At 33.2% G+C, this 133,468-nt stretch overlaps 8 protein-coding genes across 19 annotated transcripts; 5 read left to right on the top strand and 3 right to left on the bottom strand.

The window, feature by feature from the left end:
* Positions 1 to 23,183: 23,183 nt before the first annotated feature.
* On the bottom strand, positions 23,184 to 25,981 carry LOC144848091 (sulfotransferase 1A3-like). Its single transcript, XM_078704773.1, has 6 exons — positions 25,842 to 25,981; positions 25,227 to 25,456; positions 24,969 to 25,095; positions 24,491 to 24,585; positions 23,471 to 23,639; positions 23,184 to 23,359 (listed from the first exon to the last, which is right to left on the bottom strand). The coding sequence occupies exons 1-6, from the start codon at positions 25,969 to 25,971 to the stop codon at positions 23,247 to 23,249; spliced, it is 864 nt and encodes a 287-aa protein (XP_078560899.1). The 5' UTR covers positions 25,972 to 25,981; the 3' UTR covers positions 23,184 to 23,246.
* A 2,014-nt stretch (positions 25,982 to 27,995) lies between these two features.
* On the top strand, positions 27,996 to 32,959 carry LOC144847608 (uncharacterized). 3 transcript variants are annotated; one of them, XR_013613758.1, is made up of 8 exons: positions 27,996 to 28,083; positions 28,442 to 28,661; positions 29,510 to 29,596; positions 29,700 to 29,828; positions 30,683 to 30,823; positions 30,932 to 31,105; positions 31,413 to 32,357; positions 32,458 to 32,475. XR_013613758.1 is itself a non-coding variant. In XM_078704053.1 (7 exons), the coding sequence occupies exons 2-7, from the start codon at positions 28,445 to 28,447 to the stop codon at positions 31,862 to 31,864; spliced, it is 1,197 nt and encodes a 398-aa protein (XP_078560179.1). In that variant the 5' UTR covers positions 27,996 to 28,083; positions 28,442 to 28,444; the 3' UTR covers positions 31,865 to 32,959. The 3 variants fall into 3 exon arrangements, 2 of the variants coding, with proteins under 2 accessions (XP_078560179.1, XP_078560178.1); XM_078704053.1 differs by having other exon boundaries at positions 31,416 to 32,959; XM_078704052.1 differs by having other exon boundaries at positions 31,413 to 32,959.
* Positions 32,960 to 33,606: 647 nt separating this feature from the next.
* On the bottom strand, positions 33,607 to 38,644 carry LOC144847607 (uncharacterized). Its single transcript, XM_078704051.1, has 7 exons — positions 38,456 to 38,644; positions 38,062 to 38,192; positions 37,002 to 37,924; positions 35,769 to 36,647; positions 35,429 to 35,652; positions 35,152 to 35,223; positions 33,607 to 34,498 (listed from the first exon to the last, which is right to left on the bottom strand). Exons 1-7 carry the CDS (start codon positions 38,609 to 38,611, stop codon positions 34,373 to 34,375), a joined length of 2,511 nt encoding a protein of 836 aa, XP_078560177.1. The 5' UTR covers positions 38,612 to 38,644; the 3' UTR covers positions 33,607 to 34,372.
* Positions 38,645 to 40,798: 2,154 nt separating this feature from the next.
* On the top strand, positions 40,799 to 46,982 carry LOC144848767 (uncharacterized). The gene is made up of 15 exons (XM_078705680.1): positions 40,799 to 41,014; positions 41,150 to 41,206; positions 41,341 to 41,375; positions 41,588 to 41,782; positions 41,994 to 42,114; positions 43,064 to 43,156; positions 43,245 to 43,405; positions 43,783 to 43,868; positions 43,953 to 44,141; positions 44,520 to 44,644; positions 44,977 to 45,013; positions 45,330 to 45,478; positions 45,686 to 45,824; positions 46,105 to 46,189; positions 46,375 to 46,982. The coding sequence occupies exons 1-15, from the start codon at positions 40,850 to 40,852 to the stop codon at positions 46,568 to 46,570; spliced, it is 1,833 nt and encodes a 610-aa protein (XP_078561806.1). The 5' UTR covers positions 40,799 to 40,849; the 3' UTR covers positions 46,571 to 46,982.
* Positions 46,983 to 47,019: 37 nt separating this feature from the next.
* On the top strand, positions 47,020 to 53,065 carry LOC144848803 (zinc finger C4H2 domain-containing protein-like). Its single transcript, XM_078705739.1, has 5 exons — positions 47,020 to 47,163; positions 47,711 to 47,882; positions 47,990 to 48,162; positions 48,670 to 48,835; positions 49,205 to 53,065. The coding sequence occupies exons 1-5, from the start codon at positions 47,105 to 47,107 to the stop codon at positions 49,316 to 49,318; spliced, it is 684 nt and encodes a 227-aa protein (XP_078561865.1). The 5' UTR covers positions 47,020 to 47,104; the 3' UTR covers positions 49,319 to 53,065.
* Positions 53,066 to 55,250: 2,185 nt separating this feature from the next.
* On the top strand, positions 55,251 to 58,883 carry LOC144848086 (actin-binding protein WASF3-like). Of its 2 annotated transcripts, none has more exons than XM_078704765.1 (6): positions 55,251 to 55,394; positions 56,421 to 56,716; positions 56,852 to 57,005; positions 57,196 to 57,307; positions 57,657 to 57,945; positions 58,337 to 58,882. In XM_078704765.1, exons 2-6 carry the CDS (start codon positions 56,446 to 56,448, stop codon positions 58,474 to 58,476), a joined length of 966 nt encoding a protein of 321 aa, XP_078560891.1. In that variant the 5' UTR covers positions 55,251 to 55,394; positions 56,421 to 56,445; the 3' UTR covers positions 58,477 to 58,882. The 2 variants fall into 2 exon arrangements, with proteins under 2 accessions (XP_078560891.1, XP_078560892.1); XM_078704766.1 differs by having other exon boundaries at positions 55,268 to 55,307; positions 58,337 to 58,883.
* Positions 58,884 to 61,835: 2,952 nt separating this feature from the next.
* On the top strand, positions 61,836 to 111,655 carry LOC144848752 (phosphatidylinositol-binding clathrin assembly protein LAP-like). Of its 9 annotated transcripts, none has more exons than XM_078705644.1 (24): positions 61,836 to 62,095; positions 70,102 to 70,244; positions 72,100 to 72,175; positions 75,237 to 75,339; positions 76,221 to 76,260; positions 77,660 to 77,716; positions 80,385 to 80,496; positions 80,729 to 80,835; positions 81,305 to 81,346; positions 85,436 to 85,483; positions 87,615 to 87,691; positions 88,793 to 88,910; positions 89,222 to 89,486; positions 90,272 to 90,424; positions 91,625 to 91,741; positions 92,219 to 92,428; positions 93,891 to 93,983; positions 97,421 to 97,489; positions 99,849 to 100,011; positions 101,347 to 101,461; positions 104,169 to 104,198; positions 108,019 to 108,087; positions 108,743 to 108,826; positions 109,445 to 111,655. In XM_078705644.1, the coding sequence occupies exons 1-24, from the start codon at positions 61,966 to 61,968 to the stop codon at positions 109,454 to 109,456; spliced, it is 2,433 nt and encodes an 810-aa protein (XP_078561770.1). In that variant the 5' UTR covers positions 61,836 to 61,965; the 3' UTR covers positions 109,457 to 111,655. The 9 variants fall into 9 exon arrangements, with proteins under 9 accessions (XP_078561770.1, XP_078561771.1, XP_078561773.1 ...); XM_078705645.1 differs by lacking the exon at positions 85,436 to 85,483 and adding an exon at positions 83,619 to 83,648 and having other exon boundaries at positions 101,347 to 101,462; positions 104,167 to 104,198; XM_078705647.1 differs by lacking the exon at positions 85,436 to 85,483 and having other exon boundaries at positions 101,347 to 101,462; positions 104,167 to 104,198.
* Positions 111,656 to 117,970: 6,315 nt separating this feature from the next.
* LOC144849019 (uncharacterized) lies at positions 117,971 to 119,650 on the bottom strand. The gene has a single exon (XM_078705971.1). The coding sequence runs from the start codon at positions 119,648 to 119,650 to the stop codon at positions 117,971 to 117,973; it is 1,680 nt and encodes a 559-aa protein (XP_078562097.1).
* Between the last annotated feature and the right edge of the window lie 13,818 nt (positions 119,651 to 133,468).

Here is a 133,468-nt window from a genome sequence, read left to right as displayed (position 1 = left end):
CATGCTTCAGGAATAATTGCACTTTATTTACACGAATGTGTGTGATTGTCTATTAACACGAATGTGTGTGATTGTCTATTAACACGAATGTGTTTGATTGTCTATTAACACGAATGTGTGTGATTGTCTATTTACACGAATGTGTGTGATTGTCTATTAACACGAATGTGTGTGATTGTCTATTTACACGAATGTGTGTGATTGTCTATTTACACGAATGTGTGTGATTGTCTATTAACACGAATGTCGTTGTCAATGTGTACACTGACAACCCGAGTCTTGCATGCAATTTACTCTCTGTTGCTTCAGTCGTACACTTATTAAATAAATTTGCTAATTTATAAAAGAAATAATTTAATGTTTAATTAAGTTATAAAAGATATAATATTTAACTAGAACTTACCACCACAGCTTTGAATGTTTAAAGCAGACTGAAGCCACCGCAATCACGTTCTGGAAAAAAAAACTACAATGATTGTAAAATACCCACAAAGGTACGATAAAACAATTTGATTTAACTCTGATCAAAAGCTGTATAGAACATCACAGTTATTCCAATTATGTAATAGATAATGTGATAGCGTCAAAGATCTATCTGTTAATACATTTTATTCTATTTATCATTAACCAGGGAATCCTGACTTTTAAAAACTCAACCCGAATGAAATGTTACAATTACGCTAAACAAATGGGTCAATGCTTCCATACGTATCGTAGTACAATTTTAAATTGACGGTGATGACTAGACTATTTTGTATATTGCAATAGCTTATTTTATGGATGAGTGCATTAATATACGAATTATAATGGAATGAAACTAGTTAAAACAGTGCCGAAATCGCTTTACCTTGTGTACACTGTGTACGTGTTAATAGACAATCACGCACAATCGTGTAAATAGACACTCGCGCACATTCGTGTAAACACATTCGTGTAAATAGACAATCGCGCACATTCGTGTGAATAGACAATCGCGCAGATTCGTGTAAATAGACAATCGCGCACATTCGTGTTAATAGACAGTCACGCACATTCGTGTTAATAGACAATCGCGCACTTCGTGTAAATAAAGTTTAGTGCTTAATCGTGTACGTTGGATTTTAGAAGGTAAAATAAATGAATAAGTGGTACAACATACCCTACTATAAATGCATAATTAGGCAGGGCCATATCATAGTTATTGTTAACATTAATATTATATAACTTTTGGTTTCAACACAATGGTAACTCACCAATTACATGAACTATTTAAGGCTCATTTGGGTTAAAGGAGTAGAAAACAAAAATGGAACAAACAAATTATCTTACATTTATACTGAAATCATTGTAGAAATATTGATGGTTATTATAAATTAATAATATATTCATTTTTTGGCGAGATTAGCGTTTCATACTACATAAATCAAAGATAAATCAACAACGTACAGTTGATGTATGATGTAATCAACAAACACACTATACGTTATATTTAAATGTAATGTCTAGCAAGTATAAACACATAATTCATACAGAGGAGAATAATAACATTAATACTCTAATGCTGTGATGTCAGTGACGTCATTGAACGCGCGCGTCCAAAAGTGCATAGGCCTTATCAATATGGTTCAGTTATAATCATTTCAGATAAACCATACGAAAGTGTGTTTATGGCTATTATGGCCATCTTTTATTTTTATTTTGAAATAATGTTTTACCAGCTAACCATTTACAGAATACTTATTCCATAATGCATAATGCTTTTTAGTGTCTGATGCCCTACTGTATTAGTCTAATTCAATAAAGTAATGCCCAAATATGGTAGTGATATGCCCAAATATGGTAGTGATATGCCCAAATTTGGTAGTGATATGACATCATCATGTCCATATATGGGCACATCACATTTTGTTTGATAGTGTAGAGCATAACATCTTTACGTTATGGTTTTGTTTTGTGTTTTACATTCCACAACATATAAACCTACTACTACTACCCCAATGTTTAAGACATTAGGCCCTATGGACTTTACGAAACAGGACGGTTAGGGGATCGGAGGACGGCGAAGATTCTGTGTTCGCTAGAGCGTAAATTCAGAAACAGACGACATGGCCGTTTTATTAGTTACGTACGCCATTAATTCTCAATCCCATCAATGTTATTTGTATTTTTACTAATAAGTCAAATGTGTATTTTGTTTTTGATATAAGTTTACCGGCTAAATAATGTTGCAAGGTCAGCAGACTGTACAAGACACCATGCCTGCGTCTAAGTAGCAACAACTTGTGTTATGGCAGCTGAAACAGCCACATCTTGCGCGGTTGCTGTCGGATCCAACATGTACAGACATTCAGTTCACAGTTGCATCGACGTATTCAACGCCTTTCTGTTTATACAATCGTCCATTTGTCTCACTGTTAATTTAAAGTGTGAGTACTCCCACGACTGATGGTCAATACGGCATAGTTAGTTTCTAACGCGATTCGTCGACTTGTAACGAATGTCTGACGCGTTAGTGCTAAGTGTTAAAAAAGCGTGTTTGCAATGAGGCGTTTTGAATAAAAACCCTCTGATATACGGGGCGCAATAGCAAAAGTATATGTGTATATTTAAAATATATGCGTAGGCTTACATTAAAATGATTTCTACCGCGTATGCATTTTGCTGCTTACGGCGCCCCATACCGATTTGCCCTAACTTTTTTTAACGTACTAAGACGCGTAGTCACTCGCAACGGCACGTCTTGATTTCTATACTAGACCTTGCGTCGTGTACAGATTAAAATTACAGTACAGTAGGCCTGACTGGTTTTAAAGATGTAAAATCATTTTCTTGGTTGCATTTTCTATAACAACGAATGTACATGAAATCCGTCTAAACCGAGTGCAACTTTAATGTAAGGAGAATGATCGACGCGGAACGGCATTCTAACAGACACATTTCATCGCCGTGTGAATAAGTGTCATTAAGTCACATATAAGTAGTAAGGCCTGTCTACAGTAGCAATAAACACTAATGAAGATAACTGTCGTTCGCTATTATATTCACTATTTAATGTCGCAATTTAAATCTATAGAACCTAAGTACAAGTACATGATGTTGCTTTGATTAAAGTAATTATCATACCATTATTAGATTAATGCGAATTTATTGTACACTGCATGTACAGCGAATTCAATATTTTTGTCGAGCTTTATAGTTACTTACGACACATACATAACACTAGTTTGGATTACAGACGGAGTTTTGACTTAATAAAATATTTTGGCACATATGGCGTTTCATATGTATACTACTTGAGGTCGTATTTTCAGACAAAAATCGAAACGTCGACTGGTGGACTAACATAAAAAAGACAATAAATAAATAAACATAATACATAAACCTGTTACTTCCCACTTTAGAAACAACGCATGACGTAAGCGCGCCGCAAATAAATTGACCAATCACGACGCGGAACATCATCACTTGTGATTGGTCAACTTACTTGCGTTGTACCTGCGTCGAAGAAATACAAAATTGAAGTTCAAGTTAGTCCATAACTAGTTCCTGTCAAACGCATCTTCCATTTTAATTAACATATATATTTAATAGATTCAATATACAATTTATTAACACGTCATATGACGCGTGACAAGTCCCGCCCCTAGGGGTTTTGTACGCGTATCCAGGATGTAATATTATTCCTATAACGTGAGTTCGTGTAATTCATAAAATCGCTGGCAATCGAGTGAAAGGATTGTGACAGAGCGTGAAATATCTATTTAAAATATTTTAAGAGATACATTTGACTAAATGCTTTAGTTTATTACCATATTCTAAAATGTTTCGTTCTCTTTGGTTGTTGGAGGGAGCGAGGGTCTAGAACAGAAGCAATACAAGCTGAAATATGGTGGCGCTATCATTTTTTTAAAGGAAATGACGTAATGCTATTATAATCAATACAGTATAAAATAATATAATATAAGCTGTTTAGTTTCATCATGTAGGCCAGCATGCATTTCATCATCGTCACAAAAAGTCTCAACATATACGCGCGCGTGTAGAAGTCGTACTAATGTTATCGTTTGAACGCGCTCGTATAGTTCATACTAAGTAGGCCATCATGCATTTCATTGATGATATCGCATGATATGACGTCACAAAAAGTCCCGACATGTACGCGCGCGTGCAAAAGTCGTTTGAACGCGCTTGTATAAAAAGATGAAATATGCATGTATCATAGTCTTTTGTGTGTGGTTTTTAGGCCTTGTATCTATCTGTATACAATAGTATGATAATCGGTCGATTTGCGGCCTCAAGCGAATCTGATTATGCATACATAACTATATATACAAAAGGCTAGTCAGCACAATAATGATGTCTATGGAATACTTGATGAGGCAATGATGACGTTTAATTTATTCACAAAATTTATATAAACCTACCTCGCTTTAATTTATACATTATTTAATCGTAAAATAGATTAAATTGAACTGGTACTGTAATTTTAAAAATTGAACAAAGCGTATACGAATGATTAATAGTGCTATGATGATGTTGGTTAAAAACAAGCATACACTAACCCGATCAAGACTATACAATTTAATGATTATTATTTTGTTTTAAGCTCTGTCTGCACTATGAAACTAGTTTTCCAAAAAAAATATGATGTGCCCAAATATGGGATATGTCCAAATATGGTAGTGATATGACATCACATTGTTTTGTCACATTTAGTTTGCTAGTGTAGACGGAGGTTTAAAAATTATACCCTGCGAATTATTCAATATACAACATAGGTTTTTCAATGTAATTTATTACTTATCGGTGATTGTGTTTTGTCTGTTTCGTCACCGTATCATCAACATTCACCAAACGGAATCGAGTAACTCCGGTTTGTTTCATTGATCAACCGATATCTTCTGAAGGTTGATTTGTTAACCGAATAAGGAAGTTATATCCATTAAAAAAAAAAATAAACAAATATATAAATAAATTTTTAAAAAATAAATAAATAAATAGAAAAATAAATAAAAAATAATAATACAAAAAAAAACATAGATCATATCGATAAAGGAAACGTTGCCGATTACGGACGCGAATTTGTTTTTTCGTACACTAGTTGGAGAGACCTCTTATGTGAAAGATATCCGAACTACTTCCTAAATATAACTAAACCTAACCCTCTATTTAAATTATCTCTCTCCATAACTATAAAGTAAAAAGAAGTTACTCATGGGATTCGAACCCCATACATTGACATGTAAATTCCATAGTCTACTCCACTCGACTACACATACGGCTCGACAGAAAGCGTTTGCATTATGGATATGACTAATGAATATTCATGTTTATTTTGTGACGTTTCATGAGGGGTCCCTAACGTATGTACGAACATTAACAGTCGTGGTTTGTGTAGAAAGTCTTACAATCACCCGATACACGTAGGATACCGTATTATGTCTAGCGACAATAAACAGTATTCAGTATCGTCATATGGGATACCGGCTTCTGAGACAATACAGTTAGCGTCTTCTTCAGAAACGGTATATCAGCTTTATGGCATCCACTTTCTATCTGACCGTCTAATTCGTTTACCATAGTCGCGGGACGAATGATTACATGTTCAAGCCTCCTCGATGAGCTGTGGGAGAATATTAGACCAGTCCGTCCATGAATATAATATAACTCGGTTTGAAATGCAAAAACTTCGTTCGAGTTGGTATACTTGCTCTTTAGCGTTTAACTTGTTAATATGTTGCTAAGTATTCGAACACTGTTGCATTCACAATGTTATCTTCACGTGTACACTCGGCATATTGTTTGAATTCATCAGCTTTTCATCACTCTATGAATATTCATGAATAGACGGTAGGAATATTCATAAACAAGACAGTAAAAGTTATCTATGTTATATTAATAATATCAATAATTACTGTATAACAACGTTGACAAAAACTACAATAAAGATATACAAATAGGTGCTCATTGGTCATCTGGTAGGCTTTCCCCAAGTCTGTAGTTATTGTCTTTTTATGTTAGTCCATGCACCAGTCTTCGGCGTTTCGATTTTTGTCTGAAATGTAGGTTTAAGTATTACACGTATGAAACGCCATATGTGCCAAAATATGTATCTTTTCACAGTACTAATTTCGGTCTAGAACCTAGATCTGGATACCCCATTTCGTATCCACCGATACTGTCAAAATTGGCCCTTAGTCAACATGACGTTCCTTGTCCCCTTGAATACTTAGTGTAATTGCAAGAGACTTTACATAAATTAAAAAATAAGTGATTTTGTTTAATGCATACACATCCAACAGCGCCAATGGATAGATAAGCTATCATTTATCATGCTTATGGCCTACGTCTCATTCGAGCCTTAGGGAGTGAGGTTGAAAGAGTCGCTAGTTAAACCCTGTCACTAGGTGAGAATTAGGACTAGAACTTAACTTGGGCAAGTATGTTAACCACCAAGTACTACTCCGCTACAAATCATAAAACTAAAAGATATATAACGACATTAACATCAATAATGTAGGCCTAGAGTTACCCTGGGGAATTGAACCCTGGGCGTTGGGAATGCAGGAAATGGAAAGCAAGTATATGAAGCTACTGCTCCTCTAATACTTCATAAAAATAACAGATAAATAAAACAACATTATCATCAGTAATGTCCCGCTGTACTGCAGTAACCTATTTCGTCGTTGCCAGACGCCACACAAACCCCATGACACACAAGGCAATAATGATATGCTTGTGAAATACCAATTGATGAAAATGTATAGTATTGCCACAGACGGCAACATATAACTTATAGTCAGTTTATATAATATAATATCCATAATTAGTTTGATCGCGGCATATTGATCAAATGCCCTAGGCCTCTGAAATTACTATCTGATATGCAAGTTATATCATCGATATTACGAAGAATTGTAGTTTGATGGCTGGAATTCTGTAGAATATTCAAATGTGATTCTCGTAAGCTGCTTATGACTACAAATCAGCAAAACCTGGTGGAGGACCGTCAGGAGAGGCAGAGCGTGACAAATGGAGACTTGTATCTAATTCACAATCACAACTTCAAACACATTAAACACCTCACCCCTACTCCTATATACAGCCTAAACAGTAACAAACGTAGGAGCTCCAAAACGGAAACCAAACCAAAACCCAACTTTCTCAGATCTCTCTTTCTCATTCTCTCAAATCCGAAAACGTATGTGCTGTTTATCACTTCTGAACCCCAACAGAATGGTCAACGTTTGGAAACTATTTTTGTACAGATATCTAAACATGTATTTTTTTTAATGAAAATCCACTAAACAATTTACAGTATCTACAGTAGAATCTTTCATTTGGAACACATCAATTAGGAGGCACTTTGTTGTGCCCATAATGGGTCCCCGTTGGAGTTCTACTGTATTTCAAACTACAGCAAGAACCCCTGTGGTCGTATTCACCATTCACACTTAGGCTAAAGGGAAACACTTACCCTTAACATTAACCCTTAAAAATCTCCTTTCTTAGTAAATACAATTTAAGGGAAATACTTATAAACATTTATTGAGTTAAGTGAAATACTTAATATTTAAGGAAATATCTCACTTAAGTGTGATTGGTGAATACGGCCACTGATCCTTTTGAACATGGTAACACGCCTTGTTAACAAAAATAATCCATTTAGAAGATAACTTTTGAACCATTAAACAGAATCTGAACTCTCTAAATCTCTTAAGACACATCTTTAAGACACATTTGTTAAGTTATAAAATATTAACGCTATATATCACAGATTTAATATGCTAGAAGTGACTGTATGTACACCACTAACATTAGCGGTGATAAGTAATGTGGATAGAGTAACACGTTAGCATACCACAACTATTTACCAGAATGTAATTTCCCAGTATCAGGCAAATTCCGTAATACAGCATCCCATGTATATCACATGTATCATGGAAGGTTAAATTAAAGGTTAGATCATAGGGTTATAGCTTACAGCTTATAACAGGACAGGCGAGACCAATCTCAGTTGTAATTAAACTTCAATAACTTAATAATAATTTCTCAGTAGGCCTAGGTGTAATAAAAACAAACCGGTGAGTTCATTAAAGGGATTTAAACAAACTTTACACTTATCAATACTATAATACTTCTATCTTTCGTTCCGCTCGAATAAATACAGTGCGCTTGTTTGCAAACAAATCAGCATTGTGATCGTTTCCAATTCCACCACATATAGGCTACTCCGATATCCTTCCTCTAGCTCCATCGATCGCGCAATCGTTTATTTTAGCAATACGCGTGTCCTAGCAAGCCTAGTCTCCCGTCTAACTCCCCCACCCACTGCCCGACCAACTACCCTCTAAAGCTTGGTTCCCACTAGGACGCAACGCAGGGACGTAACGCAACGCAAAGTGATTTTACCAATCACAATCGACTATTCGAACAGTCACGTGTGATTAGTCAACTCACTTGCGCTGCGTCTACGTCCTTACGTTGCGCCCTAGTGGGAACCAAGCTTTAGATTGATATATATCTAGTGCATTTTGTGTAGGTCTCCGGGGCGATTCTGTTCGCGTTGTAATTGTTCTCCAAGGGGATTTTGTTATGGAGGTGACTGGGTGTTAGTTATGGTATTGTCCAAGGGGTCTTTATTGTCTGGGCGTTATATAGTTATTTTGGACGAAGTTATAGAAGTAACACTAATGCACGTCCGAGAATAAAGATGTACTTGTATAAATTCTCTGATACCAGTTGCTAATGAGATGTAATTACCTACATCTGCTACTGCTTGGTGTGATGCATCTCAGCAGACAGTACGAGTAATGTCTTCAACATTCTTCAATCTGTCGGCTACATTTCAAACTACAACGACATGAAATATTATTTCCCAGTCTAAAGCTCTGTTTACACTATCAAACTACTAACCCAATCAAGACTAATTGAACAGTTTAATGATTATTATTTTGTTTTAAGCTCTGTCCACACTATGAAACTAGTTTGACAAAAAAAAGTGTGATGTGCCCAAACATGGTAGTGATATGCCCAAATATGGTAGTGATATGACATCATCAAGTCCATATATGGGCACATCCCATTTGTTTTTGTCACATAGGGTTTAATAGTGTAGACAGAGCTTAATGAAGTGCACTTAGTAAAGTCAAAACTTCGTCTGGAACCCAGACTAAAATTAAACCAGTCAATCTGCGGTTGAATGGCCCTCTGCACAATAACTCTATAACCGATGCTTTCACCAGGGCACTCTTCCCTGCTTTCACAAATGCGGTTGAATGGCCCTCTGCACAATAACTCTATAAACCGATGCTTTCACCAATTGTCAATTTCAGAGAGAAGTCAGTAACCTTAAAACGATCTAGTATTTGACTAATACTGTCACATTTATCCAGACGTGGATAATGTTGATGCAAGGGATTACGGTCGGATAACGAACTGAAAAAAAACAATTGTTGCCGCTGTCACTGTACATACGGAATAAACAATCACCAGCGCTTACCATTAAATACGGTTATAAACGACAAAATCCAGCTTTTAAAAATGATATGTCAATACGGCAGCAGCAATTAATTCAAAAGCCTCCAAGAGAACGTATGACATGCTTTTTAAACTAACCTCAGATAAACTATATCGTATTTCGTTGTTTCAGTATTCCTTTTAAACAATCATGTACAATGTACATAAAATAAGAAGGCGAGACGAAGGTAAAAAACCATCATCAGAATCAATGTCCGGCATTCCTTTTTATTTTACATAAAATCAATCTGAGATAAACATTCAGGGGGTTGATGTTCGTACCCTCTCCCCTAACTACTTTTAAAGCGCCCCAGATACCTTTTTCTCTCCCGAGGTTAAATCAGTTGTTGAAGAAAAAGAACGGACAGCTTGTACGCACCTGCATTATGCGTATTTAATATTCGACCGTCACTCACAAACACCTAGCGCCCAGAAGGGTATTCCCCTCCCAGGGTTCAGTCACGTCAGTTGTGTAAGAAAAAGACCGGGCACCCCGGACAGATTGTACGCACCTGCAATATGCGTGTAATATTCGACCGTCACTCGCAAACACTTAGCGCCCCAGATACCCTTTCCCCTCGAGGTCAGTCAGTAACAAAGAAAAAGATCGGGAGCCCGGACAGATTGCACGTGCATTATGCGTGTAATATTCGACCGTCACTCGCAAACACCTCGCAATGATCTACTAGCTCTGCTCGAATAGAAACAGCGAGGAGTTTGAGAAGCTGTTCTCCGGATTGGATCTGCTGAAAATTGCCCAGTCAAATACGCCGACTGATTCAGATATGATTTGGACCCAGGATTGTGAGAATGTATACAGTTACTATACCACCATGATTCCGTAATGTTGTTGGAATCTCTTTTATCGTAAAAGTTTATGTACAGCGCTTAGAGGTTTCAAAACATTAGGCGCTATATAAATCCAGGATATTATTATTATTATTAAATAAGGTAGGTAGGGCCTAAGTATTGAATTTCAAATACTTCATTTCGATAAATACAGGTACAGAACTAACTTACAGGACAAGAGCACACAAAAAACAGACATCCACATACAGTACATACACACACACAAACCAGGGGGACACATTAATCTTTTAGAGATAAGGAAAGATTATGTTTTTTATTAAATAAAAATTTAGTGGCCAAAAACAAATGTTTGATTTGTAAAAGGATTTTATTCCAATTTTTCTGTGTTTTATTTGTTTTCTATTCTAATATGACAATACGTTAACGTACGGTGAGAGTCAATCAAATAAATAAATGTAAATACAATAAAATGTTTGGTATTGCGACGTGTCATGTGACTTAATGCTGACACTTCGTTTTCCCGATGCTACTACGAAACCATTTGAGTATAACAGTCAATCTGCGCATGCTCATAAATGTCAGAGACTTTTTTTTTCTTTGGGGGAGTTGGAGCATAACGCGCGTAAAAAATGATCTAATTGTCATTTTGTGTCTATATTAACAACATTGAAAACATCGCGTTCTTCGTGGTGTCAGTAGCAGACGATATTCTGACGTCACATGTATTTAGGTAAAGCGTACATCTATGTGACGATTGAACCACATAAACAATGTGTACGACGTTCACATAATATAACCGCCGTTGACATTGTCAAGTGTAAATACATAAAATTGCTTAATATAATATTTATATCAACTAAAAGGTCACGGCTAGGTGTTGGTCCAATTAACCTATCACCATTTGAGAATATGTCTATGTGGTATAATCCATTTAATCTCATTGCGTTGTGTTTTTTTTTCGCTTAGGAATGAGTTATATACTCTCGTGTTTTGTTATTTCATTTTATTCGGCTTTTGTGCAATAATAAAATATTGATCGCTTTTTACATTTTGAGTTTACAATTTAGTCACGTGACTATTTACATATACAGAATAATGTAATTATTATTTTGGTCGATTTATAGTATTTGAAGGATCTACGTTCGTAAGCTGTATAACATAAACAATATTTATGTGAGTAGATTTATAGCGTAAACGCATTGTCATTTTACAGCAGGAGTATGCACTGTTGAATATGCTATTTATATCAAAACATTTTATATTTTTTACCATTTTCATTCGAATATATCAATACAATTAACGAGTGAGCTTATTGGATGATGTTTCATAATATTTGCCCTCGCGTGTTGCTTATATTACACGCGTATCACAATCCAAATCTAGCCTTTTATGGGCCCGTTCAGACTTAGTTATTTATCCGCTTAAATGTGATATTGTACACTACTAATCGCTAATTTGGTGAGTAGTCAACTTACCAGCCAGTGTCGTAACGGTTATGAGCGCTCACTGGCTAAACCCAGAGGAAGCTGAGCTTATGGGGGCCCTGAGCAGTACCAAGAGAAAAAACAAGCATTAACATATATGTCGAAAAGACTAGACTCCAGCGTTGGAGAGCCACTTAGGGTTCCTAACCCAGAGTGCTTCAGGCCTCTGCGTTACGCCACTGTTACCAGCGTAAATAGCTAAATCTAAACGGTCCCTCGGTTCTATAGAATAAAACCCATAAATATATACTCTGTTACGGTTAATGTTCTTGTAGCCGTCTTCTTCTGAAGACACACGGCCGTCATTGACGGACACTTAGTATCGGTTGACTTCACTGATGGTGTACTCGAGATCTATGTTTATACCATGCTATACACTTTTATTTTAATTATTTATTTATATAGCATTGAGAATAAGAGCTACGTTATACATTGCGGCTATATGTCATTTTAAATGCGATATGTATAAAGTACACAGTCATGCGCAGTAGTGGCACTGATTGTGTGAGTGAAAAATTATGCGTTCGTGGAAAATTAGTATTCCCATAATGCGATATTCTATAATCATTAAGTTACGCGTACGTTTAAAGGTCAGCAGGAAAATCACTTTAAAGTTAAAATAAAAACACAGATGAAAATGTGTACGTGATTCGAATAAAACATATTACCAGGTACATTATATTTTGAACAGACAAACTGGTTTGCATACGTTAAAACATACGCAAGTGTTCATCTACGCATGTTTGTCTATGGAGTGTAGATACAGTTTATACTGTAGAAATAAAGTGTGGTTCCCACTAGAACGCAACACCGCGACGTATCGACGCAAAGTGCTGTATTGCGTAATCACAAGTGGGAGCCGACGACGCAACAGTGCTGCAAACATCGCAGGTTTGATTTCACGCAGGCGGGGGTAAACACAATGATTGGAAGAGCATTTTCTTACGTTGCGTAGATTGCGTTACGTTGCGTCGCTAGTGGGAACCAAGTTTTAGTTTCCACTCTAGGTCGCAACGCAAGGACGACGTACGCGCAACGCATATTATTTGAACAATCGCAAAGTGACAGTTCCATTGATCCGTCGCTTGTGATTGGTCAACTAAATGCGTTACATGTACGTCCATGCGCTATTATTGGATAAAAGTAATTTTGAAATATGATAGTAACGGATGACAATGATACTGCTTGATTGCCTAAGAATTGGAATAATGAAGCATGATGTTGGCGACAGTGATGTATGGTTTAAGGTTAAATATTCACTCATGATACGACATCTACTAACCTGCTTTAAAGGCTAGCTTCGGGTTTATCGTTTCTATTGCTTATTATTATTGCAAAATATATATATATGGTTTGCAACAACAGTGATAATAAAGCGTGGTTCCCACTAGAACGCAACGAAGAGACGTATCGACGCAAAGTGCTGTATTGCATAATCACAAGTGGGAACCGACGACGCAACAGTGCTGCAAACATCGCAGGTTTGATTTCACGCAGGCGGGGCAAACACAATTATTAGAAGGGCATTTGCTTACGTTGCGTAGATTGCGTTACGTTGCGTCGCTAGTGGGAACCAAGCTTAACCCTACTTATTATTTAGCAGAAGTAAAGCAGAAAAAACGTCGCGAGAGAAGCCCCTTTTCAACAAGGCCATATACATGGCTGCAGTCGCGTGCTTAAATTTGAGGTAGTTTTTGACCAACCGACCGACACAGTGAGCTAAAAGGCGGTGCGGTGCACCCAGTGAAGAACAGCCGTTGTAGATCTCAGCATGTATATATTATAGGCGTAACATTTCTATTTTACATTAAACAACATTTAACCCCGGAGCTCCTCTTTAAGCTCCTCAATGTGATACATGACGTATAGAATGCAAAGCGGTGCAGGACCCAGTGAAGAACAGCCATGTGTAGATCTGAGCATGTATATATTATTAGGCCTAACGTTTCTATTTTACATTAAACAACATTTAAACCCGGAGCCCCCCTTTAAGCTCCTCAATTTGGAACAAATGACGTATACAGATGCACATTCATTTTACATAATACTCGCGTTTATATTTCGATGTCTAACTAATATAATATTTCGTTAATACTGTATATCATATAGTAGCTGGTACTCGCGAGTAGTCACACGAATATCACAACTGAGGTTCGCGTTAGTTTTACACGTATGGCACGCGAGGGAATATATTTTGTTATCAGCTACCGTAGGCATGGTACTATTTGCTCTTTGAAGTAAAATACCTATGTATTCCAATTCTCACAGTACGGCTTAAATTACAAAACACTGTAAGTTCTTTGAATAAACTATAAAATGTAAGGATGAATATATAATGCAATGATATTGAGTTTTTTTGGGTCACACACCCCGACGAACACATCTGCACGAATTATGCAGACTATATTAGTACACAACATACTGTGAAAATTATGTCTGTATACAACACACTGTGCAGATTATGCCAGTCCCGTTTACTGCTGACGAAATGCCATTACGTGACACATACTGTGCAAAATATGTGCGTGTTTATACTGCGCATGCACATTTAGTCAGTATATTGCCATTATAAGTATAGTCGTGTACACGATCAGAGTATATATCTGTGCGCAGTGACTGCGCAAACGCTAAAAAATTATCCAAATGAAAATTACTGAAACAAACAATGCAGTGGATATCAGTGGCTGGATCTCACTGGAGATATAAATAAAATAAGCAGAAGGATTGTACGCCACTTCTCTGTGTGACGTCACTGACAATTAAAATACAGCTGAACCAGCAATTTTGCATTCATACAGGTGTCGTGCGTTGACGAATGATATTAACGCGTTTCACAAAGCGTTCACAGTACGCGATGTCAACGATCTGTACATATCAGCGCATTGCAAATTAATAAATCTTCATAAATAAATACATTACAATGTCATTGATCCTACACGTGTCGTCTTCTCGTCCACTTTTTAGTATCTCGTTATTTTTTTTTTCTGAAATTCGTGTAATTTTAATAATTATTCCGATTAAATGCTGAGTAACGAATATTGAAATAAATCGAGTCGCTCTAACACCTTTTCTTGTCAGCAGTGCCGTTCTGATTTATCAAGTTTTCATTTCGTTTTTCACTGTCCATTAGTATCTAGTTTGCAGCAAGCATGTTGATGAGCACATCTGGGACGTGACGACATTATTGAAAGAAGGAGAAGAAACTAGATACATAACATTAAGTGTTCAGCACATATCTAATATTAATCGCCAATTATTAGGACTTAGGTAGTGCTACTTGTTGAGTATACAAACAATTATGGTACTGTGTATGAGGCGCAAATGAGGCAAACATTTATTTTCAGGTACTCTAATATATGTAGATATTTTATGTATATCTGTTTGCATCAGCAATTTTTAACGATTTTAACGATTTTTTTTATAATTTACATAGTATATTGTTATTTACACTTGTAACTAAAATATTAAGTATGTTATATTATGATGTTGTTATTTGTTTCTACACTGTCAATATGGAGGCCGGATATTTGTCCGGTCACCGGATCCGGTTCGGTACGGAAATGCACGGTATAGATTTAGTAGTAATTCATAATTTTCAGAAAAGTTATTCGTAAAAATAATGATAATATAATAGAGTCAGCATACGCTGTTTAGGGCCACGCTCTATAAATAAGGTGAAATAAAATAAAATAAAAGTATAATCCACAAAAACATGTTATGTAGAGCCGGTTCGTAGATATTTGTCCGGTCGCCGGATCCGGTTCAGTACGAATATGTACGGATGTTTAGATACCGCCGGTAACGATTCATTATCAACGTTTTATTCGCGGAATAGTTTTACTATCTTAACAAAGTAACCCACAAAATCAAGGTGGAGCCTAGATAATTTTCCAGTCGACAGATATTTTCCGGTCGCTAGATATTTTCCCGGTCGCCAGATACTTTTCAGATCGCCGGTTCGGCAAGGAAATGCACGACGATTCATTTAAAAGTTATTCGCGTAAATAGTTTTTACTGTCTTTACTAAAGTTGTTCGAATTATTACTCTGTCACGTAAATTAGAACAAGCCATCTTGAAATATTAATAACGGCACGCGCATTTAGATGGCGTCAATCTAATATAATTGTATTCCAATTAATAACAAATACAGAAGGCTAGCCATAAAATATTGTGTGTTTATCACTTGTGTTTGCGTACAGCAGATAGCGTTATGAAAGCCTGTTTATTGTTGATCATTGCATACAAATACCATCATTAATGTGTAGGTAACCCAAGGGAATTGGCCAGTTGGCTCTTCATACGATAACGAAGACTAATGCAAAGAGAACATTGTATGTATAATGCATGACATATAGTTCAGTGGATTACATTCTGAATAAGAGTATTATCAGAATTTGAAAGATTCGTTCCGCAAAACCGACTTCCAAGTATAACAAACCAATGTGACAAACAAGAGTGACAACTTATCAATGTCATTTTAATTTTTTCGCATACATTTATAATATAAAAATAAGATAAAGCACTGTCTACACTTTTAAACTAGTTTGTATGATGTATCGAAATAATGGTAGTCATATGCCCAAATACAGTAGTGATATGATATCATCATTTCCATATATGGGCATATCATTTTTTTTGTTACATAAAGTTGGATAGTGTAGACAGAGATTAAGATATATCGTTATTGTCATGAACACAATATTGTACACTTGCCCCAAGTATGTATGTGTAGTCTTTTTCTTATGTTAGTCCACCAGTCTGAAAATACAGGCTTTAGTTGTATACATATGAAACGCTTTATGTGCCAAAATATTTATCTTTTTAAACAATATTAAGTCAAAACTCCGTCAGGAACCCAAACTAACAATATTGGTGTAAATGAAATTTGTTTTCTTTACGTGTTTGTCACTTATTAAGTATTTATCTTCGAAATTGACCTACAGGCCTAAATATGTATTTAATCAAAAGTTTTTCGGCAGAGGAATGTGCATCCATTTTAATTAAGTGCTATAAAAATGTTCCATAAAACTTCATCAATGAAAATGCCCGCGGGAGACTTTATCAAGGAGTGAACGCAATTAGTATAATTACTATAGATTAAGTTATATTAATTCCGTGTGCTATAGTCCGAAATAAAAGATTACATTTTTCTTCTACAACTCCTCAACGAAAGATGTAGGACACGAGCTTTGCTAGATAGAGTGTGTCGTCATCAACAACGTCACATCTTAATGGAGATGTCGCTAACAGATGCTACTCATTGGGGTACGCGTTAAGACACTCGTTAACGTCTTTGTAACACATGCACTTTAAAGGTAAACTAAAATTCACTCTAAGAGTTGTTTTTTTATTTCGAAAATAAGCCCATGAAACTTAATTTCGAGGTCCATCAAATAAAATCATAAATATAGCGTAATGGATGATGATCCATCGTGTCGTGATTGGTGACATTATGTAAGAACCAACCAAACTTTAAGCTTGCACTCTAGGACTCAACGCAAGGACGTAAGCCGCAACGCAAGTAAATTGACTAATCCAAGCGATGGATTATTCCAACTGTCGCTAGAGATTGGTCAATTCACTTACGTCCTTGCGTTGCGTCCTATAGCTTAAAGCGTGGTTCCCACTAGCGACGCAACGCAAGGACGTAACGAAACGCAAGTGAATTGACCAATCACAAGCGATGGCTTATTCGATTGTGATTGCTAACTGTCTATAACTTCGCTTGTCATTGGTTAAAACGCTTGCGTTGCGTTTACGTCCTTGCGTTACGTTCTAGTGGGAACCAAGCTTAAAGGTCTATTTTCACAGACGAGGTAACGGTAAGCGGAAACCGCGTAGCTTGTCCCACATAGAATCTGTATCTATCCTGAGCGGAAACCGCCCGTCCGCTCCTCGCTTTGTGTTAAATGGTCATAAGAAATAACATAGATTCTATATTTTTATCGCTCGTCTGTGTAAATTGTCATTAAACGTGTTTAATGCACTACCCCAACAGCCCCAATCTTCTCTCTATTTTTAACACGACGACGTTGTAGTAGTAATTATTCCTATTTTCTATCAAATGTCCTTCGTAAGTATTTTCAATCAGCAGTTGACTCATTATAGAAACAGCTTAAATTAATCCTATAAAATGCTATTAATCTAAATTGCTAACTAATCGATAGGGCCATAGGTAATTCAACGCCCTTGATTAGTACATCATTTGACTGTTTGAGAGATGGACGTCTCGAAGGGAAATATAATCACCTTGTTATTCATAACATATTCCGCCTCTGACATGAATGTGTAAAACGTGCAAGACTCTTATTAATAAAATTATTCATGCAGTAACTTTATATGTTTTTACTCTTTAATTATTATTTACCAATATTTTGTGATAATCATATTATTTATTCAAAGAGTTTACTCCATGGTTTGTTGCGGTGTCTATCCAAAAAAAATGTCAACATTGAAACAAATTTAAATCAATCGTTATTACCAGAAAGACATTTAGTTTACTGCAGTAACCACAGCATAATAATAATGTTGACATGATTCCCTGCAGTAACTATATTTTGTTTACTCTTAAATTTTTTATTTACCAATGTTTGCTGTGGTAATCATAATAATATACAATGTCTATCCAAAAAAATTTTACATTGAAATAAACTAAAATCAAACGCTATTACCAGAAAGACATTTAGTTTACTGCAGTAACTACAGCAGAATAATGTTGACATGATTCCTTGCAGTAACTATATTGTGTTGACTCTTAAATTATTATTTACCAATGTTTGCTGTGGTAATCATAATACATATACAATGTCTATCCAAAAAAATTTTACATTGAAATAAACTAAAATCAAACGCTATTACCAGAAAGACATTTAGTTTACTGCAGTAACTACAGCAGAATAATTTTGACATGATTCCTTGCAGTAACTATATTGTGTTTACTCTTAAATTATTATTTACCAATGTTTGCTGTGGTAATCATAATACATATACAATGTCTATCCAAAAAAATTTTACATTGAAATAAACTAAAATCAAACGCTATTACCAGAAAGACATTTAGTTTCTGCAGTAACTACAGCAGCATAATGTTGACATGATTCCTAGCAGCAGGCCTAACTGTATTTTGTATATCCTTTAATTATTATTTACCAATATTTGTTGTGGTAATCATATATTACATAATGCCCATCCAAAAAGCAATGTCTACATTGAAATAAACTAAAATCAAACGTTATTACCAGAAATACATTTAGTTTACTGCAGTAACTACAGCATAAAACATTTGACATGATCCCTTTGCAGTTGTGAAGAAAAAACTGTCAAAATGAAGATACAATCACCGCATCTTCGAAATAAAGATAAATTGCGACTTCCCGATCTCCGTCAACGCCACATGTATAATTTGATAGAAGTAGTAAAGTCAATCTGTACATCACTGTTCCCATTCAGTAAAGATTTTTTTTTAACGAAAGTCGTACTCTGTTTAACTAACGGCTCAAGTGATTAAAACGTATTACGAATTGCAGAACACGATACGTCAATTCGTGATAAACTAAGTTAGCATTTTTCGGATGTATATCTTCGCCAGCACATGATTATGTTGAAATAAAATGTATGTATAGTACTGTATACATTTTAAAAAAATGCGTTTTTAAAAAACGGAATTGCGTTCGACGCGATGCATTTCACGTGTATGAAACGCGTTTAGTGCAATGTTGGGACAAAACATACACAGAGAAGTCCAATGTATTTGGTTTAGTAGCGTTCAGTAAAAACACCTTTTGTTTTGATAAGAAAATACAAATTAACTTCATCTTGCATTGAAATATATAATAGATCAATGCTTTCCCATATTAAGTAGGAGAATACGCCATTTTTTCATTTGCTTGCTTAGGCCTATAGGCCTATACTTTGTTAAAATTCAATACTCCGTAATTTTCTGTAGTAACGAATTTAACGGAGCGAGGACCTATATAGGCCTAACGTGCACATTACTTATTACATTAAGTATTTAATGACTGTTTGAAAATTATATGAAAACGGTTAAGTTTAGTTAGACTTGACTTAGTTCTAAGCAGTATGTTTAAATTATATTTTAAATAAAATCATATTACAGCATGATTGCGTACATTTAATTTAATAAAGCTTCGTTCACTAGGACGCAAAGTGCGTACGTGCGACGCAAGGTGCACACGTGCAACGCAAGTCAGTTGATCAATCACAAGCGATTCGGATGATCCATCGTGTGGTAATTTGTCAAATGTTGCTACTACTACTCGCGTGCTGCACGAATATTACACGCGCGCGTGTGAAACGCGATGCATTATATTTTTGCTGTCATTGAAATTAAACTGTATGAGTGCCTAAACGGCAGCATTATGATGTTCAATTCTAAGAGATATAATAATTTCATTTATATATATTTCAATTGAGAAATAATCGACTAGTTGAATTCCACAAATTCCTTACAAATCACAACGATAATAAAAGGATTGAATAAACAATTTGCGTAAAGTATATGAAATAATATTTTTTTTAAACAGAAAATAACATTTATATTTACAATGAAGTAGATGCTCTTTTGCGAAAAGCGTCAACATTTTAATTCCCAAACGCGCTAAAAATAAATAAGTCTAACAAATTAGTTTGTAATTAAGTATAATTAATATTAAAAATAAAACTTACCGTAAACTCATGAAAGTCAATCTCTTTGATTCAAACTATTGTGGCCATATAATTGTGTGTCCATTGAAGATATCGAATGCGGATCTGAACAACGGAATACTGTAGATATCTGTATCTAGTGAATTGTGAGAATAACCGGCACACAGTTATCGGGCGGATATTTTTCAACGCTGAGGGCGTGGGCGTGACTTTTGTAAAAACTTTCATAATTTGTGTAGTAACAATAACGTCAGTCAAACGATGGGTTGAAATATTGTTCTGCAATTAATTTTTTAATTAATATTTTACGAGATTTTTCTGAAAATGAGTTATAAAAATGTACCTCCAATCGAACTGTAATTCATCAACTCGCATGACGTTGCGTCTACGCCGTCCTTACGTTGCGTCTACGCCGTCCTTGCGTTTCGTCTACGCCGTCCTTGCGTTGCGTTTACTGTTTCACTGATTTTTCCCTCTTTTTTCTCTCTTGTATGGGGATTGTGACCCACTTTTATTTCTTGTATAAAATGTTTTGGAATAAATGTACATTTTATCTTTATTCTTCATAAAACGTTTTTATTAATGTTTTTCTCTATACTTATACAGATGTTTATATTTTCTGATACAAACATAATTATTCACCTTCACTGATTGCCCGAAAACTCTGGTAATTTTTCTGGCTGTTTTACTTTATCGTTTTGATTTAGCTTTTTGTTTATTAGTGTATCTCCATTGAGTTCCAGCCACTGGTACCAACAGCATTGTCATTATTTTCAGTAATTTGCCTTTGGATTTATATATACTATAGTATTTATATTTGCATAACTATTTTAAAGTATTTAAACCATAACAAAAAAATATAATAATAATACTGTTAAATCACTCGATTCTGCAGCTGTCAATAGATAGAGTCTAACTGACTATCGCAATTCATCTAGATACGATTCTGGCTGTATTAAATACTTGTTATAAATGATATCTCTGTCAGTAGATTTAAATCTACAGACAAACCACATTAAGTCAGCTACCACCAATGAGCGGTATATATTCTTTTAATAAGATTCCACAAAAGGTCACGCTAATCGTCAATACAGAAAAACACAATTATATTTTGCCCAAGAAAATAATACCATAAGTGGATTATGATTAAAATACATTTACATTATTATTATATTAATTAATATCGGAAGGTGAATTTCGATACTCAAAGTTAAATTATTCTCAGTTAATTTGATTTGTATAATGTTTAAACTTAATTAAATTGTTTGTTCCAATTCCAAATTCATTGGAGACATTTGCAGCTGTACTGGCCAAATGTCCCGAATGCCATTCTGACGTCACACCTTATGGATATTATTAATTTTATTCATGTTTATTTTGTGATGTTCCATAAGTGGTTCCCAACTTATGTACGAAAAAATGATCGCGGCCCTGATAGGATAGGTATATAAGTCTACTCAAATAAGTCAAATGTTCATTGTAGATTATAAAATGATCTTGTTTATAACTGTCAATCTTCCTGGATTTGTACTGTAATAAATATGTAATAATTATACTTCAAAAATTCAAAGGCAACTTTGTGCATCTATGCTTTGACTGACAATCCATTTCAGAAGTTCGATGGAAATTTATTTCATTAATTTTAGATAATTTGTAGTTAATTCAATGCATGTTTATTCATAAAACGAGCGGAATAAAATAAGAGTGATTCAAAGTTGATATGTCTGCAATTTTATAACCTTACATTTATAAATCACCATGTACAAATTGTATTTTGTATAACCTTTAAATAATAACTATCGTACTTAAATTAGATCAATCTTGGACTGATTGATATATTAACCAAAACTACTATTTTGTTTGTATTGAAAGTCCGAAATTATGGCCTAGTTCAACCCGCATATCTGATGACCAATGTCACTAATTTGCATCTTCTACAGGGCCTGATCCGTTGATATTATTTTTATTCTATTCGAAAGATAAAGATATTCCGATATTCTTTCAGTCTTTCTGTTGTAAACGTTATTTACTCTACGTTTTCAAGAACATTACGCACTCATAAAGCCTGTTTTCCACGTGGTTGGTGTCCGGCGGGGTTTAGTTTTTTACCAACCCCGAAACCAGTTCTAGAAATACCGGGATGGTGTCCGGTGGGGGATAGTTTCACCACGTAGTTTAAGTTCTATTTATTTGCTGTTAGCCGAAACCGTTCACAATTCATTTCAATGTAAATGTTTTTTATATGTTTACAAATGACAATAAATTTACTTGACTTGAATTTTTTTGTGTTTTATGTTTTATTCATTAAAAAAAATACAACCATAACACAAAATCACTTATATATAAAGTAATAGGTATCAAAGTGATATGAACGTTTAAATAAAGTAACTTGGTTTTCTACTATTAGGCCTACATTATTTTGATATACTAAAATATTGATTTGTTGTAGCCTTCTCTTTTTAGGTCGAAAGATATATTATCCCCCTAAAAACATTTTTTTTAGTATGCCATTTTAATGTTATATAATAGTTATTCGCCTTGACCAAAAAATGAAATCAAAGAAAAAATTACCTGAAAATTGTAATTTAAAGCAAAAAATAGTCAATGGGTTTTTTGGTTGAATATAACCGTTTATTTTGTAATTATTTTGATAAGTGAAAACACTATATTTTTTGGATTTGTTTCTATGGAATTGATTGACTTTGTTAAAACTATCAAATGGCCTATTCAAAGTATGATTTTATTATCTTCATTGTTCATGTTTTTGGGGGACAACACATCTTAAACATTCACAATTCAAATCTAAACGTAAGGCCCGAGCCTTGCATTTTCTCCTCATAAAGTTTATCAAACGCTTCATTTTGGCTCACAGTAAAATAATTCTTCCAGTCTCCAACCATACCTATAAAAATAAATTGATACACTCAAATAAAACTTATTTGTTAATAAAATAATTTAATATGATATTATTTGATATTATTTTTATGGTAAACAATGACTAGACATGGCCTACCTTTCCTCATAAAGGGAGATACCGAAATATCAATCATTTCTCTATAGTTGAATTTTGGGTTTTTCTTCATATTACCGAATGAACAGTGTTTAACAACCTCTTCCAGCTTTCCTTCAGGTATTGGCCAACCAAGGAACTCTGACATCTTAACAATGGCAGATCCAAGATCCTGAAAATAGAAAATAAAATAGTAATAGCCTTATCCAAACCTCGTACTAATTTAGGTCAAGATAGGATTTCATTTTATGAGGCCACATTATGGAACGAACTCTCTCCTTTAACAAGAGATATCCCGTTTAGGAAAAAAAATTTGTTGAAATTGTTAAAAGAAATTTATTTAATATATATTTAAAGTACTGTTTCGTTATTTACGGTATATTAAGAGTTTCAGTTTATCACATTTTTTATTTGTATTATTGGTTATTTATTTATAGTTATCGTAACATAAAGCTTTACATTTATCTTCCTTTTTTTTATTTTAAATAGGCCTACGTTAAATTAATTATTTCAACATATGGCATATTTTGTTTCAACTATTCAAATATTCAAAATGTATTAACATTCACCTTAACATCAAGGTATGGTTAAGCAACAACATTTACAAAAATGAACAATAATAAAAGCATTCAATGAACATGTATGTTGCACAAAGGTCGCTTAGTATCAGGTGGAGGCCTGAATAGTCGAGCGCCTTTCAAACGCCGAACATACATACTTCATAACTGGCTTGATGATATCGGGATCATTTGCACCCATAATAATCAGTTATTGATCCGTTGTACATTATGTTTCCAAGAGTTTTTGAAAAACTCTTGAAGATATTGATTTTCTAAAACATGATATAACGGTAGTAAGCTATTAAAACAAATGAAGAGACACATGTTGTCGAGCGTGCGCAAAAGCTTACTACATGCAATTTAATTGTACGCGCTCGTATATTTTTGTGTGCAATAAAACCGATAACCATTGCTACAGTTGAATTGTGAACAGACAAGGAATTATAACTGATTTTTCGAGTACCTCCTTCATATCTTCGTATTTAAGAAACAATACATTATCCTCATTTCTTCTATTCCACCAGTATAAGTTCATATCAAACCACGAACCACCTACAACTAAATAGATTATTAATGATATTATGTTAATTTCAATGTATTTATGATTGTACAAAACGAAGACCGAAGACCCCAAAACCGAAGACCCATTTGTTACGTTATCTGAACGATAACACACCAGGCTAACACAATATCACAATTTCGAACTTTTTCAGACATTTCGGTACGAGATAATCAAGGGTCTTCGTTTTGTACACATCCTTTATGGGTGTAAACAAAACGAAGACCAAAAACCGAAGACCCAAGACCAAAAAACGAAGACCCATAATTTTATTTTGTAGACACCTGTAGGCCTAATTTTAGCCATTATAATTTATAATTGTACATTTAAAAAAGCTATTATATATATTTAAATAACAGTTGTATGTTGACTATTTACTTACGATCACCGTCATAGAAAGCCTGAAAATATTCATCCCATGATTCAAATGTTTTTAACAACTTATTGGATTTATGGAAATAGTAAAAAGACACGGCAACATCTTTAGGATTTCTGGCAACGTAGAAAATCTGTAAAAGCAAGATTGAATAGGTTACAACAGTGTTCAGTAAAACTATAGGCCTAATATTATTTTACAGTAGACTAGATGCTAGACTAGATAGGACTAAGTAGCCTACAGTAGTTTACCAGCTGCTTGTACCTTGGGCTTCTTTGTGGTGAGTTCCCTTGGCATGTGACGGCTCTGAAAATGGGTCCCCATTATGATCCTCGGCGATGGTTTTTTAGCTGTCGTTACATGTGCAAATTCCGTCATACCTTGTTTCAATACATCTAGGAAACTAACACGGTCCTTTGGATCTATTTCATCTATCTTTCTGACATCACATCCACAAGAGAGGATTGTAATAATTTGTGCTGTCCATGTAGTACCTATATTGATAGTATTCGAAATTAAAATCAGTGTGACCGGCTTTAAAAGATAAACAGACATTCAGTAATTTCCAAATAAAAGTGTCGAGTAGTACGATATCAAAAATGCAAGATTAATAAGAGAGATGGGGAGAGAGAGAGAAGAAGAAAGAGCAGAAAAGAAGAGTCAATAATTCTTTTTTAACATCACTAATACAGTAATAATAATAACTATTGTTTGTATGTCCAAAGAAAGTGACGTTAATCTCTGAATCTCTGATAGAAAGTACATCAGCATTTCAGGATGCTTAGGAAAACAATACAACACAAATACAACGACCTAAATAGAGGAGACTATGTAGACATAATAAGTATGTATTATTTTAATCATTGTCGTCGATATTACCAGATTTTCGATATGTTATGAGCCACACGTCATCTTCTCGGACTTCAAATGTTTTCATCGCCTCCAGAATTTCATCTTTTGTTGCCCATGGATGACGTATACCATCAACAATACGATCGCATTCCTTCATATTGGATACCGACTTCTTCTAAAGAAAACTAGTTAAGTAAATTAAGTAATCTTGGACTGATTATTGATAAAATCAAAACCATTTTTTTTGTTTTTAATGTTATGTTAAAGCTTGGTTCCCACTATGACGCAACACAACGTAGACGCAGCGTATCATCAACGTTCCGTCAGAACATAACAGTGCCGCGGTGCGTCAGACTATGGGAACCGCCGGCGACGTATTTTAAAGCTTGGTTCCCACTAGGACGCAACACAACGTAGACGCAGCGTATCATCAACGTTCCGTCAGAACATAACAGTGCCGCGGTGCGTCAGACTATGGGAACCGCCGGCGACGTATTTTAAAGCTTGGTTCCCACTAGGACGCAACACAACGTAGACGCAGCGTATCATCAACGTTCCGTCAGAACATAACAGTGCCGCGGTGCGTCAGACTATGGGAACCGCCGGCGACGTATTTTAAAGCTTGGTTCCCACTAGGACGCAACACAACGTAGACGCAGCGTATCATCAACGTTCCGTCAGAACATAACAGTGCCGCGGTGCGTCAGACTATGGGAACCGCCGGCGACGTATTTTAAAGCTTGGTTCCCACTAGGACGCAACACAACGTAGACGCAGCGTATCATCAACGTTCCGTCAGAACATAACAGTGCCGCGGTGCGTCAGACTATGGGAACCGCCGGCGACGTATTTTAAAGCTTGGTTCCCACTAGGACGCAACACAACGTAGACGCAGCGTACCATCAACGTTCCGCGTCCGTGTGAAACAACCTTAGAAATGACATGACATTCAACCATCATATCTTATGACTGAAAAAAAAATTAACCGAGCCCTAATCCTATTATTAATAAGTTTATATTTATTTAAAAACTGTAACATATAAATCAGAAAAAATTGTTAAACAAAATTAAATGTACACACGTTATTATTTATAACAGAATATCGTAATAAAAGCTAGACGCACCCATAAAAGACAATAATACATTTATTTTATTCAAAAGACGATAAAATAAATAAAAACAACTCACCCGTGCTCTTCACTATCGAGTGAAAATCTGAAGTTTGATTAAAATTACAATAAAAATCGCTACAATTGTTAAAGCATACCAGTGAAAAAAATTATATTTTTCTGACCTTGTCTTTTTATAAGAAGGATGTGATATTAATTATTATAGGCCCTGATTATATAATAATGTACGGTAATGAGATTCAATCTATAAGGTCTAATCAACAGGGCAAGATTGTGAGTAGGCCTATAATATGATATTAATAATTACTTTGATGGAAATCTATTGTATTTTTATAGCCAATGTGTATTAATTATGGTATGTGTATTCATAAAGCGAGGAATAAGAGTGATTCATATTTTTTCTTTATCATCTAAAAGACTCTAAACGGCAATGAAAAGGTAAACTTAATTCCATTTCATTTGATCAAACTTCTTGCCACGTGGCGGATAGGAAGTTTAAAATCTGATAATTTGTCAGCTGTCTTGATCATAAAAAAAAATATGTTATTGTTAGTAGTGTACAGAATATATTGTACTACTGACTTTATTAATTTAAACAGCCGGTAGAGAACGTGGACAGATGTAAATTGCTGACATTATTTCACGTGAGATATTTAATATTAACAGCAAAATATCCCGGGCAATATTAAACATTTATACATAGGCTTACTTTCGGAATTTGGAGTCTGAATAAAATTATATACTAGACATTTTAGAATCTTGCTAAGATCTTTGGTATTACTACTATACCACCAAGCTGTATTATTTTGTTTATATTGAGGGCGCTTTAATGTTTATTTAACTTTAAACTCTTTAAGCCCATCAAAATTAAAATTCCATTTTCAAATAAATTTTGAACCATTATGTAATGATTCTACTCGTTTAAATTATACTCTAATATAAATTGAAATCATTTTTTTTTATAATTAAGGTAAGAGTAATAGAGAAAATAATTTATATCAGGTTTTGGGTTTTTAAAGATAATATAATTTTGAGCGAGCTAAGGAGTTCTCCACGTTCACGAGACCGGGTTTGACCACTGGTTTTTGGGTGTGAAAACATAGTTTCTGTTCGAATAAAATTCAGACTGTTAACGCTTTGTAAGTAATACTTTTATTTTTCATTATTACAAAGCAGTAAACAAATATTCATGTTATGGTAAAAAATATGTTTATTTTGTTATAATTACTTAGTAATTTGTTAAACAAGGCTAGGCCTAGAATCCGTATTTGACGACCCTCTTTAAATCTACACGTCACTGCGACTAAACAGACTGAACGACCATAATAAACTCGAGCGGGATATGCCTGCCTAAAGTAGCACAGGCCTAGGCTACTGTAGATTTTGACAGTGAGATATAGGCTGCTGTGTTATGTTTATTTATTTTATATAAGTTTATTGTATATTATATAATTATAAGTAAAAATAACAAACACATTTTTTTTAATTTTAATTTAGAAAATGGAAAGTTCAGAACTTCGATTTGGGGATGCCCACTTCCCGCAGATTGACCTCAGTAACAAACTAATAATCAAAGTTCAAATAGGAGACGACATTCGAAGAATACCAATTCATAATGAAGATATCACGTATGATGAACTTATTCTTATGATGCAGCGAGTTTTTAGAGGAAAACTTAATAGCACAGATGAAGTGGTAGTAAAATATAAAGATGAAGGTAATAGTACTGTAGAACTTCTATTTAGCGAACACCTCTATTTAGGGGACACCTATTTAGCGGACACCTCTATTTAGCGGACACCTCTTCTATTTAGGGAACACCTCTATTTGGGAGACACCTATTTGGGAGAAACCTCTATTTGGAGGACACCTATTTAGCGGACACCTCTATTTGGGGGACACCCTATTTAAGAGACACCTTATTTAGTTGACAAACAAGGGGAAATAGGCCTATATGTCTTTGTACTATTGCCAACCCCTATTTAGGGGACACTTTCTTGTGAACCAATGAGGTGCAATATATGTTTAACACTATAATTGACAGCCCTTAATTATGCACTTGTCAATTGTATGACCCACTATACGACCCCCGGGAGAGGTGCGTCATTTGTCCGATGTGCGTCATACTTTTGAATACCATGACGCACCCGTGCGTCAAAAAGGTGACTTACCTTTAGGTGACCATGACACACCCATTTTGACGCACTGTGACCATGTTGTTTATGATATGGTGGATGGTAAAGTGACGGACATTGACACACCTTGTTCATTGATGTGACGTACCATCTAGGTTTTTTGACGCACCCCTGTGTCACTAATTATTTGTAAATGACGCACCCATGACGCACCTCTCCCGGGGGTCGTATAGTGGGTCATACAATTGATAAGTGCATTAGGACATCCCAATTAAGGGAAAAAATCCACTATTTATATCTCCAAATACCCTATTTAGTTGACAAACAACATTTGGGAAATATATGTTTTTTATACTATCTATTGCCAACCCCTATTCAGGAAAGAATCCACTAAATATTTCCAAATAAAATTATATTATTTTTTCTTTAGATGGAGATCTGATTACTATATTTGACAGCTCAGATTTGTCTTTTGCAATTCAATGCAGTAATAGAATTCTGAAGTTGACTTTATTTGGTAAGTGCTTCTAAAAAATAAATATGGTAGACACCCTCTCCCCTGCCACACCCTGCCAAACCTTAGTCCACATTGATCAATCATCTTCCATTTTTTTAATCAGTAAATGGACAACCTAAACCAATTGAAAGTGACCAAGTTAAGCACATACGACAAGAATTAGCTGATATTAGAAACAAAGTCCTGCAATTAATGGATTCGTTGGAACAAACGTCAACAGACACAACACAAGGTAAAGTGATACACTGTACTCAATAGTACCTATACTATATAGATTTATAAAGCGCTTTTCCAAAAAAAAAAAACCAAAGCGCTGTACAATAATTTGAGCAGTATACAAGGGCAAATAGAACATCTAAATTATTCCTTAATGAAAAGAATTAATTTCTTAAAACATTGTACACTTGGAGCTATACGCACATTAAATTACATGTGTCTACCGTAACAATGTTATAGTACTCAATAAGGATTAATAATAATAATGGTAGTCTTATATACATTAGCGTCTAATACAATGTTTCCAAGTACTTTACACACAAAAATCATCCACAAAATATCATAAGATAACCAAAAAAATAAGAAAAGCAGAGGAACCTTTTACACCGCTTCGTTTTCCAGCACTTTGAAGCTCCCATATGAGAGCTCACCGAAACAGTATTCACAGGAGCTCGAGTGAAAAAGTCCACAACCTGCACAACATGCCATACACCACCTTATGCTGTAGTTCATAGAATGAGCAAATGTGGTTTTCTACAAACATGGTGCTGGCACTGCATGACATAGGTTTATTAGGAGCAGGCGTAAGGCATTGTTGAAGCACACCTTTAGTGCTTCCATAGATTTTACATTAAAATTTAAGTGACCAAGACTATACAAGAGTTCATCATTCATCTTCTTAAGCTTGGTTCCAAGTAGACACAACGCAATAGAGTTGACCAATGACAAGGAACAGTTTGAATAATCCATCAGTTGTGATTGGTCAAATCCTTTACATTGCATTATGTCGTTGTGTTGCGTCTCTAGTGGGAACCACGCATTATTCCTCCAATTGTAATCATTTTAAATCGGTCTTCCAATCTTTTCTAGCTCAAGTAGTTGAATCCACACAAGATGTTGATACAGCATCAAAGGCAGTGAATGTTACCAGTGAACAGACTGCTATGTTTGACCCTTACAAGCAACGTCAGGCCACTGACATTAGTGCTTCTTTTTATGGAGAAAAATCCGGTAAATTTCAAGCCTTCCTACTCTATATTCAAGCTCTTTATTATTTTATTTATAATAAATAAATAAAGTTATTGTTTTTTTTTCTTTTTATTTACTGTACTTTTATAGAGCAACCAGAAAGGTCTGCTTCTCCAGCAGACAGTACATCAAGTCTAGGCTCATCAGCTAGCAATCAAGTAAGGCAGCAACAACATCAGCAGCAGCCTAAGCAACAGATGCAGGGTGCTACACCACAGGCTACTGCACCTCAACAGCCTCCTTCACAGGCTAGCCCCTACAATGGTATGCTTAATTTTTTCCCTTTAGAACTACATTAGTGATGTATGTTTTATATATTTTATTGTATTTCATACTCATCTACAGCGAGTAACTTGCCAATTACAGGATAGATAAACTATTTCATAATTCATCGTGCTTATAAACTAAGTCTCATTTGAGGCTCAGGGAGTGGAGTTGAAAGAGTCGTGAATTGCAAGCTACAGCTCCACTCCTATATACTGTACAATAGACTTCTTTTTTCAATGTTAAAAAATATTGATAATTTATGTTTGATATTTAAATATTATGTTTATGTTTGATTCATTCACAGCAGGAGTTGGCCAACCTCAACAAGCTAACCAACAGCAACCTGGCTTCCCTCCGGTAGGTTACAACCAACCACCGGTACAGCAACAACAACCAGCAGTACAGCAACCACAATCAACGTCGACATCACAACCAGCAGTGCAACAACAACCTGGCTACCGACCACAACAACAACAACCCCAAGGTTATGGTACCACTGCCCCGCAGCAAGGCTATCAACCACAGTACGCAGGACAACAACCAGGACAGCAAATGCCAACACCAGGCTTTCCACAACCAACTCAACCAAACCAACAAGTTTACAGTCAATATGGACAAACTGTACCACAGGGCCAAGAAATGTACCAACAACCGGGACAACAACCGGGATACGGTGCTCCTGGTGGTGGAAATCCTTATACTAGAAATTCGCCATATGGCAGACCTAGTTACCAACCTGGCCCAGGCTATAAGTAAAATTATGTGTTTAAAAATGATAGAAAACATTAAAATGGTGTACAAAAGCATTATTGCCACTATTATTAGATTATAGTAAGATTGTAGTAGAATTTTTGATTCTGGCACCACAAATCAAATTGCTTAACATCTGATCATGCTCACTGAAAATTTTGCGTTGTGATAGTTGCCATCAAATTCCAAGGCACTGATTGGTTAAGATGCACAGACGTTAGATACAGTAGAACCACCATTTGGGAACACCGTTGAATGAATGAGAACACGCCTATAATGAGACAGTCTCCAAGGTGTCCCCTTTACATTCAGGGGGACACGCCTATAATGAGACAGTCTCCAAGGCATCCCTTTTACATTCAGGGGGACACGCATATAAAGGGACAGTCTCCAAGGCATCCCTTTTACATTCACGGGGACACGCCTATAATGAGACAGTCTCCAAGGCATCCCCTTTACATTCAGGGGGACACGCCTATAATGAGACAGTCTCCAAGGCGTCCCCTTTACATTCAGGGGGACACGCCTATAAAGAGACAGTCTCCAAGGTGTCCCCTTTACATTCAGGGGGACACGCCTATAAAGAGACAGTCTCCAAGGTGTCCCCTTTACATTCAGGGGACACGCCTATAAAGAGACCGCCTCCAAGGAATGTTTCTTATAGGGGTTGTCTTCTGATAATAACTCGTAGTTCTTGTGTCAATCAATGAAAACTTACAATATTTAGTTTATTCATCATTACACTGATTTAAATTTTGGAATAAAATATATGAAAATTGTAAATAATATTAATATAGTCGTTGGAAAATGATTCTATTATTCCAAACAATGATTACATTGATAATCTTTGTGATACGTGTCTTATTTAAATGTTTATACCGAAAATATTACTTATGAGCATCAATAATTGAGTAAAACACATATTTTTTAAATAGGGGTATGTTTATTTTGTCCCTTTGGTAGTAAATTCATCCCCAATGTGACATGTATACATTTTCTAACAAAATTTGCAGATTAAGGTTAATAAAATATAATTACCCAGATAAATTTAGTACACTGTAATATAAAAGTATGTGGCAAGATAACGGTTTTGATTCTGTATGTCTGTCTGTCTGTCTTTTTTTATCTTGTGTTTTCAGACAAGAATGGTTTTGTTGATATTCTCAATCTCAGGGAAGAGTTAAATTAACTCTTCCCTGATATTCTACAGTACAATTTGTATTCTTCTGGTAGCTCTATCACATACCAGAGGTGGATTTAGAAGAGGCACATTATGTACATGTGCTCTATCACATACCAGAGGTGGATTTAAAAGAGGCACATTATGTAAATGTGCTCTATCACATACCAGAGGTGGATTTAGAAGAGGCAGATTATGTATATGTGCTCTATCACATACCAGAGGTTGATTTAGAAGAGGCACATTATGTACATGTGGTCCCAGGTTATTGTTCATGCTGGATCATCCCTACATACATTTTTTATGTACACACACGATTTGCTTCACTTCACATTTTGGTAAAAAAGGTTTAAATTTCCCACATCCTCATAAAATGGTGTTAAAATATTCATAATATAGAATAATTGTAGTTTTGTTTAGTTTAATAAATTATGACCCAAAAACTGTTATTTATATTTTATTTTATTAGACAAATATTTCATATAGCAATGCCACCAATAATATATATATATCATTTGACTAAACTTGCACATAGTTTTGAAAAACAAATATTACTCATATTATGGACTTTCATCATTTTTTTTTAATATTAATTTATTGGTTAATTATAAAATTGTGTATTGCTGTTTATATTTCATAAAATTTAGTTCATTAAAATGAATTATGTAATGATCTCATTTTTGTCATTTACTTTGGTTTTCACGTACCTTGAGTTTACGTAACAATAAAGTTGAAAAATACTTTCATTACATTTAAATAATTATGTTTTCAATATTGTTTATTGTGTACAATTAAAAACTGAAAAGTTTGGTTGGCAGGAAATCTTTGTATTTTTAATTGCATAATTAAGTAATTTTGATATACTAGTATTGTTTATCTATTATGACTACAGCTAAAAACATTGTGCTTTCTGGACCGTCGTCTATTTTTATATTTTTGATATGAAAATATGTAGTTTGCAAAAAATAATTTGATAAAGTCTCTTAGTGACTTGACTAGGAAACTTAGTGTAGACTAAGAGTAAGACTTCTTTATGTCAGAAAACAGAATCAGCTAAAATATCTGACCGACAACTTTTATTTATGCCTTGGTTGAGGAACATGTTGTTTTTGGCCTCATCATTGTTTCTATATCAAGTCAGGTGACTCCTTGCTTAAGATCTGTCTACACTATCAAACTTTATGTGACAAAAAAATGTAATGTGCCTATATATGGATATAAGTCATACCACATATTTAAGCATATCACTACCATATTTGGGCACATCACACCTTTTTTTGTCAAACTAGTTTGATAGTGTAGACAGAGCTTTGGGCCTAGTCATTGTTTTTATGTCAAGTCAGTTGACTCCTTGCTTTTACGTAAATCTTCATTTGCTCATTAACGTCTTGTTGACTGTGTGTCTGTGAAGTACCGTCCGGTAATCTGCTTTTCAAACTTTCAATTTCGTCACAAATTTCCTGAAATTGACAACAAAAGTACAATTAGAATACAGACTCTAGTATTATGGTGCTTCGGATTTGTACCTATGCACGTTGTGTCATTAGTTGTTGCATGGACTTCAGCCGATTTTCTACTAGGCGAATTTGTTTGCGCGAATCCAACGTTTCGAAGAGAACAAAATTGTCTACTCTCTTTCCACTACATGAACGAATAACTGCGACGTTCTTCGCATAGTTGCTGAGGTTTTCGATTCGCATGAGTGCTCATGAAAGCGTCATTGCTCATTTCCTGAGCTCTGATTGGTTGCGAAATATTTCTCTTCGCAAAAAATAGAAACAATTCGAACTAGTAGTAAATTTCGCTGAAGCGAAAAATCAAAGGAACTAGAATTCGTCGAAGAAGGTAAAGTATGACAGACAGAAACTCAAAATATGCATGCACATAGCATGACGCTTTCGATTTGCGCAAACAAATTCGCCTAGTGGAAAATCCACCAAAATTGATTGTTTAAAGAACAGAGTGAGGAAGCACAACCCTGTATGTGCACAATGAATTCACATCACTTGTTCTTGTTTCTAGGTTATTGCAAATCAAAAACTCCATACTGTATAATTACTACTAAATTCAATTAATTACTTTAATTAAGGTCAATCATTAGAATTCCGTATACCTTTAAGTTATTAATTTTGGTTTCAAACTCGTCTGACGTAAAACGTTTACTTGTACTTCGTTGTAAGCAGCTCTAAAAAAGAAAAATTAGTTGTTTTATCAATGAATCTTTGGACATGGCAGAGATCTTTAGGACATTAAAACGTTGGTATTTAACCTACCTGACAAAAGTAAAGTAAGGTTTGCAAACATTTAAACATCAAATTATGTTATCAAAACATTTTTATTAAATATATTACCGGAAAAAAAATTAATAAAAACTAATGAAAGGGTCTCACCATCATTTTTAAATGAATTGCCATGACAACGTGCGACAACACTTGTAACTGATCAGATTTCAAAGTGATTGACACCTCTTCTCCCTTCATTGACAACATAAATATCACGCGAAAGCCTTTAGGACTTTCTGTTGTCATGGTTGCCTGGTTTACGCATACCCCAGGCGGGACGAGGTGGGTTGCAGGTAAAAGCCATCGGAACACCTTTTCATAATTTAATTCACCTAAAAAATTAGATTAGATATGAAGAATTTATATTTTTCATTTGAACTTAGTTTCCTCAAATAGTTTCTGCTTAATTTATATTGTTGTGTATTGTTTATTAAGACACGAAAGATACCTTCTGAAGCAATTATCTGGCAAAGGTTAAAGGTCTTGAAACGTAGGACGATTGATACATTTTCTGCCCCCACATGTTGAAACTTTGGGTTAGACTTTTTCATCCAGTCATCATTTTTGGTATTAGCCTTGTATGTTCCAGAATTTCTTTGAAAGAATTTAGCAACATTAAATGAGTTTCCCATGTATTGTGGTGTCAAAGGTTGTAGAACATCTAAAAGGTCAAAGTGCATGTCATTTAAGGGAATACTAATGCTATCAGCATGAAGGTTGACCTTTGACATCATGGTTTGTTTTGGATCAAGTTTTGCTACCAAATTGGAAGCATCGAAATGAACTGCCATCGAAATATCAATGGGAAGGTTGATCATCTCTTCTGTTAAGTTAACCTTTAACCTTTGTGTCTCGCCAGGGTGAAACACTTTTAAAGGTATTGATTCACTAAACATAATATTGCGCTGACCGCTTTGTGAGAGCCAATCATGTTCTCCGTTTATTGTGACATAAAAAGACCATCCATAACTCATTGTAAACAAACTGTGATTGGTTATTTCACATAAAATACTTATTTCTTTTCTAGTTCCCTGAACATCAATATTTAAAGTAGCAGTTGATGGAAAAGACTGTTTTCTAGATGATAATATTTCACTAGAAAGATGACAAGCTTTGTTTAATTCCACAAGTATGGCATTATGTAGCTCGGAATTATTTTTCATTGTACTCATTTCGGTTGCCAAATTGTTGATAGCGCTTAAAAGTTCCTGTATCTCCTTCCCAGCGGAACTAGCCGAATGTGGTGCGCCGATAATTCCTTCCGGAATTCGCAGTTTAGCGATTTTTCCTTTTGCTGTAAGCAGGAAAACATCCCCAAGTGATAAATCTAGAAAAGAATTATTATATATGTGTAAACATTACAAACTTATTCCATTCAAATTTCCTGTCATTGGTGAAAAAAGTAGTTACTGTGGACAAAATTGTTAAATATTGGAACAAGGCTGAAAAAAGTCTTGAATAGTCTAAGTGGGCTTAGGGATTGGTCAGATATGTATGGTCGCTGATAGTTGTTGCTTCGGTTGATTCTGAGGAATAGACATTACAGTAGGTCTAGATTATCTGGTTAACATTATTGTCATGTCTTTCCCCTTTGATTTTGTTTGGTCTGGGGCAAAATATCACATCTAACTAATGGTAGTGATTTTATATATTTAGAATTTTGTAAACGAATGCTTTATACCATGTTGAGACTGGTTGTGAAAGACATCCGATATTGCAACAACTTGATTGACACCCAGGTCATTTGAAGACAACATATCTGATAAACTTTTCTGGTCTGAAGTCTGTCTCTTAAGATGTACCTGCAGCAACTGGTTGCCAGTTGAGTACATCAACATATCTGGTGAGACTTTGACCACTGATAACACTGGTTCTTGAATATAACATTCCTGGAACATGGTCATCTTTTCCTCGCTGTTACTCTTCAATCCAATGGTAACTAATTTCCCTTCTGTTCCCAAGAGCATCAAAGTGTCTTCTATTTTCCGAGTCTCATCAACTCGTATTGCACAAACGAAAGCCAAAGGCTGGTATAAATTATATAAAATCTTTTTATTTGACGCAGGTGTGTTCGTGAAGGTGCTAACGTCTTTAAACGGCAAGGTGACAATCGTACCATCTGGAAGGCCTATGAGGACTATGTTCGATCCCATCATGTTGTGCTCTGGGCTAAATATCTCATTGAATAACTCATCTTTTATAATGACCATATTTGGCAACTGGCAAGAAGTTGCTATGGTTTCTGATACAACACAGTACATTTTGCATTGATGCATGTCGTTTGACCTTTGACATTTAAATATTCTTTCACATGTATGTTCAAAGTGTATTTTGTTATCATACGAATTGTCATTTTTCTGTTGAAATACTTTTATCATTATATCATTGTCATCTGTAGTAGATGCTGTGAATAAGCAACCACCAACCGTCAACACGTTAACTAAATTTGTAACTTTCAATATAACGGCGCCTTCGTCTAATATCAAAACATCTTCAGCTGAAGAACTCTTCGTCTCATCGTCAGATGATGCCAGTTCATTTTCCAAAAGTCCTGCAAATATATCTTCCGTTGAGTCTGATTCTGAGGTTGCCTTAACAGGCAGTCTGAAACATAAGAACAATTATATACAAATTAAAAATAAACAAATGCATTAATTTTGCATACGATTTTTTTTCAGATTCTGAAATTTATTTAATATTTACTAAATACTGAGTCTTTTAAACAACACCTAGAAACTTACTTTTTGTTGATAATATCTTTGATATTAATTGCACATATTCTTCCACCTTCTAACCCACAAATCAATGTTTTCATCTCATTAAGTAATGTTGTACACCAACAGTGACAATCTCCGGGCAGTACACAAGTTGCCTGAAATTACAGAAAAAAAATGTTATGCCTCCCCCTGTCGCCTGTGAATGTCAGGAATCCTCCATCAAAGAGGGAAATTTAATATAATAATAATAATGTTGTCTAAATTTATAAACATTGAACATTTAATATTTTTAGGCCCACTACGTTTCTATAATCCCTAGGAATGCCTGATAAATCACGGGCCGCTACGTGAGTCTGACCTGGAGTCGTCTCTCTTCAGCTATCTAAAATTAAATAAATTAGGGAGGCTTAACATATACCGTGCGTTTTCCCTGTTCGTAAATGTATAATTTAGCTCCGTTGCAGACAACTTGAACATTATCATTTTCTACTTTAATCGAGGCTACAAATGATTTATTTATTGCTGGTTTAGAACACCGATCAAGCATTTGCAAGGAAATTGTAGATCTCGCCATTGTGTGTACCGTCAAAATAAAAACATTAAAAACCAAAATAACTTCGCCCGCCACCAGCGGTCAATGAAGTTTTGCCACTTTACTTACTACTTTTTTGGCGCTTACAAAATTAAACAGCTTTCAGAAGAAAAATCTTCATCAATCACATTAAACTATTTGGATCACGAACATGTAGGCTACTTGTGAATGCAGATATCTGAATAATTAAAATAACCAAATTAATGTTAATTCTGAGATAAAAAACGACTTAAATGGTCCAATAAAGTACTAATGGCACGCCTAAGTTGTCAACAAAACGGCACGTGGACCTCCCATGGACTGTCCGGATGCGACGTAGACTAGTACATTGTATTGTCATGTTCGTTTGTATCGAGAGTATAAACTATAATCTAACTTAAATCTCTGCGAGTCAGTATAGTAAGGACAATTTACTAAAAATGGACAACGACTATATACATATTTCTACTGTTGTTGCCTCAACATGTATCCTTATTACAATCGTTTGGTTTTTCGCTACCCGGAGAAGCAGCAACACAAGAAGGCGCGTCGTAAAGAGACCCGTTGGTGAAGCTAGCTGCCGAAATTACAATATCGTGAAAGCAGTATGTATGGGCCTGTGGCCTGACCTACTTCTTGTCGGTCTTTCATTGTTTGGGCCTATCCATATAGATGATATTTAATGGTCTTACATCGTGCTCTTCATAATTAAAATGTTTGTTTTTACTTCTAGACAGTACCAAGATTTTCCGGCTGGACACTAAAGTTTTCCACGACATTATCGAACTCTGTAAGTGGGTCGGTTCGTCATAGAAATGTGTAAAATTAAGAAAGATTTGTTACGCTTGACTGCAGATGTGTACAGTTAGTTGCAATCGGTTCTTTCGACTTTATAAAGAAAATTGTTTGTTTTTTTAGGTTCTTGGCGGTTTCATATCCTCGGTCACAGCAAGGTATCAAGCTACAATTTTGTCTCGATATAAAATGTTTTAATGCAGAAAGAGCACGAAAGAGTCCTTTTACATTTTTTAGGCCTAATTAGGAAAGAAATTTGTGCCAGTTAAAATATTTTTACAGCCTGTATACTATTTGAAAAAAATGTACATTTTACTAATTTTTTACTAACTGACTATTTCAGCTATTAATAACTATTTGATATAATTTTTTTTCTAGCGAAACTAACATATATTTGTTCCGAAATTTGCAATTGGATGATATTTCAACATACCAACCACGATTCCAATTTAGCGGACCACAAGCTAAAGTGAACGAGAAATGCGCCACAGATAATTTGGTTTTAAAGAAACAAAAACGTTTGAGAAAAGAATTCAAGTATCACAGTGTTTCTGAGTTCCATCAAACATACTTTTTTGTGAATATCTAAAACATCATCATTCTCATTACAGTACAGTACACGCAAGTTCCTGAAAAACTGTAATTTAATGGATATTAGGTTGAATTTAACCATTTATTTTGTCATTTTATAAGTGAAAACATTATTTTTTTTTTGTTTTATTTCTACAGAATTGATTAACTTTATTAAAACTACAAAATAACCTATTCAAAGTTTAATTTAATTAATTAGTAATTTTTATGTTTTGGGGGACAATACATCTTTAAGAGTTCCATATCTCAATGCTGCTTTGTTACTTTAGGCCTATACATGGTCATATTGTGAAATGTATACCCGAGATGCATACATACCATTTTTAGCGAGTCATGTTGCAATCATTTTTATTGTAATTAGTGAATTTTAAATGTTACTATTTATGACATTATTTAATTCACGGCTGTTTAAATTTATCCTATTTGTAAAAATATTATTTACAACGTTTTTGTAGAAAAGAATAGGGATTTACCCACTGTAGCACAATGCAAATCCAAAAAATTATGAAACATAGGAGAAATTATAGATCGATAATTATTGGAATGTATGATCAATAGACAATTTTTGCCCGCATATCGCCTTTAAGATTAAGTGACTAACGCCCTCGGTTGCTGCTTCGCACACCAAACCTACCTCTTTTCAAAAAGTCATATGTTGGCGCGCCATATTTTTGTAAACAAAATTGCACGTGGACCTCCCATGGACTGTGCAGGTACGTATAGTGAATTCCAGGTAAGTAAGTACGCCCTTGCCGGATGCGACATGCTTCGCTGCACGTAGCACATTGTGTTGTTTATCGAGAGTATAATCTAGCTTAAGTCTCGGTCAGTAATAGTAAGGAAAACTGACTCAAAATGGACAACAACTATATCCATATTTCTACTGTTGTTGCCTCAACATGTATCCTTATGACAACCGTCTGGTTTTTCGCTATCCGGAGAAGCAGCAACACAAGAAGACGCGTCGTAAAGAGACCCGTTGGTGAAGCTAGCTGCCGAAATTACAATATCGTGAAAGCGGTATGTATGGGCCTGTGCCCTGACCGACTGCTTGTCTTTCATTGTTTGGGCCTAGCCATATAGACATATTTATTTGTCTTACATCGTGCTCTTCTTCTTAAATTAAATATTTGTTTTTGTTTGTACATCTTTCAGACAGTACCCAGATTTTCCGGCTTGACACTAAAGTTTGCCACGACATTATCAAATTCTGTAAGTGGTTTTCAATTTTATCATTCATAAAAAAATGTGTTAGATTTATTATGCTTGACTGCACAGATGTATGCAGTTAGTTGCAATTGGTTCTTTAGCCTTATAATAAAGAAAATTATTGTTTGTTTTTTTAGGTTCTTGGTGGTTTTATTTCCTCCGTCACAGCAAGGTATCACATTATAACTTTTTAATCTTTAATTCATTATTGAAAATGATTGATATAAAATATGTTTAAATGCAGAAATAGAAATTCCACAAAAAGTCCTTGCAAAATTGTTTCAATTAGAAAATGAATTTGTACAGGTAAAATATTTGTATATAATACTAATTTTTACTACTTTTGACTATTTTAAAAACTATTTGATATAATTTTTTTTCCAGCGAAGCAAACCTATATTTATTTCGAAATTTGCAATTGGATGATATTCCAACGTACCAACCACGATTCCCATTTAGCGGACCACAAGCTAAAGTGAACGAGAAATGCGCCACAGATAATTTGGTTTTAAAGAAACAGAAGCGTTCGAGAAAGGAATTCAACTATCACAGCGTTTCTGAATTTCATCAAGCGTACCTGTAAATATATTATTTATTCGGTCACCAATGAATAAATAACCAGGAGTGAGAATAGGCTGAAAACCAAAATGATTATTTAAATATAGAGCTGAAAAATATCATTCTTTTCATAATTAAAGATGTTCACTAATTAAAATAGACACATTGCATCAATGTATTATGTCTTCATGTCTAATGGAATGAGTATAACTTCAGAAATTATTTTCATTAGGTCTGGTGAAGTTACACCTTCTGAGGTCGCTGAGGATGCGATTGAAGCTATACAGATGTCAGAAGCACGAGAACCAAAACTGCGAGCTTTTATTGAATACAATACTTTTGAAATTAGACGTGTAAGTGAAACTACCATACGAAATGCTATTCTAGTATGTGGCAAGCGCTTAAAGATGTATTGTCCCCCAAAAACATGAAAAAATAAAGATTAATAAAATCAGATTTTGAATAGGCAATTTCACAGTTTTAATAAAGTTATTCACTTCTGTAGAAAAAAAATCATCAAAAATAATTATTTCACTTATAAAAAGACAAAAGAAATGGTTAATTTCAACCAAAAACCATTGTCTTCCAGACAATTTAGGTATATTTTGCTTTAAATTACATTTTTTTGGTGGAAAATGTTTTTTTTTGGTTCAAGTTTTTGGTCATAGTGAATAACTATTATGTGATATTAAAATGGCATATTAAAAAAAAAATTGTAAAAAATTATTTTTTAGGGGGACAATACATCTTTAATACAACACTTGTGAAACAAAAGGAAATGTTTAAGCACTATGACTAAGCCCTTAGGACTTTCCTATTAAGTTTTCTTTTCGCAAGGTTAGTGGTTTAGAGAGAAATTACTTTTGTGTCGCGCTATCAGCCCATTATTCTCTCTGGACACACCATTAAACTGGTTATTATTGTTTGAAGGTTTGCATGGCAAAATCAAATGTTGATATAAAGTTTGCGGTACACCACGTATATTAGTACAGAAAAGAACTGTTGAGTTTCTCGACGTTTTGATCAATATGCTTTGATCGTCCTCAAGAGTGAGAATGGTTATTGGTTGTCATTATTGTACCATTGTCTATGTACCTCTTTTTTCTCTTTGAATTTTGATGTATATGTATCGTTGTTGTGTCGAATTTCTAATATAAAAATAAATAAAAATAAATTAAGGAGACATTTGTTGAGTCCCATTGCTGTCCTCTTCAATAGTGGTTCTTTCTTAATTGAAAAGAATTTGGAGCCTTTTATATCTTTTAAAATGTTGGTTGTTAATTATATTTTCATTTGTTATAGATGGCTAAGGAATCTTCTGATAGATACAGCAAGGGAACTTGGTTGTCTGTGTTTGATGGAGTTCCCGTAGCTTTTAAGAATGAACTGCATTGTGTATGTATACATAAAAACCGAATGCCTTTGAGATTCTGTATGCCTTACCAGAATATGTACGGATAAGTATTTGTGTTTAATTTTGTAGGTACCATACCACAGACGGGCTGGAAGTGAATGCTTTGGCAGTGAGCAGAGCGTAGAAGACGCTGCTGTTGTAGCCAAGATGAGAGCAGCTGGAGCTATGATACTAGGGGTTACAAATATGCACGAGTTTGGCCTAGGTACAACTGGCTGTAACCCAGGCAAGTAAGTAACTTCAATTTGTTTCTTGTCCAGGCTTCTGCCAAGTATCGTTGGGACTTTATACAGTTTCCAGAGATCATTCTCTTTAGGGCAGAGAGAATTCCGAGCAACTGATTTTTAAAATTACTTTTTTGAAAATATACATACTAAACATTTTCTTGTAATTTTTAATTTGTTCTTTAATAATTGTGCCCCTGTTACAAAGAGAAACAAACATGTGCAAACATCAGATCAATAAACAATTTTGTAAATTATTATCACAAAACTTTTATCCCCAAAAACATTGGTTGTAAACCAAAAAAAGGGCCTTTACACTCCAGCATTACGATTTTTGTATGATTGTTTGTTTTGTAAGTTACTTAAGTTACCTTTTTATTTAGATTACATGGAACGGCAAGAAATCCTTACAACACTAATCATTACACTGGCGGAAGCTCAAGTGGTTCATCTGCAGCGGTATCTTCTGGTACATTCAAATCTTTATAGAATTTGTATGCATATTTTTATTCTTCAATAAAAAGTTTCTCAACTTCTGTCTTTGTCTTTCTAGGTTTATGTCCAGTAGCGTTTGGTACTGATGCCGGTGGATCGATCCGTATTCCTTCCTCGTTCTGTGGTATAGTCGGGCTTAAAGCAACGCTAGGCCGCATTAGTTATTATGGTGGAGCAGGGCAATGCTACTCCTGCTTGCACTGTGGGCCAATTTGTTCATCAGTACGAGATGTAGCCCTGGCCTATGGTATGTTATCTTGTAATATGTTTTTGAAGACATCTGTTAAGCTCTGTCTACGCTATCAAACTAGTTTGACAAAAAAAAAGTGTGATGTGCCCAAATATGGTAGTGATATGTTTATATATGGTAGTGATATGACATCACCATGTCCATATATGGACACATCACATTTTTTTTCATATAAAGTTTGATAGTGTAGACAGAGCTTTAGTCTCTTGGGTTTTCCATATAAATTGTTGAATAAATGACATGTGGAGTTGTAGTTAAGATGCTCTGAGAGTCCTGGGTTCAAGTCATGTCATGATTGCTCTTTCTCCAATGAACAACAACCATCCACTGCAAAACAGTTTGTTTTATATCGCCGCATTTTACCTTTTTTTTAAGCTTTGGTTGCCGGTCCAGATCCTCGAGATCCTTTCACAGTCGACCAACCAGAAGTCACACTTCAAAACTTTGATAATATTGATCTTTACAACATCAAGATTGGAATTGATTGGCATTTTTTTAGAGTAAGAAATTAAGATAAGATATTGACAGTTGGCAAAACAGTTGAACACATTTTTACGCCCATAGAGTCTGAATCTATTTTAACTTTTTCTTACACATCAATATGCCTATCAATTAAGCACATGACTCGCCAATGGCATGATGGGAAATAAACCCATGTTTTTCTCTTATGTGTCTGAGGTAGTTACCATAAGAATAACTGGTTTAATTAAGCTTTGAACCTAGCATTCTGGTATCGGTAGCAAGCATGTTAACAACCAGTAATTCCACTATGATCATACTTTTGTTATACTGTGTTATTTACTTATTTCCTCAATTTGTAACTTTCTTTCAGGACTGTGATAAAGAAATCCTTAGCGCATGCGAAAAAGGTAATTATTTAATGTTATTCACCATTACATTTACCAAGAAAAATAGAGGGTTCCATGGCAAAACTAAATGGATTCTGCTACATCAAACAAACAAGAATGGTCTAGCAGATGAGAAAAAGCATGTCATGTTTATTGACTGATAGGGAGTATACTGGTGTCATGTCTGTTGTTGAATGTGTGTGCCTGACAAATGCGAGGCAAGTCAACAAATGTTTGTCAAACAGGAAAATCTATTTTGTTCTGTTGACATTTGTATTATTAATACCTTGCTCACTACTTCAAAAACTCAAGATTTGTTTCTTTGATTCTTTCCAAGCTGTCAAGCATCTGGAGATGAATGGAGCTAAGATTATTGATATTGAGATTCCAGAGTTAGAAGAAGCTAGAATTGGCCATATCATTACGAGCATAGCAGAAATGAGGCCTACAATTATGAATGTTCTATGTGACCACTACAATAAAATAGTAAGTAAATAACCAGTCAAAACAACTTAAATAAGGGACGAAATTAATGGTTTCGTATTGTATTGTACTCCAGGTCTGAATTGGGAAAGGTTATAACGCTTTCATTTATTATGAAAGGTCATTAAAACAAGGTTAGTATACGATATTTACGATACAAAAGTACAAATTTTAAAATTTGGTGCTCATTATTTTTTTTTTCCGATGCAGTCATGCGAATCCAGGTTGAACATGTCAGCAGCTAGTAACATATCAGCCACAGACTTTGTACTGGCGAATAAACAACGAACAAGAACTATCAACTTTCTGAAAGATATTTATCAACAAGTAGATGTTATAATAACACCAGGTAATGCCCAATGGTTCCTTTACAAGATGTGAAAAGGGTATAAGGACATTTGAGAGTACTTGCCCAAAAGAATCGCAATTCTTGGATGGGGATCATAGTTTAATATCTCGAATGGTTACATAGCTGAGTGGATCATCACCAGGAAAGACAATAATCCCAGCCAGACAATAAAACTATCAAATGAGGAATATTCCTCCCCGCTCCCCACCTTTTTGTGTTATACCTATTACAACTATTAAATGCTTGCACACATAAAATGGATGCATTTTTGTGTTCTTAGGAACACCTATTACAGCTCCTGAGATCCAGCCCGGAGATCTGACATATGGAACGTTTGACACGGACACTATAATTGATTCAATGAGGTAAAGTTAAGGGCTATATTGTAACCTTATACTTTTAAAATAGTTTAACCCATTAAATATACTGTGTATGTAATAATAAATATATTTTATGAAAAAGCACTAAACAATAAGGCAAATTTGAGCAATGTTGGTGGAAAACATCCCTTACTTTTAATAACTTATTATTTTCTCGTTCTTTTAACTAGGTATATGTTCTTGGGTGACTTTGTTGGTAATCCGTGTTTAGTTGTTCCTGTTGGATTCAGCCAGAAGGGTTTGCCGATAAGTCTCCAGATCCATGGAAGATGGTGGGAAGAGGATATAGTACTACGGATCGGAAATGTGGTGGAGATGGCTTGTCCGCCTCGACCGCAACCAGAGGTCTTTTACTCATTGCTGTGAAAATAAATTTAATCAAAGATAATTTTAATTAAAGATTTATTATAATAATTTAATAAATGGAAAAATGGAACAAAATAATTTATTGGAAAGGATACCTTTCTTTCGGGATGAAGTTATATATGATTAGTAAATATAGTAACTAAATTTGCATTTTAGTACAATGCTAATTTATATTGCACATTTTGTATGCTTTGTTCTAGTCTAAGCTTCAATATTTTCGTAAAAAGAACAATATTTTTGCACTCATGGTTTCATATTGAAATCTAGCACTGTGGTATATGATTGAGCAAGAACATTTCTTTTTTTTTACACTTTTAAAGAAAAAACAGACTCTAGTTGTAACAAATTTTTATGATTTTTTTTAAAATTACAATTTTCTTACAGAGAATTATTAAAATAATAAATGAAAACATTTGTGCGCTTGTATGATTTAAAAGACAATTGACTAATATTGATCCATAATCGATATCTGTTTAACAATTAAAATGTCGCCCTCTATAATCAAGAAGTCCCATTAAAGAAAATCAAGACATCATGGAGGATGAAAATGCAAGCAAGGTGTTTCAGAAACTTGAACAAATTAAAGATATTCGGTAAGTAATCAATGAAGAATGTATAGTGCAAATGATAAAGCATCAGCAATGTAAAAACTGTGATTTATTTGCGAGAAAATTAAAAGAATATATGGAGCTTACCACGACCGCTTTGTGTGCACGACGCCAGGTCCGTGATTTACCGAAGCTAGGCTTGTGTGTGAACGATAAACAAAGGCGAACAGGTGTCCACCTTGCCGTCTACTTTACGCGTCATACTACCATTTACGCACGGTATGGTTTTATGGTATCAAATGTTATCAAATACAATTTATTTAATGTTGTTCAAGGTGGCTGAAAACGTCACCTGATCCTTATTTATATATTAAATGTTCGTTTTATAAATCAAAAGTTCAAAAAAACCCATCAACACTCAAACAAATCTTTTTTTCCCCAAAATGCTCCATCCAAATGGATTGGATACAATTTGCGTCAACTATGATGTCAGTAACGCGTTACTGATTTACAACGTCATAATTAAATCAATCTACCATTCCATGTGTGGTTGCCCTACAAATAATCCAAAAAGTTATGTTCTATTCTCTAGAGGAAAAACCTTGCAGTTAGAAAAGATAAAGAGCCGACTTCTGGTGGAGTTTGAAGAAACCGAAAATGAGGAGGAACGACTGAAGGAATACAAAGGCGAGATGGAGATGCTGATGCAAGAAAAGATGGCGCACGTTGAAGAGCTTCGACTAATTCACGCTGATATCAACTTGGTAAGGGACCATGGCAAATTTATTCTACTGCAGTTACTGCAGTAACTTTTTTACTCTTTAATTTTAATTCAATTTTTATCAACAGTACTTTTTGAAATTTGTTACAGATGGAATCAACCATTAAACAGGCAGAATCTGACAGGAACCGTGCCTTCAACCATGCCAAGCACCTGTACGAAGACTTCCATATGTTAAAACAACAGATTGATTTACAGAGGGCTAGCATTGGCCTTGAGTCGACCCCTGACCTGTCGCAAGAAGATGCTAAGCTTACTACAAGGTACTTGTTTTTCAATATACTCAAATTCAACAAACATTTATTTCATCAAATGTCATTATAATGCTAAGAATAGAATATGGACCAACCTAGAAAAAAGCTTGTCCCAGTTGGCCCTTTAACATGGTTACAAACAAGGCCATTATACATGGCTGCAGTCGCGTGCTCAAGTTAGTGAGCGACCGACATAGTGAGATGCCCACGACTAAAAAATAAGGAGTAAAAATGGTTATTTATTTCATGGCTTATTTTCTTAGTAGGGGCTCTATAAGACAACCATTCACTAAATGAATAATTAATACCCAGACAGAATTACCCAAATGGGAAAAAAGGTTAGTGTATCTTACAAAAGATAAATATAGGTTTTTTTCCTCTCTTAATCTCCAATACTCCAGTGATGTGCACAATGAAAAAATAAAAACCTAAACTTATCACCATGGCCCACCCCTCTAAAAAATGTCACATTAGTGTCCAAAGATGTATTAAGATCTTTAATCCTTTTCGTTTCAGCTATTTCCAAGGACAAAAGAGCGAATGGCAAAATGAAGACCAACCAGAACCTGCCCTGCCACAGTCGCTGGTGGCAGCAGCAACTGCAGCACAGACACTGCAGATGCCCCAGGAAGGCCACACGCCTGAAAGACCAAACTTCAGGCAGCAAGCACCACCCATGAAAGTAAGTCAACACATAGGGCTTTCTGTCGGCATCCTTAGTATGATCAACTGAACGTTGTTACAATGATTATAAGTTTGCTTATATTCATGTAGTCTTTGTTGATATCTGGAAAAATTAAGGAGCGATATTTTTTGCTCTCCTCGGATAGTTTTTAGGAGCACGGGGGAGCGCCACCGCAATTGTGCTCCTTTTAAATGAAGGTCTGCAACGAATTAGTCTCAATCAGACTTTTGACAATGTGACCAAACTTAATTTTTGTTTTTTTAGTTTGACTGAATGAAAGAAAATTTAATTGCGTCTTCCTGCATATAGGAGATGCTCCTAAAACAGGAATTTTTTTTTTATTTAGAAAGATCAATTCTTTTTCAGGCGTGTTTGTCTTGCCATCAACAAATCCATCGTAACGCTCCCATCTGCCCTCTGTGCAAAGCAAAGAGCAGATCTCGAAATCCGAAAAAACCCAAGAAAAAGGTTGACGAGTAGGAGAGGAGAATATCCTTGCTATATCCTTTTGAACGATGTTTTTGGTGTTAAACTACAGTAGTACTGTATCTAATAAAGGCCACAACAGCCTTTCTCAGTGCCTAGTGAGCTGGTAATTGTCATATCAATTCTATAGTAACTTTTGTGCTCAACATAAAATGTGTACTTCTTCTATTTGATTGGTAAATGTTACACAGTCTTATTCATTTAGTATGTATTTAAAGATGTATTGTCCCCCTGAAAAAATAATTCTTAAACATTTTTTTTTAATATGCCATTTTAATGTCACCTAATAGTTATCCACTTTGACCAAAAATTGGATTGAAAAAAAAAATGTATTTACCTAAAAACTTTAATGCAAAGCAAAAATAGTCAAATTTGCCAGCCAATGGGTTTTTTATTGTATTTAACCATCTATTTTGTCATTTTATAAGTCATTTTTTTCTTCTTTTTTTTATTCGGAAGTGATTAACTTTATCATAAACTACAAAATAATATATTCAAAATCTGATTTAATTAATCTTTATTTTTCATGTTTTTGGGGGACAATACATCTTTAAAACCTGAGTGTCCACTATTAAATTTTATATATGATAATATAAAACAAACTCCCAAGTTTGTTTTTTATTATAGTATGTACTTAACGTTTGAAATACGCTAATTGATAGAATTAATATTTTGAAAGTACAGACTACAACTTGCAATGTAATTGCAACCTACAGCTAACTAGCCTAAAGGCCCATTCACACTAGGGCGATAACAATCGACGATAAATAGATAAACATACATTTTTCTTTCATAAAACAAAATAATATTTCCACACGTCCAATCAAATGACGTCATGATTAGTAAGAGCAATAATATCGTGACAATACAACGATGTTATTGTTTTTATTGATCATGACGTCATTTGATTAGATTTTAATAAATTTTATTTTTAATCAAATACAGCATACATTATTACCCTAATGATTACACGAAAACTGTTTTAATTTATTTTGTTTTATGAAAGAAAAATGTCTGTTTATCTATTTATCGTCGATCGTTATCGTCCTAGTGTAAATGGGCCTTAAGCCTAGTCGTAAGAACAACGAAACAGTTTATTCAATCATGCCATGTCATCAGAACTACGAATGTTTATCTATTTATATATTTTGTTTGTTAAAGAATCATTGATGAATTTTAAATTTGATCTTATGTATGTTTTGCTAGTGAACGTCAAATATGCGGCAAAAATAATATTATTAGATTAAAATTAACTTAATGACTCGCTTCATGATCGAGTCAAAATTTAATTGTTTGAGTCTGATCAAATTTATGGCCGGCCTACATTGTAAGTGTAAATGAGGTCAAAGTTTATGGCAACAGTTTTCAACAAGATTATTATAGCTTATCTTTTAGTAGTATTATATATATTATCCTTATCATAAAGCTCTATCTACACCAGGGAAAAGTTAAATTTAATTTAATTCTTCCCTGATCTATCAAACTTTATGTGACAAAAAAATGTGATGTGCCCATATATGGAAATGATGCTGTCATATCACTACCATATTTAAGCATATCACTACCATGTTTGGGCACATCACAGCTACCACACCACAGTGTCACAATTATGTCAAAAGGGCTGTGGGATTCAACGTCAGAATCTCTATCTACACTATCAAACAAAAAAACAAAAAATGTGATGTTTCCATATATAGACATGATGATGTCATATCACAACCATATTTGGGCACATCACACTTTTTTCAAACTATTTTGATAGTTTAGACAGAGCTTTAGAGTATAAACAGAAACCATTTATAATTTGATTGAAGTGTTAGATGAGAATAACTATTGCTTTCTCACTTCCTCAAATGTCCTACGAATTTTGATAAGTTTTGATTACAGTGAACATAACTCCTAGTTGGCCGACGATAAGCACTTAAAACTAAATTGTTTATACAAATCATAATTGACAATATTAGCTAAATCTGTAAACAAACAATTTATATTCAGTTCTTTGTTGAGAGAAAGTCAAGTACTGGAGAGCAATCAAAATAAAAAACTCAGAAACTGAGTGAAGTACTTACTTACAAACTACTGTATTGCCACAGAGGGCGCATGTTCATATTTCGTCCTATGTTAAAAGAATACAAATGTTTCATTTTTTTTATTAATCAACCGATTATCAATAGGCATGTTCTGTAAGTATATACCTATTTACACCGAAAAATTCAGAATGATAACTTCAAAATTGTAAGCGCTATCGTGCTAACAAACAAACAAACAAAGCAAGTACTTAAATTCTAAATTAATTAAATACTAAATTTGCAAAGTAATAAAAATATCACCACTCTTCTTTTTCTTCAGCAAAAATGATTTGTATTCCAATGTTTGTTATTACTTTGTTTGTTTATTCAATGTTTATTCAAATCACCTTGATAACAATCAAAAGTGAAAATGCTAAATGAAAATTCATGAAACAATAACAATCCGAAGCCAGGAGAGGCTTTTAAGCTCTGTCTACACTATCAAACTATTTTGACAAAAAAAAAGTGTGATGTGCCCAAATATGGTAGTGATTTGCCCAAACGTGGTAGTTATATGCCCAAACGTGGTAGTGATATGACATTATCATGTCCATATATGAGCACATCACATTTTTTTTGTCACATAAAGTTTGAAAGTGGAGATAGAGCTTTGGAAAAATCGTTATTAATATAATTAGTCAACTCTTTCAATACTGGGCACCTTGGGCCGGCCTATATGTCTGGTTTTCCTGTAAAATTGTGGACCTTAAGAGAAGTCTGGGTTTGTTCAAGTTCAACCTTTTTTTATCCGTGGAATCAAGATGGGGTTGTTCTTCCCTTGAGTGTGAGAGTTTCCGGTTTTCAAAGAGTCTGGTATTGGGAGAGTTGAAAAAGTTTTTTCTAATCGTTTTTGAATTGTAATTGAGGGTGTATAATTTTTTGTTTAAAAACAATTTGCAGTATGTATGATGTGATTGGACATCAACAATCACATGATAATGTAGACAGGATTCAAGTATAATGATTCAGTTGGAATGAGAAACGTTCATTCTTTAATTTTTAGTGGTAGATTAAGTAAAAATAACATTATTGACAATGTTTTTAAGTTATTAAAGATATATTGTCCCCTAAAAAAAATTTTTTTTTACATTTTTTTTTAATATGCCATTTTAATGTCACATAATATAAATGACTTTGACCAAAAACTGAATCGAAAAAAAAAATTATTTACTTGAAAAAAATGTAATTTAAAGCATAAAATACTTAAATTGTCTGTCAGATAATGGTTTTTGGTTAAAATTAAATTTGTCCTTTCTCTTTTTATAAGTGAAATAATTATTTTTTTTGGTTTTTTTTTACAGAAGTGAATAACTTTATTAAAACTGCAAAGTGGTCTATTTAAAGTCTGATGTTCTTAATCATCATTTTTAATGTTTTTGGGAGACAATATATCTTTTAAGAAATTCTTTCTTTTTTCAGCTATTAGGGATGTAGTTCATTTTTTATTCATTTATGGTGACAAAAAAATACAAGTATTCCATTTTTTAAGGTGCAATATATTTATTATAAGGTGTGTTTACATTTAATAGAACAATTACTTCCAATATTAGAATCAAAGTTTGCCATACTGAATTTTATCTTGTCCCTCGTATTTGCATAACTGTCTTTGTGTGCTCAATATACCAGTTTGTATTACTGCAGCTGTTTTTATGCTAAATAAATAATGTAAGTTGCAGAAATATGTTAATATTGTTTTTTTTTCACACTTTAAAGATGTATTGTCCCCCTGAAAAAATATTTTTTTTAATTTGTTTGTTGAATATGCCATTTTAATGTCACATAATAGTTTTAATAGTTTACCAAAAATTGGATCGAAAAAAAATATTTTACCTAGAAAAACTGTAATTGAAAGCAAAAAAATAGTCAAATTGGCTGGCAGTTTTTGGTTAAATTTAACCGTTTCTTTTGTCATTTTATTAGTGAAAATATTATTTTTTCAGGGTTTTTTTTCTACGGAAGTGATTAAGTTTGTTAAAACTACAAAATGGCCTATTCAAAGTCTGATTTTATTAATCTTCATTTTTCATGTTTTTGGAGGACAATACATCTTTAAGTAAACATTTAGCTGTGAGAAACTTGCTTGTGTAGTTTTTTTTAAATTATTTTTTAACTCTTTTTAAAGAGTTTAGAATTTAAAAATTCTAAAAATTCTCCCCTGTTTTACCATATATAATATACCCAATTCTCAGTGCTGTTTCTCCACAAGTGACTAATCATGCCCAGTATCAAAGGTACATTCTGTAATGTAATACAGCATCTTGTGTGTATCACATGTGTTGCCTGTATCAAGAAGGGTTAGATTTTGATCTATGATACTAGGTGATACATGTGAAACTCATGTGATGCTGTATTATGGAATTTCCTATGATACTGTAGAAAACTAGATACACTGCCGAGATAAGCATTGCTTTGCTTCCCGAAGCCAATTAAAACAAACAAGAAAATGTTACTCCTTCCTGAATTGATAGCCTCAACTATTGTCACTTTTTTTTTAAATATTGTATTTGTAATAACTGTGGAGTTCGTGTCAAGATATTTAGAGGTAAGAGGGACCTGGAGGCATGAATGGAGTTGACATTGCTTATGTTTGTTTATGTTTTATAATATTAGGGACTTGGCATGTATGTATAGAGTTAAAATCACCTATTAATTTATTTATCTTTTCCTGAAAATTGTACAAATACTTTGTCTCGAGAGATTTCATGTTTAAATACTTCCTTGTTTTGTAGCTATACCAGGTTGTGAAACTTTGTGTATCTTGTCAGTCATGCTTGATCACTCTCTCATGCTTTGTGAATTCTTTGAAAGTGGATAATTTATTATTTCAAGTGTGTAGGCTGACTTGTATAACCCTCATAATTATTTCCTGCAAGTGTGTTTTGTAATATACTTTAATTTGAAGGTAAGTTTCTTGTATTATAAGTGTATATTAAATTATATAGCCTCTTTAATACTAAAAGCTAGGTTTTAAGGAAACTAAAGGAAAATTCTATGTTTAATATAGAGACATGTGTATGAACATGGAGTAAAGAATTAAAAGGGCTTGTACAATTAGTAGCGAAGTTTAATTTTATAAGTTCAAATAGGACTTAACGGTATAAAATAGGACAATACAATTGTGAGTCAACCACTGAATGAAAGAGCCTTAAATAGAACTTGAAGGTATTATATAAGAATGGAACAATGGGGAAACTAAGTCAATGAACAAAAATGCTAAATACTGGTTTACCATCGCCCAACCTGTCGCAAAGTGTCAAATCATCCTTAGTTGACTCCGTACACCTTAAAAATGTGTTATATAGCATTCACACAACCTGTATATTTAATATTAATTTTTGGAAATAAAATACTGTAATTTTTAATTTTTTACTTTATATAGAAATTATAATCAAATCTAAACTTTTCATAATATTTTAATATTGGATTGGAGTAAAATTTACTTGTAGTCGGTTTAATACAAAGAGTAATATTGTTATCATTCGTAGACAAAGAACAGCAAAACAGCTTTCTAATCCTCTTTGTCATAAAATGATTTGTTCTTTGAATACGATTGTAAAAAAGTAAAAAACCTGACCTACGGCAATGCATTTCCTCCTCCGATAAGTTAATAACAAAATAAGCATAATTTTAAAAATTTATACAGATTATGTTACAGATACAAAACACTGATAATTAAGATAAATCTAAGGAAAAGAAACACAATTTTATGGGATTGTTTCTTCTGCTATGAATAACTAATATATATTTATATATAGTTTTTATTGCCTACTTGCTCAGTCATGCGTGAACATAGCTCATAAAGAATCTCCTTTGTGGCCTTGTCAGCTATTAAATACATACAGTTGTTTCTTGTCTGCAGTAACTGTAGTATTTCTGCTCCACCATTATTTTAGTTGTTCTGCCTGGCCAAACAGGTGTGTTTGTGTGTTAATTTTTTTGTATGAAATCTTGCGAATCCTTTGTTTTTTAATCAGTAATAATATAACACTGTGCAGATACAGGTGAGTGTAATGTATTTATTTATTATTTGATGATTCAACAATGATACAACCACTGTATGTACCAGTGTAACCACTGTCTGTGTACCATGATACACCCAGGGAGGTATACCTCCCTGATACACCCATCATGTACCATAAACCCCCATGCATCCATGTACCTTAAACCCCCATCCATGTACCTTAAACCCCATGCACATTCTCTTCTTGTTTGTGCTCTTATCAACCTTCTTGTTTTTTTTTTCTACAAGTCACTATGTTGGTTAGTCAGTGGGTCGGTTGGTCGGTAAACACTAACTTGAGCATGCGACTGCAGTCATGTATATGGCCAATTGTTATAATTAGCAAGATATAGAAACAGTGTGGATAGATCAGTAATATGGAATAAAAATTGTGTTAAAAATTGACTAAAAACATCAATTTGTTTTCATTTTTCCATTGCTCAAGTGCGATAGATTTTTGAAGAATAAAAACCAAACAACAGAGGGTTTACTGACTGTGCAGTGGCATTTATTGTGATTTTACCTCATAATCTTGTTCAATTATGTTTTGGTGTGTTTTTCCTTTAACGTACAGTCTCAAGGACCGTAAATGTATATTATATTACTTTCTATGGTAATTGGTAGATGCCTGACTTTATACAGATTATGTATGCATTAAATTCAAACTCGTTCATTTATTATTATTTGAATTACTGTATATCATTGTTATGATTCCAACTAAAGTACTAAAAATTGTTACTGGTATTGGAAACAAAACCTATTAACATCGGTGGAGCACTTTATTTTGTTCGAATTTCTACCCCTTTCAAAATCCACAATCCACTGTTTGAGAGATATGCCAAACTGTCCATACAAATTATGCTGACATAGATATGACACAGATGTTATAATCTGCGATGATTGAAAATATTCCTATCCAAGACTTAAACTTCGGTCCTCTGCAGATACCGTTCCATTAGACCACTGAGGCTTAGAAAGCAGTATGCACATTTTTCTATGTATAAATATGCTATTTCTTTTTTTGTAGGTATAGGCTGTAGGAACGATAAACCATGCCTCTGTCACTTCGGGATGTCAAACCTGTCCATGTGAGTAGGGACGCACGTGAGATGAGAGACATATCCAAGAATTTGGAACATTATAAAAACTTCACACTGGTGAACGTTATTCGCCAGTTGAGTAACCTTAGCGCACATGCGGAAGATATATTTACTTCCATCCACCAGGAGGCATCGGACATCTTCCACAGAATGCACAAACTTCGGAATAAAGTTCATAAACTCTCCAATGTGATTGACACACTTGATCCTTTGGTTGATGATGGTATGGCATTTTACAAAATTCAGTTGAGCTTTAATTTTTTTAAATATTTTTGTGAAAAGATTTTGTTTTGTTTTTGTAAGATTTTTATTTTATTTGTAAAAAAATTTAAAACAATTATGGAAAATATCGTTACAGATGACTTGGAAGGTGCATTACAAAAGGTGCCATTTTACAGTAACAGCACATGTGACAACAACTTAATGGACATTACAAGAAGACCTAAATGTGTCGAGGAAATGTACCACAGGTCAGAGGTCATGCCAGATTTGGAATGTCTGACAGAATTCAGGTTTGTAGAACCATGGTTGATACAATATTTTTTTTTCAGTTCTAAAAACTTTTACCACGAGTTGCACTGTATGTATAAATAATGATTCGAACCCATACTCTCCAAAAATGGTAGATGCAATAATCACACTTACAGTAAATATATCTGGATGTTGTTTTATATTTTATATTCTTATTATTTCATTCTTTAGGGAGGATGGTAAAAAAAGCTCCGATTTGTATAGTAATCCAAGGTCTTTCTTTGATTTTTGGCGTTCAGAACAAGAAAAAAACTTATCAAGTCGAGGAGATAAAAAGAGAAAGGTGAGATAACAGGTCAACAGGATGAAAAGTCATCATAATAACAGGTCATCATGATGACAGGTCAGCATGATGACATGTCAATTTGATGAAAGGTCAAAATGATAGATAAGCATGATGAATGGCCAAAATGATAAATGGCCAAAATGATAAAAGGTCAACATGATGACAGGTCAACATGAAGACAGGTCAACATGACAGGTCAACATGATGACATGTCAATATGATGAAAGGTCAAAATGTCAGGTCAACACATGATGACAGGTCAACACATGATGACAGGTCAGCATGATGACAGGTCAACATGATGACTTATAATTTGATACTAAATGTCACTTGCTTACTTTTCTAGTCTAAATACAGACCTTACAAACGTATACAGCCTACCGTACCTTTACCATGCGACAGACATAAAGCGATGGTACAAAAGAAGAAAGCGTTGGAAAGGAAAGGTAAAGGAAGAGAGCTAGAAGAAATCGATAAAGAACACATCAGAGCTGAAATGGCCATGATGACAGATAAAAATGACAACTTAAGTAATGGTGATAACGTCGAAGTGTATTCGGAGCTGCAAATACTAGCCCCTGTGGACCGATCCGCATCAATTGCTGGCGGTCTCTTGGATCTGCTTGTGAAACAAGGTATGCTACGGGTTTAATTTTTTGGTTAAATTTAATCATTTATTTTGTCCTTTATAAATGAAATCATTAGCTTTCTTTTTTGTAGTCAATATTAACATTGTTAAAACTACAAAATGACCTATTTTAAATTGTTTTTCATGTTTTGGGGGAGACAATCTTTAAATGGCGAGGTTCCGAGTTGCTGTTCCTAGCCACTGATGGCTAAGATGGTCCTACTATTCATTAAAAAGCTGGATTATGTAAACAGAATATGTCGACGTGTTATTTCAATTTATGCCACAGTTTAAAAGCCTTTTGGGCACAACGTTTTTTGGAACAGTGCTTTATAACATAGTTTTTCTTTTGTATTTGATTTCACAAACTATAATTAAATACCATTCAAACTTTACAGGAATTAAGGTGAACCAAGAACCAGAAGTTCAAGATGAAACGGATGTTGTTGCTAAGTTACTCCAACAACAGATGGAGCTGAGTGATGGAGAAGACGTGGGATGGGATGACGATGAATTTGATGATTGCGAAGACATTTAACATTATGTTAATTATTATTACTATTATTATTATTATTATTAATGTACCATAGAAGCCATGGTCTAGTGGTAGGATGCCTGCAAATCAAGCAGGAGACTCCAAGTTCGAGTCTATAGGCTGGAGCAACTTTTTTTAGCTAGTGCATAAATATATGTTTCATATATAATTATGTAGGTAAAACTCTTTTAGTAAGCAGTTATTTTAATCATTTTTAAATCATTGTAATTTTGTAGAACATTTTACCTGTAAATAAACTTTATATGCATTAAATAAAATTTTTTTTTTTTTTAATATGGGGATCCAATGAGGAGGGAGGGGTTTATTGCAAATACTAGCTCCCCCCAAACTACAAAAAAAAATCAACGCAAGCAAAAGACATATCACTTCTTTTTACAATTTTTAGAAATATGTTTCAAATAAAGACGAGTTATTATTATAGAGGGCGCATGTCATCTTGGTATAAAATTCCTATACAGTAAGAGGGCGCGTGTCAATTATTAAAGCCTGCTATCCAACTTCGCGCGAATCGAAAACGATTGGTTTATGGGCATGCGTATTGATATTTCAATCTATCAGTGTACTTTTTACTGTATTTGCGATGATAGAATAGTGAAATATTTATTATTTAAACAACATTTATCCAGGATTTCACAATTAGGTAAAAGAAACCATGTTTAAGTTACATTACATTGTGGTCCTGTCTTAAATAGAAAAATTGAAAAAACAAGTTTTAGTTTTGTGAAATTGGATCGATATCCATGAAAAAAAAATAAAGTAATTGTTGTTTAATTTCCGTTGGTAAGTTATTCCATATTTTTCAATTTCAATGGCCCTAGTTGATAAAAAAACAAATAGGCTTCAATGTTAAAAAGTTAAATACTGTAGACCTAATACTTAGTAGGCCGAAGTATAATTTTAGGAGGTATAAACTGAGGACGTCGGATATCCATGCCATTCCTGTGGCCTTAAATGGATGTTCCAAAAATAGGCGTTCCGGGAGTGGCACAAGGATATTAATAATGAAATTTAAATCCCCTTTACCACGTAAAGATTAGACCTAGAATAAACTAATACTCAATGATAGAACAACGTGGGTATAGTTCAAATAAACCATTCTAACTCTTAAGGTAGGTTTCGTGTGTTTTCTATTTCTCAGTTGAGATCAATAGACTCACCGCAGACTGGTTTCCCAAGAAAGGTATTCGTATTTTTAAACTGTAGTTTTCGTTCCGAGAATTGTAGTAGTTTTTGTCTTTACTTTTAACTTGTATTTTTGTAAGAAAAGCGTCTACTATCGCTATTGGATCGTCACCCGGGTAAAAAACCGTAACCCTGAACGGACGAAGTGATATATGACCGTACGCGCCCAATTAGGAGACACTGGTAAAAAGATCTAAATTAATTCTGAAATTCTATAAATGTCTATATCAAGATGAAAATACGTGTAAATGACCAGAGACGACGAACACAAAGCAACAATAATTTTTCGGATAAAGGTGTACGGATTCAATTAAAGCATTTTATTAAAGCGTTTGAGAAACAACGTGTCATAATAATTTAATAATAATTTAAATAATATTTTACCAGCCAGTCTACTGCCGCTTGCTGAGGAGGCGGTGACGCATTACGCGGTCACGTCATGTTCTAAATTAAGATATCAATCACATGTTTCAACCTCTTTAAGTTTATTAAGTACGACAAACTAACAACTAACAATTTAGCAAACAATAGGCCTAGCAGTAAACTAAACTGAGGTATTTATTGGATTGGAAAATGTTTTTTAACAAGTGTTTTAAAAAAAATAAATTAGGGCCTATATATGCTACATATTTTAATCCGATAAAAAACAAAACACTATTTCTGTTTCCAATTGTATAACGGTAAACTAAAACTGAAGCATTTGGAATATGTTTTTAAAGTTTTTTTTAAATAAATATTATTATATGACAACAGATTTTAATCCGATGAAACAAAGAACTATTTCTGTACGTGTTTCCAGTCGATCTCATGTGGAGGCAGAAATGGGAATATACCTCGACTATAACGCGGTTTTATGACGTCATCCTATCCGTGACATGAACTTCAAATTACAAACTACAGGGGGTGGTCTATAATCGACAGTGGTGAATACTACCCCGAGGTGGTGTTGAACTATCGCTAACGAATTCCTAACTTGTTCCATCTGATTCACTCAGTGAGTGTGTTTCGAACGAAACCGAGACTTTTTAACGTATCCAATCCCCGATCCAATCGCTAACAATCCTAAAAAATACGCGCGGATGGTGGCAAATTAAGTAATGAAGATCAATATAATATAAATTTATGACGATTATTAATTGTTTCTTTGTATTATCGGTGTCTGCATGCACGTAAGTTATTTTTCTCATTGTCTTTTAAGAAGATCCAGTTATTGTAGCCTATTTTGACAGAAGGCCGGCTATTTTGAGACTTCAATTAGTAATAGAAACAAATTAAGAATACTCATGCCTGCCTATCATCATTATAATGACCTAGTATTATAAGACCATATCATCATTGATGACACACGGGTTACGGTATGATCTTATGATGGTAGCAACAGCAGGGAAGTGAGTGTAATTGTCACTCTTCCTGGCAAAAAGTATGATGCATTAGGTACCGTTATGACCCTTATCTAGCAGTTGAATTGAAAAACGGACCTAAAACTGGAAGAAACATTTAAGACTGAAGAGATTCGAGGCGGACGTGTCGTTATTGTTTTATACCTTTCATAATACATTGTTTATAGAGCTTACGGACCCGTTACTTGTGGATTTTAAATTCTGATGAATAGGCTACCCCTTCTAATGGAAAGAACTATTCAAGCAGTTCAATATTCGCTCGAGTCCGTACACATATTGCTACGTGGAAGGCAAGTGAGGTCCTACCATGGGTAAGAAAATATCAAAGCATGTGCATTACATTATAATATTATAATAATGTTATTGAAAATAAAACTTTTGTTAGAATATTTTTTTTTTATTTTTCAAAAAATGTAGGTCAAGTTCGGTTTTCTTGTGTTGCCAAAAACCGAACTAGAATCATTTTCTGCAAAAACGTTCCAAGTTTCAATCCTTTTCGTTTGATATATTTTTAGAGGAAATATTTTCTCATCTCAATTCCAATAACTCAATGGTCATTTCGACCTCTTGCTTATGTCAGAATATTTTAAATACAAATAAGAAAGTAATTATATAAGTAAGACTTTTTATGAAGGGCATATTAGCTCCCGTGTACAAAGATGGAATACAGTAGTGAAATCAATGTACTAGTGAGCCCTCTAGAAAAAACTTAGAGGCGGCCGGCCTTGGTCACGTGGCAGGTCAAATTAAGGTCATATAACGCCATATTGGGTGAGTTTTTTTCGCTCACAAAAACGAAGAATAACACATTTTGTTGAAGTATTCCAAATAAAAACAACATTTTTTTGAGATTCTAAAAGGATATAATTGGTGAAATTCATCTTCCAGCATGTCTGGGCAGAGTGTTTATGACCGTGTGGTTGCTGCAAAGCACACAATCACCGGTTCCGATCTTGACAAGTCTGTCTGCAAAGCTACGACGGAAGAAATTATGGGACCGAAGAAAAAGCATCTTGACTGTGAGTAGGCCTATGCTTCTTGTCGTCTGCATTCCGTTACTTACCTTTGATAGAATGACCTTCTACATTTTACATTTAAAAAGCTTCCCACAATCATATTGATTGGGTAGTAGTTTTATGAAACGAAAGGTTAACACGAACATCTAATAATAATATAGCCCAAGAAAAATAGAAAATATAAAATGAACACAACAAAAAAAGTCCAAAATGAATTTGTGAACCGTGTCGTGTGTTTGTGGTTATGTTTTGCCGATGAGATAAATATCTGAAAGTTTGAATGAAACGTTTATGAAAATTCATAGTGTGCTACATTAATTATGTAGGCCTAGCCTAGGCTATTCTATGTTGGAATTACATTGTGTACAAAAATGTGATAAAAAGTTTAGGCCTAGGCTAGGCCTAGCCTAGATCTTCAGTTCAGGACTGCTGAATGAATGTCAAAAGAGCTCCTCCCCCTTTTTTAAAACCAGTATATGCTATACTCTAGTCGCCTCAGTTTTTATTTTGTAACTTTTTACTAAAAACTTAAACATGTCTATCTATTATTTATCATGGCTAGAATCCGGCCATAAAAATGCAAAGCAACGTAAAAATCAACTTTAGTAGGAGTACTAAATGAGAAGGCGTTTCAACCCACATTTGGGGATGGGGACGGAGGTTTGGGTGAGGATTGGGGGTGGCTGGGTAACATTGACAATAATAAATCTCAAGCCAGCAGCAACCTAAACGAATTTGAATTTATTTTTTTGGGAGGCACTTTATTTTCACAGACTTTTTGGGAGAGGCGACTAATAATACTAAATATAACTTAATTTCTGACAAGATCTTTGTTGGTTTCTGCAGGTTGTCAGATACAGTATTTAATGGTTTAAGCATTGTCTACACTATCAAACTAGTTTGACAAAAAAATTGTGCTGATGTGCCCAAATATGGTAGTGATACCCAAATATGGTATTGATATCCAAATATGGTAGTGATATTACATCATCATGTCCATATATGGGCACATCACACTTTTAGTCACTTAAAAGTTTGATAGTGTAGACAGAGCTTAAAGGTTGTTTTCAACCATGAAATGCATTTACCTGTTGATATTCAACTACTGTAGCTACTTACTGTATGTATGCAAAAATTCTTAGCCTTGGTATTGAGATGGTTCCAGTACATTAGCATTGTTCTGTCCACAGGTGTAACCACTCTCCAGGTTGTTTCCATGTGAACCTTCAACTTTTTATTTCATCTTGTATAACTTCCCTTTAACAACTAAATTGAAAGATTTTGATGCTGGTACAGGAAGTACTATATTTAGGAAAGGTATATTATGTCCACTATTGTTATGCAAATTAACAATAACATTTATTATTAATATTATGCAACAATAATATATTTAAGCTTGGTTCCCAGTACAGTAGGACGCAATGCTCGTAGCGCACATGATTTGATTAATACGAATTTAAATAAATTTATTGCTTGTTTTGCATCTTTAAGTTGTGTTCTAGTAAGAACCAAACTATAAACAAAACCTACTGTGAGTTATTCTTGTATTATAGGCATTGTTTTTATCTTTTTTTTGGCAATAAAAAGTTATTTATTTACTTACTATTTTGTATTTATTAGATTACAAATTCCTTTACCTAAAAAAAAATCAGTAGGGCTAGGCTAACATGTATCTCCTTTGCCAAATATCATTAAGGGACTACCTCAACAGTTTGTTTACATGGCACATGAGGCCATGACATTCATGTTGTCTGGAATCTAACACTATCAATCTTTACTGTAAACACACAAGGGGAAGGGGGAGGGGGGAAGAATGGATTACAATATTTCCAGCTAAGATTTGAACCAATGATTTTGAGATATTAATAAACTCTTACTGCATTACCATAATTACAGTATTCATTCTTTAGTTCTATAACAAATACAGTATTACAGTTAATTGGTTAAAGCTCTATCTACACTATCAAACTAGTTTGACAAAAAAAGTGTGATGTGCCCAAATAGGGTAGTGGTATGCTCAAATATAGTAGTGATATGCTCAAATATAGTAGTGATATGATATATATAATAATTAATATGGGCACATCACATGTTTTTTTCAAGTTTGATAGTGTAGACAGAGCTTAAGAAGATTTTGTAAATTACTGTACACACAACACACCTTGCATTGTTACATAGCTGACTCACTTAGCCACAGGGACCAGCTACAAGATACTGCCAGACCCAAAGTAAATTAATCAAACACTATTATAGTGAGAGGTTTTATTTGTAAAGTGTGATTAAACAATGGTTTGATTGTTTAATGATGATGTCATTGTCAATGAAACTAAAAGCATATTGACCTGTTTCTATATTTGGAGATTGTATGTGGGGATCATGTCAAAGATATTCTACTGCAGTAATTGCAGTATCTAAATTTTTCACTGCAATTGGAATAATTTTATTATTGCTTAATGTTTGCTAAATAATTGCATAAAATAAGTTGAAAGAGTAAACAAAAACTAGTAGCTGCAGTAGAATGATTTTGACATGGTCCCTAAAGCTTGGTTCTTACTAGAGACACAACGCAAGCGAATTGACCAATGAAAAGCGACGGTTTGAACAATCAATTGCTTCTCATTGGCCAACTTGCTCCTGTTGCGTGTACGGCCTTACGTTGCATATCTAGTCAAGTGGGAGTCAAGCATAACTGTAAATTACTGTGTTTTTATCAATAAAAAGCATTAAAACAGACATTTTATCGGTTGAATCATGATATTTCTCTACCCCACACAATTTACATACTGTAGTACTGTAATTACTACCATTACTAACTAACTACAGTACTATTACTTATTGGAATACCTCCCACACAGACATCAATACAATGCTTACTGCTCCGTATTGTAAGTAATCCTCTAGAGATTAGGATATTAACATACTATTCCTGTTCTATTTACTATATTTGGGTGTGAACATTTTTCTCTCAAAAAATACATTTTATTAGACCAGTGAGCCTGGAATAAATATACCTGTATATATGTATTTTGAGATTAGGATAAAAAAAAGAAATTTAATTTTACAAAATTAACTTCATCATTATGAAAAAACATGTCTGTAGAAATACAGTATGTATACTGTAGTACAAAACAGATACTGCAGATTAACCCTCTTTTATAGGATATTTATTTTGTTTAATATGTCAATTTTGGTCTCTAGTTAAAATCAATTATATTTGATGAAAATACTACATTTTTTGAATTTCAATTTTAATACCTAATTTAGGGATCATTTAAAAAAACAGATATTTTTACTTAACTCAATTTTAATAAATAATACATGATTTAGTTTATTTTATTGTACAGTAGAAGTTTATATGAGCCAAGCACTGCAATAAACAGTTAGTATGATCACCAAAAAAGATGGCTAAATAATAAACAGGTTAAAAAATAAACAAATGTAGTTACTACAGTAACTGCAGTAGAATATTTTCGACATGGTCCCTAATTAACAGGATTAATTAGGAAAAAGAGTATTTTACTTTTCCTTTTATTTTAGCCATTTTGCCAGCTAGCTTTCATTTTCAAACATTAGAGATATCTTAAAGATATATTGTCCCCCTGAAAAAATAATTCTTAACAAAATTTTTGCTGAATACAGGTATGCCATTTTAATGTGTAACATAATAGTATTTAAAAAAAATGTATTTACCTAAAAAAATGTAATCTAAAAAAATAGTCAAATTGGCTGCGAGCCAATGTGTTTTTGGTTGAATTTAACCATTTATTTTGTCATTTTATTATAAGTGAAAACACCATTTTTTCCCCGTTTTTTTTTTTCATTAGGTAGCAATTAACTTTATTATAACTACAAAATAACGTATTCAAAGTCTGATTTAATTAATCTTTATTTTTCTTTTTTTTTTGGGAGACAATATACGTCTTTAAGGAGGAGTCAATAAATTAGTGATAAATGTAGTTGACAAGTTCAAAGGTCAAATCCCACCACCACTTACAGTAATGCTTAAATTACCTATCATTGTACATACTGCTGGCATCATGTGTTTTAAGAATGTTGCTAAGTAGGCACATTACAGACTAATGGCTGTTCGGAATGCTAATGAAAACTTTAGTCTCTAAACATTTTAGGACGTTGTTGTCATTGCATCTCTCCTTGAAAACGATAAAGCGAAATGGCGTAATTGTAAGAGATCTGGTATAACAAAGTAGGCATTGGTTTTTTGTGAAAGCGTGTGGCGCTTGTATCCTTTAGGCAAGATCTTTACTTACGTTTGCCTCTCTCCACCCAGGTGTATAAATGGGTACCCGATTAGATCAAGACACAACTTTGCGCTGATTACTACATTATGGGAGTATGTTTCCATACGTGTTTGATCCCCCAAAAAAAGATTGGGGTAACAATGTTTAGCGCTTAGAGGTTTCACAACGTTACATTAGGCGCTATATAAATCCAAGATATTATTATAATTTATACTGATAGACTTGTTTGCTTTACCCTCATTGCCTCATCTTTGGATGGAACTTAAAGCAGATGGTCTAGTGTACAGTATAAACTGAATGAATGCATGATAAAGAACTTGATTTACAATGTTGCTAGCCTAAAGTTATCCAGACAACAAAAAATCCTGGTAGCTAGCCTAAAGTTATCCAGACAACAACAAATCCAGGTTGCTAGCCTAAAGTTATCCAGACAACAACAACAAATCATGGTTGCTAGCCTAAAGTTATCCAGACAACAACAAATCCAGGTTGCTAGCCTAAAGTTATCCAGACAAAAACAACAAATCCAGGTTGCTAGCCTAAAGTTATCCAGACAAAAACAACAAATCCTGGTTGCTAGCCTAACGTTATCCAGACAACAACAACAACAAATCCTGGTTGCTAGCCTAACGTTATCCAGACAACAACAACAACAACAACAAATCTCTGCTGCTAGCCTAATGTTATCCAGACAACAACAAATCCTGGCTGCTAGCCTAACATTATCTAGACAACAACAACAAATCCTGGTTCCTAGTCTAAAGTTATCCAGACAACAACAAATCCTGGCTGCTAGCCTAACGTTATCCAGACAACATCAACAAATCCTGGTTGCAGAGTCTAGATCCAATTTAGTTGAAATCAATATTTATATTATTAACGTTTGTTGCTATAATGAACTGCTTAATATGTTAAGATAACATCACATCCCTTACTTACAGTTACATGGCAATATCTAATTTAGGGTACTTCTTCAAAAAGCCGTCTTGTAAAATTTGAAATATGAGGGTTTTCATTAAGCAACATTTTAAAACAATCAGTTTAATCTTTTATAATTAATATATATATATATTATTTCATTGTTTTTTCTGATCAGAGATTTTAAAATTCTAACTAAAGTATATTGGAAATACAGAAAATGATAATTTTAACATTTTTTTTTTGTATTAGTGAAAACAATTTTATTAAGTTTAGTCGTGGGCGGATCCTGGATTTCTTAAATGGAGGATTTCTAACATAATTAGGCTGTCAAAAATAGTTTTTATTAAAGTAGTTCATTTTAGCTTTCATGAAGTGAAAGTGTGACCTAAGCTCTACCCCGTGGATCCACCCCTGTTAGTTACATAACATTGACAAGAATAAAAAACAGAACTGTACATTAAGGATATTTGTGAACATTTATAGTAAATAGAAAATGATCTAACAATCTTGATAGACAATATACTGTACTTCATCATCATAAAACTTCTCATTGAGTCATAATAATGTTGTATTTTAAAGTAAGCAGCCATTGAGCTCAAGTTTGATTGGCCAATACATTAGGAACAAACATGTAATAGTTTTGTAACTGATCAGATTTTGATGCGAGATAGGACTTGAACCTTGGACCCTGGGCTTGGTAATATAGTAGTACATTACCACTACATTTTAAAACACTTACAGTACAATTGGTCATGTGTTTGCTCTGATGTACAGTAATTTTGTTTTCAGCACATTGAGAACACTTGTGAACATACATGCAAGCAATTTTTGGGGATTCAAACCCACTGCTGATTGAATACTACTGTAGCCTGCCATTTATATCACAGTAAAACCTTCCTTTTGATATCCCTAGTATTCAGTAGACACTTTCCCTTGAAACAACGCAGGGCAATATATGCTTACTGTATAACATCCAGGCCAATATATATAGGGACACCTTTATTAAAGAGACACTTTGTTAGGTCAAACCTGAAGGTGTCCCCTTATTACTGTGGGAGTTCTACTACAGGTTAAGTAAACTAGAGTACTATTTGGGGGACCACTATTAAGGAGTCATTTTGCTGGGTCTAGCCTGAATGTGTCCCCTTAATACGGTTAATACAAGTAAAACTACTACAGTATTCTGGGGACCCGAGCCTGAAGATGTCCCCTTAAGCATAGTTCCCACTAGAACGCAACGTATTGCGTAATCACAAGTGGGAACCGACGACATAACAGTGCTGCAAACATCGCTACGGGAAATCAAATCAGTTTGATTTCAACAACGCAAGGCAAAAGAACACCGGAAAATATAGTATAGCGCGTACTCAAAGGTACGGTCTAGTCAATTATTGAAAGGGCATTTGCTTATGTTGCGTTGCGTTGCGAAGCTAGTGGGAACCAAGATTTAATCAACGTTCTACCGTAATTATGTAAAACTCAATCAACTAACTACAGTGCATCATTTTACCAATTTAAGTTATACTGTAATACAACTGTCAAGGTTATATACTGTGGGTGTGTATTGTATGTACCATTCAGTTCTAATAAAGGATATATCAAAGTCTAGTCATCTATTACTATTGTATTTAAATCCTAAATATAGAAATTGCTATGAAAAAATCTCTTTCACTTTTCAGTGAACAGAATATACTGTAAAGCTACAGTAGTAACAATATATATTTTTAACAGAATACAATGCGAGTTCTCTTGTTCTTCGTTTTAATATTTGTAATTATCTTTGAACCGGAAACTTATTGTATATCGTGAACACAGGTTAATTGATAACTCTATTTAATAGTACACCAAGTACTAGTAGTAGTACTGTATTATAAACTACAGTATAATATAAAACACAAAGTGAATAATATATCAGGCTCACAATAGGATAGTTACAGCTAATAGGGAGATTTCAATTTGTGATGACCTATGACCTAAGCATATTGTGTTATACAGTAGGTCATCGGCCTAGAATCCACCAAAACGGTGTCGCAGGATCGAGCGAGAAAATGCATACGCACACTGAATTAACATGATGTACAGTAACTGGTCCTACAGCGCAAGCTCCATAAGAATGGGTGTATTTGACCTCTCAGCGACCTGAATGTGTAAACGTGGAATTCTATGTGCAAATATACAGTAGTAGTACAGTAAGCGTATCCTTCTCCGGGCTGCCCCAAACCAAGATTAAGGTTTTTTTCAGATACATAATTGATCCAATTAATTCCCTAAGAATAGTGGATTATAAATAGAAGACATTCAGTAATTAACTTAACATTGTTTTAAACCAAAGAAGAATGCATTAATTAATGGATTATTTTAATGCAGCTACTGCAGTAATAAAATTTGTTAAACTGCATAAAGTATGATTTAAGTTTATGGAACATTATGATTACCTCACCCCCCCCCCCCCCCAAGAATTTCTTATATTATTTTAGTTATATAATTAATAATGTAATTACTGCGGTAACAGTAGTAAAATATTTTGACATGGTCCTTAAGAAAACAGAGGATTATTAAGCTCTGTCTACGCTATTAAACTATTTTGACTAAAAAAGTGTGATGTGCCCAAATATGGTAGTGATATTCCCAAATATGGTATTGATATGACATCACCATCCATACATGGGCACATCACATAAAGTTTGATAATGAAAGTGTAGACAGAGCTTTATAATCAAATTGAGTTTGTTAATGAACTTTTTGTTAAAAATGTATTTATTCAATGAAAACTGAATTTATTATTTTTTTTTTTTATTCAATGAACAATGTATTATTTTTCTTTTGCAGATTTAATGCATTGTTCAAATGCGCCACAAATCAATATTCCAGAACTTGCTGATAAGCTAACTAACAGAGCACTAAGTCAAAATTGGGTTGTGGTGTTCAAATCACTTGTAACATGCCATCATTTGATGATATATGGCAACGAAGTAAGTAAACTGCAAGTCTATGTTTAGTAGAATAGAGTGAATTACTGCAGCAACATTACTGCAGTTTAGAATTACTGCGTCAACAATAGGCCTACAGTCTTAATAGAATGTACTATACTATAATTAACATTACCGCCATACTGTAACTACATAGAATTCAATGAATCAGTCGCAATGCATTACTTCAGAAACATAGAATTACTGCAGCAACATAGACTTACTGCAGCAACATATAATGTTATTGATAGCAACATATATTAACATAATAATGCCACTGACAAAATCTGAAATTATAATACTGTATTCCATAGTAGTATATCAAATAATACATACTAATTATCTTCAGAAGTATACATGCAGCATGCATGTTAGTATTATGCTTTTGACTTAATTATAGAGTGAACATATAGTTAGCATTATGCTTGACTTAATTATAGAGTGAACATACTGTAGCATTATGCTTGACTTAATTATAGTGTGAACACACAGTTAGCATTATGCTTGACTTAATTATAGAGTGAACATATAGTTAGCATTATGCTTGACTTAATTATAGAGTGAACATACAGTTAGCATTATGCTTGACTTAATTATAGAGTGAACATACAGTAGCATTATGCTTGACTTAATTATAGAGTGAACATACAGTTAGCATTATGCTTGACTTAATTATAGAGTGAACACACAGTTAGCATTATGCTTGACTTAATTATAGTGTGAACATACAGTTAGCATTATGCTTGACTTAATTATAGAGTGAACATACAGTAGCATTATGCTTGACTTAATTATAGAGTGAACATACAGTAGCATTATGCTTGACTTAATTATAGTGTGAACACACAGTTAGCATTATGCTTGCCTTAATTATAGAGTGAACATACAGTAGCATTATGCTTGACCTCATTATAGTGTGAACACACAGTTAGCATTATGCTTGCCTTAATTATAGAGTGAACATACAGTAGCATTATGCTTGACTTAATTATAGTGTGAACATACAGTAGCATTATGCTTGACCTCATTATAGTGTGAACACACAGTTAGCATTATGCTTGCCTTAATTATAGAGTGAACATACAGTAGCATTATGCTTGACCTCATTATAGAGTGAACATACAGTAGCATTATGCTGGACTTAATTATAGAGTGAACATACAGTTAGCATTATGCTGGACTTAATTATAGAGTGAACATACAGTAGCATTATGCTTGACCTCATTATAGAGTGAACATACAGTAGCATTATGCTGGACTTAATTATAGAGTGAACATACAGTAGCATTATGCTTGACTTAATTATAGTGTGAACATACAGTAGCATTATTATTACAGTACTGTATGCTTCACTCAATTGGTTCATTTGATAATTTTCCATTTCTCTATTAGCTACTGTAGTATTAAGAATATATTACTGTATACATTCCTATAGAACTGTATATTGTAGAATATCAGAGCTACAGTAAAGGTTAAAGGTTAATGAGATGCACCAACTTTGAAATATCCCTTGTTTACAAAAAACTGACTTTTACTTTCTCCTTGAATCTTCTTATTAAACTAACCATTTGAAAACAAAATAACACACTCTGAAACTTTTATTTTGATTTAAGACAATATTTTGGTATCTTTTTAGATTTGAACTTGAGTATGTTTATAATTATTACATGGGCCTACAGTACTGTACAATTAAAAATACAAAGTGGTGTACAGTACTGTATGTAGTACACATTGACAATGGCAAATGTTAATTTTTAGTTACAACTAATAACTGTACACAAGTAAATTGTATGCCATCCAATTTCAGATTTATTTTATGTATCTATAATGTTATTAATTTATTAAATTTATTTAACAGAAATTGATACAGTATATAGCAACAAGAAATGTGGACCTGAATTTACCAAACTTTCTTGATAAAACTGGAGTGCAAGGTAAAGAAGCATTTTATTATAATTTTGTAATATAATTCTCCAAATAAAGATACTAATAATACCGTATATCCTCTGGTATAATCCCAGCCCCCTAGAACACAAAATTGGGCTGACTTTAAAGGTGTGGGACTATACCCTCGAGGAAACCCTGGTTCAGGAAAAATATGATTGGTAAGCATTTCTTGTAAAAACTCATCTGAACTGGCTAGAGAGAGGCCTACATCCAGACCAAAAGTCAATACTGAGACTATACCCGAGGATATGCCTGTTTGTGAAATAAGAAATAAAGTAGGAGTGGGGTTAAACCCGAAGTGGTATTATACCTTAGGATATACGGTAATAATATTGAATGAATATTGAATATTTATAAAGTGCCATTTAAAATATTACATTAATAATGTCTCGCTCAGTGTTTCATTAACATGTCTCATGGAAGTTCAAAGGTTAAATCAATATTCTGCAGTAAACAAAATGTAGTTAACTGCAGTAGAATATTTTTGACATGGTCACTATTGTTTTAAAATTACTGAATAAAATGATATTTTTCAAATATTAATATTATTTACTTTATTTAAATGATTACATTAATAATATCTCTCTGCATTTCATTATGAACATGTCTCATGGAAAATTCAAATCCTAAATCAATACTCTACAGTAAACAATATGTAGTTACTGCAGTTACTGCATTAGAATATTAGTCCTTTAGGTTTCAATTTACTGAATAAAATGATATTCTTTCAGTATTATTAATATTATAAATTACCGTATTTAAAGAGGTACCTATTGTCCCCTAAAAACCATGAAAAATAAAGATTTATAAAATCAGATTTTGAATACATGTAGGCCATTTTGCAGTTTTAATTAAGCTCTTCACTTCCATAAAAATAAAATAGAAAAAAATAATGATTTCACTTGTAAATAGCCAAAATAAACCGTTAAATTTAACCAAAACCCATTGGCTGGCAACCAATTTGACTATTTTAAAAAAAAATTACTTTTTTTCTGGTAAATACATTTCTTTTCGATCCGATTTTTGGTCAAAGTGAATAACTATTATATGACATTAAAACTGCATATTCAACAAAAAAAATGATTTTTTCAGGGGGACAATATATCTATAAATTATTACATAATATTATCTCTCAGCGTTTCATTAAAAATTTCTCATGGAAATTCAAAGGCTTAATCAATACTCTACAGTAAACAATGAATAAGCAAGGCCCCGCCAGATTAGTCAGCCACAATGTACTATTGCAACACGGTCACACTGAAAACCGTTCACATTCAATAAAAATATTAAATATGCAGAAGTAACCAGAAAAAGCCATTATAGTTGTTAGTAATGTGTAGTCTATGCCACTTAAGTCAAGTAATTTCTGTCTAATAGTTACTAAGTAATGCATTATGCAATATAATTATTATAATTCATATTATTTCTAATGGCATTATTTTTCTTAGTATCTGGTAACATTAATTTGATTTTGAAATTGGCATGTACATTTGAAAACAAATATGATAATATTATTGTAATAAACACAACAAACCAACACTGACGATCGTTCATAATTGTAATTGAATGTAATTTGTAAAAAAGTAATTAATTATAAAAGACATTAAATAGGAATTGTATCATTGTTATCAAGGTTCGAATATTTAACAACTTGTCTACATGACTATATATTCAATTACCGTATATCCTCAGGTATAATCCCACTTCTGGTCTAATCCCACCTCCAGGCCTTGTCTTTTAAGGCGAGCGAGTGTGATCACTCACCTAACAGTAACACACTCCTAAACTGCGCTCGAGGTGTGCGATTTACAACACGCTTAAATTTGGTAAACTTCTACACACCAAAATACAAACAGCATACCTACAGCACCCCTTAATGTATTGAGGAGTGCAATTTGTAGCTAAGCACATCTATAATTTTCATAAGACAAGGCCTACACATCCCTACTGTACTTTATGTCTAATTTCACAAACAGGCATATCCTCGGGTATAGTCCAAGTATTGACTTTTGGTCTGGATGTATGCCTCTCTCTAGCCAGTTCAGATGAGTTTATACCAAAAAAAAACTCTTGATAATCATGTTTTTCCATGAATCAGGGATTCCCTGAGTATAGTCCCCATCCCAAAGTGGGCCAATTTCATGTTCTAGGGGATTGGGATTATTCCAGAGGGTATATGTTAATTGATATTAATTAAGAACTCAAAGCATACTAGTTTACTACATAAACATTGTTAATTAATAATTATACTTAGTAGAGGGAAGTTTTTGATAAAAAAAATATTTGTAATTTAACATAATCCATTGAAATTGTGATAAATAAATTAAAATTAAAAATGACATTTTGATATGGTCCCTTCATAACTTGTAATTGATATCAACAATGAAGCAAGTCATGTAATATTAAGTGAGTCATACAAATAGTTTGTTCACCTTGCCCATCTTTCATACAAAATACAAATATATACAAAGCTTTGATCTAGGAATAAATCTTAAGCTCTGTCTACACTATCAAACTATTTTGATAAAAAAAGTGTGATGTGCCCAAATATGGTAGTGATATGCTTAAATATAATAGTGATATGACATCATCATGTCCATATATGGGCACATCACATTTTGTTTTCACGTAAAGTTTGATAGTGTAGACAGAGCTTTAAAAGAATATAATAAAATTATGAAAATGACACACAAATAATAATGTATAATAATGTATTCATGTAAAACTCTTGATTGAAGATTCAGATTATTTTATAATAAACATCTTTGTGTTCACAAAAAAAAAAGATTGTTATTATACTGTAGTAAAAATTTCATTTATTACCAATGCAGGGAATAATTGTGTTTTTTACTACATACAGTAATTTATGACAACTGTATTTATATTGTATACTTATTCATCGTTTTTGTAAGGTTAAAAATATGTTAATTTAAACTTTAATTAATAAATAATTTTGAAAGTCCATACCTACCTACATTTTTTTTTAATATCTTATTGAATTTTTTTATGTTATTATATTTTTATTTTTTATTTTTTCTTGCTTTATAGGATACGAAATGTCTACATATATCAGAAGATATGCTAAATACGTGAATCAGAAAGCGGTCTCGTACAGACAGGTCGCGTTTGATTTTTGTAGAGTGAAAAGAGGGTAAGTATAACAATAATAAGACAAACAAATTTGCGGTAATTGTGACCATTACATTTTCAGTGCAGTCAACTCTTTTAATACAGGACTGTCCAAAAACTGGAAACTCTCCCAAAACCAGACTTTTCTTGACGTTGAAAAGCAAATTTAGATTAATAATAATATCCTGGATTTATATAGCGCCTAATGTGAAACCTCTTAGCGCTGAACATTATTATCCCAGTAATTTTTTTTTTATCAAACACGTATGGAAACATACTCCCATAATGCAGCTAGTAATCAGCGCAAAGTTGTGTCTTGATCTACCTGGGTTCCCATTTACACACGGGTGAAGAGAGGCAAACGTAAGTATTTTGCCTAAGGATATAAGCAATGCAGCAAGAGTTGGATTCGAACCTCGATCTCACGATCAGTAGTCAAACGTCCAACACACTGCGCCACACGCCCTTGAAAACCAGAATTACTTGAAAAACAGACATAGCCCAAGGATGTCCAGTATTGGGAGAGTTGACTGTACTACCATTTTCATTTTAACATGGCTCTGTTAGTGCCATCATATCTTCTGAAGGAAAAATAAAATGCTGTGAATTTGTGTAGAAAATGAGTGATGTAATGTTGATGAAATGGAGTAGTTAATCAATGAGCGGATTGTAATGAAAGCAAATAGCAAGCTGAGCAGACACTTCATACATGTATTCCTATCTTTAGACACAATGCGACGTTTATTTGTATGATATCTCAAGCTGTGAATAACTACTGTATCCTCTTCAGATTTCAGTTAGGTTTATTTCTCTTTAATTCTCAAGATTTCTACTTACCATTTTGTTTATGTGTAGTTTTAAATTTAATGTTGTATTCAATTTTTATTATATTTTTTTTTATAGAAAAGAAGATGGATTGTTGAGGTCCATGCATACAGAAAAGGTATTGCTTTATATTTTAGTATACAATAAGGGATCATATCAACATTATTTTACTGCGCGAGAAAGCTAAATCCAAAGCTATAGGTATTCCGCAGCAATCCTTTTGATTACTGTACATCGCTAATAAAATCAGTCTTTAAAAAATAAAAAAACTTTTCTGGTCTGAGAAGGTCGTCTAATTTTCAGACTGTTGATTACCATCTTACCATAGTAACTATAAAGTTGTGTCTTTCCAATGATGCAAATTTATAGCAAGCAATTAAACCCTATTGAAATTAAGGTCCTGTTTCTGCTGCATAAAAATAACCTTGTTTAAAAACGGTGTGAATAAATTAACCCAAATTTCTTGGGAGCAGAAACAGGACAATTTTGTGGTAACCGGTTAAATGGCAGCACAAAATAACGGTTAAAAACACCCATTCAATTCCGCATTAGGACGCCATTTAACCGGCAACTCAAAATGACAGTTATTTGATTGATAGCTGCTGACTTTGAGTCAACTATACTGCAGTAGCATTTGAATTAACTGCCAGGACCAATTGAATCTTGGGTAATTCTAATGATTTTTGTCAACGACCACCCACTGATTTAAACGGTTATTTTGCAGCAAAAATTGAGCAGAAATGCAGTCAAAATAAAAATTACATTTTAAATCTATTTTTAAATAAACAGTTTATTCGGCGCTATGCAGCAGAAACAGACCAAAACCACCTGGGATTATGCTAATGACAGGTGTTACTTTTCTGCAAACAGTGTTATTGAATTTACTAATTAAACTTCGGCCTGCTACAAAATTACTAATTGGAAAACACAGTGCTGTATCTCTATATGACATTTGACCAGCATCATAGGAAGATTCTGTAATACAGTGTCGCATGTGTATCACATGTGATGCCTATATCATGGAAGGTTAGATTAAAGTTGGAGTTGGCTTATGGCCTGTGGTACACATGTGATGCTGTATCACAGGAGTACTAGTCAAATTGTAGATATACAGTGGTAGTACAATCAGCTATCAGAAAATGTAATATTTAACTGATTATGTTTTCAATAGAATTTAAATAAATCGTAATAAACTTACTCGGTAATTGAAATTCATTCTGGTTACCTTAGCCCTAAATACGATACTCAGATTTTCTCACTAGGATGGTAATCCGTAACCTAAGCCTTTCTTGAATAAGATTAATTTCACAGATTTATATGTTTGCTACGGCAATACAGTTACTGTATAATAATACCATTGTAGACATTTATAGAGGTCCATTAAATTTAGAAATGGTTTTAGTAATATAGGTTTTGTCATTTGAATGATGATTGGTCACTACAGGGTCATAGGTCAAATGAATTGATAAAAAAAGAATACCATATTTTTATGAAATATTTTTTTTGTCTTTTTTTAGCTGTTGAAAACACTACCCATACTACAGGACCAGCTGGACTGTCTACTGGAGTTTGAGGTCTGTTAAAATATAATTTATTGTAAATTTCTTTTCTAAATTTTACTTTAGATGTATTATATCCCGAAAAATGAAAAATAAAGATGAAAAAAATCAAACTTTGAATAGGCCATTTTGTAGTTTGAATAAAGTTATTCACTTTAAAAATGTATTGTCCCCCAAAATCATGAAAAATAAAGATTTATAAAATCAGACTTCCTGTTTTAATGAAGTTATTCCATAGCTAAATAATATTTCAATTAAAAATAATTTTAACCAAAAACCATTGTCTGACAGACAATTTAAGTATTTTTTGAAATTACAATTTTTGTAAAAAAAAATTTGTTTTTCATCTAGTTTTTGGTCTAAGTCAATAACTTTTAAAGTGACATTAAAATTGGCATATTCAACACAAAATTTAAAAAAATAATTTTTAGGAGGATAATATCTTTATTTAAAAAGCGGCTTCCAGACATGGAGATTTTTCTTTTGACTAAGGTTTTTAATTATCAGAAATAAATTTGATCCAAATTTGTGTCAAGGTAAAATAATAACTAGATTTGAACTCGTCACTTTGACGAATTCGGGTTATCCGCCACGCAAACTGCACGTCATACGTTAGAATATTGAGCACAGAAAAACGATTATGCCATTGGAACAATTTTAGTGTGCTCTCTATTTTGTGTCACGTCTACAGAATACAGAATTATTAAGCATAACACTATATTGTATACGTACTACATTCAGTGCAGAATAGATGAAAAAAAGTGACCAAAGTTATTGACGCTTTTGAACATGATGAGGTCATCAAAATTTTAAAAATGGTAAATCATGCGAAAGGTAATTGATTGACCTAGACAATATAAAAAAATAACTGGAAATGGAATACCGATAAGTGGAGATGCGCTCTATTAAATGTGATGAGCTATGACGTAAGAGACAAAAATCCTCTATTTTATATTCGAGTGGCCATACAATGACGTCAAAATGTCGGGTTAGCCATATCGATGCATGATTCGATATCTACAACTCATCTACTTTCAGAATATGTAATAAAAAATAAAATTAACCATGTAGTTTAGAATCTATGACTGTTTAAAAAAAGGCATAATTTTGACGAATTTTTGAACTTTTTCATCAAAAACGCGCGTAAATTATCTAATTCCACGTGCTCGTATGACGTGATTTTAAGTCGAAATTGTTTAAAAGTTGGTAAAATTATTAGAAATGGCTGGAAAAACATAAATCACGCGAAAAAAGCATGTTTTAACGCTACGTGCGCACCGCACGCGTAAAAAATTGCGCGCGCGTGGGAATTTTGTACATGCTCAAAATGACATGAAACGCATAGAAAGTTGATTAGAAATTGATTTTTCGCATTTTGAAATTTTAAACGCGCGTGCGCGCGTAACTTTGTGTGAGACATGCAATTTTTAATCCATAGAAAGTTTGCCCTTAATATGACTTAAATTTTCACCAAGTGTCAATACAAAATGACTTTTGGTTTTTAACCTATGTTAAATACGCGAAATTCATAAAATTGCGCGTAACTTACGCTGCGCAACTCGCACGGGACTGAAAACCTTATTACGACATCTTCAGATAGAGGTCAATCTTTTGATAAAGTTATACACTGTTATGTTGAGAAGATTTAGAGATACACGCGCAACAAAATTCTGGGAAAGAAAGAAGAATAAGAAAGAAAAAAAAAAAAAAAAAAAAAAAGATCCTGACAATAACAAGGGGTTATCCGCCAAGTGCGGATAACCAATAATGTGATAATAATGTAAAAATGACCTGTTAAATGCAAAATGTATTAAGGTTAAGGTTTATTAAGGTTACACATCTCCATTGTATGATTAATGAAGATGTTAATATTAATGTTAAATTTTATTACTATGTTTAACCAACTTTTGCTATTTTTATAAATTGTCACGATTTTTGTAATTCTGTTTTTTTTAACTGCAAGAACAATTGAAATAAATAAACCTTGATTATTATTATGGTAGTAGCCGGTGTTTTGCTACTCATTTGAAGTCTGAAATGGAACTTGCGATTCCAAAGCCTTGCGAACTACATTAAAGTCGTATCCTAGCAACAGGATATTTATGCATTATCAGTACTAAAAGTGTCTAATGCTCGTTTATTCATAATAAGTAATTTATTAAGGTTACACAGAATGTTGTCGACATTTTGTTTGAATGCTGTATGTCGAAATAGACAAAACTGTATAGCGTTTTAATTATTTTACTACTTGTACTTTATTTATTGGAATCGTAAAAGTAAATAACAGATTGAAATTTAGTAGGCCTATAGCAAAGGGTAATTATTCATGGAAAGAAAAACAACAATCTATTTTTGTTCCAAGCTTACCTGGATAAACCGAAAATTGCCCATGGCCTTCTCGAAGGAGAGCTATTATAAGAACATCCCTCTACAGTGCATTTTCATTGAAGCTTTGAACCCAGTACAGAGTGATCATTAGCGCTTTTACAGATTCATGTGTTCTACTATGATCATGCTAAATTATTACATTTGATATCTAAGTGGTTAGAATATGTCAGGGTTTTGCTCAAATGTTCGCTTTGAGTAATTCACAATCTTTGTGTATGAACATTAAAACATATAATGGTTTAATGCATCTAGATACCTTTTAACATTAACATTTATATCTTTTTTTTTGTTACAGGTAAATTCATCTCAACTGTCGAATGGCGTTATTACCGGTTGTTTCATGCTACTTTTTAAAGACTGTATTCGATTGTTTGCTTGTTATAACGATGGCATCATTAACCTTCTAGGTAAGACAACCCAACGACGAAAATAGCAGAATTTAAATCCTAAATGTCAGCGCATTTTGTCTGTAAAACTTAAGAACATAAATATTACTCCGGTGAAATAGGTCTATTAAACTTACCTGAATTGATAAAAGTAAACATTAGTCTGAAATTCGAGAAAGATACTCCTAAAACAGCCATTTAATAATTTAAACAAAACAAGTAGAATTAACATATTTTTACATTTGTTTTGCAGAGAAATTTTTTGAAATGTGTAAAAAGGATTGTAAAGTTGCATTGGACCTCTATCAGAAATTTCTCATCAGAATGGACAAAGTTTCCGAATTTCTAAAAGTAGCAGAGGTAAATACAATTTTTTTTTTCTCCAGAAAAGAAAAATATAATAAAGAATGCACTAAAGATTTAGATTTGTTATGCTTTTGATACAATTTGTGTTACAGTAAACGCTCAGAATGAATGCGGGACTCACCTTTAAGTTGAAAATGTTGTTGAATATGCCATTTTAATGTCACATAATAGTTATCCACTTTGACCAAAAATTAGATCACCAAAAATATTATTTACCATCAAAATCTATAATTTAAAGCAAAAAAAATATTGAAATTGGCTACCAGCCAATGAGTTTTTGGTTTATTTTGTCATTTTATAAGTGAAAACATAATTTTTTGGGGTTTTTTTTTTTCGGAATTGATTAATTTCATTAAAACTACAAAATTGCCTATTCAATATATGATTTTAGTAATCTTTATTTTTCATGTTTTGCGGGGATAAATACATTTTTAAACAATGTTTAATACTTTTTTTTTTGTAGCAAGTGGGAATAGATAAAGGAGAAATTCCAGACTTAGCAAAAGTAAGTACTTCTCACAATGTTTATTATTTTTTTTTTTTTTTTAAGTGTTTTGTGCATTTTTGGTCTTCATTCTGTTAAACTGTCATTTAGTGTTTGTCTCATTTTTGGTTGTATTTTTCTTTTAACATTTTCCGTGCTAGAATTATCACTAATAAAATGTTAAAACAAATTTAAATTAAACAAACTAACATTTAACAAAATATTCTGATAGCTAGTAAAATTGTAAATTAAACAATTGCAAAGAGTGCTTTGTTTACATTCTGCTTTCCTTGTTATTACTCAAAAGTCTTAAATTGTGACCTTTGACCTGTCCAGGGTCCAATTAAATAGCCTTCGGTTGTGTCAACCAATCATTTACCTTTATTTGTAACCACTTCAGTTCAGTAATTTGTATAATTAGATACAGACTGCAGTGATTATAGGAAAATCAATCGTCTTGCGTTCTTTCAGTTAAATTATAAGCCAGTGGAAGAATTTTATGTTTTTGACTATTATTTGCCATATTGCTTAGACTATTTTAGTATAACCTCTAAATAAGGACCATATTTTAGACTTGTGTTTTAAGAATATATATATTTTATAAAAGTAGTCCTTTTTTAAAAGGGAGTATTTTTTTTTTTGGACCATATTTAATGAGGGTGATCCATCCAGCAATTTCTGATCTCATTAGGGACCCAGAGGTTCACAAGACAAACATATACACAAGATGCTCTACATAAACAAAGTCTTATTATTGGGAGTGGAGTTGTAATTTTTTCCTTAGAAAAAATCCTGACATGTGACGTGAACCCAGGACCCTTGGAGTGTAGCCAAACATCATAACCACCAAGCCACAACTCCACTATTATTTCTTGCATATTGGACTGTTGAACTATAACAATTAGTAAAATACAAACCCATAACGTACAAATGTCAAAACAAAAAACCTGATGTTGCACTATCATCACATACATTGATTGTCTGGGCTAGATAGATTTAATATAATGATAATAAATTCACCCCTATTAATTAATGGAATGGTCTAATTTTGAATAGTAAACATTGACTAAATCTGTTTTTCTATATTCCAATCAAAGAGATTATCTATCTACAAGTTAATGTGTTGACATTTTGAATATTATGTTTTAAAATGCAAATGCAATGGGAGGCACTTTAGTACAACCTAATTACTGCGTGTTGTATTTTAATCATTAGTGCATGTTATGTGAAGTTGTTGAACTACTGATCATGAGACCGAGGTTCGAATCCAACTCTCGCCGCATTGCTTGTATCCTTTAGGCAAGATACTTTACTTACGTTTGCCTCTCTCCACCCAGGTGTATAAATGGGTACCCGTTTAAGATCAAGATACAACTTTGCGCTGATTACTAACTGCATTATGGGAGTATGTTTCTATACGTGTTTGATCCACAAAAAAATGACCGGGGGTAATAATGTTCAGCGTTTCACAACATTAGGCGCTATATAAATCCAGAATACTATTATTATGTGGTGAAAAAATAATGTTTCACTTGCAATCATAAACATGAACTTTAGTCATAGTAGAATATTGTACACCTACTGTTGTACAGTACATTGAGGGATCATGTCAAAATGATTATACTGCAGTTGCTGCAGTAACCACATTTTGTTTACTCTTGTTTTTAGCAAGATTATTTATATTATAGTTATACACACTGTTTATTATAGTAACTGACGTTATAATCTTTTACATTACAACAAAGTACAATCAAATGTTATTGCAGTACACTCATTTTAGTTTCTGCAGTAACTGCAGTAGAATAATTTTGACATGGTTCTTTTCCCTGTCTACACTATCAAACTTTATGTGATATGATGATGTGATATGCCCATATATGAACACGATGATGTCATATCACTACCATATTTGCGCACATCAATACCATTTTTGGGCACATCACATTTTTTTTTGTCAAACTAGTTTGATAGTGTAGACAGAGCTTTAGGATGTAAAGATTACATTGTTTGCTGGAGCCGATGTTTAGCTTTCACATCAAGATCTAGGAAACAATCACCTTATTACAATACTTTTTTAATTGTTAGATTTGGTTAATTAGGAATTTACATTAATCAAGTTTAAATATGTTTTTGTTTTTATTTATGTTTGAAATATTAGATAATTCAATTTTAGGACATACCTGTAGTATAGAAGTTGTTAGTGTTTGTTATTGTACTTTTTAAATAGATTAATTTACAAATTAAGTCGTAACTAAACTATAATCTGTTATATTTTGTTTAAATTTTATTCCAGTTTAGGCAACTTCCCATCAGTTTTGAAAATGTGAGTTTCTGTATTCCTAGCTTGCAATGCTCAAGACTTGACTAATGCATTGGCTGCCTTTATTATTATTTATATGTGGTTACTACACGTACCAGGGAAGAGTAAATATTGTATTATTGTACTCTTCCCTGCTATAAACTCACTATAGAAATCTGGCCTGGAAAGACTTTTGAGCAAAAACAAGGGATAATTACTATATGGGCTATAAAACCTTTTTTTCATTCATTGAATACCAAAGTATTTGACAAAAAAAATCAAAGTTGTATATAATAATTTGTTTATAATTTGATTTCTAAGATGTATAGTTCTCGCATAAATTCTTTTTCATATTTCAGCTAGAAAAAAATATTTATTATTAGCAAAAACGTTTATTTAGCACAGAAATTAAAATCTGTTTTAATCTGTTTATTTTTCAATCTTATATTTCCAAATATCATTCACATTATTGCATATAATTGTTATTGATGGTCATGCCCTTATTTGGTCACCCATATGGTCAATTTAAGTACTTTTTGTAATTATTCCATACTGATTAGTGCCCTGGGGTTTTGATGATTTTTATATTTTGTTGTCGGTAGTTTGCAACAGGAATGCCCTTGTTTTTGAACAAAACTTTTCAAAGTTTTTGTATGGTTGTACCAGGTAGAAAGGCATCAAATTAATTTTTTTTTTCTTGTATAAATTCTCATTTTTTTATCCGTAGGTAAAATATTCTTTTCTATGAGAGAGTACAATTTTGTAAGAAATTTAAAATGTGTAAAAGGAATTTTTTCCTCCGTCTCTCTTCAAAGATAAATTATAATCTTAAGTTATTTAAATTTGTTAAATTGTTTTAATAGTAATTACTATCAGTATTTACAATTTTTGAGAGAGATAATTATTGCTGTAGCATTTATTCTTCAGAATCATCATGGCATGATTACCATTATCATCTTTATTTTCATATTTATTACAATCATCATCATCATATTGATTATAATCGTATTGATCATCATCATATTGATCATCATATTGATTACAAATCATCATATGATGATTGTAAGCAATATGATGATTTGTAATACAAATCATCATATTGCTTACATTCAATCATCATCATATTGATTATCATTATCATCTTGATTATCATTATATTGATTACAATCATCATATTGATTATAATCATATTGATCATCATCATATTGATTACCATCATATTGTTATTATCATCATATTCATCATCATATTCATCATCATCATATTCATCATCATCATATTCATCTTCGTCATATTCATCATCATCATATTGATCATCATCATATTGATCATCATCATATTCATCATCATCATATTGATCATCATCATCATATTGATCATCATCATCATATTGATCATCATCTTGAATCATTATCATCATATCGTTATTATCATATTTTAAATATTAAATCATCATTGATTATTGTCTTCATTAAATAATCATATTGGTTATTAACATATTGATGATCATCATGTTATTATCAGTTATATTGATTATCATCATTATGATTATCATCATGATCAATCCTTTTATCAATTCCAATCAATACAACCAGCAGTTTTGATTTATCATTTTAGCATACATCAACAAATTTAGATTGACGTACAGTACACTACAATTAGTAGTAATATTTCTTTCGGAGAATCAGGTTAACTTCAAAAATCATTCATGCATACTAATTGATGCAATGTAATCAACAAATCAGTTCTATTTAATTAGCTTCTTTCCCTGTGACGTTTTCCATTGATAAAATTTGACCTTTTTCCAATAGGCTCTCAGCTTAGAAAGTGGTTTGCAATGGCTGACCGATCTTCTACAGGTAGAGAATAATATCTCATACAACTGTAAATGCACCATAGATAATTTATGTTAATAGTTACATGCAATATACTCAATATTTACGGCACAAATTATTAGTTTGATAAAGTTTTTTTTTGTTGCGTTATATCATCTTTCCGTTTTTTTAATACATGCAGTTTCTTTGCGTTGTTTTAGTTAAATTCATTTAAATATCTTTGGCTTTTGGATTGCTTCTCTATCTGGTACAACCAAAACAAAATTATAATTCAAATCTTCATATTATATAACCTATTTTAACTGCTTACCATGGTAAAATACTACTAATATACCAATTAACATAACTTTTAAAACGGTTTCATGAACTATTTTTAACTAAACTCTTTTATATAATTCGGTAATTATAATTATGTTTTAACTTTGTGTTTTTACGATTTTTAACCTTTAACCTTTTGTCCTTACCCTCTTAAATATTAAAATATGATTTGGTCAAGTGGACATTTGAGGTGGACAATAGCTGAAAAATGAAAAATACTTGGGCTGTCTATTTTTTTCATTGTCGTCGTCATTGTTGCCATGGCATTCATCATGTTTATAATAGTTCCATTGGTTTGTTTAAATCGGTCATCACCACAAAACATCATCTTTAATCAATAGGCATTAACTTGTTTTTAAAGAATTTCTGAATTATAATTTAGAATAGATTGAGTTTGCATGCACAAGATTGAGATTTTATCAAAATGTGATTGTGTGTTTATTGGGATATTTTTGAATTTGTTAATAATATTTTTTTAATTTTATATGTGCATTTTTCATTTTTGTGAGTGTAAATTGTCTGAAGATTAGTTTAAAGCTCTGTCTACACTATGTGATGTACCCAGATATGATAGTGATACGACATGATCATGTCCATATATGGGCACGTGACATCATTCTGTTGTCACCTCAAGTTTGATAGTGTAGGCAGAGCTTAAGGAATATTCATAGTAAAGATTCAGGATTGGGTTTTTTTGTTGGTTTTTTTTTAGGTGGGTGTGAAAAAAACATAAAATAAGGGTGAATTTAAACCAGAATAATCTGTGTTTTTAATATTTTGTATTTTTTATTAATTTGTTTTTAGAAATCAATTAAGTCTTTATAAAATTACAAGGGCTCGTCAGGTGGACTCGTCAGATGGTTGTTTGTCACTAATTAGCAAGTCCAATATCTGCCAATGACATTTCAGTGTTGTCACTTATTCACCAACATATTAACCAATCACTTTTCTAACAATATTTACATGATGACATTTTTTAACATTCTTACTATAATTTAAAATATTAGTTAAGTTCTTTTAGTTAATATTTATATTATTTTGCATGTATATAGTTCTATACTTTAGCAAAGTAATATTACTAATTGCTATATAATAGATTGATAATTGATGATAAACCAACCATAACTTCACATAATATATTATAAGTTTATTTGTTAAAAGAAATCAATCCTTTACTACCGTTTGGCACACATGGCGTTTCATACTTAAATTCTTAACAAGCTAAAATTGAAACCTTGACTGGTGGAAAAATCATAAAAAGACAATAACTAGAGGCTATAGTCTACCTTTTAGCTGTTCATTGAGAACACTTGCGAAAAAATGCAATTCTCGGGCAGGACTGAATCCACGACTTTGAAATCACTAGCGTTTTACCTGTACCTCTAGACCGAGCTATGGTTGGATTCAAGCCCCACGAAAGCAGCGGGTACTGCGTCAACAAGATGATTATTGTAATAACAATAATATAAATAATAATAATAATAGTAGTAGTTAATTACAGTACAATAATCATCCTATTATAAAAAAAGCAAAACTTGTACACTATTATAATTTATTAAGCGTTTTGGATTGTTTGACGTGAATTCATTTTTACTCGGAATGCTAGAAAAATCTGTGTGTATTTATAAAATTGTTATACTTCATACAAGAGTAAAGCGTTCATTACGATATGTTTTAAAAGAAAATCAACAAAAATGCTTCAATTGCATTTAAATGAAAAATATTCTAAACACATGATTATGCAGATTTTATAATTATATTCGTAAAAAGCTTTTTATATCGCGCGTAAAAATCTGTGTGTAATTAAAATATTGATTTTCATATTTTGTATTCTTAGGCTCCAAGCAGTCTTCTCGATGCGTTAAAACAACATGTTCAGTCTATGGAGTCTAGTAAAAAAACGCAATGGGTAAAGTAAGTAATGTTCTCTATTCTAAGCATACTCTGTAATTAATGATATAAATCAACCATTAGTTTTCAGTATTTGTTTTGACAGTATTAATTTAAATGAATAGTAAGCTTTGTAAAACGATATAAATTGGTATGTCATCATTAGCATCCACATGATGCGAATAGCAAACATACAGTAAATAAGGTTGTATGCTGGAGGCCAAGCCGATTATGGCACAGTTTTGAGGCTGTTAATTGTCTTAAGCTCTGTCTACACTATCAAACTAGTTTGACAAAAAAAGTGTGATGTGCCCAAATATGGTGGTGATATTCTCAAATATGGTGGTGATATGACACCATCATGTCCTTATATGGGCACATCACATGTTTTTGTCACATAAAGTTTGATAGTGTAGACAGAGCTTTATAAATTAAAATTGAATAAGGACTAAACATTAGGTTTGGATACAGTGTACAAATCTGGCTCTGCACTTAAACAGGGAAAGAATATGAGTACCTCCGTGTTCTGGATCATCTAAGATCCTGTCAATGTTACAGGATTTTTTTTTTAAAGAGCGGGTTGGGGGATGTAGACCCTATTTGAATATAGTGACAAGTGTGAATAAAGCGTAAAGCACCTGTTAGAATAATTCATCCTGAGATAAAATGGCACCTTTGTCAGAATGCAAAACAGACCTCCCAGTCTCACAATAACCGTCAAACAGAGTTTTCTCCTGTCTCTCATCCTAATAGTTCATAAGTTTACCGTTTAGGCTCCACTACGAGGTTAACTAAAGGTTTTTGATGACATCAATTATGGTTTAGTGTTTTGTATTAAGTATCCCAATATTTTATTGTTCCAAGTTGGGACCTGTGTAGTACCCTATTTGAATAGTTGCCCTTGTTTTGTTCTAATGATCTGTCTACACTATCAAACTTTATATGGCAGAAAAATGTGATGTGCCCATATATGGACATGATGATGTAATATCACTACCAGATTTGGGCATATCACTACCATATTTGGTCACGTCACACTTTTTTTGTCAAACTAGTTTGATAATGTAGACAGAGAGCTTAAAGCTCCATCGCAATGAATCCGTCTATATTTTTGTTTTCTTGTAGGCCAGCCACTATTGCTACAGCAGTGAGTGCATTCACATCAAATCTAGCAAACATTGACCCTGAAGAAAAGAAGCAAGCGTTAGAAGAAGAAAAATTAAGGCTTGCATCCATGAAGATGGTAAGAACATCACGAATGAGATGGGTGTTAATTTACCAAAAAAACCAACTTGTGTATAAGTTATTTTTCAAAAATATTTTTTCAGGGGACAATCTTTAAATCTTTAGCGCCTTGAGCACTTTTAGTGGATATGTGCGCTATATAAATTATTATTATTTATTATTAACATAATGGATGTTTGTATTCGTGAAATGGAGAGTATAATGAGAGTTAAATGATGGAATGGTCTATATGAACAAAAAATGAAAACAAAAATCATATAATTATTATTATGATATATTAATTAACATAATATTAACTATTATCCACAGCAAACCCATACATCTCCTCCAGTATCTGAGTTGAGTGCAGCACCAACAAGTAACAATCCGTTTACAAACACAGCGTCACCACAGGCTGTGACCTCTCCGTTTACAAACACATCAGCACCACAGGCTGTGACCTCTCCGTTTACAAACACATCAGCACCACAGGCTGTGACCTCTCCGTTTACAAATACATCAGCGCCACCACAGGCTGTGACCGCTCCAGTTACCGCACCTCCTAGTCAAGATTTATTTAGTGTTGCCACAACGAGTAAGTCTTTGAAATATATTAACATTTTCGGGTCCAGAAAAGTGAATGTGTGTAAATAAAAATTGCAGAAAGTTTAGAAGGCAATTCGTCCTCAGTGAATAAGCATAGGCTGATCTAAGGTGGGGGAGGGGGCCCTCTAAATTTTGCTAATTGTAATGCAAAAGATAGGATACTAATTTCAGTTCAGCACCTAAAATTTGCCATTTTTAGGCCCTGGGGTCTCTCTTTTCCCCTATTTCATAATCTTGGATCTGCCACTGGATAATATACTTATAAAATCGGTAATCAGCTCCAAAATGAGATGGTTGGCCGGGAAATGGTTGTTTTTTTGCAGTCAATTGTCAATGATTAAACAAAGACAACAAGACGGACGAGTACCATGTTTATTCAGTACCAGCAGTGTTATTCTATTCTAGGAAAATACAATGTGATTTTGGCTTTTGGACAAAAAAATCCCTTTCTTTTGTTATTGACTAGGTGTAAACAATTTCTTTTCCATATTCTTTTCCAAAACTTAAGGAGACAGAAGGAAATAAAATATGGTTACATTTCAATTTCATGCTCCAACCATTCTCATAGTGACATTTAGTGGTGAACATGCTTGCTTATCAGAATCTTGGGTTCAAATCCTGGCACAGGTCCAGTACCAAAATAATCTCAATCTTTAGTGCTACAGTTTTATATTACTTGCCAATCTTCATTATTAAGTCAAATCTCATGTGCTCTTTCAAATGCTTTACATACGTCATGAAAATCATCCATAAAATCAGCCATTCATGTTTTAGATTCATCACAACCACAGCCGACGAGTAAACCGTCAGAAGATCTCATGGGCTTAACACCGAATCCAATGGCTGTCGTCCAGGCTACATTGCAGGCGCAGTCACAAATGATGCACCCTGGCATGCCGAGCGGCTCGCCTTGGAGCTCACCGAACGGTAAGACCAATCGGATCAGCACCAATCACATGACACTTGCATGATAATGCTTCGCTTTACATACACTCGCATTTATTCTCTTAAGCTCTGTCTACTACACTATTAAACTTGTTTGACAAAAAAATGTGATGTTCCCGAATATGGTAGGTATATGCACCATCATGTCCATATATGGGCACATCACATTTTTTTGTCACATAAAGTTTGATAGTGTAGACAAAGCTTTACTTAGGCTTTAATTATTTACTTTGCTCTAATAATATTATTACAAAAAATTAGACGGGTTTGTGCCAAGCGCATCACGCTAAACTGTAGGTTAAAAAATCCATTTCCAATACTCATCAACCATAAATATTCATACATTAACAGCATATATTATTACAGATTTAAAAAATTTCCTATATATTTCTAAAGAATTTAATTCTGTGAGTAACGAAAACTAACCTAATGAGTATAGTTTATTCCAATTTCCGGTACGTTCACGCATCGAAGGTTTAATTTTTTTTGTGCCTAAATGCCTGTGTGCGTATAAAACAAAATTATAGATTGTGTGCAGAACATCCTTGTATTTTTTTGGTGGATAAAATACTAGATTGAAACAGCTTGAGCCAACCTAAACTAGATTGAACCATCTTAAGCCAACCTAAACTAGATTGAACCAGCTTAAGCCAACCTAAACTAGATTGAACCAGCTTAAGCCAACCTAAACTAGATTGAACCAGCTTGAGCCAACCTAAACTAGATTGAACCAGCTTAAGCCAACCTAAACTAGATCGAACCATTTCAAGCCAACCTAAACTAGATTGAACCAGCTTAAGCCAACCTAAACTAGATTGAACCAGTTAAACCAACCTAAACTAGATTGAACCAAATATTGTCAGTTGTCAAAAATATTGCTAACTGGATGAAAGGAGTTGATAATTAGTAAATCAATTGTGATTGGCTACTGATTATATAACGTTTATGCAACTCCTCATTATTGTGTTTTACTATTACTGTATATTTTATTTTTGTTATTTTATTGTTACTGCAATGTATGAATACTATTTCATTTTAAAAAATACTGCAAAAGTTTTTCATAGCTATACATTGTTATTAGTAATGTTTTCTTTCTTTTTCTCGTTCTGTTTATTCGGACACTTGGTTTGCTTTACACTTCTTTGTCTTTACATGCTTCGCTTGTTTTGATTCTGTGGATAGTCGGTCGTGCTTTGAAAGTACCACGCCCTCGTTCGCCATTCGATGACAACGTGGGAAATAGCGCATCTGCTCCTGCCAGCATCGTTGATAGCTTTCTTGGTGGTGATAATACACAAAGTATAGCATACCTGTTTTTAATATTAAGTTGCTCTTTCTTTTGTATTTTCAATCTTTCAATGTTTTGCACATTAAACGTATTTAAAGCACTACAGATTTTTTTTTTTACTTCATTGAATTAAATTTCCATTTGTTAATGTTGTGATCAAAATTATAAGAAATGCATTTATTTTGTTTCCTACATTGTCAGCATATAGTGTTTTGCTATATAAGGCATATATATGTATAATTATGTTTACCAAATTTCACGGTATATAGGTACTAATCTTGACCTAGATCCTTAATGGTCTGATGGTATGATTCCACACCTGTTATTTGAGATATTAGGTTCGTGTCCCACCTGAAAAATAACTTGCATTTTTTCATTAGTAATCTCATAATGTAAATATGTATGATTATTTTTATAACTAAAAATAATTTAATTGTTAAAAGATAAAGCTAAATAGCCCTGTTAGATATGAGGCTTCTATTCTCTAGGCTTGGCACCAACCAACCCGTTTACGAACACAGCAAAACCCAGCATAGGATCGCCGTCACGTGGCTATGAACGCCACAGTTGGACTCCAAGCATCCTAGAACCGGAGGGTGGCTTAGAATCTGGCGGTAATGCCGTCGCTGATCTGGAAGCTTTCTTCAGTTCACCCTCTGTGTCCCCTAGCGGAACACCTACTCGCCAAACAAGATCTGGTACTTTTTTGACATATCTGTCATGACCCATTCCTCCTGTTGTTGTGGCTCCTCCCTCTTGTGTTTGGATGTTTGTTATGACTCCTCCCTCTTGTGTTTGGATGTTTGTCATGACTACTCCCTCTTGTGTTTGGATGTTTGTCATGACTACTCCCTCTTGTGTTTGGATGTTTGTTATGAATCCTCCCTCTTGTGTTTGGATGTTTGTCATGACTTCTCCCTCTTGTGTTTGGATGATGTATGCATTTAGAATGTACTGTGTCCGGAAATTATTAACCACTACCATTTTCCATGGTTTTTTTTTTCAAATGTCTAAATTCTTGATATATCATTTATTTTTTTCTCATTGTTTTGAATTTTCTCCACTGTATTTTATTTCAAGTGGATGTACTGTAGTTATAAAATGAGTCGGACAGCAGTCAAAATCATCAACAAAATGATTGAAAGAGAATATATTAATTAAAAATGGCACAGAGGTTGTAGCTTAAATAAAATTTAAATATATTTTTTTGGAAGCATTTTTTGAGATGTGTTCCTTATCTTCAATATTCTGTACACAAAATGTCATGCAAATATTTGTTGATTTCTATGCACAACTTTATGGAGAACGCCAATGGAAATTATTGAGTTCTGCTAGGCCCAATTTTAACTCGTCAACCACCCAAGCTGGATAGCTGAAAAAGCCTAATTTCATCAATACCTACTGCATATCTGAACGCACTTAATTTTTTCAAACCTAGCTTTAACTTGTTGACACCCCACCCCTACAATTCTCTACCTGCCTGGGACACACAGATCATGTGTTTTTGTTGTTGTTTTTTTTAAACCTTATTTAATAAGGGTGACCCATCCAGTCCATATTGTCTATTAGAAACACAATCATGCAAGGGATCTAAAAAAACACAGACTCTATTTAAAAAAAATTTAGATATGAATATGTAGCATGGTGGTAATTGTCTATCAACTGTTCAAACGCATGATAAGACTGTTGTATTTATTTACCATATTTTCTCTACAATTTCAGTTATTTATGTAAATATGTGTTTGTATAAATAGATCTAATTTTCATCGAATTTTTAATTATATTATTTTTTGTAATTAAATACTGTATGTTTTTTATCCCGTACACACTGTATAATCATGAAAATATACATTATTATATTTTATTTATTAGATTACTATTATATATTTAAATAATGATTTAATGCCTCTAAAGCTCTGTCTATATTATCAAACTGGTTTGACAAAAAAAGTGTGATGTGCCCAAATATGGTAGTGATATGCTCAAATATGGTAGTGATATGACATCATCATGTCCATATATAGGCACATCATATTTTTTGTCACATAGTTTGATAGTGTAGGCACAGCTTAATGCTAATTAACAAATGTGCTAATTTTACACAGGCTGCTATACAATATTTAATAAGAAGAAATATTACTTTGTCATTATAATTTTCAGGCATGCTGCCACCAACTAACTCTCCTTCACCTTCAACCAATAGCCTCATCGATCCAGGCTTAACAGCTTATAGTGCTAGGCCAATTCAAACAGGTAATAAAGGTTGCACACTGCAAATAACTATTATAAGTCTAGCTTTTTTAACAATTTATCACTTTGTGTATTTAAACTAACATAACAATTTGTTACTAATCATTACTAATAATGTTTTATAAAGCCTGGTTTCCTTAAATTCAGTATGCTGCTGCTAAAGTTTTCCAATTGATTGAATTTATAGACAAAGTTTGCAAAACAGTATCATGATTTGTCAAGGGGAAAATTGAGTTTTTTTAATCCACAAAATGGTCTTATTTTTCTCATCCCACACCATTCATCTCATCCCCAGAGATGTTTAATATATTTAATGAGGGTGATCCATCTAGCAATGGCTGATCATTATACAATTCCGTATAAATGCGCGCATAAGTTAAAATTTGTGTAACGAACAAACTTCAAAATGTTAAAGATACAACATATTTCGTCTATCACCAACATCAGGATTTTAAAAATTACAATTTAAATTGATGTTGACAAATTAACGGCAAATTTAGTCCTGCCAATGCCATGTGCTAATGAACTTATTGATTTTAAGTAAAACAGGCTTAAGTTTGTATTTAAACTCAAATATTTCATATCAAATTTAATAACAATAATACAGGTAGGTATTTGAGTTATCAAATCATTGCTTAGTTTAGAATTTCGTAATAGTTTGTAACAAATAATTGAAGAAACACAAAATACATGAATCGACCATAATACGCATTTGCCTGATGGGAAGGAACGGGAATGCGTTTATATATATTTTGGCAGGTATTGTTATCCCCTGGATTTATATTCTGGTACCTTGGAATTTCCCCTGGGATGACAGTGTGCGTGACCCCCTGGTACCTTGGAATTTCCCCTGGGATGACAGTGTGCGTGACACCCTGGTACCTTGGAATTTCCCCTGGGATGACAGTGTGCGTGACCCCTGGTACCTTGGAATTTCCCCTGGGATGACAGTGTGCGTGACTCCCCTGGTACCTTGGAATTTCTCCTGAGATGACAGTGTGCGTGACACCCTGGTACCTTGGAATTTCCCCTGGGATGACAGTGTGCGTGACACCCTGGTACCTTGGAATTTCCCCTGGGATGAAAGTGTGCGTGACACCCTGGTACCTTGGAATTTCCCCTGGGATGACAGTGCGTGACACCCTGGTACCTTGGAATTTCCCCTGGGATGACAGTGTGCGTGACACCCTGGTACCTTGGAATTTCCCCTGGGATGACAGTGTGCGTGACACCCTGGTACCTTGGAATTTCCCCTGGGATGACAGTGTGCGTGACTCCCCTGGTACCTTGGAATTTCCCCTGGGATGACAGTGTGCGTGACACCCTGGTACCTTGGAATTTCCCCTGGGATGACAGTGTGCGTGACTCCCCTGGTACCTTGGAATTTCCCCTGGGATGACAGTGTGCGTGACTCCCCTGGTACCTTGGAATTTCCCCTGGGATGACAGTGTGACAGATCACAAACACTGTCACCTTGGTATTTCCCCTGGGATGACAGTGTGCGTGACACCCTGGTACCTTGGAATTTCCCCTGGGATGACAGTGTGCGTGACCCCTGGTACCTTGGAATTTACCCTTGGATGACAGTATGCGTGACCCCTGGTACCTTGGAATTTCCCCTGAGATGACAGTGTGCGTGACTCCCCTGGTACCTTGGAATTTCCCCTGGGATGACAGTGTGCGTGACTCCCCTGGTACCTTGGAATTTCCCCTGGGATGAAAGTGTGCATGATCCCCTGGTACCTTGGAATTTCCCCTGGGATGACAGTGTGCATGACACCCTGGTACCTTGGAATTTCCCCTGGGATGACAGTGTGCGTGACCCCCTGTGGCCGTATTCACCAATCTCACTTAGGCTAAGGGAAATACTTACCCTTAAAATTTAAGAATTCCCTTAACAAAGGGAAACACTTAAGGGGTATTCACAAATGAGTTAAGGGATTCACTTACCTAAGGAAAACACTTAATTTAAGGGTAAAACTTAAGGGTAAAAATAATCATAAATATTCATGAGTTGTCCCATTGTCCAATCACAGAGGATTTAATTCCCCTATGGTCCAATCACTTTCCTCTCTAAAACTAATTTGCATATTTAAAAAAAGAGTGAGGGGTTGGGGGACAGGGAGGATGAAGAGAAAAGTGTATGGACGATGATCAATAAAAAGAAAATGGCAGTCAAAACAAAAACAAGTAAATGAATATTAAACCTAGACTAATTTGTATGAGGATCAAGAAAAATAGGTCTAGCCTAGATGTTACTAACAAACCAACATTCTGTGTAGGCCTATGCATCCTAGGCTGGTTACTGGGCAGACCAACAGGGGGCCTAGCATCTCTACCTATAGCCTACTAGAGAATGGGGCTAATTTCTATTACAACGAAATGGGAAGCCATCTTCCACGAAAATAATGGCAGTCAAAACAAAACAAATAAATGAATATATAGGCATAGACTAATTTGTATGGTGGGGATCAGCAAAAAAAGGTCTAGGCCTAGGCCTAGATGCTACTCAAACCAAACATGAATCCTAGGCCGGTTAGTGGGCAGACCAACAGGGGGCCTAGCATCTCTACCTAACCTAGACTGGGGCCATCTACAAGTAGGCATAGTACTCGCACATACAGAATCGTCAGCACAACCAAGGTACTTAATAGTTAAGGGAACTTTTAAGGGACCTCTGAGGTCCCTTAAAAGTTAAGGGGAAAATAGACCAAGTTAAGGGTTTCCCTAAACCTTAAACCCTTTGTGAATACCAAGTGTGATTGGTGAATACGGCCACTGGTACCCTGGAATTTCCCCTGGAATGACAGTGTGTGTGATCCCTGGTACCTTGGAATTTCCCCTGGGATGACAGTGTGCATGACACCTTGGTACCTTGGAATTTCCCCTGGGATGACAGTGTGCATGATCCCCTGGTACCTTGGAATTTCCCCTGGGATGACAGTGTGCATGACACCCCCTGGTACCTTGGAATTTCCCCTGGGATGACAGTGTGCATGACCCCCCCCCCTGGTACCTTGGAATTTCCCCTGGGATGACAACAGTGTGCACGGCACCCTGGTATCCCCCTGGAATCACCCCTGGCATCTTGTGTTTCTACTATTTTTGTTATAATATAGAATGCTTAGGAACCTGTAGAACCAAACCCTCTTGTCAATAACCTGTATATATTAACATAATATTTTTATGTACATAACAATTCCAAGAGAAAACATTTCTAAACGTCAACTTGCAATTAGTTGTAATGAAATAATTACTGAAGTAAATGCACAAAATTACTGCAGTAATCATTTCATTATAATTGATAAGAAATTAACCCACAAACCAGCATGATTGTCCAACATTTTTCAGATGACCTTTGACCCCAAGTAAGTGCTGTATGCTTGTTATTGTTTTGTATCACTGTGCATTTTTTCCTTCATTTTGCCATTCATTGTTAGGGGTCATGCAAACTCAAGTAGGGGCTAACTTTGATCAAGCCTTTGGTACGGCATCTACCAAAACATCAGGTAGGTTCATGCAATGGGTATTAATACCCAAAGAAGGGGTGCAATCTAGAAGTAGTGGTACAGTCTAGAATTAGGATACTAACTTGAAGAACGGATATAGGAAAAGGTCATTCAGAAATTCTAGAAACAGATCGAAAACCCTGCCCTTTTGTTTGATAAGAGTTCATATTATTAATACAAATTTTTCATTCACTAACATTTTAGTTTTTTAATTCAAGTTCAACTTTAAAATGAGATTTTTGTTTTTAAGCAATTCAAAGAACGGGTCATTCTAAACAAAAAATTAAAACTTTAACTAATGATGTTACTGTATTGCCAAATAAATGCATTTTACTTTAAAGGCCAAAACGCGAGTAGCGAAAGCTTACTTATTTTGGTCTTTTTTGTCACATTTTATTGTTTATGTTATTTTATGAGAGTGACAAATAAAGTATTTACGCAATTATATCGTTTCTTACATTGAATCCAATACACATTTCAATTTTTGCCATGTTATCTTATATTTTGATGAATTTTAACAATTTTTAATAACATTTTTAGTTCATGTAGTGTTGATTGTGTTCAGAATGTTCTATTACCAATGTTAAGTGTTCATGTGTTATTAATTTGCCAGGCATGCAAAATCAATTTACATTAAACTAGAGGGTGAGCTCGCTTCGCTCGCTCCCCCTCTAGGAAGTGTAGACGATGGTTCTCGGAATGATAATGTTCTCCTTGTACGTTTTCTGTCGGTTACCATTATTGAAAATGCTTGACATTCGTAAAACTAAACTACTTTGTTTCACAGTGTTTTAGATTATTAATAACATTTTAAAGTATAGATTTTATTGTTTGGTAGGGCCCTTTGGGGAGGCGGAGTTCATTTGAGGGAGGTGCTTATTCGAGGGATATATGTTAAATTTTTTAATTTTAATAATATGGTAACATTTATAATCAAATGAAATCCTCTAATAGATATGAAAAGTGGTAAAAAAGAATAACAAATGCTTTGTAAATTGTAGATAACAGTGCGATGAATTCTACTACAAATAGTATAATTGTGTTATTATAAATGTAGATGGACGTTTATTAGATAGTTGGATTGGGTGGGGGGGGGGGGGGATTATTATTCAAAGTGATGTTTTATTGGAGAGGCGTTTATTCAAATAAATACCATCCTAATAATTATTAATACATTATTTAATTTAAACATCTTTTGAAACTAACTGCCGTGACAGAGTGGGCCCAAGAAAGAAGACATTACGGCTTGCAACAGGACACAGGAAGATAGCCTACAGTTATTCCTGCCAGCTTACTCAATAAAACTCAGCTATCGGGATTTCATTCGATTTTAAACAAAATGTCTTATCATCAAATCTCCCTATGTAATTTTATAATACTATTCCTCACAATATATTCCGATTCTTTATGGCATATATTTAATTTGATCTTTATTAATTTGCAGTATAATTTCTATTTTTTAACTACTGTACCTTCACACACGCGAGGTATGTTTTAAAATAAACAAAAAACTGAAATGGCTATGACTATGGCCAACTTAAGCTCCAGTCCTACTATCTGATTTTTTTTTTCGTCTTCCAAAGGGACACTGTATTGATTAATGGAAAGTGCCTGTTTCCAGTCACCTTTAGGGTCAAATCTATTATTTTAACTGCTCCCTTGTGTATAAAAGTGAACTTATCATAAACCCGGAAATTACTTTGACCCGCGAAGAATTGAAATTGAGTAGAAAATCTACTGTTGAAATCATAAATGTTGTTAAAAAACTCTTTATAATATCTTCCTAAGATAGAAATATGGAAAAATAGCGTCGATGTGAAAACTAATGTTATCAAATCTACGTTTCGCGGTACATCTGAGATAGATAAGGTAGATATCCAAGGCGGAGATTTGTACCGAAGTTTTTGCATTGTGCTCGCCTATGTCAGAATTAACCATAATTTATATATAGATATAGAGATTATTTACATCTAATGTACTGCATTATTTGCTGCCCTCTCTTGTTTGATTTACCCAAGGTAAGCCTGTGTGAGGGCAGTATAATTGTCAAAACCTTCTAACCATTTCAAGATCTTGTCGCGTGTTTAATTTCCCAGGCATGCAAAATCAATTTACGTTGTGTATTAGAGATAATGGTATATGATTATCTTTAATCCTTCTTGTCTCAATCTAATGTACTATGTAAGTGCTGCCCTCTCTTGTTGTTATTGTTTCCAAGATAAACCTGTTTGCTTAAAGTGTAATATATGAATATTATTACTATTATTACAAGCACTTTGTTTTAATAAGTAGAATGCTGTCTGAAAACTAATATAATAATTAACAGGATAAAAAATGATTTCAAATTGATAAATTTCAGGCGGAGCTGAATTACTTGGAGAGGTTATGCAGCCGATGAACAAGAGAATAGAACCAACACCCCCCGCAGAAAATCTTGTTTCAAATGGAACAAGCAAGGATATTGATAGCACATTGGCACATCTAGCCACTAATCTAAATATGAAAGGAGGAACACCGAAAAAGTAATTATATATGACCTTTGACTCTTAATTTCAAATTCAGATATTTACACCTCTTAGAAATGTGTATACTCTACACTTATTTTTGTTTTATTTCAACAATATTTTACGAGGATGGTCCATCCAGCCGAAGCTGATCATTAGGGACCCTCACAAAAATGCAATATGATAAGACATAAACATATAACAATTCTCACTGATTGTAAACAATTAAATTAAAATAAATAGAATTTATAAAGATAAACAAAATCAAATAATGCACAAAAAATTAGAATTTAAAAAAATGTAAAATTAGTAATTAAATAAAATAAAATAAACATGTATTGTATGTATGTATGTATTCCCCATCCTCTCCCACACCACCTCCTCATCCTATCCAAGTAATGTGTCTACAAGGACTTATGCTATATTTCTTTCTATCAATCTAATGTTAGTTTCATTATGACGCACGACTTATTTCACGGAAAACATAAACAATTACTAATAATGAATATTTTAGTGGTAATCGTTTCTCAACATTGATAAGAAATTGAGAACTGAGATTGACAATTAAAGTTTGTACATACGGCTTTAAATATGATTGGTTATTTGGTTGTTGGACAAAATTGTAGACAGTTGATTGGTTGGCTTAATAATAGACAGTTGATTCGCTGGTAGATTGAAACAAGTAAAAGATAGTTGATTGAAAGATGGACACAATTTAAATAGACAATTGATTCGTTGACTAATGTGTAAAGAGCCAAATAGGGGACAAAACTTAAAAGAGAGTTTATTGGCTAACAAAAAAAGTTATAGGTACTTCATTGAAAGATAGACACATATTTGACAAAATTAAAGATGTTTGATTGGCTGGTTCATTGTAATCGTTTCTATCTTTGTTTATGAAACATCTAGTATAACTATAAGAACATTATTTACTTTTGGAAAATACATTTTAGAAAAATAAATATATAAAACAATAAAACATCATCTAATTTATTGATATATATCATGAAATATATTGTCCCCCATAAAAAAATAATTTTTTAACATTTTTGTATAGAATAGAATATGTCGAATATGCCATTTTAATGTCACATAATAGTCGGATCGAAACAACATTTATTTACCAGAAAAAAAATGTAATTTAATGCAAAAAATAGTCAAATTGTCTGAATTTTTTGGTTGAATTTAACTATTTATTTTGTTATTAAACAAGTGAAAACATTTTTTCAGTTCTTTTTCCCAATGGAAGTGATTAACCTTATTAAAACTACAAAATAACCTATTCAAAGTCTGAGTTTATTCTTCATTTTTCATGTTTTTGGGGGACAATAAATGTTTACTGATAATTTTCAGAGCCGATCACCAATGGACCAAAAACCCTTCCAAGAATATGAAGACAGGTGGCGCTAATTGGGCCCCACAACAGACGACGTCAACAACGACATGGCCACAAGGACAACAATATATGGTAAGATATAAATATAAGATCATTTCATATTTCAATACCCGATTCACTTTAAGAATCTAGTAAAATGTCAACATCCTCTAAAGCTCTGTCTACACTATAAAACTACTTTGACAAAAAAAGTGTGCTCAAATATGGTAGTGATATGACATCATCGTGTCCATATATATATATTTTTTTGTCACATCAATTTTGATAGTGTGGACAGGACTTAAGTTCTGAGTCAAGAAACAGAACCCTCAATGTAAACTCCAATTTATATATTTTTATGTACTTTTATGGTATAAATTTGTAACTTTTTAAACTTGTATAAATATTTATCTAACAAAAAGTAATCAGAAATTAAGTAATTGAATAAACTAAACTTAATATCAGGCCAAACTTAGTCAGATACAGAAGAGGTGTGTTAAATCAGTAGTTTTCATAACGATAATAAATACTTTATTTTAACAGGGAAATGCTTGTATCACCACAAGTTTTTCTTGTACAAGGCCCTGTTAAACCTAATACATTACTAATTTTAAAATAACTTAAGAGAGAATAAGATAAACAGAAAACCTTAATTACATTTATGCTAGGAGTACAAAATAAAATTACACCAATAATCTTTTAAAATTATTGAAAAATAATGATTTGGTTTTAAATTAGTTTTATTTTAAATGTATACAAATGTATCTGGCTATTTTCACTCATAAGTCAGAATTTTCTGGTCTTCTTTATCTATGCAAGAGTTAGATTTAATAAAAGAAATAATAATATACTAAAATATTAGAATTGAACCTCAGTTTTACAAATCTATCAACTATGATTGTTTTCAAAGGTAATTGAATTCTACTGTAGAATCATATATTCGGTTATACAGATAGATTTTAATTATTAACATGTTCGATTATCTAGCACGCCAGATTCAGTACTTGATAGAGAACGTACAACTAGCAACAATGAATATTTTAGTACTACTGTTAAAGCGTTTTACAGAATTTATGAAAGTCAATGTTCTAAGATTGACGATTTATGTTTTGTATCTGTACCTACTGTATTGAATTGTTATTGGTTGGTTGGTTGTCCGACAAAATCCTAAACAGTTCATTGGTTGACAAAATTACAGACAAGTGATTGGCTGATTTGATTGAATGAAGTTATAGTTTGATAGTCACAGTTTATAGACTGCTGATTGGTTGACAAAAGTATGAAGAGCGAATTGTGTAACAAAGTTATTAAGACAGTTGATTAACCGGTTGAAACACAAAATCATACATAGACTGTTGATTGGTTGATAACATTGTAGACGGTTGATTGGCTAAATATACAAGGCAGTTAATTTTGAAACAAAAGTAAGAAATTTGATTGAAACAAGTCAAAGAAAGGTGATTGGCTGAAATTATACGCAGTCGACAATACATCATTTACTATTGAATTGTTAATATGTTTTTTCAAAATGTTGTTTTCTTCCTATTTTCAATGCTTAACATAGGAGGTACAGTAATATTATGGTTTGAAAACTAATTTACTCTTTAATCTAGTGTGTGACAATGTTTGTAGATAATTTAGAAAAATATAAAGATAGGGGAGTCCTTTTATTATATAACCGCATCATCAGTAGGCCCATCATCAACATCCTTAGCATTATTGTAATCATATCGTTAATGTCATTTTCATTAATATAATGACAGTGTCATCAGTATTGTCATCATTGTCACCATCATCATCACCATTTTCATTCTCTTCATCTTTATCATCATCATCATCATCAAATATCATCATCATTGACATTGTTTTGCCATTAATATCATCCTTACAGCTAAAATGTCATGATTTCATTATAACATCATCATCATCTAATATTATCACCAATATTGTCATTATTCTTGCAATATATTTCCATCATCTTATTAATATTATCATTATATTGTCATCATCCTTCCTATTATTTATGACATCATAATCATTTAAAATCATTATCAATATTGTCAGTAGTAAACAGCATGGTTCATAGCCAATGTACTTTGTACCATTTTGTGTCAATAAGCATGTTAAATTTGATGGTTTTAAAATCAATGTGTTAATATTATAATTTTTACATTACAAAAAATCTGAAATATTGTAAAAGTATTTTGTTCAGTGAAATTCTGAGTAGGATTTAATTATCAACATTATTACCATATTTGGCTATTTACAAATAATAATATTATCATTTTTGGATAATCATCACTGTAATTGTCTATAAACACACTATACCATTTGGATAAACTTATTTCCATATTTGGCTATTAGTATATCCCACAAGGCCCCACCACAGAAAGCTGAAAACATTATTGGATGCAACTATACAGTATTCAAATACATGATTGCTAAACAAAAAAATAATTATATTATTTCTTAATTTGTAGCAACATACTAGAAACTCGCACCATTTAGTTTTATTTATTTATTTTAATTTTAATTCAAATTCTCACAGGCACATAAATAGAAATATAAAATAAACCATGACATTAAACTTAGCACTAACAAATTATATTTTCTATGTACAGTACTATAAACTCTATACAACTGCATGTTTCAATATTATTATTTTTCTTTATGTTGTAATTTAGTATACCTTACATCTGTTATCACTACGTATAAACATATGTTAGTTATTTTTTGTCAAATTCTGCATGAGTTCCACTTACATGTAAACCTGTTTTATTTACCTTTGACATTCTTAAAGGAGGGAATCCAGTCTCAGCCACCCAAGCCGGTAAGTAGACACACATATGCCCACTCTTCATACGGACCTCTTACTCATCTTCGGGTTTTGAAAAATTATAGTGTTTTTCGGCATGCATGATGTACGACATTTATTAGTTTTGATAACGTCACGGTGAAGAATTCATATTAATGGAATCAGATAGAATAGAAAATATCACATCATCATCAATGTATTTACTGTAGTTTAATCATGACAACTGGTTGGGTATTGTAGTTGGTTTATAATTAATTCACTATACTGGCTTTGGTATAGCACTCTATCCCATAAAGTATAACATACTGAACTCCTATCTCATAAAGGGTGACATACTGAACTCCTATCTCATAAAGGGTAACATACTGAACTCCTATCTCATAATGGGTAACATACTGAACTCCTATCTCATAAAGGGTAACATACTGAACTCCTATCTCATAAAGGGTAACATACTGAACTCCTATCTCATAAAGGGTAACATACTGAACTCCTATCTCATAAAGGGTAACATACTGAACTCCTATCTCATAAAGGGTAACATACTGAACTATGTGTTCTATCATAACGGCCGTATTAAGGGTAAACTTTTGGTCCTGGAGTTGTCATATTAATACAGGTTGTACTGTATGAACATTTAATATACTTTATAACAGTTTGATCAATTATTATTAATAACATTAACATGTTTCATAATGGTGTTGATTATGAAATTACAAAAAATATATTGATAACATTAGTTTTAGTCTTATAATATTTTCTAATATCATTTATACAAAATACATAATATTTTAGCCTATAATTATTTTAATATGTTTCATTTGTAATATGCTTCCATTGAGATCAGTGCTACTAAATCAACAAAGACATTTAGTATATTTTATATATGTATGTGACCCCTTCATTCAGAGATGATGTCATGGTGTCCTATGACCTCTGCCCCCACCCAAAAAAACCCTCTATTACTGAATAGTGTTCTATTCTCTATAGTTTAATGCAGGCTTTGTATTGACTTACATATCAAATTAATAGCAGAAAATATTTTAAACCTTCATTACATTTACTAACTATATATTTCTTCCCGTCGTCTTGTGCGGTTAAGGACTGTAAACTGTAGGTCCAATCTACACAAAATGCTTGTGTACACTTTAAAGAACCTACCACATCTTTCGAGACGAGTAGGAGGTTACCTACTATACTAGTTCACAAAGCCACTGTGAGTGAGTAGGCTACTGTGCCCTCTGACAGAACAGTCCTTGATTGAAAAGGTCACACAGTATAAAGAAGAATTTAATAACAAAATTTTAAAAATCAAACAATATATCTGTATACCATATCTATACAACTGTTTGTGGTTCTAGTTTTGTATTTCCAGTATTTTGTTGATGTTTCTATTAAAGACACTAGACCTGCAATTTTTGACTTTTTGTAAAAATAATGCAACTATATAACTTTACAAACATGAAACCAGGTCATTTCTTGTCTTAAATGTGCGTTACTTATTATATAAAGTGAAAAACAATGCACTACCTAAGTAGGTCACGTCGAAAGTTCTCTTGTATGTTTCTAAGCCTAACTTAGTTAGGCTTAGTTTTGTAGGCCAAGGTGGTGAAGAGCGGACATTGTACGCTAGCTATAGGCTTAGCCTGACGTCCCATTGCTAAATTAATTGTCTTTCCTTTTTTGGCAGAATCTATTAAAATAAATTGGAGAAGACCTGGTATTTTCATACCCTTTCATTCAATCGGTCGAAGTGTGTGCATTACATCTCAATATGAAAATATCAATTTGTGCGCGATATATATTGGGATTTATAACGGGATGCTAAAATTATTAGAATCGACTTATTTTTTACTTTTTTAACCGTTTAAAGACAAGGAAATATCGCAATAGGTCCATATAATATGTGTGTGTAACCTTAAATTAGGTCAAAGAAACATAGGGCTAGTGTCTTTAATTACAGTCTGGAGAATCTAATTTTTAAATTTACGTTGTTTTATTTTGATCAAATAAACTACTAGACTTTGTTTGAAATTTAAAGTTCAGATCTTGATGTGGCTTGCCTTGATTGCTATCACAGCAACGGATGTGTATCATATCGCTAAAAGCAACTATAAATAATTTATGCAGCTACCAGGAAAGTGTTTGTTAATTCATATTAATCAAAGTACTGCAATGAAGATACTGTTAGGATAATAATTATGAATTATGATATGTTAAGATAAACAATGGACTAATTATAATAATTCAAAAGCCTTCGTTCGTTATTGAATAAAATCTGTTGAGAATTAACGGTTAAGAAAAGTTTGTCAGTACCAATAACAAAACTAAATTAAACAATATTTATATTATTAAAATTCTTATTTTTACCAACTGACTTTTGAAAAATGTAAATTGCAATTTAAGCTACAACTTTACTGTATTTAAAGATGAGTTTTCCCTGAAAATTATGAAAAATAAGGATTTATAAAATCAAACTTTAATAGGCCATTTTACAGTTTTAATGAAGTTATTCAATTCCATATTTTAAAAAAAAAACAGACTATATTTTTAAAGATATCATAAGTGTTTGTTAAATCAAATCTTCCAAACATTATTAAACCAACTTTAGAAAGTTTCATTACAAATGATAACGTGTCAGAATGGAATGTAATGACATAATAGAGTAAAAAAAGCCTAAATAATAATCATAACGTATAGGTTTAGGCCTAAAAGCTGGTTCCACTAGGACGTAACGCAAGAATGTGAGTGAGTTGACCAATCACAAGCGACAGTTTGGACGATCCATCGTATCGTGATTGGTCAAATTACATGTGTTGTGCTCACGTCCTTGCGTAGGAACCAAGATTATGATATTAATATTAATAATAATTCAAAATTATTGTTCAATTTTGCATTAAGGGTTTTATTTTTAGGATTTTAGCATGTCACTTTTAAACCTTTTTGTATTTGCAACAATTTCTATTTTTTCCTTGTGTTTTTTAACTTCTAGTACATTGTATGGTATATTGTATCAACTGCACATATATTAAATTGTGTGTTTATTTTTGTGCTATAATTATTTTTTTTTTTTTATATAATTTATTTTTCTTTTTTTTTAAATTTCTTTTCTAATGGTCTTTTAAGAATGTTTATAAGTGTTTAGTTGTCAAATATTTAAATTTCTTTGATGTGACAGGGATTGGTAGGTGAAAACATTCTTCTAAAATAGTATTATTTGTGTGCCTCTCTTGGTGAGAAATGGATTCTTTGCAGCTGTGCAAACTACTTTAATTATTACCTGTATATAGTGCATGGATGGGATGGACCTATTCTCATTCCTCAGCAATATCTGCACATATTGTGTATAAAGAGTTATTGTAATCATTTTTTCAGTTATTGTGTGTGATCATATTAATTTTGTATCGAATATAATAATTTGTTAAGCCTTGAAAATAATCCTTTTTTTTTACTGTACTTTTAATCTTTCCTTTGTAATATGGAATATAAATAAATTGATGTTAATATTAGTTCAAAGAAGTAATAACTATGATTTTAGTGAAATATTCAAGCATATTCTATTGCTTGTTTTTTACATTTTGTAGATGAAAATCCAGTACTGAATAAGATAAGGCAATATGATATAATGATAATATTACTAAAAATTATTTTTAAATTAATATTTTAATGTTTACTAAACCATGTAACATCATGTAAAATAAAATTACAAGTCATCTACAGTACCACAAAAACTACTTTATATTCTACTAGTGCTTCTATTGTTAAAATTACTTTCAGTTTGTTTTTTAATCAAAATTAGTTTACTAGTATTTGGTATATTCCATTGTTGTTGCAGGGAGGTCAGCCAGCTGATTGGAGATCAGGAGCTTTTTCTGGACAGTTTGTGGCACCTAATCAACAAATGGTATGTCTCATTTCCTACATAATTTCTGAATTCACAGTTTTGTAGATATAACAAATAATAATAATTAATATGTAGCTTATTTCCCTTGATCCTTTTGTCATGTAAATATATTTGTCCAATAAAGTTAAAATGATTCAAAAGCCTTTGTTCGTTATTGAATACCCGATCAATTCAATATAAAAAAATAGATAAATTTATACAAAGAATGTTCATGATTTTATAAAGTAAAGCTATCTTGACACGAATATCCTGCACTGCCCCGCATTGAATGCATTACAATGTGGGAATCATGTGTGCCATTTTGCGGAAAGTTGCGGGACATTGCATGACATGTATGCACAAAATTTGCGTCTGCATCCATATTCCTGAATGGTGCAATGATGCGCACCATGGCCGCAGCCGTGCATGTTATTGTGGGAAATGACACAAATTTCACGACTAGTTCATGACACAGGTGATAATAATTTGTGCATACTTTACGCTGGTTTTTTAGGTAATAGGTTGCCCATGTGACCTAGGGTATGGTGCGTAAAATATTTGTGACAACATTAAATGACACACACTGAATGCGGAACAGTGCGGACAAAAATGTGTGTTAGTGTAAACGGGACATAACTAATCATTATAATAAGTGTTGATTACTTCTTTATTTTAGGGAATGAGAACAGGTATGGCATACAATGCAGCAGGAGCACAGCAAATACATAGACCACCAACACAGCAAAATACAGATCCATTTGTAAGTAGTCATCCACAATCCACAAAGCGCCCCATAAATAAGCGCCACAGTCTAGTAAGCGCCACAGTCCAGTAAGCGCCACAGTCCAGTAAGCGCCACAGTACAGTAAGCGCCACAGTCCAGAAAGCGCCGCAGTCCAGTAAGCGCCGCAGTCCAGTAAGCGCCACAGTCCAGTAAGCGCCACAGTCCAGTAAGTGCCACAGTCCAGTACGCACCACACAAGTAAGCAGTCATGCCAGTAAGCGCCGCTGTCTAGTAAGCACCATAGTCTAGTAAGCGCCGCAGTCCAGTAAGCGCCTCAGTTCAGTAAGCGCCGCAGTCCAGTAAGCGCCACAGTTCAGTAATCGCAACAGTCCAATAAGCGCAACAGTCCAGTAAGCGCCACAGTCCAGTAAGCGCCACAGTCCAGTAAGCGCTGCAGTCCAGTAAGTGCCGCAGTCCAGTATGTGCCACAAATTCAAAGTTTTTTTTATTAAAATTGACAATTTTATTTTTTTAAAGTAATTATTTACCAATTATTATATGCTGTAGATGCCTTTATTTTTATAAATGTTTGATTCAATTTTGATAAAGTGAGAAATAAATTTATTTTTTAATATACTTTTTTTATATTTGCAGGGAAGTCTGTGAAGCTAACTGACAAATCAAGATATATATATATATATATATACACAAGTTAGCTCTTTTAAGAACTAAACATATTTATCTGAAAAAGAAGAAAATATAAAGATATTTAATCATAGCGACATTAAAAATATCAGAAATATCATAATTTACAGGATGTAGCAAAATGGTTTTTAGTTAATGATATTTGTTACCAAAAAATTATAAACATTGTAATTGTCACCCAAAATCATTGTTTTCCTCTCAAATTTTCAGAAGAGGAAATATATCTTGAAACAACATAATTATATTAAATCATTTTATATGGATAGAGTTACGATTAATTTAATGTAAACAATTAAAATTGTAATTGAGTTGTTTAAATATCTGAGAGAAATCCTCCTGTTGTCGATCATGCTAGTAATTCTGTAGAAAGTGAGTTTATATTTTTTATCTGGAGATGTGAATTACATTGTATATTATATAATTTTTGGTTTAGATCAACAAATTATCCGTGTGTTTATACTATGATGCTAACACGATAAATTGTGAAATGGAAATATGAATAAATGTAACAAATATGTATTTCATAATAAATGAAATAGTAAAACTAAAACATACATGCATTTATTTAATTAATTTGTATTTCATATTAAAATGAAATTAAAATTAAAGAGATACATACATTTGATAAATTTATATTTCATAACAAATGAAATAGTAGTTAAAATATTAAAGGGACACCCATAGGACCCTAGAAAGTGTCCCTTTAATTGGGGGTGTCCCCTAAATAGGGGTGTCCCAAAGGAGGGGGGTTCAACTTTATGTAAATAAAATAAGGAATAGCCAACGTCTCTCATACAGTTATTTTTTGTTATGGTCATAGTATAAACACATTTTAGGAAATTTTCAGTTTTTTAAAGTAATTCCGAAAATCTTTATTTTATTTATTTCTGATTCTTCATATTTCTTGTTTAATTGCTGCCATTGTTTTTAAAACATGAACCAAATACTTTGCCACCTGCAATACTGACCACATGTGCTCAATATGACCCCAAGTGACCCCATATTAATTAGTAAATTCAGTAACTGATTCATAATTGTAGATTAATTAACAGTTTTTTGTAACGAGCAATAGATGGGTTACAAACAATTATTTGTTTATGAAACTTATATATAAAGAAAATTATCAATTTTTCCTTTGGTCCTATATTTTTATTTTTGTTATTATATGTTTTTGTTTATTATAATAATATATAATTATAAATGTATAATATTACTGTACTAAGACTATAAACATGTTTAGTATAATAGTATTGCATGCTATGTTGAACTCTATCCGTGTTTATATACAAGTATGTGTACCACTTATACAATAGACTATATGTTCAAACATTGTTGTTATGCCTTCATCTTTTGTAGACATATGGCTACTGATTTATTCTGAATAAGACAATTGAGCAGAGGTGTTTTTATAGTCCTAATTCACGCTAGAAATTGTAATGGAATCATGGTTCACGCTAAACAGTTGTTATTGGGAGAAACCAATCGTGTCAGTCTGTGTAAGAAATTATCGATGTGATAGGGCCATCTCAATCTTCATGCTTGGTTCCTAAGATGAAACACAAGGACGTAACGCAAGTGATTTGACCAATCACAAGCGTTGGATTATTCGAACTGCCGCTTGTCATTGGTTAACTTGCTTGCTGTGCGCCTCTAGTGTGAACCAATAGTCCACTAATCTTAATCTGGTTATTATGATTGGAAACCGATTTTGATCAGCCCTAGTATGTATTGCAAATCAGGGTTACCGGTAAAATGACGTCAGTAATTTTGTGCGTGTGAACAGGGAATTTATTAATGCCCGTGATTGGTGACCGTGTGTAAACAGAGCCTTGGCATACATATGTTTAGCATAATTTACATTAAAGTGCGCAATATGTATTGCGACAACTGTATTATTCACTTACTCTGTTCGCTATCAGATTTACTTTACATTATATCGGATATCGCCCTGAGATCAAAGTTATATCGGATTTATTATTGTTATTGTCCGATTTTTGTAACGAATATTACATTTTGTTTGACGAAATCTGGCAATTAAACATTTTAGGTAGGCCTCTTTGGAAGGAAAAAAGCGATAATATAATAGTACTATATGCACATATTATTAAGGTATCATTGTCTTATGGAGTCATATTAAGCAATTATGTCAACAAACAAAAAGGTTGAAATTTAAAAATTAAATTATGCCATAATATTGTTGTAGTATGCGCCTTATATATTATATTATGTTATTAAAAAAAATTCTATCTACTATAGTATAGAAATTTTCGAAAAATTGACATGCGATAAATGTTGACCCTTTTTGACATTGCATTGACATGCGCAGAATCGCATACAATTTCGACCTTTTTCTGTTTTGAGAAAAAGTCTCTAAAGTATGGAAATATACATGCATATATAGCAATATTAGGGCATATTAAATGAAATTAAAAAACGCCATATTTTGGGTGATTTTTTTGGTTACTATGACTCTATAAGATGATAACGCAACATATGCGCATATATAGTAATATTATTGCATAATTATTGAATTTTAAAGAGTCGATATTTTGGCTATTTTTGAAAAAATCCCTGTACTATAGTACACAGAAATTTTCGAAAAATGACAAAATTTCGACGCTTTTATTTGTTGACATACCTACAGTTACTATGACTCTATAAAGATGATGATAACGCAATATAATATGTGCATGTATGGCAATATTATTGCATAATAATTTAATTTTAAATAGTCGATATGTTGGCCATTTTTGAAAAAATCCCTGTTTTCGAAAAATTACCAAATTTCGACCCTTTTATTTTCTGCCATAACTAGTTACTATGACTCTATAAGACGATAATAACGCAATATATGTGCATATATGGCAATATCATTGCATAATAATTGAATTTTAAATATTCGATATTTTGGCCTTTATTGAAAAAGGGATTTTTTCAGAAAATGGCAAAATTTCGACCCTTTTATTTTTCGACAAAAGTGTGTATGGCTCTATAAGTTGTTGCATAGCAATATATGCGCATATATAGCGATATTATCGCATAATTATTGAATTTTAAAAAGTCGATATTTTGGGCATTTTTCGAAAAAATCCCTGTACGACAGTACAGGGATTTTTTCAGAAAATGGCAAAAATGTCGACCCTTTTATTTTTCGACAAAAGTGTGTATTATGGCTCTATAAGTTGTTGCAAAGCAATATATGCGCATATATAGCGATATTATCGCATAATTATTGAATTTTAAAAAGTCAATATTTTGGGCATTTTTCGAAAAAAGCCATGTACTATAGAACAGGGTTTTTTTTTCAGAAAATGCCAAAATTTCGATCCTTTTATTTTTCGACAAAACTGTGTATTATGGCTCTGTAAGTTGTTGCAAAGCAATATATGCGCATATATAGCGATATTATCGCATAATTATTGAATTTTAAAAAGTCGATATTTGGGCATTTTTCGAAAAAATCCTTATACTATAGAACAGGGTTTTTTCAGAAAATGTCAAAATTTCGATCCTTTTCTTTTTCGACAAGTGTGTATTATGGCTCTATAAGTTGTTGCAAAGCAATATATGCGCATATATAGCGATATTATCGCATTATTGAATTTTAAAAAGTCGATATTTTGGGCATTTCGAAAAATGACCAAATTTCGACCCTGTTATTTGTTGACATAACTAGTTACTTTGACTCTAAAAGATCATGATAACGCAATATATATTGAATTATTACCTTTTTACTCTACACTGAACAACAACTGTGTTTTTCTTTATGAATGAGATGACTCCGAATCAGGCTTTTTTCCCCAAAGGTCGAGTCTGGTTATTATATATAGATTAATGAAAGTTACGATGTCAAAATTAACATTAAAGTAAAATTGTGTACAATTTATTATCTGGCATAAGATCTTTGTCAATAGTAAGTGTGTAACTAGACTTGCCCCAAGTCTGTCTTTTTTATGTAAGTCCACCAGTTGGCTCTTTCGATGTTTGTCTGAAATAGTTTCAAGTCAAGTAGTATACGTATGAAACGCCATATGTGCCAAAAGATCTATCTTTTTATTAATATTCAGTAAAACTCCGTCTATAACCTAGACCTTACATTCATCAACTTGTTTCCCATTAATTAAGTATGAAACTAAATCAAATAGTTTTTTCTCTCTTGGGTTTGGTGTGTGCCTCTCTTCATATACATATATATATATATATGCATTATATGCATAAAATACATAAGTAAATAAGGGTTAGTACACTACCAGTGTCTAACTAATACTCCTGCTATATTCCCATTATATTCATTTTCTCATTTAGAATGTTCAATTCTTGCAAACATTCTTAAACAATTATGTTACCTTCAATTTCATTTATCCTTCGTTCTAAAAAACCTTTCTATACACTTTCTTAGAAAATAATCAATAATACAAATAGTAAATTCACATTCATTACTGTTTATCTTCAATCTATATATGTAATTACTTAACAAAAACAATTAAATATTAATATCAACCACTAAGCAAAGTAATACAGCTGGTAAACTGATTTATCTTAATTATTTAAAACTCTTTTGCAACAATACTAAAAGAAACAATGTTATGTCAAACGTTGAAATGACTTTGGGAGATAAAGTTTACTACGCACATCACGGTACTGAATTGCGTAAGAAGATGTTTGTCTTTAAAGTGGTAATAATATTGGTGGAGTTATCGTTTTCTAGTTGTGCTGATGTTGGTTCAAATTCCGGTATGATTCGTTCTTTTAATATTTATCATTTGTAATAGATATTATAATAAATAGTAGGGCATTATAATAATTGATGACCTTTTCAGAATGAGTGGCTAGGTCTAACCATCCTTATTTTACAACATCTATTATTTATCTATTTTATTGAAATGAAATAAAAATATTTTTTCGAACTATACATTTAAGCTTTATTATAATCATACTGTCATCAAATTATTTAGTTAATGTTGTCAATAGTTTACGTTTTAAAGAAAAAATAGTAAAATTTGAATTGCAAGAGTTTTCCCCATTTGTTCATAAACTAATATTTTGCACTATTTTGTTCACCTTTCGATGTTTCCACACACTTAAGGCCGGTTCCCACTGAGCACTTTACACGCGCGCCAAGCGTCAAACTGAAACGACTCGCGACTAAGCTTGAAAAAGTTGCCCATGTTGGGGAGCAACAACTGAAAATATAACATACACTATATACCGCATTTATAAGCTGTCTGCGAGCTGTACAGTCTTAAGATCATTTCATAAATTTGTCAAAACACATTTTAATGTAAAGTATTATTGTATTTCCCAGAATATATAACATTTTATCATTATTGTTATTGGTGCTGAATATTTTCCACACATCTAACTCATTATGCTAAATTAAATCTTGCGTGTTTATTTGTTCTTCTCTTATACATTACAATGCATCTCAACTGAATATAAAGTGAGATATGTCCTCTATGCTTCCACATTTCCATAATGTAGATAATTTTCCTCGGTACATTTTCTTAATAATTTAAAGGTATATATAGTATTGGAACGGACTTCACATTTAAGACAATAAAATAAGTCTTCGATTTTAATTTCACATACAAATTGTTGATTACCTAAAATATTTTGTTTTAGTAAATTAAACAAACATTGGTTCGAATGTTAGTAACAATTAACTGAAGCGAATTTATACGCGCAGAGGCTCCGCAAGTTCCGCATTCTCCGCGTTTGGAGTTGAAAATCGACTGACGCTTGTCACATTCGATTTCATGTTCCCTCTGATGATATTGTTTTTGGAATTTTACGTGTGTCACTTCGCGTGTAGATTGTTCAGTGCGTGCACAATACGTAGCAATATGGAGCTTTGATTTGCGACGACCCAATTAGGTCAGGTCAATCGATGTGTCGTCGATCGCCGCCTGGACCTACAAACCATTATAATGTGTGTAGGTGGGGAGCGGGGAAACACGTCCCAATTTCCCCGCATGGGTACAATGAATAACATGACATCATTTCGTCGTCGGTCGTCGTATAGCTCCCTATACGCTCGCAAAGACAGTACTTTTAATATTACAAGAGAAACGGAGACAATGGCTACTATTATGAAGCTAATTTACATAATATTAAAGTTAAGGTAATACAATTAACATTTTCCTTTCCTTTACATAATTTCATTAAACATCCACATACAGTACAACTCTTCTTAACAACATTTTTTTCAATCTTCTATCAACTAAAAGTCGTAGTTAGTCATGTCTCGGGTCACATTCTATGGTCACCGTACAGATAGGCTACTACATCAGTACTTCTATGAATGGATGACTAGTTGGTGACAAGAACGCTAGTTGGTCATACCCAGTACCGTTTTGATTTTACGATCATTCGGGAAACCACCTCACGACGATACTATTATTCAAATATAACGCTCTCTTTTCGTTAAAGTAATACAATTAACATTTTCCTTTAGTGTCAAATTAAATTACAAATTTCAACTTCGTATTATCACATACGATTGTTAGGTCACACTTTATAAGATTTGACTGGTTTTAATCGCCGGACATTGCTTCCATTTTGTATGCGTATTATCACATACGATTGTTAGGTCACACTTTACACACAACACAAATAAGTAATGCTTTCCCAGTTTATTAAGAGTATACATTTAACAATACATAATATTTATTTCTACTGATACTGTACAAGCAATGCTAAATACTACTAAAGCTTAATAATAAACTACATTTGGCCTCTTGAGGGCTACCACTCATATGACATCGCTGTATTAAAGGTCCAGTGTGTTGTCACAGGAGCCAGTAAATCAAAATCGGTAAGGATGTAAATGACATCCGTTAGGTAAATTGTGGAATTTGGGGGCAAAATAATTCCCCAGAATTATACCAGCCAAATGAGCGAATAAAATGAGTAGAAGCCCCCAAAGACAGTATTTTAGTTATATGTATATTATTTTATTGTTGCTATTATGGATGAGAACGGAGACATGGAGGGTATTGGCGGAAGATGCGCTCCCCTAGCCGGACATGTGTATTTGGATGAAGATCCATTTTTTTTTTTTTTTTTTTTTTTTTTTCTACAACATGAAGCAGTGGCTGGGAGGCCTGGAGAATTGGATGAAGATCTAATGGGAAGGAAAGCACTACCCTAGCCGAACATGTGTATTTGGATGAAGATCCATTTTTTTTTTTTTTTTTTTTTTTTTTACAACATGAAGCAGTGGCTGGGAGGCCTGGAGAATTGGATGAAGATCCAATGGGAAGATAAGCGCTCCCCTATTTGAACATGTGTATTTGGATGAAGATCCATATTTTTTTTTTTTTTTTTTTTTTTCCACATGAAGCAACAGCAGGGAGGCCAGGATAATTGGATGAAGATCCAATGGGAAAAGTGCTCCAAGCAGCAGCAGGAAGGCCTAAATGAAGCAGTTAAAAATGGGCAAGTGTGATGGGGCCCGAGAGGGAGGAGGAAGGGACGGCACGTTCTCACATGTCATTTTGTGCTTGTTTAACTACTTCTAGATTTGTTCTGATGTACCTAATATAGCAGTTGGATGTCCAACGACCCATTGTTTTAATAACATGATCCTCCACTCCTGCAGCAGCAGCTGATGTTGCCGCCCCTATTCTAAACGAATGTCCGTGGAAATGTTGGTAATGACCACATATTTGTAGTATATCATGAAGCCAGGATAAGAAAGTTACTCGTGATAAGGGCTCCGTACTAGATTCGTTCTCTAGAAAAAGCGGCGCTAGTAGAGATGCCCCTTGACTTCAAAACGATGTCTAACTACATCGCTATTAGGTTAACCTAATAGCGATGTAGTTAGACATCGTTTGGACGGGACTTAAATTATCGTTTTCGAAAATAGGTATTTCTACCCCTGTTCTAAATGGGTCGGTTTTAGATGCCTTTAAACGAAGTAAAAACATTGTGATTCTGGCTTTAATGTAACATCATTAATTTGTAGGTATGTACCTGACCCTCTTATACTTGTAAATTCGCCGCATCTTAAAAACCCATAGAAAGCTAATTTAAAAATACATTGTAACATAACATCTATGAAAGGTGTAATTATTGTCCTACCAGCAGAAAGTATGGCGCACATATCGCTCAGGATTGCTGACGTTATCGGGGCGCGTTTTGCCTTACAGATGTTTTGCGACTTCTTAATCCCTCGTAACACATAGTGGAGTCTGTTTGCCCCCACTGTAACATCTCGTAAACCTGCTTTAATATAATGGAAACGTATTCCCGCCAGATACAAGTTGATTGTTTCAAATTTCAGATCTAGCGCTTTTTGGAAATGGGTAACAAAGTATATAAGTTGGTCCTCGTCAATTAGCGGAAGTGTTGCTTTCTTTACTGGTACGCCTGACATGGTCAAGAATGTTAGGAAACACCGCAATGCAGATTTATATACTCTCTTCGTAGAATCAGAAATAGAGTTGTCCCATAACTGTTCGACTTGTAGTTTCAATTCATTAGAAGCTCTGAATGGTGTACGCATGGTGTCGGAAGAGCATTGGCTGTTGGTACAAGCCGTCGAAATTTCTGCATCTGGTGGCGAGAAAGAGCATCAGCTATAACGTTATGTTTCCCTGCAATATGAGTAGCGCATATATTATAATTATGGATAGCAGAATGATATGTTAGTTTCCTCATCAGTTTCATAATATCAGGTATTCTGGACCTACCCTTGGAGACGATTTCAACACTGGCGATATTATCGCAAAAGAACATTATTCGTTTTCTAGCCCAATTATTACCCCATAATACACATGCCATGACGATGGGATAAAGTTCAAAGAACGCCAAGGACGTCTTGTCCGTAAGGTATATTTGTGGGAAATTTCCCTGAAACCATTCGTTCCGATATATACCACCAAAAGATGTGCGTGTTGCATCGGTGTACAGCGAAATGTCATTAGCAATTGTGATATTATCATTTAAAAAGAAAGATACACCATTCCAGTGTTTTAAAAACAGGGACCACATCGCTAAATCTGCCCTACAATCTTTGTTGATACGTACATGATGGTGTAGTTTCTTAACTGTAGTTGACAGGCTGATTAAATGCGATACAAATGAACGGCCAGGGTGTATGACCCTACAAGCAAAATTTAGATGCCCCAAGAGACTCAGTAATTCTCTTTTTGTACAGGAGGCACGCTTACTGAATTCCGTTGTAATATTTCTAATTCTAGCTATTTTTTCTGTTGGTAGTCTCGCTTCCATGTTAATCGAATCGAGGTATATACCGAGGTATTCTAACGACGTAGAAGGTCCTTCTGTTTTCTTTTCTGATAGCGGAATACCAAGGGTTTTAAACATATCCAGAAAACGCATCTTGGTTGAATGTGCGTTTGCCGTCGGAGATTCTATTACAAGAAAATCGTCCAGAAGATGAAGAATATTATGAATGTTATAAACGTTGGAAGCTATCCAACAAACTGCTTGGGATAGTGTGTCAAATATTTTTGGACTTGAACGACAACCAAAAACAAGTTGTTTAAAGAAGTAATATTGTTCGTTCCATTTAATTCCATGGTAGCCTCTGAGTCCTGGGTGGATGGGTATTACTTTGAATGCGTCAGTTATATCTGTTTTTATCAATAATGCTCCACGACCCTGATTTTTAATCATTCTAATAGCGTCGTCTATTTTGACGTATTGTAGTGAATACTGATCTTTATCTATAAGTTCGTTCAAGCTCGGGTTGTTAATATCATCGTGCGGAGCGGACAAGTCCACGATTAGTCTCTTTTTGTTGGAATATTTACCTTCTGCGATACCGATAGGGTTTATGCGATATTGTTTGTATGGAATAACACTGTATGGGCCTAATAAATATCCCTTGGTAACTTCTGTTTTTACCAATTCAGCAATCGTATCGGGTTGCCTTGTAGCCGATTTTAAGTTCTTACATTCAATCGATTGCTCTGGAAGTGATTTGATACCTGTAGAAAAACCATATACCAACCCGTCTAACAAATAGTTCTTTAGATACGTGTTTGGACACAGTGACATATGCTTATGTAGCTGTTCAATATTTATAGGGGTGGTTATTGTTGTATCATAGTTAGCGGTTTCGTTTAACGTTGTGCAGTGGCCCCTATCACTTGAGGCCCCTGTCCGTTTTTTGACCACCTGCATGCTGACTGTGAGTGGCCGCCTTTACATAACAAGCAAATGTGAGCTAAATTGCAGTTTGTCTTTACACACCCTCTATCACCGTTATAATTTCTCTGCCTTGATGAAAAACGCGTCGTCGACCATACCAGTCGTTGTCTGCGTTAGGGATGGCCGTATTCCTAGTAGCTTTCTTAGGTAAATTTTCGGATATATCGCAGAAGGCTGTACTGTGTAGTGTGCTGCTGCAATAGTTGCATGTGTTAGGGCGACTATTGGCAAAAATGTTACAGAAAAGCGTGTTATTTCGTATGGACCAGTCGACAAGGACATTGTTGTATCTCAAATGTGATGCCGCAATTAGGCTAAACTGTTTGTGATATTCATAAAAACCATTTCCAGGGTATCGAGAAGCCATGTCTACAATGTCTCTTTCGTATTTGTCGAGCTCCTCTCTCCGCTGGGGATGAGCAGTGCTCATGATGTTTTTATAAATCCCGAAGGCTTGGATAAATTCTCCAATATTGAGGGATTTTGCCAATCGTGGATCGTGTTTGAACGAATTAATTTCATCTTTATTGTCTCGGGGCGAAGCATTGAATAAAGGAATTAATAGAGAAGCAAGATTAGTGTTCCTACCTGATACTATTTGTTGGCGGATTGCAGGTGATATAGTTTCCACCATGGGCAGTGATTCCGCAGCGTATCCAAACCTGGTACGTATGTGTGTTCCTCTTTGTGAGGATTCTTCAACAACAGTTGCCGACGTACTAGGCCGTTCGAATGCCTCGACTGCTGAACGAATGGAGAATGGCTCCAGTGTGATGTCCTCACTTGTCGTTGCCCTAGAGCTAGTGGCATTATTATTGATTGGTGAAGGACTACCAACTGCCGGCTGTTGTTGAGAGCTCAACGAACTCACTGTTTGTGTCAATGATGCCACATTTTGTTGCAGATTTTGTACTGTTGTAGACAACTTAGAAACTAAGTCGATCAGTACCCTGTTTGTAGGATTTCTACTCTCGGCAACTTGAGGTTCGATTGCTGGCCGAGAAATAGCGGATTCATTGAATAAGCGCACCAACTGTGCCTTTTTGGCTTGAGATGGGTGTACAATTCCAAGTTTTTTAAGTTCTCCTTTTAGTTTCGCTACAGACCAATTAGAAACTCCCTTATCATACGGCGTTGAGCGTTTGCTTCTTGTTGGAGCCATTTTAATAATATCAGTAAAATTAGTGAAAACTGCCGTTGAAGAATAATAAATGAAATTGTGTCTCAAATGAATTGATTACAGATTCGCTTGAAATGTACTAAATACGCACAATAAACATAAAACAATAAATACATTGTCAATTACTGTGGTTGGAACTTTGATAAAGTGTCTCCCTTGACTAACATTCACTTTTTAATTACCTGTAGAAACAATATACTATTCATCCTAACACTTCTGTTACTCTGAAATCTACCCAAATTTATATACCACATCCTTAGTTAAAAGTACTTGTGCTGTGTATAAACTATAAATTATTACTTTAAATTTCCTTTTATAAGATTTGACTGGTTTTGATCGCCGGACATCACTTCCATTTTGTATGCGTATTATCACATACGATTGTTACGTCACACTTTATAAGATTTGACTGGTTTTAATCGCCGGACATCGCTTCCATTTTGTATGCGTATTATCACATACGATTGTTACGTCACACTTTATAAGATTTGACTGGTTTTAATCGCCGGACATAACTTCCATTTTGTATGCGTATTATCACATACGATTGTTACGTCACACTTTATAAGATTTGACTGGTTTTGATCGCCGGACATCGCTTCCATTTTGTATGCCTAATATCACATACGATTGTTACGTCACACTTTATAAGATTAGGCTGGTTTTAATCGCCGGACATCGCTTCCATTTTGTATGCGTATTACCACATACAATTGTTACGTCACACTTTATAAGATTAGGCTGGTTTTAATCGCCGGACATCACTTCCATTTTGTATGCGTATTATCACATACGATTGTTACGTCACACTTTATAAGATTAGGCTGATTTTAATCGCCAGACGTCACTTCCATTTTGTATGCGTATTATCACATACGATTGTTACGTCACACTTTATAAGATTAGGCTGGTTTTAATCGACGGACATCGCTTCCATTTTGTATGCGTATTATCACATACGATTGTTACGTCGCACTTTATAAGATTTGGCTGGTTTTGATCGCCGGACATCACTTCCATTTTGTATGCGTATTATCACATACGATTGTTACGTCACACTTTATAAGATTTGACTGGTTTTAATCGCCGGACATCACTTCCATTTTGTATGCGTATTATCACATACGATTGTTACGTCACATTTTATAAGATTCGGCAGGTTTTGATCGGCGAACATCACTTCCATTTTCGTTGCATAGTATCACATACGATTTTTACGTATCACTTTATAAGATTTGGCTGGTTTTGATCGTCGGACATCGCTTCCATTTTGTATGCGTATTATCACATACGATTGTTAGGTCACACTTTATAAGATTTGACTGGTTTTAATCGCCGGACATTGCTTCCATTTTGTATGCGTATTATCACATACGATTGTTAGGTCACACTTTATAAGATTTGACTGGTTTTAATCGCCGGACATCACTTCCATTTTGTATGCGTATTATCACATACGATTGTTACGTCACACTTAATAAGATTTGACTGGTTTTGATCGCCGGACATCACTTCCATTTTGTATGCGTATTATCACATACGATTGTTACGTCACACTTTATAAGATTTGACTGGTTTTGATCGCCGGACATCGCTTCCATTTTGTATGCGTAATATCACATACGATTGTTACGTCACACTTTATAAGATTAGGCTGGTTTTAATCGCCGGACATCGCTTCCATTTTGTATGCGTATTACCACATACAATTGTTACGTAACACTTTATAAGATTAGGCTGGTTTTAATCGCCAGACGTCACTTCCATTTTGTATGCGTATTATCACATACGATTGTTACGTCACACTTTATAAGATTAGGCTGGTTTTAATCGCCGGACATCGCTTCCATTTTGTATGCGTATTACCACATACAATTGTTACGTAACACTTTATAAGATTAGGCTGGTTTTAATCGCCAGACGTCACTTCCATTTTGTATGCGTATTATCACATACGATTGTTACGTCACACTTTATAAGATTAGGCTGATTTTAATCGCCAGACGTCACTTCCATTTTGTATGCGTATTATCACATACGATTGTTACGTCACACTTTATAAGATTAGGCTGGTTTTAATCGACGGACATCGCTTCCATTTTGTATGCGTATTATTACATACGATTGTTACGTCGCACTTTATAAGATTTGACTGGTTTTAATCGCCGGACATCGCTTCCATTTTCGTTGCTTATTATTACTAACCATTGCTACGTCACACTTTATAATATTTGGCTGGTTTTGATCGCCGGACATCGCTTCCATTTTGTATGCGTATTATCACATACGATTGTCTTTATAAGATTTGGCTGGTTCTGATCGCCGGACATCACTTCCATTTCCGTTGCATAGTATCACATACGATTGTTACGTAGCACTTTATAAAATTAGTTAGGTTTTAATCGCCGGACATCGCTTCCATTTTCGTTGCATAGTATACATACGATTGTTACGTAGCACTTTATAAGATTTGACTGGTTTTAATCGCCGGACATCACTTCCATTTTGTATGCGTATTATCACATACGATTGTTATGTCGCACTTTATAAGATTTGACTGGTTTTAATCGCCGGACATCACTTCCATTTTGTATGCGTATTATCACATACGATTGTTACGTCACATTTTATAAGATTCGGCAGGTTTTGATCGGCGAACATCACTTCCATTTTCGTTGCATAGTATCACATACGATTTTTACGTAGCACTTTATAAGATTTGGCTGGTTTTGATCGTCGGACATCGCTTCCATTTTGTATGCATATTATCACATACGATTGTTAGGTCACACTTTATAAGATTTGGCTGGTTTTGATCGTCGGACATCGCTTCCATTTTGTATGCGTATTATCACATACGATTGTTAGGTCACACTTTATAAGATTTGGCTGGTTTTGATCGCCGGACATCGCTTCCATTCTGTTGCATATGATCACATACGATTGTTACGTCACACTTTATAAGATTTTACTGGCTTTGATCGCCGGACATCCCTTACATTCTGTATGCATATGATCACATACGATTGTTACGTAACACTAAGATTCGGCAGGTTTTGATCGCTGCACATCACTTGCATTTTCGTTGCATAGTATCACATACGATTACTATTTTATCTAATTGTCGCATTTGATAATTTAAAGATGATAAGCAGTAATTACTATAATTAAGTAATAATAATTTAATTTTAGGCTTCAGTAAACATTTTCCGCAAACTATATATTTACTTATTTGTAGGGCAGAATATTATTACCCCTCACTTTAAGAATACCGTGCAAAAGTACTACTACTACTGCACCACTACCACCCCTACTACTAACATTCAGTAGGATTAATAGCAGTATACATTTAAATAAAGAAATGTTTTAAACTATATTGTAATTGTTGTTATGCAGACATTAGACTTGTGGATGGCAGCAATATTTATGAGGGACGAGTTGAAGTTTACGATGGTACAGAATGGGGTACAATATGTGATGATGACTGGGACATCAACGACGCTCAGGTTGTATGTCGACAATTAAGACTAGGACCAGCTATCCAAGCTCCAGTGCGAGCTCATTTTGGCCAAGGGACTGGTCCGATTACGCTTGATGATGTTCAATGTTCAGGAAGTGAGACATCTATCACAGGCTGCCCTAATAATGGAATGAGGGTACACAATTGTAGACATTCTGAGGATGCTAGTGTTATTTGTGGTAGGTAAAGTAGTAACTGTATAAAAAGGATCACTAAATACAGACAACAACAATACTGTAAGGCCAAGACACTTTTTTAACTAGGAAATGTCAATATGTTTATCTCAGTTTAAAAGGAAAATGTGTTTTTTCATATTTTTGTTCATTGCCACCATTCAGACTTTGTGTCCTTTGTATCCTTACTTTGTGAGTGGCCGAGCGGTTAAGACAGTCGAACCGTAATTACGTAGCCATAACATCGGCAGGGGTTCGAGGCTCACTCACTCCATGGTTCTGGTGGTAGAACGAGTCTTCTCGGATAAGGACTATAAACTGTAGGTCCAGTGTACACAACTAGCTCGTGTGCACTTTAAAGAACCTAGTACATCTTTCGAGACGAGTAGGGGGTTACCCCGGTGTATTAGTACATCACAGCCACTGATCACCAACTGGGCCCTCTGGGAGACCAGTCTTTGACTGAAGAGGTTACCCAGTATAAATATATATTTCAATCAATCAATCCACGTCCCAGTTATATTACTCATTAAATGTTAAAATAAAAACGTTCAGCAATTTCAAGCTGCTTCTCATCTTATAAAATAATGGGCAGTTTGTCAGAGTTGGAAAACAGAACCAGTTTATTTTTTATTTGGTTGCAATCTCAAAATCATAATTTGTTTAAAAAATGTATTATCCATTTACACATATTCATTCATCATTTAATTTGATATCTGTTTATCTCAGTTCTTTCAATTTTTACAACACAGTAGACATAAATGTAAAAAGGTACCAGAAAATAAAAAAAAAGTAATGAAGATAACATTATTTAGAGATGAAAGGTTAAAATGTTAAAAATATCAGATGTATTATTACAAAAAATAGCATTTTTCTATGGGCAGATATTATCTTATATTAAGATAAATCTTCTCATCATTAAATTATGCTTTATATTGAAGAGGTTTTAAATTTAGTTTTAAACTTTTTAATAACATTACTATTTCTTTTTATTATAATCAGTAAAGCTTTCAATATAACACTTAGTTACAAGAGCCAAAGTGATTCAACTTTTAAAAATGGATTCATTAATGTAATTAATTTTTTGTCTTCAGCAAACTATTTGTTTGCAAAGAATTATTGGTCGTAAAACCTATTGGAAAGGAAGATACTAGGTAACCTATGTTTACTAGTTGTTATAACATTTTGCAGTATGCCAATGAAAACTCAACAGTCGCTACTGTCCTGAGTAACTTATATCACATTGATAATAAATTTGCGGTACACCACGTATATTAGTTCTGAAAAGAACTGTTGAGTTTCTCAACGTTTCAATCAATATGCTTTGATCGTCCTCAGGATTGTGAATTATAAACATTTTATTTCGCCATGCAAACCTTCAAACAATATATTATGTCAGATTAACATTGATATTCAAATATACTTAACGAGAGTATAGCTTCACAGTGAGAGATATATCAATATAAAGAAATGATTTTAACTTGTACATTTGTTTCATTTAGCAAACATTAGACTTGTGAATGGCAGCAATATTTATGAGGGAAGAGTTGAAGTTTACGATGCCACAGAATGGGGTACAATATGTGATAATGGCTGGGACATCAACGACGCTCAAGTTGTATGTCGACAATTAAAACTAGGACAAGCTATCCAAGCTCCAGGGCAAGCTCATTTTGGTCAAGGGACTGCTCCGATTATGCTTGATAATGTTCAATGTTCAGGAAATGAGACATCTATCACAGGCTGCCCTAATAATGGAATGAGGGTACACGATTGTGGACACGATGAGGATGCTAGTGTTATTTGTCAAGGTAGGGAAAATACACACATTAAATACAAACTTCGAATTCAAATTCATTTATTGCAACTGAGTAAACATTGTTGAACTTACAAAAGTACTGGTAAAACATTAATAAATATGAAAAATACAAATTCACATACATGAAAAATACATCAACATATTTACAAAGGCAAAAGTAAATTATATAGTAATCTAATAGTTATTTTTTATTTATTTATTTTGGTTCAAGTTCCGGTACATTTATTTATCATAATTTAATAGATATTATACAGTAATAAAGTACAGGAGGAGTGTTATTTATCTAATTGTCATTATTTGATAATTTAAAGATTATAACAGTAATTAATATAATTAATTAATATTACATTTATAAAGAAACTTGTACATTTGTTTAATTTTAATAGTAAACATTAGACTTGTGGATGGCAGCAATATTTATGAGGGACGAGTTGAAGTTCACGATGGTACAGAATGGTGTACAATATGTGATAAAGGCTGGGACATTAACGACGCTCAAGTTGTATGTCAACAATTAAGACTAGGACAAGCTATCCAAGCTCCAAGGCAAGCTCATTTTGGTCAAGGGACTGGTCCGATTATGCTTGATAATGTTCAATGTTCAGGAAGTGAGACATCTATCACAGGCTGCCCTAATAATGGAATGAGGGTACACAATTGTAGACATTCTGAGGATGCTAGTGTTATTTGTGGTAGGTAAAGTAGTAACTGTAAAAAGGATTAACACAGACAACAACAATACTCTAAGGCCAAGACAACTTTTTTAACTAGGAAATGTCAATATGTTTATCTCAGTTTAAAAGGAAAATGTGTTTTTTCATATTTTCGTTCATTGCCACCATTCAGACTTTGTGTCCTTTGTATCCTTACTTTGTGAGTGGCCGAGCGGTTAAGACAGTGGAACCGTAATTACGTAGCCATAACATCGGCAGGGGTTCGAGGCTCACTCACTCCATGGTTCTGGTGGTAGAACGAGTCTTCTCGGATAAGGACTATAAACTGTAGGTCCAGTATACACAACTAGCTCGTGTGCACTTTAAAGAACCTAGTTCATCTTTCGAGACGAGTAGGGGGTTACCCCGGTGTATTAGTACATCACAGCCACTGATCACCAACTGGGCCCTCTGGGAGACCAGTCTTTGACTGAAGAGGTTACCCAGTATAAATATATATTTCAATCAATCAATCCACGTCCCAGTTATATTACTCATTAAATGTTAAAATAAAAACGTTAAGCAATTTCAAGTTGCTTCTCATCTTAAAAATAATGGGCAGTTTGTCAGAGTTGAAAAACAGAACCAGTTTATTTTTTATTTGATTGCAATCTCAAAATCATAATTTTGTTTAAGAAATGTATTATCCATTTACACATATTCATTCATCATTTAATTTTATATCTGTTTATTTCAGTTCATTCAATTTTTACAAAACAGTAGACATAAATGTAAAAAGGTACCAGAAAATAATAAATAAACTAATAATGAAGATAATGTTATTTAGTGATGAAAGCTTAAAATGTTAACAAATATCAGGTTTATTATTGGAAAAAAATAGAATAATTCTATGGGCAGATATTATCGCATATTAAGATTTACCTCATTATTTATTTATCCTTCATATTGAAGAAGTTTTAAATTTAATTTTTTTAAAAACATTAATTAGTATTATTATTTTCTATTATTATTACAATCAACAAAACCTTTAACATACACTCGGTGGGCAAAAGCCGAATTGTAAGGAATTTACAAAAAATGGATTCATTAATGCAATTCATTTGTTGTCTTCAGCAAACTATTTGTTTGCAAAGAATTTATCGGTCATAGAGCTTATTTATTAAAAGGAAGATACTGTAACAATTATATAATATGCTTACTAGTTGTTATAACATTTTGCAGTTATACCATTGAAAATTCAACTGTCCTGAGTTACTTATGTCAGATTTACATTGATATTCAAATAGAGAGTTTAGCTTCACATGTGAGAGATATATCAATATAAAGAACTGAATTTAACTTGTACATTTGTTTCATTTAGCAAACATTAGACTTGTGAATGGCAGCAATATTTATGAGGGACGAGTTGAAGTTTACGATGGCACAGAATGGGGTACAATATGTGATAATGGCTGGGACATTAACGACGCTCAAGTTTTATGTCGACAATTAAAACTAGGACAAGCTATCCAAGCTCCAGGGCGAGCTTATTTTGGTCAAGGGACTGGTCCGATTGAGCTTGATGATGTTCAGTGTTCTGGAAATGAGACATCTATCACAGACTGTCCTAATAATGGAATAAGGGTACACGATTGTGGACATAATAAGGATGCTAGTGTTATTTGTCAATGTAAGAAAAAATTGACACTAAATACAAACTTTAGTACTAACAGACGATATTACAATACACTATGGACTAAGAGAGAGTGTTTGTTATCAAAAATTATATAAAATTTAAAGAAAAAAAGAGGTTAAAACTACATTTGGCATCTTTTATTCTCCTTGTATATTAAATATTCCATTGATTAACCAGAGGAAACAAACAATACCATTAAATTAAACAGTGTAATATTGAAGCTTAAATATAATATGTTTTTATTTCACCTGTATCGAATTATAAGAATTTATGTTCATCTTTAAAATACTCATTGTTATCACACCACCAGTATTCATCATTATCGTAGTGTTCTACTATGTAAGATAGAAATAAAGTACTTGGTAATGTTGTTGTTTTACATGAATTACTGAATTGTATTATTTACTGCTTTTGTTTTTCTTTAACAAAATCATTATAGTCAGATGCCCAACATATTGCACCTGTAATGTCTGGACGTGTGACGATGATTGTTATAATAACACTAGATGTAATCCATGGAATGCAAATATACATACAGAGCTTGTTAATTACAATGTGTATGATCCAATAACAAGATTGTAAGTATAACTTTTTTTTATCGATATTTTGAAATTTAACTAAATTTATGTCATACTGTGAGCAAAATCTACAATGTATATTTCTTTGATAATAGGTCCATGCTATTTATACAGCAGGATCATGATAATATTGAACAAATGGGGAGTGGGTGGATTTTGTTAATGTGGAACTACTGGTCTTGTGGCGGTCTACAGTATATTTAGGTCGTTTCAATCAGTTTACGGGCTCATCAGTAATCTGGTTAATTTCAGTATACGTCATTTTACGTATGAATGTGATAGTAGACTTAAATAACATTAATTATTTTAGTATAGCATATTGTGACATCACTAAAGTACATACAATAGAGACATGCAGTAAAAATACTGTATATTAGGTACACTTGAATATTGTAATTTACTTATACTGTGCATGCTCCCAATCAGTCAATCATCTATTTGGAATATATATAAATAAGGTAGTTAAAATAAGTAATGTGACGTGTACATCCTGAATGAGAGTAGAGTGCTCTGTATTATTTTTAATGTTTTAATTTTTCAAATTTGGTAGTTTATACTATATTGTTTATATTTTGCGATTTTTATATTTTTATCATCGAACAGTCTTCTTTTGACCAGCTTTTTGTGATTCTTTTGTGTGTGGAACAAAGGCAACTTTACATGTTTGATTATTTTATTATTTTTTGTTTTTAATTTGTAAATACATTTACACATTATTTTACATTGATAATGGATTAATATTATTATATAATTTTATTATATTTATTCTTATAAAAATAACTTTAAAACAATTCATTTTCTTATTCATGAGTGAACTTTTTTTTTGGAGGATATAATAATTCGAAATCCTTTATTGTATAATTTCATAATAATGATAAATATCATAATCATTGTTACTAAATAACTAGTATTTGTTTATGTAGTAATTTTGTCTTGAGAGAATAAAAATTGATAATTATATTCAAATTCAACAAATGTCACAGACTTCAATATATAAACATTTATCAAACCGATCAGTATAACCAAGTCTTTATTTGTTTGAGTGGTAAAAAAAGGGCAGTGGCATCAAATAATTATAAAAACAAAGGCATCACCCTAAATAAAACCCAAATTAAGATATAAGGTGCAGAGTAACATAATTAAACCTATAGTGAACAATATCATGTAGAACTATACATTCATACGTTTTGAGATGAATATTTACTTATATTTATTTTTATATTTTGACATCAATAAAATGTTGAAACAATACAATGCATGCCTTGTATGATCAATTGTAATAATGGACTAATATTTACTTTATGATTTCATGATTATTTACAGTAAAACTAATTTTAAAATCAACATTTAGTCTTTAGTCATCCACCATGAAAGAACTTTATTTTTTCTGCTTTGCTTATGTATTAATTTTGTCTTATGAGAATAAAAATTATTAAAATATAATATATAATTATTTTATATTTTGACATTAAACTGTTTATGCAATAGAGTGCATGCATTGTAGGTTCAATTGTAATAATGGACTAATATGTACATTATGATTCCATAATTTAATTATTTACAGTAAAAAGAATTTTAAAATCAACATTTTTTTTAATGTATCTACCATGATTTAATTATTTATTTTTGTAAGATATAACAATAGAAATTGAATCTGTATACATATTAGATAATACATTTATTATATGGTTGCTAACAAACAATTTGAAATTGGTGTAGAAATTTTCTTTTAAGAAAATAAGTTTTAAAATTTATTTACCACCTTTTTATTTTAACTTAGTATAATGTTGACATATAAGAGTACATGCTGTATAACTACTGTATTGTATAATTTACAGGAATGTAGACATTTCAAAATTTGAGGTGACAGAAAAACTAAAATAATTTAGCAGCTTGGATATTGTGATTTACTTAAACTGTGCATTCTTTTTACTTTTAAGGTATTTGAACAAGAACCAGATAAGTACATTACCAGCCAATGCATTTGCTGGTTTGACAGCATTGAAAAAACTGTAAGTGTATTGCTTATATGTTTGCTTACTTTTACCAATTTGGTTTTAATTTAGAAATTAAATTATAATTTTTTTTACATTGTTGGTTAAACAATGATAATGGAATAATATCATATATAATTTCACAATTTGTGATCTTGTAAAAAATAACTTTAAAAATCAATAGTTTTTTTCTCATCCACCATGAATGAACTTTATTTTTTTAATAATACATAATAATTTAAAATCAATATTTATTGTAAAATATCACAATATAAATATCATTATAACAAATGTTACTAAATAATCAGTATTTGTTTATGTATTAATTTAAACATTATTTTACATTAATAAAAGAATATATTCTATCATTTCATTATTATTTACAGTACAAACATTTTTAAAGCAACAATTTTTAAATTTATCCACCATGATTGTACTACAGTATTTATTTTTTTGTAAGATATAACAATTGAAAACAATTTGACTTTGTTGTAGACATTTTGTTTAAAATATATATCTACCACATTTTTATTTTAACATAGTATATTTTGAAATAACTAAAGTACATACAATAGAGTACATGCAGTATATGTAGACATTTCAACAAAATAATGTAAAAATAGCTTGGATATTGTATTAATTTTGTCTTATGAGAATAAAAATTATTAAAATTTACATATATATTGTATATTTTTACATTAAAATGTTGATACAATACAATTCATTGTAGGATCAATTGTAATAATGGACTAATATGTACCTTATGATTTTATGATTATTTACAGTAAAACAAATTTAAAAAGCAACAATTCTTAAATTTATCCACCATGATTGAACTATTTATTTTGTAAGATAACAATTTAAATTGAATCTGTATAACATATTAGATACTACATTTATTATATGGTTGCTAACAAACAATTTGAAATTGGTGTAGAAATTTTCTTTTAGAAAAATAAGTTTTAAAATTTATTTACCACCTTGTTATTTTAACTTAGTATATTTTGACATCACTAAAGTACATACAATAGAGTACATGCAGGATGAATATTTACTTTTATTTATTTTTATATTTTGACATCAATAAAATGTTGATACAATACAGTACATGCCTTGTATGATCAATTGTAATAATGGACTAATATGTACTTTATGATTTCATGATTATTTACAGTAAAACTAATTTTAAAATCAACATTTAGTCTTTAGTTCATCCACCATGAAAGAACTTTATTTTTTCTGCTTTGCTTATGTATTAATGTTGTCTTATGAGAATAAAAATTATTAAAATATAATATATAATTATTTTATATTTTGACATTAAACTGTTTATGCAATAGAGTGCATGCATTGTAGGTTCAATTGTAATAATGGACTAATATGTACATTATGATTCCATAATTTAATTATTTACAGTAAAAAGAATTTTAAAATCAACATTTTTTTTAATGTATCTACCATGATTTAATTATTTATTTTTGTAAGATATAACAATAGAAATTGAATCTGTATACATATTAGATACTACATTTATTATATGGTTGCTAACAAACAATTTGAAATTGGTGTAGAAATTTTCTTTTAAGAAAATAAGTTTTAAAATTTATTTACCACCTTTTTATTTTAACTTAGTATAATGTTGACATAGAAGAGTACATGCTGTATAACTACTGTATTGTATAATGTACAGGAATGTAGACATTTCAAAATTTGAGGTGACAGAAAAACTAAAATAATTTAGCAGCTTGGATATTGTGATTTACTTATACTGTGCATTCTTTTTACTTTTAAGGTATTTGTACAGTAACCAAATAAGTACATTAGAAGCCAATGCATTTGCTGGTTTGACAGCATTGAAAACACTGTAAGTGTATTGCTTATGTTTGCTTACTTTTACCAATTTGGTTTTAATTTAGAAATTAAATTATAATTTTTTTTACATTGTTGGTTAAACAATGATAATGGATTAATATCATATATAATTTCACAATTTGTGATCTTGTAAAAAATAACTTTAAAAATAGTTTTTTTCTCATCCACCATGAATGAACTTTATTTTTTTAATAATACATAATAATTTAAAATCAATATTTATTGTAAAATATCACAATATAAATATCATTATAACAAATGTTACTAAATAATTAGTATTTGTTTATGTATTAATTTTGTCTTATG

Source organism: Antedon bifida, chromosome 7, assembly GCF_963402885.1.
Source record: "Antedon bifida chromosome 7, ecAntBifi1.1, whole genome shotgun sequence".
NCBI lineage: Eukaryota > Metazoa > Echinodermata > Crinoidea > Comatulida > Antedonidae > Antedon > Antedon bifida.
The sequence above is the reverse complement of the archived record's forward strand: the minus strand, read 5'-3'. Positions and strand labels throughout refer to the sequence as shown.

Coding starts and splice junctions, on each gene's coding strand:
- LOC144848091 (XM_078704773.1), bottom strand. CDS start 25,971: ATGAAGGAATGCGATCGTATTGTTGATGGTATACGTCATCCATGGGCA. Junction 25,096..25,226: donor TCACCACAAAGAAGCCCAAG/GTACAAGCAGCT, acceptor TTGCTTTTACAG/ATTTTCTACGTTGCCAGAAA. Junction 23,360..23,470: donor ATCTCCCTTTATGAGGAAAG/GTAGGCCATGTC, acceptor TTATTTTTATAG/GTATGGTTGGAGACTGGAAG.
- LOC144847608 (XM_078704052.1), top strand. CDS start 28,445: ATGGAAAGTTCAGAACTTCGATTTGGGGATGCCCACTTCCCGCAGATT. Junction 28,662..29,509: donor AGTAAAATATAAAGATGAAG/GTAATAGTACTG, acceptor TTTTTTCTTTAG/ATGGAGATCTGATTACTATA. Junction 29,597..29,699: donor TCTGAAGTTGACTTTATTTG/GTAAGTGCTTCT, acceptor TTTTTTAATCAG/TAAATGGACAACCTAAACCA.
- LOC144847607 (XM_078704051.1), bottom strand. CDS start 38,611: ATGGCGAGATCTACAATTTCCTTGCAAATGCTTGATCGGTGTTCTAAA. Junction 36,648..37,001: donor TCACAACCAGTCTCAACATG/GTATAAAGCATT, acceptor ATTCTTTTCTAG/ATTTATCACTTGGGGATGTT. Junction 35,224..35,428: donor CAATTCATTTAAAAATGATG/GTGAGACCCTTT, acceptor TTTCTTTTTTAG/AGCTGCTTACAACGAAGTAC.
- LOC144848767 (XM_078705680.1), top strand. CDS start 40,850: ATGGACAACAACTATATCCATATTTCTACTGTTGTTGCCTCAACATGT. Junction 41,376..41,587: donor ATTTCCTCCGTCACAGCAAG/GTATCACATTAT, acceptor TTTTTTTTCCAG/CGAAGCAAACCTATATTTAT. Junction 46,190..46,374: donor ACTATAATTGATTCAATGAG/GTAAAGTTAAGG, acceptor TCTTTTAACTAG/GTATATGTTCTTGGGTGACT.
- LOC144848803 (XM_078705739.1), top strand. CDS start 47,105: ATGGAGGATGAAAATGCAAGCAAGGTGTTTCAGAAACTTGAACAAATT. Junction 48,163..48,669: donor GATGCTAAGCTTACTACAAG/GTACTTGTTTTT, acceptor TTTTCGTTTCAG/CTATTTCCAAGGACAAAAGA. Junction 48,836..49,204: donor AGCAAGCACCACCCATGAAA/GTAAGTCAACAC, acceptor ATTCTTTTTCAG/GCGTGTTTGTCTTGCCATCA.
- LOC144848086 (XM_078704766.1), top strand. CDS start 56,446: ATGCCTCTGTCACTTCGGGATGTCAAACCTGTCCATGTGAGTAGGGAC. Junction 57,006..57,195: donor GAATGTCTGACAGAATTCAG/GTTTGTAGAACC, acceptor TTCATTCTTTAG/GGAGGATGGTAAAAAAAGCT. Junction 57,308..57,656: donor GAGGAGATAAAAAGAGAAAG/GTGAGATAACAG, acceptor TTACTTTTCTAG/TCTAAATACAGACCTTACAA.
- LOC144848752 (XM_078705644.1), top strand. CDS start 61,966: ATGTCTGGGCAGAGTGTTTATGACCGTGTGGTTGCTGCAAAGCACACA. Junction 92,429..93,890: donor TACTCGCCAAACAAGATCTG/GTACTTTTTTGA, acceptor TATAATTTTCAG/GCATGCTGCCACCAACTAAC. Junction 101,462..104,168: donor CACAAGGACAACAATATATG/GTAAGATATAAA, acceptor ACATTCTTAAAG/GAGGGAATCCAGTCTCAGCC.
- LOC144849019 (XM_078705971.1), bottom strand. CDS start 119,650: ATGCAGGTGGTCAAAAAACGGACAGGGGCCTCAAGTGATAGGGGCCAC.